This window comes from Mizuhopecten yessoensis, unplaced genomic scaffold, assembly GCF_002113885.1.
Source record: "Mizuhopecten yessoensis strain PY_sf001 unplaced genomic scaffold, ASM211388v2 scaffold2379, whole genome shotgun sequence".
Lineage (NCBI taxonomy): Eukaryota > Metazoa > Mollusca > Bivalvia > Pectinida > Pectinidae > Mizuhopecten > Mizuhopecten yessoensis.
In genome coordinates, this window is record NW_018404517.1 from 50005 (window position 1) to 166142 (window position 116138).

Genomic DNA, 116138 nt, shown 5'->3' on the forward strand with positions numbered 1-116138 from the left:
TTCATAGTTTAAGTTTGAAACAGATTGTGCTGAAACAGATTAAGGGCCGTTAAGGGGCTTCGACAACATGGATCCGACCGGTGGGAAATTCATTCGGAACTCCTCAGTGTCTACATGTTTAGTTCTGTAAGCGTAGATAAAACACCCGAGGTTTGCCGATGCATACGGAGGCGTGGTCTGTTCACGGGGCAGTGAAGTTTGTACGTNTCAGATGAACGGCGCCGTGAGTTTCCGATTAAGGGATGACAATAAAAACACCTTAACATTATATACAAATAAATGAACAGCGTTGGCTTAGATATATATCATAATAGATTATTGCTACCGTAATTAAACAAAATAATTCTTGAAAACATGATGTTGCCTATATTCTTTGTTGTCACTATATTTTTCTACAGATAGGATTTCGCATTGTCACTATATGAACTACGGTGTAAAAACCACTGTTTCTGTTTCATCAGGACATCCGACTCCTTTAAAAATGGAAATTTCGAGTAAATTCTTCCTTGTGTTACGTCAATGTAAAGTATTATTGTAAATTTCCTCAATACAGAGAACACTGATGTATTTTAGATATAATTATACCGACAGAACACGTCCTTGTTTACGGATATTTCCATAGCTTTCAACTTCCTCATCAATACACACTCATGTATTCTTATCAAAGGTCGTAACGGCTATCGCGATAAGCAGGGCCTTGTCGTTATTTCACAACAATGATACATTCATTTAAAAGGTGTACCGATAATCAAAATAGAGGTAATGTGTATCTAAAAATAACGCGCAAAAAATATCAGCGTAAACACATCATATATATAAGCTTTATTTATTTTACAACAATTATGAAACACATTATTTCAACTTATATCAATCACTCTTGTTGTCACGAATGTTAGCGCGCGGAGGGTCTTAGTGTGGGAGGAAACCAGAGTATCCGGAAAAAAACTACGTGATTAAGCATGTTACCCCAACCCTTTCACGTCCGATCGAGGAATCGTACCCTCGGCCGCGTTGGAGAAAGGCAAATGCACTATCCACTGTACCGCCCGACCACCCCATATCATGTTGATGTGTGTACGTTTACATAAATATACATGTACTTTCCATTTTTTTCTGGTAATGCCGTACAATATTTACCAGTCCGTGACATTGCCACTGTATAACCCTATAACGCCACCAAGTTTAGATGACATCCACAGCTGCCGAAAATGTCATTGATCACGTTATGATGCTATATTTACTCCACTGACTTCAATACCAATCCCTATCCCTCCCAACCTCCAACTTAAAGATTGCTGTTTTATTTGTAAAACAAGCATACACTATACATAATCCGATGGGAAAGAAATAAGGAGTTTTGAGTATGGAATATTTTATAAAACTTGGTAATTAAAAAAAACAAAAACGTAGAAGTATTTCACAGATTGTACTTGCCCAATCACGTACTCAGTTAAAGCTGAGTAAACTGGAACAAGCGGAGTAAAGTCTTGATAATAAATTTCAACTGAGAGCATTTCGGCTCTTCAGTGTGTAAGTGGCATAATTACCCAATTAAGTTATTAAGATATGCGGTGGTAATGTATACAAGTAACAAGTATGGTATTATATACTGAAGTGGACAGCACTGTTGTATCAACTACTGCCACACAAAGCCTATATATCTACAAAAACAGCAGATATCCTGCTTACAAACCCATATTTTGGATATCTTTCCAAGTACGATGACCCGTGAGCTTCATGAAAAGGATCCTTATTCTCGATTTCGATTTAAAAAAAAATAAACGTACCACAGTGTCTCTGTTTAACATAGATTAAAGACATTAACAGTTTGATTACCTTGAGTACAAGTCGGGCTCGTTCGTGCTATTGTCAACAAGGATGGCAGAGTTATTTCCCCTATGCCACGTGCATGTTAATTCTAAAAATCAAACATATTAGATTGTTGAGCAAATAACACAATGGAACTTACTAACAACGAGCATATTAAGATACGTACAAATCTTTAATTGTTTAAATACTTCCGTGTTGAACGTGATGTAGTGAAAATTTGATGCACAACACTGTCCTGATATGTCAATAAAAACATCCTGGTCTTTCAACTTCCTCATTATAAACACNAGCAAATAACACAATGGAACTTACTAACAACGAGCATATTAAGATAAGTACAGATCTGTAATTGGTTAAATACTTCCTTGTAGAACGTTATGTAGTGAAAAATTGATGCACAACACTGTACTGATATGTCAAAAAACATCCTGGTCTTTCAACTTCCTCATTAAAAACACACGCCGCTTGTTCCGTCTTCAAGTAGTCTATCTTTTTAAATCTCTATTTACCATGCACTGGTGTTTCTATGTGCAATATAAATGTATATTGCATAAATATGCATGGTCAACCACATGATACACGAGGCCCTACGAATCCTCTCTCCGTGTAACAGTTCTAGAAATCAAGTGATATAAATCTGTATATACCTTATATAATACGTTTTATTAGAGGACAATACATAACGTGCTGTGTCACTGCGATAAGGGCGTCATTGAAAGGTGCATCAGACATAGTTTCTGACGTACGATAACAAGATAAGTATATGATAAGGTTGAAATTACGAGTTATGTCCCTTCGTACACGTGTTGCTGTTTGAAGTCAATCGGGAACCGTCGGCATTTTTAGATGCAATCGGGAACCATCGGCACTTTCCGTAAACGGGAAAATATTATATTTTTCTCGTTTACGGAAAGTGCCGACGGTTCCCGGTTGGTTTGAAGTACATGCAATGAAACAATATTAGTGTTCCGAATAACTCTGAACTTCCGCATCGAAACAGGAAACACGGACGATAAATTGTACAAATTGTAATCAACTCTGTGGGTGTTTAGTCCACATTTATTTTCAACGTTTACATTTGTATAACAGCCTTTATACCAAATGCTGTTGAATTTAAGCGCATAGTCAAAAGTCAAACAACGTGAAGCTAAAATAAAGAGTATGGTTCATAACATCATGCCGGAGGCAGTTCAGGTCGATAGAGAAATGAAAAAATATATGTTCTTTAACTTGATATATGCTTTACCATATATCATGCAGCATACTTTTCCGTAGACTAAATGAAACACCGAAAAATATATAAATTCAATTGATCGGACTGTGTGCTGTCCTCGGAATGACACGCTTAATTCCTTGTGGGTAGCGCCAAACACACGGCATGAACGCTACTCAATTTCAGTACGGTGTTTCTACGATTGGAAACAAACTTACATGTTTGATAGGCCAGGCCCTTACATTATCACATCCGAGTCCAGATTTCCAGCTGGTCAGACTGACGCTCAGAAATCTGAAATTTCTCACCCTTGTGACCTCAACGCTGTTTTGCTCGTCGTATTTGCAAGATTATACACGAGATAAAGTAAGGTATATTGCTTTGCCTGCTAACATCGTCGTTTACATCAATATTTGACAATATTTTTATTTTATTTTACAACCTAAGAATCGACAAAAAGGAAGTCACTACTTGTATATAATCAAAAGTAGATGTCGGGGGACATGAGACTACATGTCAACAGTGGAGATACAGAAAGGGTTTTAGGGAGTACTAGTTGAACCGTACTTGTAGAAAGGCCTGAATCAGGTGCCGGCTCTAAAGATCGAAATTCCTAACTAGTCAACGTAAAGGTACATGACTAACGTGACAACCATGTATTTTGTCCTCAATAAATAAAGTTTATTACAAAAGGGACTTCGAATTCCTTCCTAACTGCGTCGTAGGACATGGCCAACTTTAAGCCAGTACTCGGTTATATTGAGATCGATAATTTGTTTTTCATTATTTTTATTGTGCGTTATGAATCACTGTGTGCCAGTAAAGCAGGGGTTCGACTCCTGAATTTAGTACGTGTAAAGAAACACTTAAAAGACAATCAGATACACATTATTTATTTTAGTAGAGCGCCTAGTGAAAGTCACTTTGGCACGCGTCAATTTTTGTGTCACATATGTACGTTTTTACGTGAAATATTTCAAATACATTCGGCAAGTAGCGTCTATTATGCATCAGTCAAAAAAAAAAAAAGCTTCACAATTCGCCCAAATGGGTCACAAATCCAAGTATATTGTATCTACGCTAATTGTAAGTCTAAACATATGGCGTCTAAATGAAATCTAAAATGAACGCCTACACGAATCAGTGATCGAGGTGTCGCTGGCATTGTGGTGTAAAGAACAGTGCGACAAACAAGATTGACACCTTGAAAGGAAATTATTTTCTCTTAATAGGATAGGGAAAAATATCGGAAAGAAAGAACTGTTGCTGACATCGGTGGGGCAGACAGACTCTACCATCAGCCTCTATTCAATTGTTCATTCCGCTAAATCGCCAGTCAAACAGGGTAGATTATCGCCTGTAAGACCTGGACACCGTAGTAGCAATGTGTCATAAAGATTGTGCTGAGCTTATTTTCTAGTGTTTAGGGATAGTTTAGATGATGCGATCGGTAAAACATTGAATTGTAGATAAATGCTATTTTTGTTATAAATCCCTCAAGCGTGTTGTGCTATTTCCAAAATTAGTGCATCAAATCAGTCTAACGGCCTTTGGCCAAACTCCCAAGCGTAAATACGAATAACAAAGGCTTCTAGTACGGTATAAAAATAAGTTGACATGCTTGATTTGTGCATCATACTAAATTAAACCGTTATACAAGGAAGTCAAATGCTTCAGCAAAATCGTATATCGTAATATAGAAGCAAAATACATATGCTTCAGATTTGTCAGGCGCCGCTTTCGAAAAAAAACACAGGCTGAAATGTAAACGACAGATAATTCACGAGGTGCAAAATCTCCTCGTTTATATACTACAAGCAAATACAGCAAAAGAGGACTTCCGTATGGGGATGAAATTTAAATGCTTGAGAAATGTCTGGTCGCCTTCGGCCTAAAAATAGTACACGTACGTCGTATGGCCGCCTCTGGTGTTCGTTATATTTGATACAATAAGCAATTTCGTCACTGTTTCCGAACAAATGTCCATCACATACTGGCAGTCTTCCATCTGCCATTACCATATTTTTGTTTACCAATTTAACAAAATTATTCTCAACAACGCAAAAACAGAATTTTAATTGATAAACATGTACAATACTACACCGATGAAGCAAATGCGTCACAGGGAGAGATATTAAGAGAAAGGCCCGATAATTGATAACAGTTATATGTATATCAACCAAACCTCGTAGAGAAACTTGTTGATGAAATATTGTTCAGTATTTGAGAGATATTGATTACATTGTGCAGAGCGGAAACTGGTCGTGTGTATATAATGACTTCCTGGTAGCATGGTATCTTGAAATTAATTACAGTTCCGTTCAGTATGCAATTTAACGACAATTTGGAGGGCGACGTGACGTTATTTTCAATATGGTTGGGTCACTCACGAGAGCACTTCGTTGTTGAATGTGAAACGATTTCAGTAAGACACAAACACCCCCGAGCTATAGCCAGTTTGTTATTATAAACTAATGAATCGAAAGTAGACGGTTACCATTTGGAAGCTAAAGAGAAAAGATATCAAATGAAACGAAAACAACACGAATTCGTTTAATATTGCATTCTCGAAATAACTTGCGGAAAACGTAATGTTCAGATGAATTTTTACACTGTTTAATAGGGTTTGACTGTGAATTAAGTCAGTCAATGTGTGATCTAAATAGCAATACATTAGTTGCACACATTGTTGAGAAAAGTTGAAAGGTGAGAATGAACTGATTAAGCTAAAGTTCCTGTACCTGGTAGTTTTTAATCAAGTGAATGCATCTCCAGTTTGTTATCTCGTGGCATATTTTCACTTACAGAGTGGTTAAGAAGTCGCTGTGAACGATTTTGTTTGGTTTTACTTTGTTTAACGTCATATTAACAGCTAATGTCATTTAAGGGCATGTCTGTATGTGTGTTGTGTATGCGCGCATGTGTGTTTGTGTGCCGGAGACAGGGTATGTTGGTGTATTTGCCTCCTGGTGATAGCGCGGATCTGATGCCGACTTTATAGTGCTATCTTACTGAAATACCATCATGCCGATTGCACCCAGCACAGTACTCCGCCCGGTCACATTATACTGACACCATTTGTTGCCATTACCCTAAATGCTGAACGTTAAGCAGGGATTAACAACTACCATATTTAAGGACTTTGGTATATCCCGGCCTTGGGACAGATGGAAATGTGCCGCAAGGTTTAATTTAAAGCTTCGTTATGTTTGGTACATCCTAAATCGGTTTCCTTTAGAACATTCGTGATACTAATACAGGTAGCTTAGTAATCCGTAGAAGTAAGAAGCAAAGAAAAAAACACCCAAATATGTTGACATTTTGCACACGTATAGGCACATCCTTGATATCCAGAGGTTACGTTCACTGACGCTCTCTGCACCAGTGGAATATGTCCAAGAAGAATATATTACGAGATAGTACAATGTATATCGTTATTCCGAGATAGTACTATGTATATCGTTTTTCCGAGATAGTACTTTGTATCTCGTTACTCCGAGATAGTACTATGTATATCGTTATTAGGAATAGTACAATGTACGTCGTTGTTGCGAGATAGTACAATTATATCGTTATTCCGAGATAGTATAATGTATATCGTTATTACGAGATAGTACTATGTATATCATTATTAAGAAATAGTACAATGTACGTCGTTTTTACGAGATAGTACAATGTATATCGTTATTCCGAGATAGTACAATGTATATCGTTATTCCGAGATAGGGCAATGTACATTGTTATTACGAGATAGTACAATGCACATCGTTATTACGAGATAGTTTATTGTTCGTCGTTATTACGAGATAGGATAATGTATATCGTTATAACAAGAAAGTACAATGTACATCGTTATTACGAGATAGTAAGTCGTTATTGCGAGATAGTGACTCGTTATTGCGAGATAGTGAATTGTTATTACGAGATAGGATAATGTATATCGTTATAACAAGAAAGTACAATGTACATCGTTATTACGAAATAGTACAATGTTCGTCGTTATTACGAGATAGGATAATGTATATCGTTATTATGAGACAGTACAATGTTCGTAGTTATTACGAGATAGTACAATGTATATCGTTATTACGAGATAGTACTATGTATATCATTATTCAGAAATAGTACAATGTACGTCGTTTTTACGAGATAGTACAATGTATATCGTTATTACAAGATAGTACAATGTGTATCGTTATTACGAGATAGTACAACGTATATATTTATTCCGAGATAGTACAATGTACATCGTTATTACGAAATAGTACAATGTTCGTCGTTATTACGAGATAGTACAACGTATATATTTATTCCGAGATAGTACAATGTACATCGTTATTTCGAGATAGGACCACGTATATCGTTATTCCGAGATATTAAGTCGTTATTGCGAGATAGTGTCTCGTTATTACGAGTTAGTGAATCGTTATTACGAGATAGTATAATGTATATCGTTATTACGAAATAGTACAATGGATATCGTTATTACGAGATAGTATTATGTATATCGTTATTACGAGATAGTACAATGTAAATCGTTATTACGAGATAGTATAATGCACATCGTTATTACGAGATAGTACAATGCATATAGGTAATCAGAGATAGTACATTGTATATCGTTAGTACGACGTGGTACAATGCACATCGTTATTACGAGATAGTACAATGCACGTCGTTAGTACGAGATAGTACAATGTACATCGTTATTTCGAGATAGGACCACGTATATCGTTATTCCGAGATATTAAGTCGTTATTGCGAGATAGTGTCTCGTTATTACGAGTTAGTGAATCGTTATTACGAGATAGGATAATGTATATCGTTATTATGAGACAGTACAATGTTCGTCGTTATTACGAGATAGTACAATGTACATCGTTATTTCGAGATAGTACCACGTATATCGTTATTCCGAGATATTAAGTCGTTATTGCGAGATAGTGACTCGTTATTACGAGTTAGTGAATCGTTATTACGAGATAGGATAATGTATATCGTTATTACGAGATAGTACAATGTTCGTCGTTATTCCGAGATAGTACAATGTACATCGTTATTACGAGATGGTATAATGCACGTCGTTATTACGAGATAGTACATTGCACATCGTTATTACGAGATAGTACACTGCACATCGTTATTACGAGATAGTACAATGTCTATCGTTATAACGAGATAGTACTATGTATATCGTTATAACGATATCGTACTATGTATATCGTTATTACGAGATAGTACAATGCACATCGTTATTACGAGATAGTACAATGCACATCGTTATTACGAGAGAGTACAATGTACATCGTTATTACGAGATAGTACAATGCACATCGTTATTACGAGATAGTACAATGCACATCGTTATTACGAGTTAGTACAATGAACATCGTTATTACGAGTTAGTACCATGTACATCGTTATTACGAGTTAGTACCATGTACGTCGTCACTGTGTCGTCATACAGTCAAAAAAAAATAGAAACTGTTACTGTAACACGATATATTGCTTTATTGTCTGTCGTCAGGGATGTCGTAACAATAGGATGGCAAGTTGTAATAACGAGTGATGAATACTTCGGTGCAACTGTGTCGTGATAACGAGACATTAAGATAGTAATGACGTTACCTTTGTTACCGAGTCATTTTTAGCAGAGAGTAATTCGTTATAACGACAGATATCTATCGCGTTTTAACTGAATCCTTACCGAGGTAATAATCGTTGTTCGACGTTAGTATTACGAGATTCAATTTGGTCGTTGTTCATCTAACGGAATAATTATTATGAGACAGTATGTAGTAATAATGAGCGATAGACATGAAACAATTGAACGGTGACGTCATTATGAAATATATCTGTCGTTTTAACGGTGTCATTGTTACAAGACAGTGAGTCGTCAGCAAGATAAATATATTTGTCATTTTAAAGAAGTCGTTTTAACGAGATAGTAGTTTGAACTGTTTCCTTACGTTATGTCGAAAGGCAGCTTTATCGTTGAAGCTGTGTCTTTATTTTGCGACATACTTTTTAAGGGGCACTGGACTGAGTCGATCGTCGGCGACCAGGAAGCTCAATTGGTAGAGCGTCCGTCTAGAGTTCGAAGAGTCCCGGGTTCGAACCTTGGTCTGACCGTTGCATTTCTCTTTCTCCCGTTTCAAAATTGGCGAGCCTGCCAACCCTGGTTTAAATCACTGGCTGAATGCTTAGCAAGGAGATATCCAAACCTGAATTATAAATAGTTGTGTCTTCGGGGGCGAAGATAAAAGCGAGGAATGTAGCAGAGTTGGGCTGAGTCGATCGTCGGCGACCTCAATTGGCAGAGCGCCCGTCAAGAGTTAGAAGTGAGGGTCCCGGGTTCGAACCTAGGTCTGGCCGTTGCATATCTATTTCTCTTATTACACTGTTATCAGTTACTTGTAAAGATTGCCGTACAATGGTGAAAGCCAAAATTAATGTTGACATTTGTCATGAAGTCAAAAAGTGCCTAACACGTACAAGGACAACATACAGGGAAAACATACTATTCAAAGAGCATCACTGGCACGACGTAGGAATTGAGAAATTGGTTCAATTCTTCGCTCGCAATCTGAAATAAAAAGAAGCGAGAACCTAAATTATTTGGAATTGCCTTTAACGGTCTAAGAGTGAGTGACATACCTGTGAGCCATTGTATGATATGTCTAAGCCAGATATTACTGTTACTATTCCAAGATAACTGACAAGGGTTGTGTGATTGTTATTGGTTTGTTCACAAAGGACGAAACGTTTCTGGCTGGCAATACTCCTTTATAAAATGCAGTGGGGATTGTATGGAATGTATATCAATGTTTTGTAAGGTACAGTGTGTCTAGCTACATGTAGGGGGGTCTGTTTAAAATACCGTTTACTACAACATAACCATGACAACGTTCACTATAGTTTCGATTATATACAGAAACTATTATTACATGCACTTAACTCAAGAAGGTTTTATGTTATCTGTAATTTACAACTAAACCCTAATCATCCAGGCTGAGCAGTGGTATAACCTACTGGTAGTGCTCTTCCTCACCCTTGAAAAGCGCAGGGTCTAGGGCACTGTAGTCATCTTGTTTTTACTGTTTCTTTAAATCAGTTTATCCTAATGTATGTACCAAAAGTTATTCTTTGGAAATGTTTCGTTCTGGGATTATATTTATTTTAATTTATCTATATCGTACTTCAAAAATGCCCGCAATGTTTGTTTTCTTTCTTTTCAGAAGTGATTCATCAAAGTTATAGTCCTGCCAGAAAATCCAATAGTTTCAATGCATTGTTACAATGTGTTAAGAAGTGGCGCGGGGATCTGGTTAAAATGGTACATGTGTTTCCGATTATATAACACTATACAAAAATTGAAAAATTGATTGAATTTCAATGCGTCACGACCAATTACAAACCTTGAAACATTTACCCAATTTGTGGAAAATGAAATAATCATATTAACTGCGACATTTTTGATTCGGAATGCTTGTTTCGAAAAATGCTATCAGGAGATTGTTTGATAGGGTCCATATTTATTTCAGAAGGTGTTTGCAAGTGAGACGATAAAAAACACTCCATATGCCATATGATCATTGGGGTGTGTGATTTTTACCGAAAGTCGATCTAAATACCTAAAACATGTAAAATTACTCTGAACACCTTAGTTTAAGTCCACATATCGCTGTTACAAATTCGCAGGTCCCTGTGTCAGCAGGGTGTCCTAGTTATGTGCAGGTTAGATCACATTATGATGATCTATTACAGCGCACGTCATGATCTTATGAACAAAGAAAGTACAGGTAATAACGGCAGTGCAGACAAAGAATCTGTCAACTTTTCAGGGCGATCCGCCCCTTTATCAAGACAGGAACGTGAATATTAACATATCACAACATGTAACAGAGATGAACAGTCACCACGAAACAATAATACATTAAACATACATACACAAACAAACAGTTTTGATATGTAATTATCTTATGTATATATATATATATATTAATGCAGGGAGACATTTTTCTCTTGTGTCTTTTAACAGAGGGACGAAGAGACCAAATTAAATATGCTTCAGTCATTTCACAATTTTTTTCGCCTACTAAGTGGTTTTGGCGTCGTAAACTGACCCCGAATGTACAGGAGTACGACGTCTTAAGACACAGGATGAAGCGAACAATGGATCTGTAACAACGTGAATGTGAACAGTCTATTATAACGACTGTCTGGGTAGGGAAAGACCATACCCATGATCATCATATGATATATTTTTAATTTAATTCAACACTATATTGCATCTTGTCTATGTATGATCTTATCTATATCGTATATATATACTTCTCTTTAAATTGTCTTAAATTAACGTTTAACCTTAAATTGTATTAACGATGACGCAACAGAAGGAAGTGTCTTGGCCACAGTGAACTGAATGCCTGGATATAATATATTTTGTATATGTATCATATTTTATTCCTCATTTCCTCATCTTTCTTCTAATTTATATAACTTCCCCTGTAAATTATCCGTGCTCACGTTACTATCCCTAAGCTATAGTTGTTAATGTTGGTTACGATGGAAGGTGACTTTTTCTGTCTCCTATTTACTGTAATATATATGTATGTGTACTGTGATAATACCTGAATGCGTTGTTCTTTTAGCAATATATATATATATATAATATATATATATATTGCCTTTAACCTGAAGAGCCCTGTGAAGGGTGAAAAGGGTGAAGGGTGAAAGCAGCTAGTTTTTTAGTCAGTCGTTAATTTTATTTTTTCTATATATATATATATATATATATATAGTAATCATGTGGGGCAAAGAAGTAATTCCAACAGTGTGGACAAGTTTAGGTTGTCAAATTTTCGGAGCGATCCGCTTCTTTCTCAAGACACAGTGAAACAGAACAGTAACATGTACATATACATCATATTACAAGAAGATAGAATTTATGTACTTTAATTGAAAATATAGCTATTATATATAACCAATAGTCCCCTCGGCTGAATGGATGTTATCTGGAAATATCTTAATACGTTAATAGTTTAAATGTTATGTTGTGTATAATTGTGATATATTTTACGTACAGTAGTATTGTGATAATGGTGTATTATAGGTCAACACTGGCCGGACATTTCTTATGCATAGTTCTTAACTATTTCACCACTATAGACAATAATGGACTCATCCATATCAATGCATGGTAGAGCCTACTTAAACTACATAGGGATGAAAGGGTTATACATTGAAGATACATGCATGTATTGAAATGTATTACACGTTAATAAAACATTTATTATTATTTATTCATGTTTGTATTATGTATTACATATCAGGGGCCGCGACGGTGGCCAAGTGGCTAAGGCGTCTGACATTCTGCTACCACCAGCCCTCCACCACTGGGTCGCAGGTTCGAGACCTGCGTTGGGCGGTCGCCAGGTATTGGCCGTAGGTAGGTGCTTTTCTCCGGGAACTCGGGCTTTCCTCCAACACCAAATTTTGAACGTCATTAAATGACCATAGCTGTTAATAGGACAAACCAAACTAAAATATTTACATATCACTCTGATGTGAATACAACAAGGTTTAAAGTAAACTGACTTTGAGTGGCCGGAGTGCCACTGTCGCTCTTTCATAATCTATTCATACGACCCTTTACTGCTGCGATGACCTTCACATCAGCGCCATTTGGCGTTGGATACATTACTGCCCTGACATGTTTGCCCGAGGAATGGCGCACCAATTTCCTCCACAATAGCTCACGAATCAGAGCAGTGCACCAGCCTTACGTTACAGAAGATTCATAGGAAAACGACTTGTTTTCAATCAATGACTGTATTAGATTGAATTTCCTTGTGATGTTGTATATCACAGGGCGGCCAGACGAGATTGTCGGTCATTTCACGTAAGAGAGTTTACATGATGTTAAAACAATATGTTTCATTTTCATATATCAAATAAAATTTCATAACGCAGTGTCATTACATTACGTAAATTTAAATAAACAAGCCAGTGAATTCAAAAGGAATGCTTAAACAAGTACAGAGAAAATTGAAACATTTTTTTTTTCGAAAGGTGTTTTTTTTTATTTAAACAGCTTGTTTTAGTTATACTTAATATTGACAATATATAGATATAATTGCTATTTTGATTATTTAATAGTATCCATATTAAGTATCAAACTTACACTTCGTTTGCATTAAGGACGTTTTAGAATTTGGGCCAAGTTTGGGAGATCGAATTTAAGTAAGTACAAATATGTTTACAGATCAAAAATCGAAAAGTTTGTTTGTAACAAAGATTCATCAACTGTTCTGTAAATTTATAAATAACATGAAGTTGTATTTAATAGAACTAACTATTTCACTCTATGACCTCTGCCATAAAATTACCATACAATTCTACGAAACTACAGGTTTTTTGTCAATATGTATGGTATTGGTCTTTTGTTAAGGTGACAAAATATTAAGGAAAATAAAAAAATAAAAAAATTCCCATTTGTCAATATAAACCTAAATAAAACGATTAAATCAATTGATCTTTTAACTATCAAAACAATATCGCTGTTTATTTGTTTTGACAAAATTCAAAATTACTTTTTAGCTTTGTCCTACTGGGTGTCTTCGGAGGTGTATTTCAGTGAGGTAGCACTATAAAGTCGGCATCAGTTTCGCGCTATCACAAGGAGACAGACACGAACATTATCGCAGCCTCCCAAGACACACACACATAAACTACACGCATGCATTTTGCACAGGGCGGAGGCCGTCCTTAAATGACCATAGCTGTTGATAGGACGTTAAACAATACTAAACAAAACAAAACAAACCAATAATAGTCGCATGTGTTTTGTATCTAAACTTTTATCAATTGGATTTTCTTCTGATACCGTCATTTGCATAATCTTATAAGAAATCGTGTTGTACATTAATGTATGATTAACTAAATGAGCCGATGGATGACTTTATTGCATTTATGACAGTTTTGCACTTGTTTAACCTCGATATGGCACCTCCTCCTTAAATTGAATTGAAATATGGAAGTAAAAATCAACTTCATGCTTAAGCGATGATTTATTTGTCACGAAGGAACACGTGCATTGTGAATAAGATTTAGTATTATTTTGTTGTTCCAGTAGTGAGATTCATCAACCACCATCGACAACACATTTGAAGCAATAGTTAAACCCAAACGGAGGCAATTGTCCCGACCAATTGGCACAAGAAATAAGGGCATAGGGGTTCACCCTATTTGACGGTCTGCTGTTCGTTAAGAGTATTTGCAATCAAATTACATGTCTCCCACGATGATACAAATCTCATTTTGCGCTAAAAACACTAACTATACACTTACATGTATTGGTTTCCTGATTACATATCGACTGATGACATTATTTGAACCCGTAAACTAATGACCTTTAGACTAAGGGTGCCGTCTTAATGACAACGCGTCAAGGTCACTCGGCGAAATCACATTATAACGTTGGCTGATTTGTTTTGTCTTCTGTGTCGTAGTGTTTTATTATCTATTGTTGGCTTTTCTGTTACCCCCAAGACCACTGGTATGTTTGTTTGTCGTATAACCATACCTATATATGTATCTCTTGGGGAGTAAAGGACCAATTATTGTAATGTCTAAATCTCGTGTGGTACCGCTACGATTGAATATAGGACTGGTGGTAGTTAATTGGGTTTAAACCAACGCGAGTCTTTATCTAAAGGTATTCCTATAGGGACCGCAGAACCAAATGATTTTCCATAGACGATAGTGTTAACGTTTACCACTGTCCTGGCTTAATGGGGTTATCCACACTGGTTTACCTGCCCTCATTTTGAAGAATATTATTTCACACAACTGTAAATAAAATATTTAAAAATTCTGCCTATTTATTTTATTTTTTTATATGGGGGCCGCCATCTTGTATTGAATTCGGCACCAAAAATCGACCAAAATTTACAACAAATTACACACTTAATAAACTCACCCAGACAAAAGCAGACTTGAAAAGTTTTAATAATTTTTTATGTATATTACATCTATATATAGTGCTTAACCCACACATAAAGCATTTAAAACTTCTGCCACCTAGATATCCAACATGCAGGCCCTGAGGCATTCACCTTCCTATTAAATCTTCTGCCCAAAAGGGAAAAACCCACAATTTAATTTTGATTTGGTTCCGTGGTCCCTATATGACTGAGTATAGCACCAGTAGTCATTATGTCTTCTTGTCATAACGTCCTTGAGTGTAGGGCCAGTAACTTATATTATCACGACTCACATGGGGTACCCCTACGATTAAATATAGCCCCCGTGATATAATTATCACTCCTGGAGTTCCCCCTATAATACCAATGTTATTGTGGATAAACCAACGAACGCAAGTCTACATCTCAAAGTTATTTTTTCTATGATATAGAGTATAGCACTTGAAGTCATTATGTCTTCTTCTCATAGCGTCCCTGAGTGAACGGGCAGTGGTTACCCCTACGTTTTCGTACATGACTAATGATTATTTACGCCAGCCTCTCATACTGTTCCTATTCCGTCTTTGCGTATTGCAGAGTTATCTTCTCTTGGGAGCAGGTATTGATTGTTCCGTCATTGGTTTGTGTGAGAAAATTAAGTCGTTTTCTCAAAAATTGATGACGTTACTCTCACAAACGAGTGACGTAACAATCAATACCTTCTCCCAAGAGAAGATAACTCTGCAATACGCAAAGACGGAATATGGCAGTTTATATTATAACAATTGGTTATTAAGTTTCCTCATAGTTTAACTAAATATAAAACCAGTGGTTAGCTTGATTTCTTTCTAAGTTCATCCCTATGGTAGTGTTAGGGACTAATGGTTTATATTACTCCTTATCATAGTGTACCTTTATGAATGAGTAAAGGACCAATATTTTATATGGCTACTCTCAAATTGTACATTTATGAATGAGTAAATGGTGAATGGTTTATATTACTACTCTCAAATTGTACATTTATGAATGAGTAAATGGGTAATGGTTTATATAGCTCCCTCTAATAGCTTACCTTTATGAATGAGTAAATGGTCAATGGTTTATATAGCTCTCTCTCATAGTTTACCTTTATGAATGAGTAAATGGGTAATGGTTTATATAGCTCCCTCTCATAGCTTACCTTTATGAATGAGTAAATGGTCAATGGTTTATATAGCTCTCTCTCATAGTTTACCTTTATGAATGAGTAAATGGTTAATGGTTTATATAGCTCCCTCTCATAGCTTACCTTTATGAATGAGTAAAGGACCAATATTTTATATGGCTACTCTCAAATTGTACATTTATGAATGTGTAAATGGTTAATGGTTTGTATGGCTACTCTCATACTGTACCTTTATGAATGAGTATGTAAATGGTTAATGGTTTATATGTCTACTCTAATATTGTACATTTATGAATGAGTAAATGGTGAATGGTTTATATTACTACTCTCAAATTGTACATTTATGAATGAGTAAATGGTTAATGGTTTATATAGCTCCCTTTCATAGCTTACCTTTATGAATGAGTAAATGGTAAATGGTTTATATAGCTGTCTCTCGTAGTTTACCTTTATGAATGAGTAAATGGTTAATGGTTTATATAGCTCCCTTTCATAGCTTACCTTTATGAATGAGTAAATGGTAAATGGTTTATATAGCTCTCTCTCATAGTTTACCTTTATGAATGAGTAAATGGTAAATGGTTTATTTAGCTCTCTCTCATAGTTTACCTTTATGAATTAGTAAAGGACCAATCCTTTATATGGCTCCCTCTAACATTGTACCTTTATATCTATTTCTTTATTTTTCTAGTAGAACTATATGTATTTTACGAGGAATATGAAAAAGTTTCTGTCAACTTGATGAGGCGGCATTTTACGCTTGTCTACATAACACCGCCAGGGTCGTCTTCAAATGTCATGTATACGCAAAACGAAGTAAATCAAAATATTGCATGAATTGAATACATAGCACACTTCTAATGAATGTGCGTAACGTGACGCCTACGTCCATGTGTGAAAAGAAAAAAGAAAAAAGAAAAACCCAGACAGGTCGAATACATACCGTGGCAGGTCATCCCTTGAGAGGATTCGTTCCGACTAGACATCAAATATACAAAGGCGTTAGAAACAATAGTAGTTTATATCTTTGATCAACAGTCTGATCATCGAACGGGTGTTATCTATAGTGATTTCAATGCAAATGTATCTAATGGGAAATTGTTATATTGTCGAAAGCTACGGCCAAAAGTATTGTTAACTTCTAAATATTCTGAGTCAAACAATGAGGTTTGGTCCACATTATACCTACCAGTATACATCGGAAAACATATAGTACTAACGCCACACATTGCATCTGGACATCCATGTATCCCTTGATGCAAGATGTTCGTTGGAACTTTCTTAATCCAATGAAAATTATGTCGCATCGCTCCCGTTACCTGATATGTCTAATAAAGGGGAGCAATAAGATGATAAAGTCAAATTTGGATTTGAACTTTCTGACCATGTTCCTCTTCATTCGTTTCTGTAGTGGTTCAAACACATTTGTTTCGGAGGACGTCGATATACATGTATTGTTATTGTTGATTGAATAATGGGAAACAATGGATCATGTTTCCCTACCAAAGGGCAAACATAAATATTTTATTATTTAGAAATAAAACAATAACACAGCAGTAAAGGTGGTCAGGTTGACGCCTTATTGCTGTCGTTTGTTTCAATCAAATAAAACCATGGTGTGGTGTTCTTTCCAATCTTTCAAGAGAGGTTCCGAATGAGGGGAATATAACCCAGGGAAACACAAGTGTGTGAGAATACGATATTGTTTTTCGTCGCCACATGATCAATATTATCCAATCAGATACGCTGTTGTATAGATGATGTACGATATTAATTATCTGTTACATGAATGTACTAGGCTAGTTTATTGACAGTTTTGTTCATACAATGTTCATGATATTAAGACATGCGTGTTACTATATATAGGTTATGACAGGAGGGGGGATATACCAGAATATTTGTATTGTAGACGCTAGGGATTTCTTAGCTAGGCTCTAGGCTTGAAATATGAGCAGTCTATCAAACAGCATGTACTAGTTGACATGAAAACTACTCATTAAACAATTTAGACTTGAGGACCGTGCTGCACAATGAAGCCTAGTGAAGGTTAAGTGAATATAGTTTTGCCATTTTGTTATCTGTTAAAATAATGTCAATCCAATTATCTTTGCGACTCCAAAAGCCTTCACATTGGCTAAGAAAGTAAGGTCAACGACAGTGCAAGCAATAGGATTCGTATCCAACTTGGACATGTGGACGGAATGTCATGTTTCTTAGTTATTTATAGTTTAGATGTCATGGTAGTGCATGTGCGTCACCAGTAGCGAAGTCATTAAGGCATATATCGATACAGATTCTGCAATTTATATCATGTTCCTAGACAACGAGAACGCTTTTGACTGCGTGAGGCCAAACGACTTGGCCCGCAATCTGTACAAGTTTAGGGATAATTACAATACATCGTATGCTGAGAAGTTTGAAAGTATCGACACGTGTATCATTAATGAAGGATTTGTGGGTAATCCTATATCCAGGAGACGACGAATGAGCCACAGAAAAATAACTTAACCAGAGCGTTATGGTGAAGGTAAGAGTCATAAGGGACCTTGAGTAATACAGACTGAACTTGAAGAGATACACATGTATATATTGTACGTGTCAAGTAGTTACGTGAACGGCTGTATATCTCTCCGGTAAACCATTGAAACCAGTACGCTGCTTTCAATTTTCTATGAATTCTGGGTCTATTAAATGTTTTAGACCACTGTTGTTTTTAACAATTTCAATTTAGAAAAATTCTGTGATATCTTTCGTAAAAAAGGTTTCTGATGCATTTTCGAAAGTTCAGATTTGTTTTTATAAACAAAACAATTACATAACCCCTTTTACCGCTTTAATATTTGATAGTGAACAAACTTAGAGGTATAGCGTTAATGAACTCGACCCCCCCCCCCCCCCCAAAAAAAAAAACCCAAAAAAAAACAATATATTGCAGTACATTAGCGTTAGCCCGATATATTATAGACTACATATATTTTTTTCGGATATATCCACAGATGCATTCTACAATATCCTTGAACCCCGTTTTGATGAGATGCATGTTCTACATTGTACGTCATTCTCTTTGTTTGAAAACCCTAATTTGAACACAAAATGCATGAAACTAGGGCAACACGTGAACAAAAGAACGAATGTTCTCAAAGTAATAGGAAAGAAATCTGTTGTTTCGGAAGGGTAGGTGTCTTTGTCCTTTTCGGCCACACACGCCATGTAAATCTAGGTCAAATCCAGATAATCTCAAACTCAAAGCGGAGTAGTAACAACAACACCACAAGGCAAACGGATGAGCATGAAAAAACTGACGATATTCACATCACATTAAATTGTATATTTCCAAGTAAGAATATCTTGGCAATCATAAAACTTGACCATAGCTTTTATCAAATCACATCTCTCGATACTCTATATTGAAAGTGTGTCATTCATCATTCGACATCTAGCACAGGAATTGTTATATGCGTAGCAAACCTGGGAATACAGAATCTTCTACAACACACAAACATCGTTGCTATGGGAGCAGCCATTTCTCATACAGTTTAAATGTAAGCATCCCCTGTTTGCCATGTTTTAAATGAAGATCGAAAAAGGCGGCTGATTTAGAAGAATTTATTATGTCTTTGATTTTAAGTATTGGAGGTTATGTATGACCTTTATGGCTTTTTTATGTTCATATATAAAGATATTTGTATTATGTCGTCCAAAAAGTTTGTATAAGATAAATATAACCTCTCATATACAAGGGACAGCTCGATATGCCAAAGTGTGCAACATTTACTCTCACGATTTTACTCTCCATCTATTTTACTTGGCCTTTCGAGTTGGTGTGTTTACAATCAGATGTTTAAGATTGAAAAAATAATCTTTTAGACTCTTCAAAACTCACGATCCTTGAAATCCAAGTCTGGAATGAACGGCACCAGAACAATTCTCTGACATTGACTAAACGCGTGTAAAAATGGAGGTAAGATAATTGCTTAGTTACATGATAAGACGTTGTTTATAAGAATTCATTTAAAGATTCGGAATCAAGTACATTCCTGTCATTAACCGATATTTGGGAAGATTGTAATAGTGAAGCGTGTTTAACTAACATTTTTGTCTTAGATGTCTTCAAATAAGTGTCTAGGTCAAAGTTGATTTTAGGAGGGAAAGGGGCTAATATTTCTCCTTACATAAATGCCTATAAAAATCTTTTTTTTCTGTTTTTTTTTTTTAATTTATATTTTTGTCGTCGGCTATTTCCGCAAAAATTCAGTCAAGATTGTATGTTATGTACTGTTGTCACCCATTACTAATCAATATAATCACCCTTCAGCCGTTAGATGTGTTGGTTAGCTATATTACAAAAATAAAGAATGTGCAGGTCGAAATGTTATCTTGTCGTGATCAGAGATACTAAAACCATTAGTCTAATTTACAAATGTACCTTAACATCCGATCGTCGATAAATAGCTAAGAATTTTTATAGATTCGTGCTCACACATCAATATTTAATGTTACGAGGATATCCGCAAACACATAACATGCTGACCAACCTTTGGAGCAATGTATTCACGTATATATCAATATGTAAATTTGTCCGCAAGGAGAATCCCACGATGGCGGAAAGGCCAAGCCATGAGCCGTATTTTTTATATAATGAAATGGTTGATATATATATATATATGGATAGCTCGTGAGACAACTGTTTTGACACGTCGCTGAATTTAGCAATATGCATCTATATCTAGGCGTCGCAGGTGCCCCTAAATTTTGTCTTATCAGCTCATTCAATAGGCGAATGATGATTTTTCTAAATACCACATCTTAAATGGCCTTTTAAAAAGGAAAACGCAGAGCCTGCGAAATACTCTTGCAGTGATAATTTTATCAGTTAAGATAATAGGAGATTTAAACAAAGATCTACGTTCTTTATTGTCAATCTTTGTGTAGTGGTCTAAGTTTTACCCGTTGGTGAAAAAGTTCTACAATTATTCTAAGTTAAGCACTTCGGGAAATAATCCGAGGCTCGGTGAGAGCGTCCTGAGGCGTTTTGGAATTACAAACCAAATGGATATAAACTAGTTTCTCGACCACGTAAAGGCTTTCAATACAGAGTTGTCTGCAGCAAATTAGCATCTATCATGAAACTTCTAATTGAATAAGATTCCCCACCAATTCCTGGTCTTTCACACGATTGCATGTAATGGCAGGGCTGCTTCATAGAGTGCCGTATTTAATATAAGGAAAGTGAAAATAGGCCTAGGAGGCAATCAGCCCGAGGAAGTCATCTTATTGATTTTATATGGTTCACGTGTTGGTAACAAGGCCGTGTGTATGGGCAGGGAGCATTATACTGCGGGAGACCGACAGCATTGCCATACTACTACCACGATCTGATCAGAACGAACCGTCCAACAAAAAGTTCAACTCGTCTGTTGGGATTGCTACGGATTACTGTTCAGAATTAGGTTGTATGTTTAATTTAAGACTTTAGATCGTGTGAAATCATATTTTCTCAAACAAATTCACGCGCGTGTATGTTTTAGTAATGTGAGTAATATGTTTTCTACTATTGTTGGAAGTAATTATCTTGGATAATTTACGGAAAACGCTAAACAGCTCAAAACAGACGTTGTAGAATAAGATGATTTATTTTTGAAACTTGGTTCATTGAAATGAAAAAGATTCGAATGAGAGAGCTACACAGACAGTTTTATTATATTAAAGTTAGTTATGTGCAGGCTGAAATACGTCGAACTTTATTATTGATTTTACGCGCAGTATAATTTGAAATGTCCATAATGAATAAGTGATTAATGTAAAGCTAATATCATCAGAGGAATTATAATAACTTATGTTTCTTGGTTATATGAGTAAGTTCTACAGTGTCCTAAGTTCAGAACGCTAGACCCGAGGAAGACCGTAAACATCACTTGGAAAACTTCATTTCCGCCTTAAAGAAAAAAAAAACTTCAATTGCGAAACGTGGCACGTATGATTTCTATTCCAAAATGAAACAGCTAATATACCGTTCTTATTTTAGCTGTTGATTGGAGGAGAACACGTTTAATTTCGGAGACGGCATTTCAAGTGATTGTGAAAATGACCTTCATCGGTTTCAAGTGTGATAGTTTCACAGAAGTAAAGGATGTGAGGTGTAAAGACTTCAGATAATAAACATCCCTATTGCAGTGGCTGATTTGCTGACAAAGGTTTTGTCAAGTTCATTTATTTCTCAAGGATAACGGCAATTTTAATGATGTTCCTTCTACTTTTTCTTCTAAACTCAGACACATAAAATACCCTGAGATAAGCACTGTTTTCGTCAAACAGAAATTCACTGAAAAAGACAAGGAATATTCTAAATCAGGTTCGAGTCTAATGAGTCCTTACGAAGCAACAGTTGGAAATTAAAGAAACTGATTTTGTGAATTATCGCGAGATAAAAATGAACATGAAGACTGATTCGTCATTAACGATTGAAATCTGTTGACGTGTGATCTGATTCCATTTGAAGTTTGGAAACTTTAATAATGTTTTCGACAATAGCAAGCCCGATGGTATCTTTTGTTGACAGTAATCATGAAACAGCCTCTGTTTCTTACATGTTGAACACTACACAGTTGTGGAATACGTCACTTCCGGAAGCATGCAAAAACGGAACTGATATAACAAAATCCGGATTAAATTTCTACTGGCAGGTAAGAATAATTTAATAAGTCAATGTGTTATCCCTTTATTTCAGACCTGTTGTCGATGTGGTTTTGTATGAAAACAATTCCTCAAAATGCAATATTCCACATAACATTGGCCGTTGATCGCACGGTAATGAGCTGATAATTATATGAATGAATTTTATCGTGATCATGAAAATCGAAAAAGAGGTTGGATTTTGGTAGACTGAGTCTTAATGTAATATCATTTTTTTTATTAATTTTAGACCATAGATTATGAAAAAGAGGTTTTAATTCACATACCAAAATATATCTAAGATTGTGACGACATTTCCAATAGCAAAGTATAGATAAGCTACAATATGTTTTGAATTCATTTTTCGAAAATTCATTTGTTTGGTCAAAACAAAATAAGCAGATGTTTTTCAAAAGTTCAGCATAAGTTTGTTTTGGTAAATTTACATTTTTGTTTACATATAACCCGTTACGATTAGACAACTGACTTGAACAAAAATGATGTTTCCAAAAATAGTCATTTTGGTGTTTTGTTTGTAGCTCTTCGAGGAGAGAAATAATTATAATGGAGATTTCAAAATTCATATCTTAAAAGTTTGAATTAATGACTAAATTGCGGGTTTTTTCAAGTTGGTTACTCCGTTTAAAATCTCATTACAAAACACAAAGATTAGCAAAATAACTGCTCGTTTTAACCTTTCCAGTTGCTCAATTTGTTGGTGTATGTTGCAAAACCCTATAGGTCATGAAAATTCCATAAGGATGATGTGTGGAAGTCAGAAAGCGGTATTCGATATACATGTACATTTACACAAAAAAAAAGGTTTAGCTCTGCGTGTCCCGTCTCAGCAAGTCGAACGAACACTTTGCGAACGCCAACGATCTTGCAGATGTATTCAACAGAGGTTCACACAGTTTTACAAAGGAGTCTGAACCGCAATGTCGGAACAATAAAAGTGGCCTAACGGGAATACGGACCAGGTGAATTGAAGTTTATAGACTAAGTACTATAGCAATTTTCCATATATACTCCTTATCGATACTCGACCCCATACCAACCCCCGGGGATACTGGGTGACCTGACTGTCGCAGGATCTACATGTAACGGGTATGGGTAAGACCTTGAGGCTTCCAGATGACCGGACCGAGATAAGAGTAGCGGCTATATAAATATATATATATATTAGCGATGCTATCACTTAATTGTTGGATCGTATTTACCATGCATACACAGGCGTTAGATTTTGTTTTGTACTTATTTCATTTACGAACTTGAAGTTTTGCCAGGATGACAGCCTTCTGTTTGTACACAGCCTTATGAACTTATGACACTAAAACTGTAGGCGCAGTGGATAACGCACTCGCCTTTCACCAAGGCGGCCTGGGTTCCATTAGTTCACCTCGCAAACAAGTGTATTTTCTCCGGCTACTCCGGGAAAACGGTTTTCTCCCACATTAAGACCCCCATGCGCTAGCATCCGGGCCTACAAAAGTGATTAATAAAAGATGAAATAACTTGTTTCATATATATGACAATACTATGTACTTTGGCTGTGTAAAGAATGTTCAGTAAAACCTGTTTATTAATGAACATAGCGAGGAAATGTTATAGTTTCGTTCGGAATACACATATGTATGCATAAGGCATTGGGACATACAGCATGTTTCATATATTACTACTTAAATCATCTTAACTGTTAATAGAACGTCAAACACAAATAATTCTAATCAAATCACGCTATACCAAACATACATTTATGTTCTTCGCATAAATGTCTATGAGGTGTCTAGATTATACAAACCTTCATAAACATACTACGTGTTAAATGTAAACAGAGTTCTGTATAGGCATTTGTCCGGTGTATAAATGGTTCGTCATAAACAAGGGGTCCGTAGTGTTCCTTTAAAGTCATGTGTTTTTGGGCTTAGGGGAAATACATACAAATTTAAAATTCGAGAAAAAACAAAAATTATAAATAGCTATAGTTGCACTCGCCAAACTTGTAATTGTGTTGCGAGTGTGTGTAATGTTGTGTATTGTTAATTTTGTATTACGTACTGTAAATATCGCACCTTTGTTATTTTGCAACTTATGAGTCGAACCATTCAAAGTAATACAGAATTTGGTCTATGCATAAGTTATAAGAAATTTGTCTGGAGTATACACGGTTTAGTATAAGTACTTATGTCCTGATAATGACAAGTTAGACACAAACAATTAACCGGAAGTCGGGAATATATAAAATTGTCTCTTCTGAATGTGTCAAAGGTATAAAATAAAGTTCGAGACTGACAACGGTTCGGAATATATATGGTTCTGTATATATTTGTCCGATGTACACGGGGTTCTGTATAGACATTTTTTCCGAAGTAAAGATAGTCCGGTATATACACATGAACAGACTACGCAGAGTTATAAACAGACATAATTTAAGACTATAATATACAGAATTTGATATAATCATGACTGGATTACGCACATATAGATACAGAAATGCATCGTATATCCGGAATATAAAGAGTTTGGCATGACCCTATGTCAGAAGTATGCAGGATCCAGTATAGTCAAGTGTCTGAGATATTCGGGGTCAGTTATAGACATTTGTTCGCGATATAGAATGTTTTGTATAGATATATTACTATATATTTATTTGCAATACCTTGTCCGATAGCATAGTCCGTGGAACTCCGCAGCTTTGAGAACTTGAAGCCTCCGATCTTTCGTCGATCTTATTTCGCGTTACAGCGTCAGGTTGGTAGCGTTTAGGTGAATTGGTATGATTAATAATTAATAAAGTGAGAGAAGGGTTTCCAGCTGGCCGATCTCGAGTATATGATCATGAACCTGTATCTATTGGGCTTAATGGATTAGTTCTAGGGTATAACTAAGCTAGTATAAGACCTAAGAGTGTCAGTTTTGTATAAATATTGGGTATAGAAAATGTTTCAGATGGAGTGGAGTGGTCAAGTAAGCTATAAAGTAAGGAAAACGGGGTTTGAGACAGCGTTTGTAATGTTCTCGTGTTCATTCATGTTGATTTTGACAAATATTCTGAACTCCAAATAAACATATATGTTAAATGTTATTACAAATCTACATGTATCAAACTCAATTTCCTATTCATTTATAACATTTTTAATAGTGAAATATAAGGCGAAAATAAAATTGAAATTTATAATTACTATGACAAAGAAGTCGTTTCGTTATTTTCACACTGAACCGACCAATCCGAAATTCGTGTTACGAGTACAATTTTGATTGTGACTTCGTAATACAGCGCATTCCTTCTCTCAAAATGTTAAGGCGGGAGGTCAAATACATGTTAGTGTATGTGTACTTTAGAGCATGACATTTTCATTGATTATTCACGTTCTATCGTTATGTGATTATAAATTTGAACCTTAACCCCAATGGAGCGAAGAAATGTAAAACTCAATTGACAAATTTACATGACACTATCGATGAAATACACTGTGAACACGCAACCACAAGTCTAAGAAGGCGTGCTTCGTTTTGTAGAATATATTCTGGTGGGTCGTCTGTTATTACAGTACCAAAAAAACTCTGCAGATCCGACTTTAACAGACCTCATAACATCAAGCTATCAAAACCAATTTCGTAGTTATCAATATCCAATTATGTGATAGATGAGGTATATTAAACTAAGATGTTCGATAAATGTCAGACTCAAACAAACACTGCAGAAAGCAATTGCATTGTGAAATTAAAATACTGAGATCAAAGTCGGTTATTGTTTAAATATAAGGCAATAACTGCAAACCTCACCTCCCATGAGGCAGTTCGGCTGTTTTGGAAACATCTTATGGGAAGTCGGGTTAAAAGACAGTACAGAAAATTCATGATATAAAGCTAGATGTATGTGTAGTTGAGAAAAATGAATCCTTACAATGTTATATACAGAAGGGAAATGTAAAATGAAATTTATATCAACATCATGAAATTGAACTGTCAAGTAAGTGCAGTTGCGGTGTTTAAACATCGCCAATGAAGCTTCCAAGATGTGGTTTAGGATGTGTATGATATCGTCTAGCACAGTAGAGTTAACAGATGGATCGTATTTACAGAACTTATTAAAGTAACCCACGGCTAGGATGTGTGAAAACCCAGTATAGAACAGACATTTATTTTCAACATTTTCTCTTAAATATCAATTCAACGTTTAAATTCACTATGGATAGCAAAACATCAATATACTGTCATTTAGAATTATTCATATACAAGGCAACGAAAGTTGTTAATATTGTACTGATGAAGACGATACCAGAAACATTTTTAAAACTCATAAAAATTGATGAGACACCATTACAATTATCATTATAAGAACGACAAAAAAAGCATTTTTTTTTAATGGAGAATATCGCTACCACGTCAATCGAACATTAAAAACCTGTCAAGTAAAAGGATAAACAAGCAATTATTAGATACATTAGGAAAAGAGAGAACACCGAAGTTTCAGCAAAAGCGTAATTCGAACTAAAAATCGATATAGCTAAAAATGTACAAGGGAAATGAAACCAGATGTTCCGGAAGATTAAGCGTTTTAATTCCATCGACAACATTCGCCATGTAAATCTAGGTCAAATCCAAGTAATGATGCAACAGATCTATTTCAGTTTAAAAAAAAAAAGATAATGGCAAACATTCGATAAATAAACCTCGTTAAATGGTGCACGCAGTTTGTTTTAACATGATGTACTTCAAGTTTCAGTTGTTAACACCTAGAATGCAATCTGTTAGGCATCTTCTGCAAAGTTTTATCGTCGTGATCTACACGTGAATGATGGTCTGCACGTATTATTTGGAGACTAATATTATATTTAAACCGTCAAGAAAACTGTAATTGGAACTGAAAGCCGATAAAATAGGCCTAAATAACAGGTATGAACACGAGATAAACATGAAATGTTTTGACTAGTACAAGGACATTCTATCGATCGTTGCTTCGTCTGTATCTGAACATAAAATCTGCGGCTTTTAACATAGTGAACAGGAAGTAACGTTCGGATTGGTTAATTCCAAAAGTTATAATTTTACATTGGGAAATTATCGCTTTATATATCTGCAACGTTATGAACGATATCATTTTTATCAAATCATATCCTTTTCTTTAAACGGCAAACATTTATTAAATACACTTAACTAAATATTGCACTCAGTTTGTTTTATAATGATAAACTTTAAGTTTCAGTGGTTGACACCTGGCATGCAACGTGTGAAGCATCTTCTGTATAGTTTCATCGTTGAGAACTACGCATGAATGAGTGTCTGTACGCATTAAGATGGAAATCATACACGTGCTGCATTTATCTCTATCTCTCTCTCACGATACCTCTATTGAAGACATTACATCATCAATGAACATAGACAAAACTGGTTGAGATGTTGTCTACTTAATCAATTAGGTTACAAATTATTTGTCTTATCTAAAGGAATGCACGCTAATGCGTTTACCAATCAACAGATGACAGATATGTATATTGAACTAAACAGGGAATACGTACATGTAGACGACGCCTTACTTTCAAAGTGAATAGTACACCATTATCCCTGGGAGTGCTGGTCTTTGTGTGCTTTAAGACATTAACGGACCGTAACAAAAATAGCTTTACCAAAGTTTGGTTTATTCGTTTACATGATATAGTTAAGGATCAATGTCCCAGTGCTCTGTATTATTTCGTATATTCAGTGATTTCCCCTTCATTTCGTATTGGGTAACATTGAAGCGAAGTTCGTCAGGTCACTTCAATTGACTAGATTGCTCAGTCGGTTAGAGCAAAAGTAAAACAATCTGCAGTCTAGGGTTCGAGTCCCGGTCTAGCGCCGCTGATTTTCTTACAGTCAGAACAATGTGAGGTATGGTTTCCTTTTTAGAAATGATTTAGCAAAGCTATAGTCAGACCGGGAAAACAATCTTACGCGTTGTTACAGTGTTTACGAGTGGTTAGGAAACCATAAACAGGAAATACATCTGCCGTTAAAACGAACAGTGCAGATGATAAGATGATTACTGTTGATTATATAAGCATGTATTATAACGGGGATTAGTAAGAGGTATGAGGCTACATAAAACCTGCCTCAACTATTGCAATACGTCTTATTCTCTAAATCTTTACAGCCTTTTTGTTCGCTGACGTCTTGTTATTCGATAATACATAACCTGGCCCTTTGTGTTGAGCGTTTGTCAAAGCGACGAATGTTAAGGGTGCTTTCCCCTGACTGAGACAAACCAAGTTCCTTAAAATTGGCACTAACTCCTTACTGCTTGACGTTCCGCTTTAAATATATGACGGTTGAGACTAGTTGACCCATTGTCGGTGTCACGTGACAGGAAGGAGTTGTTCAATAAGTTTTGTCATTTAGGGTTAATGTTTAACTTTAGTGCAAGGCTCGCGACAGCTCGAAATCTTGCTTTCAATTTTGAGGAAGGAAAGTCTAATATCCTTTGATGAAAAGAATTGAAGGTTAAGTACTTAATCCTTAAACTAAAACATGATTTGCTTGACACTCGTTTTTTATTATACTATTTATTATTGTTGTGTGATATGGAGGGTCATTATCCAGCACTACAAAATGAAAAAGGTACATTCTCGATATTTTTTTCTGAAAGAAGGGTTGAATTTCCTGAACACAATTTTCACAAAGTCGACAATATGAAAAGAAACTGTCAACTTCGGCAAGTTTTTAACATCAACGGGTAAACCTAGAAAATATTTATTTGCAGGTCATAAATGGTACAAGTAACGAAGAAAGATTGTATATTAATGCTTATGAAGCCTAAAAATCCTGCCTAGGATTATCGGGGTGATATATAGACGTGTCTATGTGTTTGACAAGTTCTTTTCACGTTGATAAATTGATGCAACTGATGATGACGATGATGATGATGATGATGAAGATAATGATAGTGGCGGTTGTGGTGGTGGTGGTGATGATGATGATGATGATGATGATGATGATGATGATATTGATGTCATGTCTTAAAACTTTGAGCAAATACAAAAATGAAACTGGATTGTATTCATGACACGAACAGACAATACCTATTATGGAAAATTGGTTAAAGCTGATAACTTCAAACAATAGTGTATAGAAATAATATTCCCTTGCCACGTTTGTGTTGAAAATCTAAGAGCCAAATTGAAGTGTAAAGTGGATTAGTGAAGCTCGTCATAACTTGTTTATAGTGGGTTTTAAATAAATTAAGTTTGCAGAAAATGTACAATATGATTTTTTTTCGAATTGCATTCTCAACGCGTGCGTGCTGTTCAGGGAATAACGTGAAATAGTAGATGAATCTTCCAAATGTGTTTTAGACAAGCATTTCTTCATAGCTTTCAGAGTCAACTTTTTTTAAAGAAGCATCTAGACTTTATGACAAAAGCTATTCAGTAGATACTAAAACAGTGGAAATGTTGCGATGTTATAAAGTTTGCAGTTTTGCGTTAAGTAAGTTGGCGTGAACATTTCAACGCGTGAATATTTATTTATAGATTATTTAGAACATGTAAACGTCCACACTGCGATCAGTTCAAAGAGTCACAACGTGACCTAATAAATGTGAAATATGTATTCCAAATGACAGAAACACAGACGTCCAATTGCTTACAAAAGTATCATTTTTCGTTCAAAAACACCAAACGTTAAGTAAATAAAGAGGCACTTAATGTGGGATAACAAAGGTACATGTTATGATGTGTACAGTATGAGTATGCTAAATAAGAACAGTGAATCATCGGCCGCTAATCTTGTCCATTGCATTTTACTATGAACCATGTTCAGTGTATTCCTTTAATTTATGAAAATAAACATGGTTATAGCAATAATAAAAGTAACTAACCAGACAAAACTTAAAACTTTATGCTTTAACGTGTCTAGCACAAACAATTTTCGCTAACTACTAGAATCAAGCATTCGACTCAACCGTTAAAAGTTCGACACACTTACTAAGGTGGTATGCGGCCCTACTTTCTTTTTTTAAACCTCAAGTTAAATAAAAACGAATTTGTTGCTATATCAGTTACACGCCTACTGAACACAGTTTTTAAACACCTAAAGACTTGATTGGCTAAATAGAACACCACTGAAGATAATCTAATACCAACATATTTTGCTTTTGTTTCTGTAAGAGCTCTCTGTTATCACAATTAAACCAAGATATATCTATATCTACAAATCATATACAAATTCATTTCACTTAATACTCACTGAATAGAAATGAAATAATGAATAAAAACTGTTATTTTCTGAATGCGCATTTACATTTTGCAGCGATCCTGAATATGTTCAGAAATAAATGACATTAATGGTGAGTTGTGATATCCATATAGTACAGTGAAGGTTTGACTTCCTGCATCAATAAAGTATATCAATAGGCTCTCCGTATATCGTTTTACCCATGAATCAGCTGTTCCCCTTTTGGAACGTCTTCATATGCAAACTGGTATGATAATTATTGATTCATTACACATGCATAAACATCACCAAGAGGTACATAGACATGGCCATTTACATAGCTGGGACGGACTAATGGAGTATTGCCATCTTATGTGTTGTACATGTATGTATACATGTAATTCTGTGACCTCACATGTCAGGATATTTACGTAAATGTATGGTTGCATGGTTATCATTTCGATAAACACGACACTCCCATTCATAACAACGTTTTACCTGTTATTTACCGTTTCCCATCAATATACCTTTCTTTATAGGCCTTGAAAAAATAGCTATTGTTTCTGTATATGACAAGTTGTGTTCTAAGTATTCCTAAATGTCCTATGAGAAGATGTTTATCTAAAATCTTAAAGAATTACTCGAGCGTTTCCAAAGAAAATCAAAATAAAACGAAGCACTTTACCATTCCATTTAAATGGATATCCTATAGGTTACATCCGTCAGTAACATCATCATGTTGAAATCGAGGGAAGGAAATCACCTTTGTCAAATGTTTTCTTCTGATTTCAATGAAAATATTGATGTTAACCTCTTTGAGTTTAAATTTGTAAAAAAAAACAACTAATATAAGGGGCTGTGACTCACATTTGACATGGCAAACATGTGTTTCCCATGAGGATACAATATTTCGCGCAGTTGGATGCTTTCAAACATAGGTTCTCTTTAAAAAAGAACAACTTCTCTGAAGTTCTCTCAGAAATGCTGTTCAACACTACGGTAGCTCATAAAAATGTCTTTTCAAACAATTGCTTGAAAGTGTTGCAGTCTGTCATATTTAAATCATTCTTTTTATGCTTATTTCCAAACATCTATTTCACTATGAATACTTGACTATGAATTCCATTCTCATAGCTATGCATTTTTTTTTTTTTTTTTTTTTTTTAAATACAAAAACTCTATTGATAACAATGTTATTGCTCAAATGGTAGATCCTTGTCGGATTACCTTTTGGATGTTTAAACCTTTTGTGTTTTTACTCCGCCATTTTTGGAACTGTATTCGTTATTCTCCAAAACATTCACATTTGCCGGTTTACAAATAGAAGAACAGGAGCTCTACAGAGGCACCCCGATACATACCCGCAGAGTCTTCCCAAAGCTGTCAGACGTGACAAGGTCGAATACCCGGGATAAGTTCATAATAGCATTTGCACCTCAGTTGTTGCTGGTTAAATCCTTCATCCACTCCTCGGTAGATGCAATTAAGGTGGTTTGACAACTATATATACAGGCCGCGGTGGCCAAGTGGTTAAGGCGCCTGACAATCTGCTAACACCAGCCAGTCACCACTAGGTCATGGAGTCGTGGTTTTGGTTCGGCAGTCGCCAGGTACTGGCTGTAAATCGGTGTATTTTTGTCCCCGGGAACTCCGGCTTTCTTCCACCACCAAAACCTTGCACGTCCTTAAATGGCCATACATGTTAATAAGACGTAAAACACAAACAAACCTAACCAAACTACTATATCTTCGCCGAAAAGCTGAAAACAAAAACGAACAATGAAGTAGTCCTCCAACTGTTCCGGTATTCATAAGCATCGGCATACTTGTACTAACAGATCTATAATTAGACAATCCATTAATCCATGCATGCATCAGAAAATTATAACAGTGATTGTTCGGCCATATCACTAATTGGACGTGTTGTCTTTTGCTACCGGTAGACGCTGCATGGACCATCTTCCCACTATCTTTTAATATCACTCTAAATTGCTAAACATTAAAATGAGATAAATATATTTCATTTTAGGAATCTGTCAATGCTTGCTTGAATGTCAAACACTTAAATAAAATAAAAAAAATATTAAAAACTTCTTACATATCGATAGCCTTTGTCACAAGTTTTCCATTTTTGAGGGATCTGACCTATGATCCCATGCAATGCCTCTGCTACAGTTGTGGGATCGCACAACGTTACACGGTGCGGTGTGCGCACGATGTGTGCACGGTGTGTGAATGATGTGTGCACGAAGTGCGAACGATAAAAAAAATTGGACGATTATTGCTTGCGCACATTTGTGCGGACGATCGACGAACGTTGTGCGATAACAATCGTGGTTGGTGTACATTTAGGAATGGCTTAACAATATATACGGTTTGGTGTTTAAACATATAAACTTTATTGTTTAGTATCTTTCTATATTCTAGCTACATCTTTAATCTTATCTTTCTGTCTATACTTTCTTAAATTTAGAAATGATGTTTTCGGTATTTTTTAAACGACCTTAATCGACACATGTAAAATTAAAACACAGTCTCGGCAACACAGGTAAACATAGTCACTTTGTACCTGGACCGTAGTTTTCCCCCGCCCGGGGCACTTACGTAACGAACGTAACTCGCCAAGGTGTGAAAACCAGGCGAAGGGGAGCTATAGATCAGAACGAATCCAAATAACAAATACTAAACGTCCAGCTGTGTTTTAATAACGGCCATACGGTATCACATAGCAGCTCTATGTCTCGGGCACAGGCCAGGTAAAACTCCGGTCACTCATCAAATTCTTATTTACCTGTTTTGTTACTTAGCTAGGAGCCAAATCCATTCTTGACAGTCTAACGGTCACTGTATACTGTGTTACACGCATTGTAAAATTGTTCGTAATCTTAATTATTGTGATGAAAAATTACAGTAATAAATACAATGCAGATTATTGCATACAAACCTTCCGGTATTTTTTTCACTCCGTTATATTGATCAACAAATTGTACTAAATCGCACCGTTGTGCGGAGAGAAGCGCACAACGGGACAAACGATTGTTAAATCGCCCAGTTGTGTGCACCATGTGTGGACGATGTGCGCACGGTGTGTGAACGATGTATGCATGGTGTGCGCACGCTATTTTTGGTGCGTTGTGCGGACACACAACTGTATTTACAAACGGGTTGTTATTCATTAAAGTCTTTGGCCTGGTTTGGTTTCAATGGTTTATTGTTTTACAGTTGCTTAGGTCATTAAATTTCTCCATTTGTGTAAGCATACGTACGTGCTGGAGACAGTATGTTGACGAATTTGCCTCCTTACATCTGTAAACTATTAAATCGTGCTTCCTCAGCTCACTATTACATGTATACCATGTCCAAAGTACCCAACAAAGTATATATTCTGGTCACATTATACAGCGTACTTTTGGCGACGAGCTTTGGGCCCTCTCCACCGTCTTACAAAGAAACGTCTTAAAATCAAAATATCGGTCTGATGTACCAGTGTACCAGTGTAAACTGTAAACAAACAAACAATAAACTATCGACGGGAAGGAACTTCTTGTGGGTCACATGGCTTCTGCTCTACAGAAAAGAGAAGGATCATCTTTTAGGGTAGCGATTTATGACATTAAGTCAATAGCGCGCGTCTAGTTTAGTCTTGTTTATCACACTGAGCGAAACCTTAGCTGTTCCAAAGGAGGAAATTCGTCATGTTATTTCCGTTCTCACAATCTGGGTAATACCCCATTTTACCGTTATAAGATGGAACAATCAAAATCTTGAATGTTTCAGAGCACCACTTGTATCATCCCTAGATACCTTACTCATGAGACGGAATCACAGAATAATGTTCTAAAAAATGCAATGTATGAATATCAAACTATCCAATTGTTCTGATAACGGAAACTGTTCTCTCATCTCAAGTTGTGGCGTACGTCACAATCTCTTCTGGAGCTTTTATTCTAATGGCGGATTCAGGCAAATGCACCATCCCAATTTTCCCACTTGTTTTTAACCACCTATTTGATATTGGAAAATAGGTGAGCAACCCCGTTTCAGATTTGTTTATTGGAACATGTGCGCCACTTCACTTTATAGTTCTATTTTTTCACCTGTCTTTAAGATTCCACGCGTTTAACTGGTAATAATGTTATTGTTGTTTCATAAGGTTGAAACATGACATTTATCAGAAGTAGTCGTCATCACTCATAAACTTTGAAAAAAAAAAATATTCAAAATTTATTCTCCAATCGAACTTTCTACTTGTTACATAAACACAATCAACAATCAACTGAGTTTCTAAATGATCAAAAGCAATTTAATCCATGTTCTACCAAACAAAGCTTTATATGGACGCTTTGTTTTAATTAACATATTTAATAATAAATGTTAGAGAGTAGACTAAGAAAGGGCAACAGTAAATGGTTGGACTTTCTTAATGACAAGTTTGATGCTGAAGAAAACCAAGAAATTAGTTTGGAACAAGTCCCGGAGATGAAAACATCCCCAGACAAATACAACCCGTATGTTAGCCAGAAGCCGATGATACCTTCTGCTATGTTAAGCAGAGTATGGCATCGGTAAATGAGCTTTCATTGACGGTCGTTAATGTGAGGGAAGCCAGTCGTGTATTATTCCAGTGAGTTATGTATTATCATTTTTTTTCTAGCAAATGCCTTTCAGCTCTTAGGAATAATATTAACATATAATAGACTGTTCAAAAACAATTACCGCAAACTTTTACAAAACTTCGAAATTGATTTTTTTCTGAGATATTCCACAACAGATCGATATATATGCTACAAACTGTTATGGCATTAAGGGACTGGTATCAAAAAAAGCTTTAGAATGTTGTAAAGTTACAACTTTTAGCGACAGCAGGTAACTTATGCGTAACTGCTATTTTTTATGAAACTGCCTTACTGTACTGTTCTCCCTTTTTCGCACTCGATATACTGATTCATCAATTTACTTATGACGTGGCTTACCTAATTCTATTATGGCGTACTTGTACTTCTTTTTTACTTACCTGTCGATCAGATTGATTGCAGATCTTAAAGTATAATATACCCAGTGTTACACAAATGCAGCATTATACAGCCGAAGTGGCCTGGTCGGTTACACCCACCAGACCAAAGCCATTTACATCAGACCAGACAATCTATGTCCCGGGTTTTACTAGATCGACGATAGACAGAAAAATGTCTATAGTGTTGTCGTTTATCAGTGAACGAAATTGACACTGGTATGATGGTATATGGGCTGTGGACTGCTGTTTCTCCCACTCTTCACATGTGTGTCTCCCGTTTTAGCCAGGAAAGATCAGCTTGTCACTCCCTAGGGGGAAAACAAAAAGGTTGATGTGTTTTGGTTGTCTAACCCGAGGCTCTAGATGGAGGAATATACTTTCAATCTTTGTATCTCATTACCATATTGACATGTCTTCTCTTTCAGCGTTTATGTTTGCAAAAGTCCTTGCTGTACTGGGACGTTACGTGTAAACTCCATCAATACTGAACAACTGTCGAGTTGCACGAGGTCTTTGTATAAATCATTTGTTTAAGCTAGTTGACCATTCTTTATTCAGTATTAAACATTCTTATCATTCCTCGGCTCCGAAATAATACATTTTTTTCCGAAAAATTAGGTTTCTTGAACCTTATGAACAACGCGGCGTTACAAATACATGTGCTTAGATTGCATAACATATGTACATTTGTTCTTGGAAGCAAACATAATTAAAATAAATGAATAAATAAATATACAACATATGATATAACGCCCTATCTAGCTAACATAACCACTCTAAGCGCTTTACAGTACATATATATACGATTGTATGCAGGCAATACAATTAGCATATATATAAATCATTCTAACACGATTCGTTTGCAACGCGTGTTTTGATTAGATACGGACCATGTTCTATCTATGATAGAATCATGATCAATCGTGTTAAGCTCCTCCCATCGCACTTAAGCCACGCCCCGTTTCTAACCAAAACAATATGGCGTCAAGCTAGCCTCTTAGTGAAATCCCGCTGATAAGGCTAGCAGGCAACAGAACAGAAACGACCGATGAAATGAATTAAAAAGTAAAAATTACTCATTCGTTGTTCTATTACTGAAATGTTCGTTCCATCCGTGTGAAGGCATCTACTTAGATCCGAAAACAAATGAAACAGTTCACATGTAACGTATGCATTTACACAAAACTCTTCACAAATCTATACAAATAATCGCCGATTTTGTCGATAAGCACAGATTGGTATGCATACTGACATGGAAATGTAAGAACTTGATCAATATTAATCCAAATGTGTCGTATAAACTTTGGTAACAGGACGTTTACGAACAATCCAAATATTCCGCCTCGTCAACATACAGATCGAGCGCTCGCCAGTATGGGCGGGGCCAAATGACCGACTTTTGAAAGCTACTTTCCGATTGGTCAGTCCGCTGAAGAATGACACGTCGCTAGTTCAGGTCAAAAAGTATTTTACTACGTACTTTTATACAAGGAAATAAAATGTTTAATAGCGTATTCTATTTGTTAAAGTGTGCTAGAATGGGTATAGTACGGTTTTTGTGTGTCTATAGTGTCGGTCTCGAGTTCAAACCCAACTTTCATGTTCTAATCGCCAGTATAGCCGCTCAAAACAACGTATTATCCCCTAAATACAATATTGAGGAATACGCAAGAGTTGCCTTATCAGGCGCTAACTACTAGTCATATGCCAACTGGCTAATATCTCCCTATGTGTGTTTGTCTGTGTGTGTGCTGGAGATGGATTGTGTTCTCTTTGTAGTGGGACCGTGCTTCCAACGGTATCATTTATAGTGCCGCCACCTCACTTGAATGCTACAGCACAGATACCGCAACACCCACCCCAGATCATGTTATACTCCATCTGGATTGTTGGAGTTGTGTAGACAGGAGAAAAACACTTTCTCTGAATATGCCATGCATACGGCGACTTCGGGGATTGAACCCCGTCCGTCTGCGTGGAAGGCCGGAGTTTTAACTACTTGACAAATCCGCCAATTAAAGAAATAAAACCTCGAAAAATAATTAAAATGCAAGTAACTTTGGTATTGTGTATAGCATGACGTTGTCATCTACACTGTAGCTGTAAGAACATCACAGGTCTCCGTCATTTTGTTTCGTATTGTATTAGCATAATTCAGGATATCTGACCTCTTCCATCTGGTAATCGTGGGACAGTCAGTGGTCGGCGAACTGAATTTTAATTCAGTCAATCATTTCAATCACTGTTCACTGTATCATATTAAAAATCTGTATCATAATTCAAAATCGGGAGGTACTGGCCTCTAACGCATAGACAATATTTTCTGTCACATCTACTTACTCTCGGAGGCACGGTAGTCTAGTGGTAGGACGCCGGGCGAACGGCTGTGGGTTCGAGTCACAACACGGCACTGTGTTGTATCCGCTTTGAGCAAGATAATTTACTTCGCTTTGTCCAGTCTACTCAGCTGAAAGTGAGCACGTGGTTGGACAGTGCTGCTATGGTTGAATGGCAGCACCGGCTGTAAACTCCCCATGGAGTTGTGAACGATAGTGGTTGGTTGCAAAGGTCCTATAACCACGGATAATAGTTTGTGAACAGAACTAGGCTATGATAAAGCGGTATTTAAGAACCTCGAATCATTAATTATTAATTAATTCTTTTTCGTCTGTATCAGCCTTTATACCATTTTTTATTTTATCCTGACTACTGCGAGGACGTCAAACTATTATAGAGAAAAGATTGATATTTGTTGGAATCATATTTAAAACTAACTATTAGGTTTTAAGTTTAAGTGCAAGATAGCGTCTAGATTGATTTATGTTGTAACAATAGTATAACGATTAATATGGCTCGGTGTTAATACTGTTTAGGGACCCACGGAGAGCATTATATTATATTTTGCCCGAAACCTTGGCTATAAAGCTGCGAAACGAAAGTATCGGATTTCCTCTTATGGTTTTATATATGGAGGTTATAAGGATTATGTGGATTGATCTAGCTTGTCGTCCTATCTGTTTTCGTCGGGACTTGAATGTGGGTATTGAAGATATCCAGATTGTCCGTTTCCAGATTTCAGAATTGTATTTCTGAGAAGTATGAAAGCAGCTCGTCATATTATAATCACGAATAAATTGTCACAAAATTATATGACATGATGTAATTTGACGTATGATTTTATATCGCATGGAACGACTGGATATGGCTTGAATCGATGTAACTTGTTAGGACATAGGTGGTTACCTAGTGCTTTGTATAACGACTCGCCTTTCAGGGAGGCGGTTATGGTTCGATTCTCCGTTCGCACGTAAACAAAAGTATGGGTTAACCAGATTAAGGCCCCTCGTCTGCTAACCAAAGGGCGAACAAGACTGACTAATATCAATTGAAATAATCTTTTTCATAATTGTTGTAAAATTAATAACGTTTAGTATTTACTTACTATTGTTTGGTTGACTCTTATTAATTATATATGTTTGACTAACTGAAGCTTGATACCATTGAGCCATGATTGATTTGATAGAGTCTGACTTCACCTAATGCGACAAGTTATGACTAGATACATAGGTACTTTGTAATTCCACATTTTTCACATGACTATCCTGTTATGAGTGTAATGCCACCTATCACATAAATTGAGTTATGAAAACACGAGTTAAAAACAAACTAACGGGTTTTGATTGGTCAATCTATCCATAGTACGTGTGTATTTATACGCGTGACGTAGTCATTAAACAGAACTCCTTTTTTATTACGAGTCGTAATAAATAATTATAGCTACCTGACAACGGGTCATAGAAATATACAACCTTAAATGATAAGCTTCACATCAACTCTAATTAGCACAAATTTTGCGCATATTATCCGTCCCTTCAGGAACCATGGCCTTCGCCCAACCGCAATTTCAATGTTTAGTTGATGCTAACACTGCGGTCCCAAATACATTCACGAACATGGCCTCTTAATATTAATATCCTCGGAAGACATCACACACTATTTGGTGATAATGTGTATGGAGGACATGTCACGTCAATGTGGTTCCAGAAGAGAGGGCAGCGTTAGTAAAAATGCAAGAGACATTCAACGAAGAAGAATCGTTTCAGACAGAGACAGTAACTAGACCGGCTGGGAAACATGTGTGACCTAGAGTGTGTACTTGCGCGCGCTATGACAAGGCTTTCCGCTATGACGCGTTTCTCTGCCAGTCTTGCGAGGTCATTTTTAGTTCGTTGTATTAAAACATTGTTTCATTTACATTGCTAACAACAAACATTTATTTTCGATGTAAGTTTGCAAAATTTGATTAAAACTGACAATAAAAGTTAATAAAAATGTGTTGACACAACTGACAAATTATGTACAGATTTTGGAATTATTTTTCATCGCATTCTGTGGAATGATATTTTTATATCCGTGATTCTGTCACTCATGCTAAAGAAGGACTCAACAATAATAAATTTAAGATTTGTGTTTTGTCATTTTTTAGTCATGTGATAAACAGAATCTCACATTTTTTTCCGTTTGACATGGGATTTATGAACACGTTAAGAATGTTTTAGTTTTGCCTTGCTCAATTCGTTTCATAAGTCTCATATCAAATGGAAACTCGTGTGAGATTCTCTATTTATTCCTGGCGTTTCAGACTGCACGAGTTCCCTGTGCGTGTAGATATTTTACACCATAGCTTTAGCCCGCGTGTTTAATATACCCATTTTTGGAATACACGAGTGCAATCCAAGACGTCAGATGAGAACATGTTTTTGGTAATAGTTTTTATATATCTTATTTCTTAACGTTCATACTATATTTTCTACAAAATGTGTCAATGCCCTTTATTAATGTAAAAACAGCAATGTCGAATAAGACGAAATTACGCCAGGTGCCTAAAATGACGCTAAAATGTTCAGAGATATTCTTGTTTCGATTTGTCGGTTTGATTACGATTCCAAGGGGAAAATGAGTTCTGACTCGGGTAATACAACATCTTTTATCATCTCGGGGTGAAATGTTAGGCCTTGTACTACATGGCTTGAAAACTGGTTGTATCACTATAGAAAGAATCACCAACTGTGTATTACATAGCTCTCTCACGACTTCCCTTTCCGTATGACTACAGGACACTCACTATAGTTTGATAAATTCAGATTGAATTGGAACAACTTTTCTACAAACCTCCTTATCATATTTTTAACCAAATGTTTAAGCACACATTTTGCACATATTTAGCCCAGAAAAAAAACAACAGATTACTATTTGGTCTTCCCAAGGATTTTATCATGTTATCGTATTGTTCGCCGAGTTGGCAAAATTAATATTATCAAATATCTTTCCTATCGACTTCCAGCGCCGTCGAAGTATGATTGTTTAATAGAGCTTAATTTGGCTTGATCCTTATCCCCTTAATTGCAGAAAACATCCGCCCGAACAGTGATGTCTTGCGAAGAGGATCTTCGATGTGGCTTCAGGGAAGTAGAAAAGCTATTGCTATTGTGATAAATAGACGGTAAATCTATATTTCCAATTAGTTACATCCCACGCGTTTTTATGACCTACTTAGGTATGTATATACAGTATCTGTGTGAAGTCAACTGCTAAAGCAGAGAGCTCATTGGTCTATCCCCACTCCCGTATACACTGCTACAATTGCGTTAGCTATACCCTTCTACATTTAGTGTCCTACACACATGCTATATACCTGTTCATCAATCACAGTGAATTACTGCTATCCCCACGATCGACGTACTTCACTATTAAAAATAGAACAGATACATATTGTGTCAAGTGTAATTGCTGTTTAAATCATCCCAGGAGATCTATTGATTGAGCTCTCACCCTAAAAATGTACTGTAACAAGGCTATTCTTAATTAGATTGAAGGTACATGTATCATGGACTAAATGGCATTGTTCAGGGTGTTTTCTAAAGGGATGTGAGTTGTGCAAGAACCAATCAACATAAGACATTGGATATCACACAGACCAATAGTAATATCCTGCATACCAGGAAATAATATAATTTTTCTTTAAATTCTTCTCATTGAAAAACTAAAACGAAACTGCTTCCCATTTGTTATTCTTGATATCTTTACATCGGTCTTCTTTGTCATTTCACTTCCATGACTTCGGTTGCAACATCGAGATGCTACCAGAATGTATGGATAGATTGTATATAAGTCAGGATTCTTCGTTTAGCTTTTAACTTTCTGAGGGTAAAAAATATTCTTGTTTGTTTAAATCTGTCATTGTCTTTCAAACGGTAAGTTTGTATTCTAGTCAATACGTTGTGGTGTAAGCATTTAGCTCCATCGTTAAAATATATGATATTAATTCATGACTCGGAAGGTCAGTTATTGACCATCGAAACTAACAATCAATTATGAATATGAGAAAACAATTGGAGATATACATCTCTTCGCACGCCTGGATTAAATATTCTCTTTTTCCTTTTTTCCTTTTTCCAAACCAAACAAAACTTATCAAAGAATTGGAATTTCTCCCTATAAAAGGATTTTTAAAATTTAAGTAAAGTATTGTTCAATTCATCTTTATTACTGAATGGTTAAATCTAGTTAGCCCCTGTACAATACATCTGTAACATGTAGCTTTAAGCACCACTAACGGAATTATAATACACTTGAAATATGCCTATTAATGCATCTCAATGGTCCTACGCGTCAATTGGTATATGAAAAATCGCTGTCCTTGATATGTTACAATTCATCTAAATCTTGAGTGTTCTGCTGGACAAACTATCAAAGGAGGTCATCTGACAATCAAACCTTAAATGGTTTTGTGAACATGTTATGCGCCTGGTTTCGTGACTAATGATAGGGATGTACAGTTGTTCCGAATCTGTTACAGGGTATCCAATGTCATTAATCTTATACGACAACAATGCCTGAGAAAAACGATGAGTGATGAGACGTAAAATAATTTATCTTTTTGTTTTGCAAGGCTTATTTGTTTTGCTTTTCTAATTTTTTATGTTTTTATTTATTTTTTTGTCCATGGCTTGTTTTTTTTGTTTTTCTTATTTTGTTGTTTTTGTGGGAATACTATCAATTCATGCAGCCACGGCGTATTTCTTTCCGTTGGCTGTCACATTTAAAAAGCAAAACAAAAAGGGCTTTGTGCGATGTTCCTTTCCTACCGTTTTTCTACCACTATATTTTTTCTCTCAAAACCTCTCTTTTCAGACACACAGTTTATTTATCTTTACCATTTCTGTTGTGTTACCCCTTACCGTGCGTAACACCATTTTGGGTGATGAGTAGTTATGTTATGGAGTTCAGATAATATAGGGAGGTGCCACATCAGTAAAAAAAATGTATCACACGTACAACCTGTACATCGGATCTACTTTGTTTAGGAATAAAAAATAAATAATCATACAGATATTTAATTGATAAAATAACCTGGCATATTAAAGATACAAATATTCAAATGACTTATCATTTACCGCATATACGAGTCATCACGAAAATTGGTAAATTAATGTGATATAAAAGCTGTCAGTAGTCGACATCAACTACAAATATCACGATGTTCTGTTTAAGCTCTTGAAAACCAAATTAACTATGACTTATCAATACAATCGGTTGGGAAAACAGAAACACTAGCATATAGAAAAAAACCGTTTCATGATTAGAAAATGGGTAAAAATAACATATGACAGAAGACCAATAAATATTGAAGGCAGGTTTTAAAATACTGAAATTGTTCTTGCTGTAAACGAGGTAATTGTTTTTCTCCTTTTCTTATGTTGACCAATATTATCCCATTCCGTGCTCCGGTATCGTGCGACCCCCCGCATAAGCGGGTTGTTTTCCCCTGTGTTCTGATAAGAGGATATTAAAAACCAACACAATGTGTATCCGCCTCGAGGAACACTTGAGGTCTATATTTTCTCTTCTATGTATCAATGGCCTTCTTTTAAAGGCGTCTCCCAAGGGAATGTCAATAGATGACAATGGCTGTTGCGAGGAAGTTTAACCCGATATACGAACATACACAGCTCTGTTGCGATCTTATTGAAACAGTATGCATCGCATGCTTAAAAACATTTACAAAACAATTATTTCATTTTTGTTTAGATAAATGAGCCGGAAGCAGGAAACAGGACATGGTTCCTGTTTAATTATTTATTTGCAATAGAAACCTATTACCGAACGCATCATACTAATAATAATTAAGTTATAGTGTGTACTGTTGACTGTTCATTTGATTAATGCAAAAATTATCGTTTTGTACATGGAATAAAAAAAGAAGAACGAGTTTTCGTTTATTTTGCTATCTCCTCTCCACTCGTGGTCGCCATTTTTCTTATCGACGTTCTAGTATTACACTTTTTAAACTTCAATATACGACGCTTTAATTTCCCGTTTGGCGACTGCTGCAACTTTCTTTTGTGGGACTGACAATTGTTTAAGTATGTGTTTTCAAACGTATAATTTAGATATGCCTGTAGAGTTTCCTTCAGACGGCGGTACACTGATAACGGCATTACGATTTTCGTTGGGTAATTCATTACTACGGATGTTTCAGTTTCCTTTTCAGGACATACTTAGCGAGCTAGTTTTAGTAGAGCAAGCGACAGAGGTATATATGTTTTGGAAAACGATGTCACCATCAGTGGAATCCATGTAGCACATTTAAAATGCTGTTTTGAACAAATTCAATATCTTACTTCTTAAATTTATCATGTTACCTAAAATATTCCTTAAATTTACTTTCAAATAATTAGTCAGTTTTTTACTTGCTCGCGAAGGTTTTAAATAATGTAATGAACCTCAATATAAACTATATTTATTTCACAAAAATTATGAAACAAGTTTTCACAACTTAATTTCATCTTTCTTGTTGACCCGGATGTTAGCACAAGGGTCTAGATGTGGAAGGAAACCGGAGTACCTTGAGAAAACCCTCGTGGTCGGGCAGTTGACCCCATACCCATCGCAGAATCAAACCCAGGCCGCATTGGTGAAAGGCAAGTGTTATCCACTTCGCCACCCGATCACTGTACTTCCATTACATATCCATTAAATTTGTTTATTCTTTTACCTGGTTTAGCCCAAATCGATCAACTGGGATACAGGGCTAAACGGTGCCGAGTATATTGTGACATAAAGGTAAAGGTCTGCATGCCACCCATTGCTATGGAAGTACCATATCTCATATTACTATCTAATACCCCCACAGCGGATCAAGGCTCATTGGGACAGCAAGCGAGCTATTTTTCACTTCAGACTTCAGGTGACAATGAAAGTTTGATCTCCTGTACAATTGTGAGTGATCCTATCCTGATCACCTGTACTATATTTTACCGCTATATTAGTATCCAATCCCTTGCTTCTAGCAGTACGGTACAAAATATGCGGTATAATTCTTGTTTTGATCAATAATTTATAACAGATACACGTTTCAACGAACAAATAACGGATTGGTATATTATATGTGTTATCGGAAAATCAAACACTCACGCCATATTTTCTGTGTTACAAGCCTCCAAGGACCAATATTTTATATCTGGTGTCGACATTAGAAAACTTTTTTTATATATATATATAATCTCGTCCCGCAAGAGTTGGGTTTGAACACCCTTTATCATGCGGCGTTTATTTGTATGCTATGATATAATTGATGATTTGTGATTAATATCATATTTAGATTTTTTGCCAATTATTGCTATTCTTCCCGAAATCTACGTATTTATATGCATTATATATATGCTCTATACCAGATAAATCATGTTGGTTTCCGTTGATCTACTTATTTTTATCGACGTTAATATGTATGAAGTACATACTATAGGTAAAGCAGTGATGGATTAATTTCGTTTCCCAATGCTGCCAACATCTCCTTGTAATACTGTAGGATTTTGTCCATGTCTCCTTGCGCATTGTTTCCTTCGCCTTCCTGCTTAAATAGTTTCCCCACGTATTCCATCGAGACTGTAACACGCCAACATGTCACCAAAATAAAATGTATTGAGAATGCTCAATGTAAGTCCCAGTTTCATTAAACACCCTTTACTGCACATACGGCAGGTGAAATTAAATCCACGTGCATTGCTAAGATGGATGAGATTTTAAGTTAGACCCTAAATCATTGGATAGGAAACTCGCGAGAGTAAAAAGATTAATAAATGGAAAGAAAAGACGAATTATCCAACTTATAGAGTGGTTTAGGTCATGTGACTGGGGAATTATCGACGGCATATACGTAGATTATCTGAAGGTTGGCCGTTGTGTTGCCTAAAATAAGGATCTATATAATCCTATTTTACTTACATCAATTGCCATCTAAAAATCACCTGTCACGTTTAGTATTTAAACGTTTTGTGCTGTGAATTAGATGTTTTTAAAGTCTTTTAACTCATTGTGGGATAGCATTTTTATTCAATGAACGTGCCACCGACTTATAATTTGTGTGAATAACTAACGCTTTATAATGAGTCGTGTTGTTTTGTGGATGTTTGACTAAGCTTGAGTTTAAGACATTTTCTGAAATTGTGAACAATTTATCTTAAATGCATTATAGTTTTATTCATACAAATATACGTTTTAGATATCAGATAATATTAACCGAGTGTTAATATTTTAGTAATAAAATGAGATTTGCCGAGGTTCTTACTCTTAACTCCTACATCTGAGTATAAATGTCCATATCCCAAACACGCTAAAAGTAATAATAGTGCTGGATACAGCCGACACTTGCTGGTTGTAGAAGTTTGCTAGATTAACAGCATAAGTGGTGTATACAATAATTCTGATATCAATGCCCGTATAGACCAAGATTTGTTAAGTCGTCAAGGCATTTGTTTTTTTCCAGCTAGCAAACATATTGACGAATAAACATAGAAGTATGTATAAACACAATATCCTAGACCATTTGTTCTGTCTCTGTTTTGGGTTGCTGGTACTCTTCATTATGTTATTTAAATTTCTTCGTATTTTTCTTCCTGCTATTCCGTCTTTGCGTATTGCAGAGTTATCTTCTTTTGTGTGCAGATTTTGATTGTTATGTCATTGGTTTGTGAGAGTAACGTCATGAACTTTTGAGAAAACGACGTAATTTTCTCACACTAACCAATGACGTAACAATCAATACCTACTCACAAGAGAAGATAACTATGCTATACGCAAAGACGGAATAATATACAATAAATATGTTTTGGGTTGACGCTGTGATATGAGTTTTCTGTACCACTTCCAATGCAGGTTTGCTTTTCGAACTTTAGGCAATGCTGATGTGGCAGTTGTTTTATGTTCGAATGTCTCATAAACCAAAAGCCCAATCGCTTTGTGTGTTTTACAATTTTACGTCTCCGTTTATTTCAAATATATTATCTTTCTGTTTGTTATTTCGTCTTTATCAAACCGTTCTGCCATAGCGGTTTTCTGTTTGCTACATCAATAATTCTTTTTAATGGAGCATTGTCGGTAATCAGTATAAAGTGTCTTTGTTTTTGTATATTTATCGCCGTTTTAATCAGTTCTGTGTCACATAAACATTCCAGATGTTTAATTGCCTGGCAGCTGTTAATGTAAATTCCATTTAAGACTGCTTATCTGTTTTGCATCAATACCATTGTCCCTGAAATAAAACAAAAGACAAATGTATTGCTAGTGATTTGTATGGCAATTCAATGTTGAAAGACTGTATCAAAATAAATATATTTATAAACGCAAATGTTTGAAAGCAAGGTACAGAACATACATAATGCATTCCGTAATAACGAGGCATTGGAAATTGAGTTTCGGCGATAATTCATACCCAATTACCTACAAGACTAAAATATTTGCAGTATTAATCCATTCTCACTGTATATCTTTGAGAAATAGATGTTTCAAAGTATGTCAAAATATTCGTAGGATGCTTTTTTGCTCTTATTAAATAAACTCGGACATTTTCATTCGCGCAGTAAGCAGGGAGGTACATCTTAAATGAACTGCGCTCTTTTTAAATGTCGACCACACGAGGAGCTAGTCTAAATATAACGAAAGTAAAAATCATTTCTGTTGTATGATCTCTATCTCAACAGAGCGCGGTGTAGTGTTTACCCGTAGAACTGGACGGATTTAACAACATCTATAAAATACAATCAACACCAATGAAGGTTTCACATTGAGCTTCCGGTGTGATAAACACTCCCACTGCGCGTGTCAAATATAGTTTACTTTCAAGATGCTTACACATTACTATACGTGGAAATACGTTTCTCTCATATCCGGTCATGCAAGATAACGCTGGTTATGTAAGATAACCATGGTTGCCGAGTCTATCTTACATAGGCTAATCACATCGCGTAGCAATACAAAAACTAAGGGGAGCAACTCCGGTGGACATGTATTAACTTCCGGCTCTGTATTCATTAATTGTATTTATAATTTCATTTGTATTAATTAATTACATGATCAGACTACACTAAGCTACCGACGACAGAGACTGAGACTACACTAAGCTGCTGACGACAGAGACTGAACCTAACCCTTGAGATTTCCGGAATAAACTTCAAACCAAACTTCCACTCTTGTCACTCGTGTTGTGTTACAGTACATGTTGGTAATGCCACATTCAATATCAGTTATTATTAGTTCAGGTGGACTTTATAGTCTTGAGAAAAGGCGTTTGAATTTACATAAGTCCCTTTAGAGTCGGATGTGCCTTAAATAGTCGTCTTTCTTCCGATTCGGTCTTGTTGTATACAATAATCATCGACATATAATGTGTTTAGCGTCGGCTTTGGAAATTAGTTCTCGCGCTAACGACTCCAGACAGAGCGATGATGGAAAGTCTGGTTACCTTATCATTTCTTTACTTGTCAACATGTTCACATATTGTATCAGCTGTTATTGTAATATACCGACCTCATGTCGCTGACAAGTTATGTCTAATTCAATGCTGCGAGTTTAATATGACAAGAACATATTATATATGTCATGTAATCCAGTCACACAACTACAAACTATACTAAAACGTCGGCACACAATGATGAATAACTATTCCAGGTTTAAGGGTAAAAGCTAGGCAACCTTTACCACAGCAACTAGATTGCTTTCTGCACAACGAAAGAACACCAATTAGCATTTCTTCAGTTGGTCTTACAGTGTATAGTATGCAAATATATTTTAACACTTAGAAATCCGTTCCCGTTGCTTAACAAATACTCAATGACATGACTTATGAGCAAAGGACAAAGAAACGTGTGTACTAGAATAAACATCATACGAACACTATGAGATTACGAAGTGATTTTACTGTATTACTGTATTTTAATACGCCCGAAGTTTAATCCCGACAAGCTGTTACCTAGCTAGCGCCTTGTTGTCTCTGTGTGCGTTATAGAACGGCTCGCTATTAAAAATCAAGTTTTCTGAGGGTTTTTGTTTGAATTTTCTTGAAGTTTACAGTCAATTTATTGTCATGGATATTGCAGTCATTGCAACTATTTTCCCAATAAACGATTTGTGAGTAGGATCATTACAAGCACGGGAGGTGACAGTGCTTTAGTGGCTAATGTCGTCGTTACTTCTCGACAGGACGCCGTTGTGAAGGAGATCGTTAGTCCAGGGCCGAGACAGAGCATGTCTGTTCTTTGTTGACTGTGTTTCTATCTTACGTATTCAATCAATAATAACATAACGATAAAAGAACTAGTATGCTGATCTGAAGCTGTAAGATATTAACAACATGTATTTGCCATAAGGAGCCCGATCCAACTGCACTGTGTTTTTTTGTATACACAGGTATTATTTAAAAAAATGTATAACTGTAGAATATTTGGGTCAGGATATTTCCGTTGACCAAGTATCACAATCGGTAAGAGCAAAATATAACAATCTCATATCCAGGGGTCGAATCCCGGTCAAGCCACACTGATTTTTTTAAATTAAGAACGATGTTATCTGTTCATTTTCATTATCTTTTTTTTTAAATGAGTTTTAGTTTTTTAGTGAGTTACAAGAAGGTTGGTTTGAGCACAGAATTCATGCTTGAAAACGTTTTTTTGTTTTTGTTTATAAGTACGGGCCCTGGTCCTGTATCCTAACAGATTTAAGAACTTTATCCTAATAGATAAAACAAAACCGTATATAACTCTGTACATGTTGCAGGCTAGGCGTTTGTATTGCAGAATTGAATGGCTAGTTCAGCATTATTTGGTTATTGTACGCAGTATTCTACATATTAAGACAGCAATTTCCCGAAGGCAGTAATATACTGGTTTTCTGAGATAGACAGCCACGTTTTTATACAGTTGCAATTTAATGATCTACACAAAAAAATAAAGAGATATTTTGAGATTTCCTGTCTGCGTTCCGTTAGTGCAGGGCATGTTATTTGTTATCCCAAGGGCAAAACTACCGTAACTCAGTCCCGATGTATTCATTTATTGTCTTCCTCTGAACAACTAAAAGCCATATAACATAGTGCCATTTGCAATATGCGTGGTTATAGTATAATAAGAATAAGACTCGAGGGTTCGTGAATAATGTTTCCTCGTTAACATATTATTGCACATTTCATGCAAAATGGGACACATTTTTTTCTAAAAGGTTCACCGCAATTTATCTATTATTCTATATGTTTTTCAGGCATAAATATAACATTTGTAAATGATTTCTTTTAAGGAATACTACCCTAGAGGAATAATTTTGAACGAAAATAATGAAAATTGACTTAACAGAAAAACCCAACATCAGTGTACTGAATTTAAACTTCAACGGGACAAGACGGAGATTCGAATCCAGGTCCTGTCATCACTGTGCTGTCGCTCTAACCAACTGGTCTACATGACCATCGATAGTAAAATTACACTTTCGCTCCAAAGAAAATTCCAAAATCATTTTGAAGGAGGGTTATTATATTATTATTCGTCGTATAAAGTCTGTTAGTAATGCTTCAATTCAATCCGCCTCGTTTACCTACATCACACTTATCCAACAACATCCGTTAGCACTGTCATCGTTCACTTCGCCTCGTTTACCTACATCACACTAACCCAACAACATCCGTTAAAACTACTTCCGTACAATCCGCCTAGAAGTCCTGTTGCACTGCGTTCAATGTTAACGGTCGACTGCAGCTGCCAATTTTAAGCTTCCTTGCCACCGTCATATGCATCAGTGAACTTGGGTTCGTCCTTCACTATCCTGCTCCTGTTAATCATGTCAGGAGATCTCTCAGAAATGGAGATGCCTCTGATTTGATATAGCGTGCCTGATTTCACATGTATATTTCGATAATGTCACTCTAACCTGTAATTTCTGTAATAAGCAATGTCAGCTTAAATGAAGCTTTGGAACAATGAGAGATCTCCAAAATAAATAAAAAAAATGAAATTTCCTGATTTATCCCGATGTTTAAAATGGAAAAGGTAACTAAATACAGCGACCTTGTTTGCAATGGAAAAAACGATTTAAGAAAATTCCTATTAATGTATCTTAAAGTTAACTAATTTTGGTTTAGTCTAAATATTTGTTGGCATCTGTATGATGCTCAAGAGACACTTGTTTGCCAAGCACTGTTAGTTTAATTTTTCGAAAAAAATTGCATTAAGAAACAAATTACCTGGTTCCATGTTTATTTTTTTATTTTTCCATGATAATTACTAATTATTATGACAAACCTCAATTTAAATAATTTTTCTTTAAGTTTAGGAAGTATATTGATAGTCAGCTACAAAGTAAAATTATAAAAATCATTGGAAAATTGCTAAGGAAGAAGGACAAATGACCGTTAATACGTTACGATACTCTTATAATTTATTGATGATTCGTTGGTGATACATGCTAGCGTTTACAGATAATCTCCAAATAGTTACAAAATGATTTAAGCAATATACAAACATAGCTCCGGGCAAACTTATGTTCAATTTGCAAAGTCATTTTTCGCAAAGCGAATCATATGGTGAAAAAGAAGAACTCCTCTCTTTTTATTAATCATAAATTATAATTCAATTAAATCCGATGAAACTACCGCTACATTGTTTGGACTGATTGGCAAAACTATGTAATTTCCAGCCGGAAGAGTCATGATTCGCACGCAACCCTTTTTAATTTGATATCTCCCGATACTGATATATCCGTTTGGAGGCAAGTCGTATGGGGGTTGCACACCAATCGATCCGTCAGAGAATCGAGGTTAGTAAGGCGCTTGTAATTGCCGGATTGGGTTGTAACGGGGACAGTACAGGCTGTTGTTGTCAGGACGGTATTGAATATCATACTAGGCCTAATACGTATCATTGCACACGACTGACTTAGCCAAGCATGCTGAAATCAAGTACTCGATGTTTCATTTCAAAAAAGTATCGGAACTGATTTACATTTGTATAATTGGATATTCGAACCGTTTTGACAAGCGTGCTAGCAGCTCAGACTGAATAAGATATAAGTTTGTGGGAACTTAGGAGGTTGCCTGGCCTTCTTAGTTTGTATGTGATGAAAATAAACAATATACGAGTATGCATTGAATTGTAAATATATATATTAACTGCAAAAACATCTCTATCACATTCATTGAAGGAGCTTGTAAATCCAGGGAAGGGGGGATTGTGGGATTATTTTTTGGAGCGATATATTTTTAATTTAATTTTTGAGAGGATTATAAAGAAAGGAAAAGAAGAGTGGACCAGATGATTAAAAGGTTAATGGACCTGAAAGAGGGAAAAATATCAGATAACAACTCTGTTGTTGGGATAAATTTAACATATACAGAAAAATATGTTTGCCAAAGAAATTAATAAAATGTCGATATCATTTTCGTTATAATTTACGACATAAAATAAATATGTATATCACCAAAGATAAGAGGTGTTTCTTTTCTAAAACATAATAAACTTCCTGATTATGGGGTTAAGACTTCATAATTTTCTCGATATAACTTTGAAAAATACCAGGTTAGATAATGCACTCTCAGGTCAATAAGTCTTCAACGTAGACGCATTTCGTCTATTTCACAGTGCTTTAGTTATGATCTGTACGCACTTTTCGCCTCAGGAAGTTTTTCGACTAGCTCCTAAACGCTACGAGTAATTAACAAACACAAAATGCTCGTGACAAATGCCTTATAATTTGAAAATGTCAGATTTAATTCACTACCCAATGCTTAAGGTTCATGTAGCATGGTTGTTTTCCGGATAGACACATCATGATTAGTTTTGACCCATCGAGTCGACTGCAATCACCATAACATAACATCTATATTCTGATAAAATATATGTATGCATCAGGCTAGAAACGTGACGGCCTAATTAAATTCCACGGCAGATATCATGACGCGTGCTAAATATAGTTCACGACACAGTTACTTTGAAGGGACACCTCGTATTGCATTACGTTGAAGTTTCCGGTTGTTTTTTCCGGTTGCTTTGCTGCCTCTGTAATTCTTCTCTTGGTTTTGTATCGATATAATTGTATATTGAATTATTGAATATTTAGATTTTAATTTAAATTCTTGGTGTATCTTTAGATTTTATACTTAATTATCTGCTTGTCATTCGAAGTCTTAATTCGTATGGATCAGCATCGTAATTTGATAAAATACAACATTGGGTTTTTTAAAGTGCAGTAACTATTTGACTTTAGATTCGGTGTTTCTGTGCCCTCATAAGTTTATCACAGGAACTCTATTTATATCATTTACGGTACAGATGTATTGATAGTGGTGTTTACAGTACATCTGCTAATAAGAATCCAGTGACTCGCTGTATATGGTTCGACGCCGCAGCCGCAACAACAAGGCTAATATTCCAGTCTAGCAATAAGACCGTATTCCTCTGCTGCATTAGTGTTAGAATAGATATCACAACGAAATCCCGTTAACTGAGAAAAACATGTTAAAATGCCATCTAGTTCGACATTATGTTGGCTTTAAATCGTATATCAAGTACTTTGTGTTTTCTCCTAAAAAAGTTGTGAAAATATCAGTATTCTTTTTTCTCCTCATTAATAGAAGCAGGAAATGAATATGGCATTGGCGTTTGGGAGCCGGTAAGTGGAGCGGGTCTCGAGGTCAGAGCTTTACTTCGATACCAGGTTATTACAGAAATATATATCATGTTTAGACACCAATTGATAGATATTTGCTACCGGAACTGGAGTGATCTGTCACTTTTTTCATTATTAGATGATCAGTCCCACGGCGCCTTGTTTGACAAGTAACCTCATAGTTTTCGAACACAGTCATGGCGTATCGGTCGTTCCTCATCGCACATGATATATGTAGGTTCGCGTTAAATCGAATCGTTAGCTCAACACAACGTATACTCTGTCCAACTGGGATACGATAGCTTCAATCGTGTTATGTTAGTAATGTGACCCTACGCATGATATGATGTAGGGTATAGCGTTTTCATTGCCAGCCTTGGGTTAGAGGATACTTGAATTTAAATCAATACATGTGTACTTGTAAATATTGTATATTCTTGCTTCGTTATGCATTTGTGAATGTTCATATGAAAAAAATGTTTCCAACGTCATTCAACCTTATTATATAACAAAATACTGAAATGCTCGGCTACTTGTTGCAAGCGTCTGTAAATTGAGACATGACTACTGTTTGTTTGGAGTATTCAATAGCGATTTTCATTAATAATGTGTACTGAGCGATTTTATTTTAAGCATAGGCCATGTCCTGCATGGGACGCTCCATAAACAACCATGGTTTTGCTTTTCAACGCGTGAAGTCCTTCTATATTGAGTCTGCATCAAATGCTTTATTAGTCACAATACTCCTACTGGTACCAACCAGACACATCTGTAGCGGCCATTGTCTAGTTTGAAACTTAAATCTAATATCACGTTTGTTCCCAGGGCCCATTTGTTCAAAACGTGATTAGCTTACTCAGTGATTAGCGCAAATTCTATTTTTTGTGTAACTTAAAAACAAAACTATTGAATTAGTTACAACTTTTCAAATAACAAATATTTAGTAGAGTAAATTTACATGCATAATTTTGAGGTTTTACCATGTATATTGACAAACTTATTTAAGGTTGAAAAATGTCGTTACACAGTGATTAAGCTAACCACCTTTTGAACAACTGTCTATCACGCGACCCTGTGGTCGTATCAATAAGTCAACAATCAGCTCACCAGTAATGTCCTGTAGGCCGACAGCACTGTAAGACGTGTTCCTAATGACTGAGAGCCTAGTGATTGTGTATTCAGTTGATTATTTGACAGAAGACAAACTGAAGAGTGTCACCGTACTTTCCCTTCAAGTTTATCTTGGCACAACTTCGTTATTATAATAATTTTGGTGGGTAATGTGGGAGTGGTCATACCTCTTCTATTTCGTTTTCTTCTCAGTTGATAATGTTGATTTTGCATAGAAATTGGATTTGTCCTCATTAGTGATGCTATGGATTATCTTCTGTTTTAGTTTTCCTTGTTGTTGCACTGTACAAATTTAAGAGGCTTCATGCACTTCATCTTCGGTTTCCTCGATTTTTTTCACCTTGCATCATCGAAGAACGAAACATTTATATGATGTATTGGAATTCGTTTATGGCACCATGTATCTATTACAAAATGTTTTGACCAAACATCAAAGATAAAATCACCAGTAAGTGTTACTTTTATCTTTTAACTTGACATCAAATATCAACGTGATTGTACCTTGGGTATGTAAATGTATGGTTCAATGATTAATTGTTTTTAGTATAATGATCATCCACAATCTTGGTTTGATATAGATTACGATCATGTCACATGCACTTTGGTGTCATTTCTCTTCTGTAGTAAGATTACTACTATCTATGGTCATGTCAGAATACTGGATTTCCAACAGAAGTAAAGTACACGTTCTCGCGTATGGAGAGAAATGATAAGGGTTGATTCTGATGAAACCAAGTATGGAAATCAACATTAGAAATATCAAATAAAGATAATATCAAACATGCACCAAAATTGTATAAAAATACGTGAACTAATATACAACTACATAGTAAAAACACAGAAATGGCAATGACGACGGAAGGATTTGCATTTCTTGTAACTTTTTGGCATAAATCTTTTTGGGGAGAGATTTATTGTTTTCCTATTACAATTTTCAATTTACATTGAACTTTTGGATAGTGCATTAGGGATCCCTGTCCCGTTGCACTTTGGATTGCCATATATAAAGTGACCTTCTCTTCTTTTTGTTTTGATATAACTGTAGCACAGTTCGGCGAAGACAGTTCCGTTGATTAAGTAACTCGATGCGATTGCGTGATAGTATAACAATGTAAAGTTAAGGGTTTGAATCCAATCCTGGCTCGCTGAATATTTACAATCAGAACACTGCTGTTGTTGATGTTTTGTTATTTCATTTTTGGGGGTTTTATATGAAAGTCCGCAAGGTGTCGATTTCATTGCAAAAACGATTTATTTACCGGGGAAGCAGTTTCCAATATATAGTTACCGTTTTTGGCAGTATTACGAGATTCCATAAAAGAAATATGAAGATTGGACACTTTATTTATGAGTATGTTTTTATACCAGCAAAAGATGAAATATGAAGAACAGTGCAATGTTAATTGAATTTTCTATATACTCCTGCATATATTGACTTCACAATAATGTGCATTTAGTCTTATCTGTCGAAGTTACAAGTCTGTATTAACGGGAAAACCTGATAATTTTATCGAAGACAGATTATCTCGATTCTCATTTTTTTAATTCAAAATATTACTTAGCATAATCACCCTACTATTTCAAAAGAGGAATGGGCTTTTATGAAAATATTATCACATAAAATCATTCGAATGTTTTACTATTATCAGTATGCAATTCAAACACTACCAAAGCATATCGTATCAAACTAGTAATATCGGCATTGATTATGCAACGTACACAGTTGGATTAAAATCCCATAAACACATTTTACCTTCCGTCATTTAAAGTGCTGAGAACCGTAAGTATTAATTCGACGAACCTAAGGGACATGTTATCGATGTGTCGATATTATGAATGTAACAAGACACGTTTTCCAGGAAAGATATACTGTTGTGATTGTTATTTCGATATCAAGTTAAACGATAAAATTACATTTTACAGCAAAAGCCGAAATTAATCCTATTCCTCCAATCATCAATCGGACACGGTTGTACAAATATCCAGTTCCTAGGTTGGTGAGTAATGGTAAACATTAAAATTAATTTTAATGAATAAACGTCAAAATCCTTCTTTCTCTTATTTATTTGAAAGTTGATAGCTATTGATATCCTATTATTTTTATTTATAAAACGTGTAACTTCACTGACAATGGGGTATTTTTGTAGCGGTGGCGCGTTATTCGTTTCACATGAAAATAAATTCGACCTCGTCAACAATAGAAATCGAGGAAGCATAAATAGAAGAAGTAGAAGAAGGGAATCACATTGAACAGGTGCTATAAGGTTCCCTTTTAAAATCATTGAACATATACAAAATAACGACGATATCAGACACAGTGAACCAGTCCTGAAACTAAGTCAAAATACAACATTGTCAATTATTTAGGACCATTCCGGATTTGATTGGATTATCGATTAGGAGTAACAATTACGGTTCTGTTGCCATCGTTTATTTAATTATTTATTGCATATATTCATTTGTTTGCTTATCAAAGAGTTACAATATTAACTAAACGCATTCTTTTAATACTAATATAATAATAATATAATAATATAAAACATTTTATATAGCGCCCTATCTAGCTAACATAATCCACCCATTAGCGCTTTACAGTATATATATATACAATTAATACAATAAGCATATTTCTTTTGAAGAATTCGCAGGAGCTGCCTATTCAGGCGCTAACTATCTCCCTATGTGTGTATGCCTGCGTGTGTGCAGGAGATGTATTGTGTTCTGTTTGTCCACTACAACTTCCAGTTCCACTTCCAACGGCATCTTTTATAGAACCACCTCACTTGAATGCTACATCATAGATACCGCAACATCCACCCCAGACCATTTCATAATCCACCAGCATTGTTGGAGTTGTGTGGGCAGGAGAAAAACACTTTCTCTGATATTCCATGCGTGAGACGACTTCGGGGATCGAACCCCGGCCGCCTGCGTAGAAGACCAAAGTGTTAATCACTCCACCAATCAGCCCATAATTGGTGTGACATGTAATTAAACACATTCTTTAATTATTTGCTCAATATATTTTCCAAAACCTTGAAAATCAAAACCAGTCCAATATACCTAATAAAAATGAAAATTGCTCCAATCACCATTCGCGGTTGTTGTTTTTTTATCTTTTCTCATATAAAAAAAAAAATGTCCGAAACCTTTTCAACATAAATCAAAAAGGTAATTTGCATATGTTGTTATTACATCAAGACAGTAGTAAAACATCAGCTTATCAACACAACTAAGTCAAGCTACGGTATTTTGTAGAGAAGATAAAAGGACGCTATCATCCATGACGCCTATAAACACTGAGTTAAGTGGGTAAACCGTATGATCATATCCATTATATTCGCATTATGCCATTTTAATTTATCTCGGGCTTACTTCTTGACTCTGTTTCGTTCCTGTTTGGCATTTTACTTTTTTCACTATTTTCAACAGAAGATAACGGCTATCAGTGAAACACTGTCTCTATGGTTCCCCTGCGAGCCATCTGTTTTGGAAAATAACACTGTAGTTAAATATCTACGGTTCGATTGTTTTTAATGGAAAAATTGCAATAATTGCGATCGTTTACAATGCTTTTATTAATTTCCCTTTTAACCATGTTAACAAGAAGCTGACATTTAAATGATGTATATGTTCGTTTGTTACTGAACTTTTGAATTGTTCATGATATAAGTCAATTCTGTAAATGTTTGTCTGTAATATAGATTTGTCATGAGAAATGTATATGAATTAAGTACACTACATCCTCTATATCAAAAGGTTATGTTTGCATAGATAGAGCGAGAAACATAATGTCTACAGTTATGTCACTTTCGCTCACTGCACCTCTGGACTATGTCATAGCAAAATTGAAGAAACGCGGCTACCTATTTGATCATTGTCAGGTAGAAAAAACCTGACAAATCGCTCGGATGGTACCTGTCCTTTGAGCATTACAGAAGAGAAGCGACCCACGATTTCAAAGCCAGTATAATTTACCGTTAGGCGACGGCGAGATTATTCTGATGTGAATCAAAAGATCAAACTAGTCTATTCGTCTCATTCAAATTACAGTACAATGCAAAACAAAAAGCATGTGATTTGCTTATGATACCACTTCGATACGCTTGGCACTCTGCTTCAAATACCTCAGTGAATAGGGATGAGCCAATCGTACAAATGATTGAGATTGTCAGCATGCTTTTCCGCAAATCACAAATCTCTTTTGCTTCCCTCTTTAAAAGTGTGTTTGAATTCGTTTGAGTTTTAATACTTAATGACAAACAAAAAAATTGCAAAAGTTCATGATTTAATAAATTATTTTTATGCAGACCACATGTCAGATACATAAAGTGTGGTGATACAAATATCATATTGCATGTAACGAAAATATTCTTCAGGAGAAAGTTGTAGTAACCTAACCTGGAATGTACTAGATGCTGGTTCCAATCTATTGGTCGACAAATTACGTTCCAGTTTCATTTTCATTCCTGTCTCGAAGTACCAAGCCTTATAAGGAAGGCACTCACGACCGACCAGAGACATCTGTGTGCTATCGTAGGCGTACAGGGAGACGACAATATACACATGTTACACACCGGTAGCCGTTCTTATCATTGACTGCGGAGACCGAATTCTTATACCGTCACCACTTGTCTCCTAAAATTAAATATCACCATAAAATAAATGGAATTACGAAGAAGGGTAGGGCGTCTAGACATCAGGAGCATGTTGTTGTCAGTATGTTTTTGGCTTTACTCGTGATATGTCTGCAACTCTCCTGGTCAGCCTACAAAAAAATCCTAAACGTCTCTGTAATAATGAAATCAAACAAGAAAATAAAACGAAAAAAGTCCGTACTGCGTTAATAAAACTGGACCTAAAACCAGGCCTCTCAGACCGATACGAAAACAGTAGGAGCCAAAGAGACATGAATGCATTTTCTGCTAAATACGTGGATGTTTTTTTAATATGGCAGACCTTTTTGTATTGTTCTTCATTCATAGCGCCTACTAATGGGCGATATGGACAAAGCTACAACATTACTGCCTGTAGAATGACCAAAATGACCAGATAATTTCTGACAGCTGAGTTTACTTACTCGGCACATTATTGATCAGTGAGTTGTTTTTAGCAGCTTAGCGTCGAGACACCGGTCATTTGCACTCTCCGCTTGACAAAGGAGAAAGACGTTTTCTAAATATCTCAAAATAAGTTTACTTTTTGTGTTTAAATCAAACTTAGCACTTATTATTCATACCGAACTGATCAATCGCATCCAGAACAATTTCTGTAATTCGGAAGTATGGGAATCCATCTTAATTACAAAGAATAGCAGTCCCACTGCGCTTTTGTTCTTCTGATATACATTAACCCAAGTGCGATGGAGCCAGTGCAGATTCGTAGGTATAAAATGTAACTCAGTCTGTTAGAGCGACAGTATCACAATTTGGTAGTCCATGGTTCGAATCCTTTTCTAGTCTCACTGATGGGTTTTTTATATACTTTTAACACTATTCTTGATTCTTCTTGGTTTATTTTATTTATTGCTTTTTCATAACCCACAGGAAATGGTTTTCTTTTCAGAAATGATTTATCAAAGCTGTAGTCATGCCAGAGAAAATTCCGCAAGCGTAGTTACACTTGTTGACAGTTATACGGGGCTCCATTACCACATATGAGACAAGGGAATTCCATTTTGTACATAAAATAGTCATGGCTGAGATACGATTGATACATTAAAGATACGTTTTAAACAAATTCACCAGACGAAACATTCTATTTTGAAACACTGTTCTGGCTGGTCCCTAGATTGAACGAATGGGCCCCGAAGACTATCGCAGTCTCCAATCAGCTGTTATGAAAAACCGAGATTAGAAATGGTTGAACTGATCATTTGCAATATTACAAGTTAGGTATATTGGTGTGTGCTGAGATGTAATGCTAAATATTACACCTTCCGTTAAGGACACCTGGCCGACGTCAGGCAAAAGACTAGAAAGGAAGGGTGTCTATAAGACCCTTTTTTGGGCCCCGGTATATTCGGATTTTCACCTCCTTATTTTGTTCAAAGATGTCCTATTGTATGATATGCGGAAAAACTAAGGTAAAACTTTGACAGAAAGTGGGTTTCTGGGGGTACCAAAAGGGGTATGGTAAATCACAAATATAGTTAGCTGTTTTCAAAATGAGCTTAAAACCCAAAATAATACCATTTCTGTTTTTGAAAACATGTATGAATTAGACTAGCATATGTAACAGAATAAAAATTTACAAAATTTCAATCGTCGCTTAAAGATTGTTTATATAAAACGAAGGATTACGTCAGGGGTTCTATTTTGGTCATTTTCGATTGAAAAGTAATTTGTTTTCTCAATAAATTCCTTTCTAATTAATATTTTGACTTGAAATTTACAACTTCACTCATTTAAGTAGACTTACATAAATTGCATATTTACTACATACTTTCCTTTTGTTTTATACTGAGTTATGGCTTCGGGACACATCTCAAACTTGGCTTTTTCAAATATCTCTCAATTTTAAGTGAATTAAAAGGTGCACGACACCCGTTATGTGGTACAGGTAAATCGTTGAAGAACAAATACAGAGGTCACGTTGTTTTGATTCCCTTTTTTTGTCAGGATTCATGATGTCTTTGAATTTTTCTTTGGCGCGTCTTTTCTTCTTGTTGTTGTCTTGTATTTTATTCAAAGTTCCAATATTGCCGTATGTGTGTTGATTATGTGGTACAGGTAAATCGTTGAAGAACAAATACAGAGGTCACATGTATTCGTGTTGATCACAAATTGCAGACTACAAGGCGGTCCTTGTCTTGGACGTGTAATATGCTAAATGTGTGGATGTTTTTTAATATGGCAGACCTTTTTGTATTGTTCTTCATTCATAGCGCCTACTAATAGGCGATATGGACAAAGCTACAACATTACTGCCTGTAGCATGACCAAAATGACCAGATAATTTCTGACAGCTGAGTTTACTCGGCACATTATTGATCAGTGAGTTGTGTTTAGCGGCTTAGCGTCGAGACACCAGGCAATTGCGCTCTCCGCTTGACAAAGGAAAAAGACGTTTTCCAAATCACTCAAAATAAGTTTACTGTTTGTGTTTAAAACAAACTTAGCACTTCTTATTCATACCGAACTGATGAATCGCAACCAGAACAATTCCTGTAATTCGGAAGTATGGGAATCCATCTTAATTACAAAGAATAGCAGTCCCACTGCAGTCTTGTTCTTCTGATATACATTAACCCAAGTGCGATGGAGCCAGTGCAGATCCGTAGAAAGGTACAAAATGTAACTCAGTCTGTAACAGCGACAGTATCACAATTTGGTAGTCCATGGTTCGAATCCCTTTCTAGTCTCACTGATGGGGTGTTTTTTTTTTATACTTTTAACACTATTTTTTATTCTTCTTCGTTTATCTCATTTATTGCTACTTCATAACCCACAGGGAATGGTTTTCTTTTCAGAAATGATTTATCAAAGCTGTAGTCATGCCAGAGAAAATTCCGCAAGCGTAGTTACACTTGTTGACAGTTATACGGGGCTCCATTACCAGATATCAGATAAGGGAATTCAATATTGTACATAAAATAGTCATGGCTGAGATACAATTGATATATTAAAGATACGTTTTAAACAAATTCACAGACAAAACATTCTATTTTGAAACACCGTTTTGGCTGGTCCCTAGATTAAACGAATGGGCCCCGAAGAGTATCGCAGTCTCCAATCAGCTGTTATGAAAAACTGAGATTAGAAATGGTGTGTGCTGAGATGTAATGCTAAATATTACACCTTCCGTTAAGGACACCTGCCCGACGTCAGGCAAAAGACTAGAAAGGAGGGGTGTCTATAAGACCCTTTTTTGGGCCCCGGTATATTCGGATTTTCACCTCCTTATTTTGTTCAAAGATGTCCTATTGTATGATATGCGGAAAAACTAAGGTAAAACTTTGACAGAAAGTGGGTTTCTGGGGGTACCAAAAGGGGTATGGTAAATCACAAAAATAGTTTGCTGTTTTCAAAATGAGCTTAAAAACCAAAATAATGCCATTTCTTTTTTTGAAAACATGTATGAATTAGACAAGCATATGTAACAGAATAAAAAATGACAAAAATTCAATCGTTGCTTAAAGATTGTTTATATAAAACGAGGGATTACGCCAGGCGGTCTTTTTTGATCATTTTCAATTGAAAAGTAATTTGTTTTCTCAATAATTTCCTTTCTAATTAATATTTTGACTTGAAATTTGCAACTTCACTCATTTAAGCAGACTTACATAACTTGCATATTTACCACATAATTTTCTTTTGTTTTATACTGAGTTATGGCTTCGGGACACATCTCAAACTTGGCTTTTTCAAATATCTCTCAATTTTAAGTGAATTAAAAGGTGCATGACACCCGTTATGTGGTACAGGTAAATCGTTGAAGAACAAATACAGAGGTCACGTTGTTTTGATTCCTTTTTTTTGTCAGGATTCATGATGTCTTTGATTTTTTCTTTGGTGCGTATTTGCTTCTTGTTGTTGTCTTGTATTTTATTCAAAGTTCCAATATTGCCGTATGTGCATTGATTATGTGGTACAGGTAAATCGTTGAAGAACAAATACAGAGGTCACATGTAATCGTGTTGATCACAAATTGCAAACTACAAGTCGGTCCTTGTCTTGAACGTATAATATGCTAAATGTGTGGATGTTTTTTTAATATTGTAGACATTTTTGTATTGTTCTTCATTCATAGCGCATACTAATAGGCGATATGGACAAAGCTACAACATTACTGCCTGTATGATGACCAAAATGACCAGATAATTTCTGACAGCTGAGTTTACTCGGCACATTATTGATCAGTGAAATGTTTTTAGTGGCTTAGCGATGAGACACCGGGCATTTGCACTCTCCGATTGACAAAGGAAAAAGACGTTTTCTAAATCTCTCAAAATAAGTTTACTGTTTGTGTTTAAAACACACTTAGCACTTATTATTCATACCGAACTGATGAATCGCATCCAGAACAATTCCTGTAATTCGGAAGTATGGGAATCCATCTTAATTAAAAAATTAAGAATGGCAGTCCCACTGCGCTCTTGTTCTTTTGATAACCATTAACCCAAGTGCGATGGAGCCAGTGCAGATCCGTAGGTACAAAATGTAACTCAGTCTGTAACAGCGACAGTATCACAATTTGGTAGTCCATGGTTCGAATCCCTTTCTAGTCTCACTGATGTTTTTTTTTTATACTTTTAACACTATTTTTGATTCTTCTTGGTTTATTTTATTTATTGCTTTTTCATAACCCACAAGAAATGGTTTTCTTTTCAGAAATGATTAATCAAAGCTGTAGTCATGCCAGAGAAAATTTCCGCAAGCGTAGTTACACTTGTTGACAGTTATACGGGGCTCCATTACCACATATGAGACAAGGGAATTCCATTTTGTACATAAAATAGTCATGGCTGAGATACGATTGATATATTAAAGATACGTTTTAAACAAATTCACCAGACGAAACATTCTATTTTGAAACACCGTTTTGGCTGGTCCCTAGATTGAACGAATGGGCCCCGAAGACTATCCCAGTCTCCAATCAGCTGTTATGAAAAACCGAGATTAGAAATGGTTGAACTGATCATTTGCAATATTACAAGTTAAGTATATTGGTGTAAGCTGAGATGTAATGCTAATTATTATATAATATAAGGCTTCTGCAGTGCAATAAAGGGGTGCAATAAAATTGATATTGAACGTGTGCAATAAAGATGCATATGAGCGCGCGACACCGTGGGAACTAGGTCGTATTCCTACGCACTACTACTACTACTACTACTACTATAGTATAGGCCTACTACAACATGGCTGACGTAAACATTGGGGATTCTGTTCGAATTGACGGCAAAGGTAGGGGCACAGTACAAGAACTTGTTCCAATGGGATTTGCAACATTTTATAGAGTTTTAATCGAGGGAAGTGATATTGAGGTTGACTTGCCAGGTGATCGGTTAGAGCCAATACCCCAGACTATGACTCAGTCGTCCTCGCTACCACAAAAGCAGACGACACCCAACCAAACTCAAAGGTTTGTTCCGGTCCAACAAACGGAAATTGGGTCATTCATTGAACAACAATCAAATAAGAACACTCTACTGAAAACGTGGAATGACATGAAAGTATTGAAAGCCTTTTTCGAAACTCCAGAAATCAACGAATCCCGAAGTATTCAAAACATACCCCCTCCCGAATTATCTCCGTTGCTTTCCCAATTTTTCATGAGTGTCCGAAAAGTGGACGGTTCTGAATATGAACCAAACAGTCTCAGATCTATGATGTCAAGCTTTGATCGCCAGCTACGCCGATTTAATTATGGTCATGCTATTATTACTAGTCCCCTGTTTGCCCAGGTTAGAGAAGTGTTGAAAAGTAAACAAAAACAGTTAAAACGCGATGGAAAAGGTAACCTTGACAACCGTAGTGATGCTATCAGCGACGAGGAGATCGACGTTTTGTGGAGAAAAGGTCAATTTGGAACTCAAAACCCTGACGCTATTTTACAGACACTTTGGTTTTTCAATACAGTACATTTTGGTTTACGGGGATCAGCGGAGCATCGCGATATGTGCTGGGGGGACGTTACACTACAAAACCACACTGACGGACATGAATATCTAGAGTTTACGGAAAGACAAACAAAAACCAGGACAGGGGAGAACACCCGTGATGTACGCAAAGTAAAACCAAAATTGTGGGCAAACACTGAAAATCCCGAAAGGTGTCCTGTTCATGTTTACAAATGCTATGCAGATATGAGACCTACGACTTACTGTAAAGGATCAGATCCATTTTATATAGCTACTACAACAAAAAGCTCACCTGGAAGTCATGAGACTTGGTTCAAGCGCCAACCCGTTGGTATCAACAAGCTAAAATCCATGATGCAACGTGCCATAAAGGGAGCAGGAATCCAAACTGACAAACACTTGTCAAATCACAGTGCGAGGAAATATCTTGTCCAGAAATTGAACGATAATAACATCCCCGCTAACCATATAATGCAAATTTCTGGTCACCGAAACATTTCTTCTATTAATAATTATTCACACATCAACACGAATCAACACAAAGAAATCTCCAAAATACTGCACGGAAATCCAACAGCACCTGAGACCGGATGCAACACAACATCACTGACACAACAATCAATGGCGTGTAACCAGTCAACTTCCTCTGTTGTCAGGGTCCAGGGCGGTTTCCAAAGTATCTTTTCAGGTGCTGTCACAGGAGGAAACATACAAGTTCATGTTTACCAAGGACCTCCTCTGAAAAAACGCGCCCGTGTTATAGAAAGTGACAGTGATTCTCAGTAGGCCTAATATCCAACACATGTGTTTTCGGTTTCCGACGACCTTCACAGTGCGCGCGCTCTTACACTGTTCATGACGTCACCGATGAAAAAAAACCAGTTTTTTTCCGAAGCGAAAAAAAAGAAGTCATATTTTGTAAACTTTTATTATTTCAATTGTTATCACAATTAAAATGATCGTTAAAAGTAAAACTGTTGGCCATTTATTATTCTGATAAAATTCTGCGGACTACTTTTGTTAGCGGAACATGCTCTCAAATTAGTATATGTGATGCGTCCTTTCTCGTAGAGACGTTAGTATTGAAACCACTTATGCAGGTAGGTTTCTCGAATTATATAATAAATAGAATCTAACACTCGTGTTCATGTTATATTGAATTTATTGAACTCGTATATTAATTTCATATGAAATTAATATACTCGTTCAATAAATTCAATATAACATGAACACTCGTGCTAGATCCTCTATATATTACACCTTCCGTTAAGGACACCTGGCCGATGTCATGCAAAAGACTAGAAAGGAAGGGTGTCTATAAGACCCTTTTTTGGGCCCCGGTATATTCGGATTTTCACCTCCTTATTTTGTTCAAAGATGTCCTATTGTATGATATGCGGAAAAACTAAGGTAAAACTTTGACAGAAAGTGGGTTTCTGGGGGTACCAAAAGGGGTATGGTAAATCACAAATATAGTTAGCTGTTTTCAAAATGAGCTTAAAAACCCAAAATAATACCATTTCTGTTTTTGAAAACATGTATGAATTAGACTAGCATATGTAACAGAATAAAAATTTACAAAATTTCAATCGTCGCTTAAAGATTGTTTATATAAAACGAAGGATTACGTCAGGGGGTCTATTTTGGTCATTTTCAATTGAAAAGTAATTTGTTTTCTCAATAAATTCCTTTCTAATTAATATTTTGACTTGAAATTTACAACTTCACTCATTTAAGTAGACTTACATAAATTGCATATTTACCACATACTTTCCTTTTGTTTTGTACTGAGTTATGGCTTCGGGACACATCTCAAACTTGGCTTTTTCAAATATCTCTCAATTTTAAGTGAATTAAAAGGTGCACGACACCCGTTATGTGGTACAGGTTAATCGTTGAAGAACAAATACAGAGGTCACGTTGTTTTGATTCCCTTTTTTTGTCAGGATTCATGATGTCTTTGGATTTTTCTTTGGCGCGTCTTTGCTTCATGTTGTTGTCTTGTATTTTATTCAAAGTTCCAATATCGCCGTATGTGTGTTGATTATGTGGTACAGGTAAATCGTTGAAGAACAAATACAGAGGTCACATGTATTCGTGTTGATCACAAATTGCAGACTACAAGGCGGTCCTTGTCTTGGACGTGTAATATGCTAAATGTGTGGATGTTTTTTAATATGGCAGACCTTTTTGTATTGTTCTTCATTCATAGCGCCTACTAATGGGCGATATGGACAAAGCTACAACATTACTGCCTGTAGTAAGACCAAAATGACCAGATAATTTCTGACAGCTGAGTTTACTTACTCGGCACATTATTGATCAGTGAGTTGTGTTTAGCGGCTTAGCGTCGAGACACCAGGCAATTGCGCTCTCCGCTTGACAAAGGAAAAAGACGTTTTCCAAATCACTCAAAATAAGTTTACTGTTTGTGTTTAAAACAAACTTAACACTTATTATTCATACCGAACTGATGAATCGCATCCAGAACAATTCCTGTAATTCGGAAGTATGGGAATCCATCTTAATTACAAAGAATAGCAGTCCCACTGCGGTCTTGTTCTTCTGATAACCATTAACCCAAGTGCGATAGAGCCAGTGCAGATCCGTAGGTACAAAATGTAACTCAGTCTGTAACAGCGACAGTATCACAATTTGGTAGTCCATGGTTCGAATCCCTTTCTAGTCTCACTGATGGTTGTTTTTTTAAAACTTTTAACATTATTTTTGATTCTTCTTGGTTTATTTCATTTATTGCTTTTTCATAACCCACAGGGAATGGTTTCTTTTTCAGAAATGATTAATCAAAGCTGTAGTCATTCCAGAGAAAATTTCCGTAAGCGTAATTACACTTGTTGACAATTATACGGGGCTCCATAACCAGATATGAGACAAGGGATTCCATATTGTACATAAAATAGTCATGGCTGAGATACGATTGATATATTAAAGATACGTTTTAAACAAATTCACAGACAAAACATTCTTTTTTGAAACACCGTTTTGGCTGGTCCCTTGATTGAACGAATGGGCCCCAAAGACTATCGCAGTCTCCAATCAGCTGTTATGAAAAACCGAGATTAGAAATGGTTGAACTGATCATTTGCAATATTATAAGTTAAGTATATTGGTGTAAGCTGAGATGTAATGCTAAATATTACACGTTCCGTTAAGGACGCCTGCCCGACGTCATGCAAAAGAGAAGAGATTTCTCTGAGGTTTTTCGCACATACAGTAACCTCCCCCTCAATTTTGTTGTATATATACACTGTAGCACAATTGGTCAAATGAACTTCCGTTGCCCAGGTATCTCAGTGTTTCCGGTCTTGTTTGTCTTGTCGACCTGTTTGTGACGAACTGATGACATTTTGTTTGTGTCATCTTCGTTACTTGTTTTTACAATAATCAGCAAGGTGTGGGTTTTCTTCTCATAAAGGATTTATAAACGTTATAGTCACGAATACGAATACGTATTGAATGAGGAATTGCTAGTATCATTGAATATATGAAAAGAGTTGTGAGTAATTTATGTAAAAGGAGAAACAATTGAGCATACCTGGCAGAGCATCGAGTGCAATATAACATCGTAAAATGTATGTAGTATTGCATTAGTGAGCGCAAGGGGCATACATCTATGAAGTCGGATAATGGAGGTCATCATAATTGTCCAAGCTGTCATAATAATTGACATTCCCTATGACGTTTGAAGTTAATCCGTTGAACATTACTCGAGATATCGAGTGGACACAGTTTGAGTTTTTCGACTAAAGGAGCATAACTAAGTTAACTGAAATCGGATGATAATGGTGATCGAACGTGTATGAGCTGTCATTTAACCTTCCTATGAAGTTTGAAGTTGCATTGGTGAAATTTACTCTCGAGATTTCGAGCGGACATCGTGCGAACCCGCCCGCTAAACTTTCAATCTTTCTACGGGCGTATAGAAAGAAACCCATTGCATCATAATAGTGTATGGCTGTTTTATTGGAAAAAAAATGTTTACTGCATTATCAATAATTAGATAACTTTTCTTTGCTTTTGTGTTGAGATCATCCACCTACAACGGGTATACAAAATAAAGTAAGTGAATTGTGTTATATTAAAATCATAATTTATTTTCTGTTGAGATCGACATAACAGTGAAAGGTTGTGTCGTTATACATGCAGTATATCATTTAATCTTGATGAAAAATATTCCATATATATAGTATGTGGTGTGAAAATTGTCTTCAAAACTCATACCGTAAAAGCTTTTAGAACACGGCCTTCATAGTGATTTGTCTGATTTAAGTGTTGTTGTTTCGAGATATCTGCAATTGTAAAATATATATGTGTCTGTAGTAATGATGTGTCAGCTGTTTCCCGTCAACGCGCTCTTATCTAAAATATTGAAATATGACCTCCCATGGTACATGCAAGTATGAATCATTTTTATTCCGGGACATACCTTTTTTCACTGAGTTCAAGACCAAGATAATTAAAATGCATATATTTATTATTAATTATTTAAAACAAGAATAGTCTCGAAAATAAATATTTGTGATGGATGATCAAAAGACGCACACATGTGATTGCAAATCTGAAATTGAGTAAAGGATACAATCTACCAAAAATTGGTGAATTTGTATCATGTCACGCCCAAATAGTTGATCGTTTTGCATCGTGCTAGCCAAGTTAGTTAAAAGCAACTGGGTGATTCAGTATTTTGATGTACCTCTAGATGAGTCAATATCAAGTCACTTATATTTTATCTCACCTCAGACATGGCTATCCCACGTGATACCCGCTGTCAGAGTTTTTATCTCGTCCGATCTGTCTGGCACCTTTCCGCGACATTTCGTAGAAATTTCACAAAGCTATGTATTCATCCGCGCGCTAACGGCTCAAATTGTCATACCGCATTATAGATAATCTGTTTTACTTATAAATGTTTTATTTGGTTGATATCAGAGTTCCTGTTTGTGCAGATGAAATACAATCTTGTCTGTGAAAAACGACGGCTTCTTTGAGGGGTCAGACAACATTGTTAATACGTTAGCAATAAAGCACAGATTAAGTCCTGAAATGGACATATTTGTAGGTTCTGGATGGGAATTTCGTAGATAATAACGAAACGAAATATATATTTTTGAGCTTAAAGATGCGAGAATAAAATCAATTACTCAGTAAAAGGTAATAGATTTCATTAATCCATTGCTCTAACACGGTAATGGCAGTGATAAGCTTATGTTACGAACGTAAATATAATACATGTACACTCCGTGTGAAATTGATAATGGTTTATTTAAGATTCTATCGTCCGATTTTTAAAAATCAATATCAGGAATTAACCTTCATGCAAAATAAATCCTTTATCGTCATATACAAACGTCGATACTATTTTACAATCGCAACCTGATACAGTTGATATCTTGCCTTCTTCATGAGACGTTTGCATTAACCACAAACATTGGTTTGACTTTTTACTCTGACGTCGTAAAGGTTGAAATATTGACATTATTACTGACGTTTACAGATTTGATTCCTCAAAAGATGCAAATAATTACGCAGGAAAATTTGTGATGATAGATAAAAACGTTTAATCCTTTTGATGCAAAATACAATTATTATACATTACAGTAATTTAATACTTTACTTTGCGGCCTTAACCATTTAAATCTTGATAAATGTGCAGATTACTGAGAGTTCATCATATTCTACTGATTGATATTAACACTGAATCATATTTTCATTACCATCAACACCAATGAAGATGACACAAAATAACAAATGGATCGCCTCGTAAGTTAATATTGGACGTTATCGGAGGCTACCTGAGAGAGCACGCAGACACATAAATACAACATTAAGAGATTTGTAATGTTCTCCTGTGAATCGTTTCTGTTTTAATAAATGACAGCATTACAGTCGTATCAAGTTTAAAGTGATTGCCACAAGGAAATGCTGTTAAGTAATTGTTGTTCAGAGAATCAGCATTGCAGACACGATACGTCAAACGATAACTATTGGTATCAATGTCACTAATGTAGGTGTGTCGTGTATATATTATAATAATTTGTATTTCAATTTCCGCTTATCTTCAAATTCTCCTCGCTCGGTGTCTCATTAGGAATTCTTTTACACAGTGAAAAGAAAGGTTAAAGCCCATCCCTTCCGAGGAACCGTTGTTTTGTTGAAAATTTAATGATATGTTTATAATAGCTTCAATGAATGCATCAGTTTTGAAAATTGAAATATGAAAGTTTTACTTTATACCAAAACAACGTATCAAATACGTCGCAACGTTCCATGGCGTCAAAACTTGACAAAGAGAGACAAGTCGCGACAACGTGAAAACGTTGCGACACGTTGAATACGTACATTGCTTGAGTATTAAGTAAAACTTTATTATGTTAGTAACATTTTATTTTGTGAGGGGAATGTCTACCAAGCGGTACCATATTCATTAAAACGTAAAAGTTTGTGTTGACCTAAGATGCCCAATGTTTTTTTGTTGTTTTTTAAATGTCTCGTGAATGCACCAATGGCATTTAAAATAACTAAATGAATCAACATTTGTTAATATCCTATCCCGTAGCGAAGGGAAACCCTTTCGTAATATTTCAAGAATGTGTTCAGGGAAAAAAGTGTTATCTGTTGTTCAAAAAAGTACAATACGACGCTTCAGGGCTGTGTTCTACGCAGTGCTAAACCTGTGACTTGGGACAGTCGACTCACCCGGATAATAAAACAAGATGACCAGGGTATATTTTCGTGTTTTATTACAAATGAAGGTAAATGAATTGAAAACAACTTAAATGCATTAAAAATTAAGAAAAGAAAACGAATATCGCAATTCAAAGTATTGTATTACTTTTGCTGTCTAAGTAAGTAATATTGTTGCAACTTAAACACTGCTTTTAGTTTCGAACTTTAATGTTGACGGCAGTTGTAAAATTGCTTTGGCGTGTATGTATTATCTCTATATCGGCCAAAATCAATCATTGCACTAGAGGAGTCCATAGTTATCCTGTCAGATGTGTATTATCCTGTACATGAAGTGTTTTAAGGCATTTGATACAACCATCGTATTTCGTTGCTAATGAAAATAACATGTCCCGGAGTTTTTGTTAAATCCTTTTATTATTGCTATTTCTACCTAAAAGAGAACTGGACTGAAATAACCATAGTGCAAATGACATCAAACAAATGTTCCAAATAAGGTAATCAATGTATACGCTTTTCTAAAAACCCATTAGCCAATACTTTTTATTCCTGGAAACCTAGCTTAAGTCAAATACAGTTTCAGATAATTTTGAAACAAACTGATTTCACGCACAGTGACCTCCTGGGACCCGCGATAAAGGACATAGGACCCGCTCGGTAATGATATTAGATCAGGGATGGTTGGAGCCTAAGAAGCTATCGTTGTGTCGTTTTTTTGTACTTTTTGACCACAAATTTATTTTAGACATACTTTTTTGGGGTCGTGTACACCATAATATCATTTAGGACCGTGTTACTGATTGCAGATGTTGATATTTATCAAATTTCATAGCGTCTATATATAATCATAAAGCTTTTTGTATTCGAGTGTAATTTTTATTTATTTTGATGCATACAAATTGACAAAGTGTCATGTAGCAACAAATTGACGCCTAGATCAATCATTCTACATGGACTTTTGGTCAATGCCTACCCTTACTGTACAGATGGATTACTCATTGTGACTTTACTTTAATTAATGATATTATACCTGTATGTGTGTTAGATGTATGATTGTTGGCCGTTTGTGAGTTGTTTGTGGGATGTCATATGAGTTCATCCCTACTGGAGGCATGGTAGTCTAGTGGTAGGACGCCGGGCTCGTGACCGAAGGGTTGCGAGTTCGTTTCACGGCACGGCACTGTTTTGTATCTTTGAGCAAGATACTTTACTTTGATTGTTTCAGTCTACTCAGCTGTAAATGAGTATGTGGTTGGGCAGTGCTAGAATTGTTGAATGCTAGCTGTTAGCGCCGAAATGGCAGCTCCGGCTGTATACTCCCCAGGGAGTTGAAACGACCTACGAACTAGGTTGTGATAAAGCAGTATATAAGAACCTCGAATTATTGTGTTTATAATGTTGAGTTGTCTCCCCTGCATAGTATAACTTCATACATTTTTCTATTCCCAAGTAATCTTAAATTAATAAATCAACATTCTTAGTATGTTGAACACATTTAAGATCAAGTATCGAGCCACTGATGGAAAGAATGTATACAGGTTTGCCTGTTATGTCATTACTTTGACTACTAGATCTGCAAATGCATTATTGAAATTGAAAACAAAGAACGGAAATGCTTTAACGTGATGCCTCTTCAGATTGAAGACATCATCTTGTCAGTGTATAGTGGTATATTTACTGCAGTGTACCAATCGCACTTGTTTAATGCGTTTATTTCTGTATTTTGACCAATAATACAGTAAAGCAGTCAAATGTATTGTCTAACTCCGTTAAATCTCTGTATTACACTTACAGTAAAATAAGCGATATTTATAACTTATATTTACTGTGAAGTTTTTTATCTATTGCACAGTACTTATATTTACTGTATGATATTAGTCTTTACAATATCACCATGATTGGAGTAAATACCACTACAGTAAATATGAGTGTTATCCAGTAACTATAAGTGTTGTACACAAATTATAACCGCTTATTAGAACTACGAATAATGTTGAATATAAAATGTTATCAGATATATTACATAAAAATAAAATAGATGTGACTATTTCCAGTAATTACAAGCGTTGTTAAAAAACATTTCACATTTGATGTGTGACCATTTAACAACAGACAAAAAGCACGAGGAAGTAATTATAGTCCCATGTGGATTTATGTCGGATTTATTTTTACCGACTTTTTCGTTACTCATAAAACATTTACCATATTGGTAGGCATATCAGATTCAAAAGGTTCCAATGGGAAAGTCATTCTCATTTTTGATTGGACGGTCGTTGTTGTAATTCAGTGTTGTCTATCAGGTTGATCGGAATGTTCCTACTAATGTTTCATTTTTTTCTCATTTATTTGTATTCATCTCCATTTCGTTTTTAATTAATATCGGTAGCAACGTTAAAAATTCATTTGAAGTATATTTGTCATTCAGTAAGATCCTCGGCTGCATGTATTATCGTTGCATGTCGTTTCAATTTATATACTTCATTGAGCTTTTATATAATGTTCAAACCCCCACTGATAAGCCTGTTATTGAATTCATATTATACAAGGCAAAACACTACAGAATTCAACTGTTGTTTTCCCAACGTCAAATTCGTGTAACACTCTCGTCCTCTTTAAGCTTGTGTTTACTAAATTGTAGTTGGTTTTGGCGAGGGAACCACCCCTGGTCTTGTAACTTAGTTTGGATAGAGCGACTATATGTCAATTGTAGGTCTAGGATTTGAACTCCAATCTGACACGACTACATTTTCACATCCAGAATAGTGTTGTTGATATCTACTTTTTCATTTAATATTGTATTTTTTCAAAAAGAGTTATTTATAAATGATATTGCCATGGTGGTAAACAAATTTCCAATTCCTAGAACAGCTTGAAACAATGGTACGGAGTATGTCCTCTATATCCTCTCTACCCATGGAGTATATCTAAATAGTTTTTTGTTCGATGCAGTTTAATGAATTATGAATAAATAAATGAATGAATTAACTAATTAAACACGTATTAAAATAAGTGCTTAACAACTGTCTTTATGTTTTGTCATAAATTATGTGCTAACCAACTGTCTTTATGTTTTGTTATAAATTAGGTGATAACCAACTGTCTTTATGTTTTGTTATAAATTCAGTCCTTAACAACTGTCTTTATATTTTGTTATAAATTAAGTGCTAAACAACTGTTTTTATTTTTTGTTATAAATTAAGTGCTTAACAACTGTTTTTAGTTTTTGTTATAAATTAAGTGCTTAACAACTGTCTTTATTTTTTGTTATAAATTAAGTGCTTAACAACTGTCTTTATTTTTTGTTATACATTAAGTGCTTAACAACTGTCTTTATTTTTTTGTGATTTACTCATGTAAACAACAAGATATACAAATTCCATTTGACTGATCTGCAACACAGAGGACTCCATGGACATGAGATAAGAGACAACTCTATCTGACAGTAGTGTTTTAGAAATAAGAGACAGACAAAGGTGATGTTTGCACTTCGAAACAATACCGACTAAATCAGGAACAGTTTAGTATAGCTATGTAATGCACAGCGACATTACGCTCGGTATTGCATACCGGACTATATATTAATAATCATCGCGACCACTTTTGTCGAGTGTCTGTACAATTCAATTATGACTCGGGCAAGTAGCCTATGCAATATCATTACGACGAGTCCGAGCGAGGTACTTTTCAGAAACAACGAACGTTTTCTTTATCGATGTATCATGCTAAGTGGAGAAACCAATTTGGATCTGCTGCATAAAAAGCAGTACTTTTTCATTTTGTTTTTACAATCTCCTGTCCCCTTAGGCACGCCTACCGTGATGTACATCGTGCTCCGTATATATCCCAGCAGGCAATATTTGGTGAATTGCGTAATATTAAAAGATGCCCCTCTGTATTCCAATCGATGGTTTCATGGAGTGACATGTCAAGAAAACCATCGAGACTTGGGGGATCTTTTCCGCGTCTCTTCCATGTCGACAATAAAAGACCGAAGTCAGCTTCCAATGTTCGCGTTTTGTCCTTGTTTTAGTGGTGTTTCGCCATTTCTGAGAGATCACATTCTTAGCTGGCCATATATTTGCTCTATAATATGTGGAATCTGTCTGCACAGGAAATTTACTGTTACGATCAAGCAAATCCAGAGAAAAACAAAATAGCCAGGCTTAGTTTAGTTCTTTTAAAAAAGGACATTCCATTATTATTATAATGCCTTGCTCACAATTGAACTCGGGAGGCACGGTAGTCTAGTGGTAGAACGCCGGGCTCGTGACCGAAGGGTGGCGGGTTCGAGTCACGGCATGGCACTGGGTTGTTTCTTTGATCAAGATTCTTTACTCCGCTTGTTCCAGTCTACTCAGCTATTAATGAGTACGTGATTAGGCAGTTCTAGAATAGCAGAATGCTAGCTATGAGTGCCGAAATGGCAGCACCGGCTTATGTCCCTTAGGGAGTTGGGAAGATATTGGCTGTTGCAAAGGCCGTATAACCACGGATAGTAATGTATGTAGCGATTTGAGACGACCTACGAAATAGGTTGTGATAAAGCGGTATATAAGAACCTCGACATATTATCAATATCATTATTTTTAGAGTTTACATCAGTTGTAATTAGCCGAAACAGACTCACAGCCGCAGCTCTTAAATCTGGTTATAGTGACACAAAGCAAAGATAATGTATGACTACTTCAGAACGCCAATCTCAGAAGTGGCTATAAATAAATTCATCGAACAACCACTTACAGTCTGCTGTTCTAATTAGACACAAAATAATTGTGTAATGCTATTGTTTACAAAAAAAACAAATATGTGTCGCTTGATGATTTAAATTTGATCAATGTTGGTAGTGACAGTACATAAACCATTTTTGCAGGAATCCCTTCTTTGTGTAAAAATGTTTTACCATAATAAATTACATATAATAACTCAAGAAATTAGTACACATGCATTATGGAATAATGTGGCGTTTTCCATCTGTCAGTATTGTAGAGATCCGACCTCTTGTTGTAATTGTGGCATTTCTTTCGCGAATATTTTCTCTGTTAATGAAGGATCACCGTACCGTATTTTTTAATATATAATGAATCAAATATAACAGGATGTGTTTCACTTGATGGAAGTATGTGTTAAAGTACAACTCATCGATGCAAATATCAATATTGAAATCATTATAGGATGGATAATAAACAATTTTCATATTCCGATATACGAATATATGCCATTGTTTTTATGAAAACTCCTGAAAACATATTGAACAGATTTTCAATAACTGATAACAAATATGCCGATTTAAAAATATGATATTGATAACATTAACGTTAAATAAACAATACAACAAGCTACTGTTCACTGTTAGTCACCAGTTTCAATTTAGTTGTCATGCTCACAAAATTAAAGGGATATGTTTGAGTGTATGAAACACTACTCTAGGGCTACCCTCGGCACGTTATTCTCGAATTGACAGAGTTATAACTCGTTCAGTCGAACAAACACGATTCTTACTTTAAGGTTCTAATATCAGATTTCAGGAAGAAACATTCGATTTCGGAGAGTTAGCAGACATTATGATGGCGGACAGCAACATGGAAGGTTTCATTAATTGTTGTTCATGCAATGTTTTGGAGCAGAGATATGTATGTAGCCATATTTAACATCATCAACCAAAATTTCGTCCATTGAATGAAATGTCGCCGCCTGATTAATACGAGATTAATGCATTCCACTGGCGGTGGGTTTGGCGTTACAATAGATAGTCAAACTATTACACCCAAGAAGCCAGTCGAGGGCAATTGTATTGCCTGCAGTAGGACAGGGGTCCATAATGGATATTCGAAATTAACACTTCATTAATAATTTTCAAATAAATATAGCTTCGAATCTTAAAATCCAACTGAAAGTAAGTCGACAATCATTCTCATTAACACAAGAGATTCATGGCAGGACACACAATATCAGTATCTAGTGACAGAATATAAAACTAAGAAATGTAGAAAAGGTTAACATTCCTTAAAGTGTTTATCTTATCGAAATCAATTACAAGTACTCTTTACCTATAACGCCATTATAAAAGTCCCCAAAACTAAACTAAAAGTTGTAAATAATACTGATGGAAGTCACTTGACTGCTCAAAATTGCATAATACAGTTTCGTTCGAAAAAAAGTCGAAATCGGCCAATAAATTAATTTGACCAATCAGAGGCCGCGTCGGCCATCTTAGATGCGCAGTTCCATGCATAACGAGGCTCTTGCACATTTAGGCGTATACCCCAGTACACATATAAAGCTTCATTGGGTTGGAAACTATATGTAGAACAATTTAGAGTAGAAAAAGGGGGAGACTTGTCTCATATTAAATTTTCATGATATTTTTTTTAGCAACCTACATTTTATCGTTTGTAATGTAAATTTCTAACAAAAAGAAATTTATGATAGCATTATAATTGTGTTGACCATCTGACATAATATACATTTCAACAAAATAAGGGTAATTTGAGATGAACAGTAACAAGACGAATTACTAGAAGGTATGCTCTTTCAAGGTACCAGTCGTCTTTGTGAACACTGAATCAGAAATTAGTTTTGTATTTGGATTCATAAGATTTCATTAATAAAGGCCTAAACACTAAGTGTGCTGGACTATCGGACAGGCGAAGTACAATTAATGTTACATTGTGTTATTCAACATTTCGAATCTGATCTTGTTGCAATTTGCTGCATTTAGTGAGTCGTTAGCATGACTCAAGAATAAGCCCTGATATTTAACATCGTTGTTTTCCATATTGATCACAAAACAGAGCGTCAACTATAAGTTGAACAAATCTGCTGTCTGAAATAAAAAATGTGTTTACACCTTAGCACAAACAACTGCATATACGGCATAGTAACATGACAAATGTGTTAGACAGCTTAACAGTTACGCTATCATTGATCAAGCCTAGGGTATCCTCCAACAACAGACAATGTGATACATGTACTTTATCGCCCGAATGGCCAGAAACAAAGATGTAATTTATAGTCGATTTGGTTCCTATCGGAGGAATGTCTCAGATAATAACTGGACGTCATCTTGCTTTTATTTCAGTCAGTTTCATGTTTTGTCGCCTCGTAATCTCGTTGTGTCATCTGCGACGTGTTTTCGTATAAATCTGTAAAACAGCTGAAAATACAATGAACAATATAATGAAAGAAAGCAGAATATCATGCATGATATAAAACAGATGAATATGTTTGAAGAATATTTAAATATTTATCTGTAGGTAGGGCGTAAGAATTGTACCTGCTGCCCCCATTGCCTGATCGTAAATTTGAGATATTATCTTTTCTCTTCTTTCTAAACAACTCTCTTCTTCCTAATGTCTTTCGGTTCTGTCCCCTGGCCGCGACATACCAGAGTATGTAAAAATGGCAGTTTCTACTCCTGCTTAACGCTCAGCAATTTAGGGGTGGGACTGGTTCGCCCGTTGTCAGTATAATGTGACCGGCTGTGGTGTCCTGCTAGGTGTCTTCGGCAGTATGTTTCAGTGAGGTAGCACTATGAAGTCGGCATCAGTTCCGCCCTATCCCAAGGATACAAACACGAACATATCGCAGCCTCACAAAACACACACGCATACACTACACGCTTGCACCTTGCACACAGGGGAGGCCGTCCTTAAATGACCATAGCTGCTGATAGGAAGTTAAACAATACTAAACCAAACCAAACCAATTATCTGACCAGTCAGGGAGAGATACAGCAGAAAAAGGCGATACAATCAATGATTGTAAATTAAGAGTATCAAAGGATCATATTCAACGTTTTAGTTTGCTCTAAATTGTAATTGTTTTTACAAAATGTCATCACAACTGAACACCAGAACCAGGATTTGTCCATGCGTAGATACAGTCCGCTTATACTACATGCGAGGAGGGCTGTATCTGTGTGTCAATCACCTGTACAATGCATATAGAGGGAAAACTCTGTAGATGTGTTTTCATAGCTTCATTCACACTACCACATGTCAGCAACATTTGTTCATGTTATAAGCATCATGCTATAGCTGTAAAGCTATGTAGAGGAAGTGTAATGAAAAGAGCTGTATAACTAATGGGTGGAAATATTTAGCTTTTTCGAGTAAGCTTGAAAAACTGTTAATTATATCTATCTTTAAAATATACATGTAGATTAACATTATAGTAAAGGATAGCTTACCCAATATATCGCATAAAGAGTGTGATAGGTTTTCCGCATTTTATGTGATTTTAACTACACACTCGTCTAATAACAGAATTTGGAAGAGGTAAAGAAACATATTTACCACATTCGATGTAAATATTTATTTCAAATTTCAAAAGTTCATTTATTGAGAAACCATACGAACAATTTAGAACAAAATAAATGAAATTTGTATATAGAAGCACATGTTAGAAATCTAAACGAGGAAAGTCCATAAAGGAGCACATATTTGTGTTAACAAAAGTTTGACTGCTGATACTTCTAGCAATCCTGTGTTCTATATTGAGAAAGCAATCGGGTGTAACTCTGTAATTCATTTAGATACATTGTTAGCTTCATGAGCGGCCACGTTATTATACAAATTACTCAAATGGATTTCTTAAATATTACTTATCTGTATAAAACCACTACAATTTCTGTCATCAGAGTCTGAGATTTAATCATTTAACATATAAAAATGAGTTTTCTATGACTCATATTTGTTATGTGGTAGTGTAGCCTCAAGGCTAGATTCCTAAGCACGCTTGACATCAAAGTTTCTAAAACAGCAAATTGGTTAAAGAAGGTGGAAAGCAAATAGGATGTGACAACGGGCAATTTCAAATCAGCAAATCTATATAAGCTATGAAAATGCGGGTAGAACGAACGTCTTGTTCGTAGATTAGTGTGTCCATCTTACATCCGATTCATACGGCTGTTTGATTTGCTGTCGGTTTCCTGGAGTGTGGAGGAGGTTCAGCTATATCAGTAAATCTCCTGTTGCCGTACCACTAGGCCCCTTAGAGCCGATCAAACATAGCAATTATTCTAGTCACTCTGAACCAGAAAACGTGTCAATCAGAAATCTCAAGACACAAGTTGACCTATTTACGTTCCGTGTTGACTCACTCTCGCCACATATTGGAGGGTTGAGGCACGGTAGTCTAGTGGTAGGACGCCGGGCTCGTGACCGAAGGGTTGCGAGTTCGACTCTCGTCACGGCACTGTGTTGTATCTTTGAGAACGATACTTTACTTCGCTTGTTACAGTCTACTCAGCTGTAAATGAGTATGTGTTGGGCAGTGCTTGAATTGTAGAATGCTAGCTTTGAGCGCCGAAATGGCAGCACCGGCTGTATGCACCCAATGGAGTTGAGAAAGATATTGGGTGGTTGCAAAGGCCCTATAACCACGGATAATAATTTGTGAACCGCTTTGAGACGACCGACGAACTAGATTGTGATTAAGCAGTATATAAGAACCTCGAATTATTATTATTATTATTATTATTACTACGTGTTTCGTTAGACTTTATATCTCTTTCCATGGTATATAATCCTTTTGAGACAAAAGATGGAGCTCGTTCATGGCACAGAAAGAAACAAATTACATACGATTAACTGAATCTGCTCTTGGTCGTCTGGCATATATTTGATACACTGTGATAATGAATCACACAGAACAATTCGTTGATATGTAAAACAAGGTGTTTTCATAAAAGATATGTATAGAATTAACAATGATATGTATTGGATCAGCTATCAAAGAAACTCTCATTAGATAAGAAGTAACTCGTAAATGTAATGTAACATTGATAGGACTTCAGTATGACAAAACTACTTTCTTCAATTTTGAAAATTAGAATACCGTTTGTATCTCCATTTTCTTGTTATCAATGATATTAAGCTGTATATTTGAAAATCAACCAACTTTAGACCAGTCATATCGATGCAGCATTGTTATAGATTAATAAGAACACAATCGTTTATTATTCATTTTGAAATTCGGCTTACATGTGTTACGTAAGATCATATATTTTCGGGGAAATGCTACTGACGGCTATAGTTCAGCTACACCAACCACAAACAGCCTCTCTAAAGTTATATCGAACAAAAGCATTGACAAGATAAGAGTCAACGCCTTCCTCAAACAAATAAATACATTCTAGAATTGACACATCTCGATGCCTATGTAATGGAGTCCAAATATCTGTTACCGTTGCTTAACAGATAATGTAACACAAATCATGTGCAGAAGTTATGTGTTATCTTCCGAAGTGGGATTTCCTTTCACATAGGTTGTGTTTCAATTTCATGTTCAAAATTGACAACTGTATATCCGCATCAATCGTTAAACATTAGTACTGTCTCGTTTCATGCATCAAAAGATAGATAACCAACCAGAACTACATTGTACAGGCTAGTTATATCTCTGCAAACGAGTATGATTGATGACGTCGCAATGGTTGAATCGTGTGTGTACTTGGTTATAATGCCCGTTACGGCTTCAAACTTTAAGACACTACGTACATGTATATGATATTAAACTGTTCTATATGATTCATTGTTTTCATAACCGTCTTATGGTTTTTTAAGAAGAAAACATGAGTATTTTGGAAAAGATATACCTGCTTACTTACGTGACGTGTATTAAACCTGTGTACTTAAAAAGGCCGTTTATTGTTCATATCTCATGTTATTCGGAAGGCTCTTTGTTGACAACATTCGGAAGGCTATCAGAATTCTACCATTCACTAGTATAGAATCCGTGTAGCCGAATGTTTTGGTCCTTTTTGTTTGCTATGTGTTGAAAAAAAAGTTTCAAATATCGAGGTGAATGATTTGGAAGTAATTATTGCGTTAATATTTGTATTTAATTCGTAATTTACTGCATACCCTCTGTTCGGACTATTGCCTCTATCTGTCTATAATACAGTTTTCGTGTGCTTACTCGTTCGTAAATGGAATATTACAATAATCATTTCGCAAAAATAAATGTTCTTTTAAAATGATGGTTTTTAATCATAACTTTCTAATTTTTCCCCGGGATCTTCATTAAATACCCATTGACAAAATTAATAATGCTTCTTACTCTTGGGAAATATTAAACTGGATGTTTAAATATAGCAATGGTAGAAGGACGTGGTATCTAGAGGTTGTTCCAGTAACGTCGTTTTTTTGGCCAGGAAAGCCTTTATAAGTACACCAATACGAAACAGTTAACGCAACACATAATAAGGATTAATTATCTATTATTTTAGAAACAATCGATTCCCCGATGACAATTTTGTCCTTCCTTACATGAAATTAGGGAGATTTCAATAGTATCCAGTGTTCAAAATGTTTTTTTGTTTTTATTATACTTTATCACAACCCTGCCAGTTTTATTTTTGAGACAGTCAATAGCCTATACGAACGTTTTGCAACGATTACAATGGGGTTTTATGCCAATTGGTTTGCAACGTCTTGGTGCACTTAAGATGGCCTTCTTGCCCGACAAAACGGTATTACTGAAATAACCTCTACACTCCACTTCCTGATATGCTACAGAAAAAAAGAAAAATTATGCGACTTATATTAATTACATGATACCATACACACCTTTCTATTAACATATGTACATGTAAGCTGAAATATCGATTTCAAATGCTGTTTGTATTTCGTGTAGGTCTTTGGCTTCCAGGGACGTCATTGGCAATTGAAAAACAAAACTAAAATAATATCACGCTTTCATCTTATAGTCTGAAGATGGATTATTTCAAATCCCATACACTAGCTCATGAAACAATTTCGTCTCAAAATCCTGTATCCGGGGTAAGAATATCCATTTCTCTCATATCCGGTCATGTAAGATAACGCTGGCAATGTAAGATGACCATGCTTGCTGAGTCTATCTTACATGGGCTAATCACATCACGTGGAAAAACTAAGGGGAGCAACTCCGGTGGACATGTATTATTCCCCCGAATACAGAAATTTGCGGTTTGAGGGTATGGAGAATTCATTTTTACTGCTATTAATGTTTTTGAACCAGGGAGAAAGTATTTAACAAACTGGTAGATGGCGACCGTCTGTGGGCATTGAGAGGTGAGGTATTTGTTTTTAATGGTAGAGATGAGAGAAAAAGACTCTTTCGTCCTCTGTCGGGGATCATAATTGGGGTAAACCCCTCGGCAAATCCTCGGATTGTACCCCAATTTATGATCCCCTCGGGAAAATTCTCTATCCGCCTCGGATTCATATTAAAGAGTCTTATAATCCCACATACCTACGTTTGATACAGTCGATTAGTATTTGACTGCTAGATAGTAGGCCGAAAACTTCAAAGTAATACATATGTTATCCAGTGATGATATATAATGCTTTGTATATTGTATATCGTGATTCACTGTGAAACTACAATATCGCATTGTTTAAACTTTGAAATCAAGTTATTTTATTTAAGAAGAACATGCTAATTAAATTAAAAAATAAGTTAAAGGTCACCACATGATTAGAATAATTTCATCAGTAATGCTGAAGATCGACCTTATGCAGTTCCAACTGTTGAGACAAGAACCTAATCATGTCTGCTCTCTAGGGTCCCTGTCCCATTGCATTGTGGTTTTTGTATATGTACAGTAACCTCCTATTAACTTTCGTAAGGACATAACTGTAGTACAATTGGCCCAGGACAATTTTGTTTGACAAGCTTGCTTAATTGGCTATAACCATAAAATGAAACATTGAAGTGGTCAGTATTCGAATCCTGGTCTAGCCCCTGTAGATTGTTTAACCAAAGATCACTGTTTTTAAATATATTGTCTGTAGGTTATCTTTATAATGTCTCATAGTGTTTGGTTTCTTTTCAGCAATAGTTAATTAATAATAGTGAAGTCGAAAATATATTTTCCAACAGCTAGTTACAGTTTTCGTCAGTAGAGGACAGTATTTAGTATAATTTAACGGTACCAATACAGGAAGTAATGCTAAGAGCGTGTTACCTCTACTTTCAACACATGCAGCAAACTATTTATAGATAGGCGGATGCATGCTTTTAAAAAGCGTTAAAGTTTATCAGTGCTTAAAGATCAATCCAAAACAATAGGATGTTCATCAGAAATGTTCCCTTGAGTCGCTTCTTTCAGGACAACAATTTCATAGCAATCAACCTGTATGAGTATTTTCGTTAATAACAAAGGGTAACCGTAAACCCTATCAATATTGATTAGGTGTAACCCAATCAGCGTTTTATCAAAAACAACTCTTCGTGTATGAAAACGGAAAGATGGTACATGATTTAAGCAATATGTTAAATTGACATCATTCGTGCAGATATAAGGTGACTTTGAAACGCCTACTCCAAGCGATGATTCATTAAGTCAAGCCACGATAGCAATATTCATTGAAATGCGTCATGAAATCTCAATGGAATGGTTCTTCCGACTAACAATCATACTGATTTTTATATCTTTAGATTTTGACAGCAAAAATTGAATATGATATGTTTTATTCCTTTTATATCTATTGTATATCTATTTAAGAAGAAAGCAAAGTAAACCACAAACAAACAGCGAAACTTCAAAGAGAAATATGCAATTCAATCTGTCTGACAGATTCCCTTTTTCTCATCAAAAACGTACTTTGTAACAGAGATGTAATTTTGATAAGATATGATCTGCTTATTTCTCCTTCTTCTCTTTTCCGGGACTAAACGTAAAGTCAGCGCACTAGCTCCTATTAGGCATTTAACAAGATACATTAGTTAATAACAGAAGCGATTGTTGGTGTAATTATTACTTAAAATGTCGAATATAAGCATTGATGTTTTCTTTGTACAGTATATGTCTACCTTCGTACATTGTATATACGTAACATAGGCGTAAGATATTCTGCAACGTATTCGCTTCCGATTTCAGGCGGTGAAATCTCAAGCAAATATTTTTTTTTTTTTTAAATCTATTTAATTAAATTATAAGTTATACCTGCTTTATAGTTATAACGTACTTAAATTATTGAATGAAATACTTTTTAAACCAAATGCCAAACATGGAAACTGATATTAGGAACTTGTAGGAATGAATTGTATGCTTTAAGTAAGAACTTGTAATGCGTTTTTTTTTTAATTTGTTTGTCATAAAGAAAGAAAAAGTACAAAAAAAATATATAGAATGATGTCCATGTAGATAACCTCACAGTTATTGATGCATACAATCAGCCTCCTCAGACCATCAGAACACACGATGTCTGAAGAGTGAGATAAGATCTCGTTATTCTCGAATTCCGTAACACACGTCTGGAATTCAAGTCTTTCGAGTACGCCTACGTTTTCCGTGTATAATCGGTAATCGGAATTCCTCGCGCTGTATCACCTAGACAGCAGAAGCGACGTCCATTCTCTTCCGTATCGATGACACATTAGACCTTTAATCTGATTAAAAGACACATTACCATATATCCTTACTGATGTCAATTGGACGTTTTGCACGCAATGGCTATCAGATAAGGTCATATTAACTTGTTAGACAGATCACACACCTTATGATATACATAAATCCACGATATTTTAAAAAAGGACATAACTACATAAGTATTCTGTAGAAAGCTACGTACAGAATCTAGTGAATGCTTTCCAACAAATTCATCACGTCATCACTATGACGTTGTTTTTCTCGTTAGCATCACATAGTTAGTTTCGATGTTTCGTAATTACAACATAGCGTTCATATAGAGAGGAAGAGATTTTATTGTCAAAATAATTAATAGACAAAAAAATATTTGAAATAACGAAATGCTTTTGGTTACGCTGCCAGATACATCATTTACAATTACACTAATATCTTATGTAAATTCAAACATAGTTACAGTAAATTGATTTGATTCTCAACTCTTTTTATTTTCATTATAGCATCTAAAGAAGATGCATAACCTTGCCTTCCATTTAACAAAATGGCTGCAAATCGTTTCACTCGTTTTTCACGCTCGGACAATGAAGCTTTTAAATGGGTTTTTTGCCAATAATTTTGTTAAATTATCTTTTTTTTTTTTGTGTTTGTCTCTTATTTCCTATTGTGTTAGTTTCTGGTCTGTTCCTAATTTGGAATTTTCTCAGTTCCTGTTGTGTTGCTTTTTAGACAATTTCTCATTTGGCGTCAATTCCTGTTGTGTTGGTTTCTGGTCTGTTCCTAATTTGACGTTTTCTCAGTTTCTGTTGTGTTGGTTTCTGGTCTGTTCCTTAGTTAACTTTTGCCTTGTTTCTGTTGTGTTGGTTTCTGGTCTGTTCCTTAGTTAACTTTTGCCTTGTTTCTGTTGTGTTGGTTTCTGGTCTGTCCTTAGTTAACGTTTGCCTTGTTCCCCTTGTGTTGGTTTCTGGTCTGTTCCTTAGTTAACTTTTGCTTGTTCCTGTTGTGTTGGTTTCTGGTCTGTTCCTTAGTTAACCTTTCCCTTGTTCCTGTTGTGTTTGGTTTCTGGTCTATTCCTTAGTTAACCTTTCCCTTGTTCCTGTTGTGTTTGGTTTCTGGTCTATTCCTTAGTTAACCTTTCCCTTGTTCCTGTTGTGTTTGGTTTCTGGTCTGTTCCTTAGTTAACCTTTCCCTCCTTCCTGTTGTGTTGGTTTCTGGTCTGTTGTCTGTTCCTTAGTTAATTTTTGCCTTGTTCCTGTTGTGTTGGTTTCTGGTTTGTTCCTTAGTTAACTTTTGCCTTGTTCCTGTTGTGTTGGTTTCTGGTCTGTCCTTATTTAACTATTGCCTTGTTCCTGTTGTGTTGGTTTCTGGTCTGTTCCTTAGTTAACTTTTGCCTTGTTCCTGTTGTGTTGGTTTCTGGTCTGTTCCTTAGTTAACGTTTGCCTTGTTCTTGTTGTGTTGGTTTCTGTTCTGTTCCTTAGTTAACTTTTACCTTGTACCTGTTGTGTTGGTTTCTGGTCTGTTCCTTAATTAACATTTGCCTTGTTCCTGTTGTGTTGGTTTCTGGTCTGTTCCTTAGTTAACTTTTTCCTTGTTCCCCTTGTGTTGGTTTCTGGTTTGTTCCTTAGTTAACTTTTGCCTTGTTCCTGTTGTGTTGGTTTCTGGTCTGTCCTTAGGTAACGTTTGCCTTGTTCCTGTTGTGTTGGTTTCTGTTCTGTTCCTTAGTTAACGTTTGCCTTGTTCCTGGGTGTTGGTTTCTGGTCTGTTCCTTAGTTAACTTTTGCCTTGTTCCTGTTTTGTTGGTTTCTGGTTTTTTCCTTAATTAACTTTTGCCTTGTTCCTGTTGTGTTGGTTTCTGGTCTGTTCCTTCGTTAACGTTTGCCTTGTTCCTGTTGTGTTGGTTTCTGGTCTGTTCCTTCGTCAACTTTTGCCTTGTTCCTGTTGTGTTGGTTTCTGTTCTGTTCCTTATTTAACGTTTGCCTTGTTCCTGTTTTGTTGGTTTCTGGTCTGTTCCTTAGTCAACTTTTGCCTTGTTCCTGTTGTGTTGGTATCTGGTCTGTTCCTTAGTTAACTTTTCCTTGTTCCTGTTGTGTTGGTTTCTAGTCTTTTCCTTAGTTAACGTTTGCCTTGTTCCTGTCGTGTTGGTTTCTGGTCTGTTCCTTCGTTAACGTTTGCCTTGTTCCTGTTTTGTTGGTTTCTGGTCTGTTCCTTATTTAACTTTTGCCTTGTTCCTGTTTTGTTGGTTTCTGGTCTGTTCCTTCGTTAACGTTTGCCTTGTTCCTGTTTTGTTGGTTTCTGGTCTGTTCCTTAGTTATCTTTTGCCTTGTTTCTGTTGTGTTGTTTTCTGGTCTGTTCTTTAGTTAACGTTTGCCTTGTTCCTGTCGTGTTGGTTTCTGGTCTGTTCCTTCGTTAACGTTTGCCTTGTTCCTGTCGTGTTGGTTTCTGGTCTGTTCCTTATTTAACTTTTGCCTTGTTCCTGTTTTGTTGGTTTCTGGTCTGTTCCTTAGTTAAGTTTTGCCTTGTTCCTGTTGTGTTGGTATCTGGTCTGTTCCTTAGTTAACTTTTGCTTGTTCCTGTTGTGTTGGTTTCTGGTTTGTTCCTTAGTTAACTTTTGTCTTGTTCCTGTTGTGTTGGTTTCTGATCTGTCCTTAGTTAAGGTTTGCCTTGTTCCCCTTGTGTTGGTTTCTTGTCTGTTCCTTAGTTAACTTTTGCTTGTTCCTGTTGTGTTGGTTTCTTGTTTGTTCCTTAGTTAACTTTTGTCTTGTTCCTGTTGTGTTGGTTTCTGCTCTGTCCTTAGTTAACGTTTGCCTTGTTCCCCTTGTGTTGGTTTCTGGTCTGTTCCTTAGTTAACGTTTGCCTTGTTACTGTTGTGTCTATTCATAATTGTTGTGGTGGTTTCTGTTCTGTTCCTAATATGACGTTTTCTCAGTTGCTGTTGTGATGGTTTCTGGTCTGTAACTAGCTTGACGTTTTCACAGGTCCTGTTTTGTTGATTTCTGGTCTATTCCTATTTTGACGTTTTCCCAGTTCCCGTCGTGTCAGTTTCTGGTGTATTCCAAATTTGGCGTTTTCTGAGTTCTTGTTGTGTTGGTTTCTGGTCTGTTCCTAATTTGACGTTTTCTCAGTTCCTGTTGTGTTGGTTTCTGTTCCTAATTTGATGTTTTCTCAGTTAATGTTTTGTTGGTATCTCGTTTGTTCCTAATTTGACGTTTCTCAGCTCCTGTTGTGATTTTAGTTAACTTTTGCCTTGTTCCTGTTTTGTTGGTTTCTCGCCTGTTCCTAATTTGACGTTTTCTCAGTTAATGTTTTGTTGGTATCTCGTTTGTTCCTAATTTGACGTTTTCTCAGCTCCTGTTGTGATTGTTTCTAGTCTGTTCCTAATATGACGTTTTCTCAGTTTCTGTTGTGATGGTTTCTAGTCTGTTCCTAATATGACGTTTTCTCAGTTCTTGTTGTGTTGGTTTCACGTTCAGTTCCTAATTTGGCGTTTTCTCAGTTCCTGTTGTGGTGGTCTCTGGTCTGTTCCTAATTTGACGTTTCTCAGCTCCTGTTGTGATTTTAGTTAACTTTTGCCTTGTTCCTGTTGTGTTGGTCTCTGGTCTGTTCCTAATTTTACGTTTTCTCTGGTCTGTTCCTTAGTTAACGTTTGCCTTGTTACTGTTGTGTCTATTCATAATTGTTGTCGTGGTTTCTGTTCTGTTCCTAATTAGACATTTTCTCAGTTCCTGTTGTGTTGGTTTCTGGTCTGTTCCTAATTTTACGTTTTTTCAGTTCCTGTTGTGTTGGATTCTGGTCTGTTATCAATTTACCGTTTTTCAGTTCCTTTTGTGGTAGTTTCTGGTCTGTTCCTAATAAGACATTTTCTCAATTCCTGTTTTGTTGGTTTCTGGTCTGTTCCTAATTAGACGTTTTCTCATTTCCTGTTGTGTTGGTTTCTGGTCTGTTCCTAATTTCGTGTTTTCGCAGTTCCTGTTGTGTTGGATTCTGGTCTGTTCTCAATTTGACGTTTTCTCAGTTCCTATTGTGTTGGTTTCTGTTCCTAATTTGACATTTTCTAATCAGTTCCTGTTGTGTGGTATGGTTGCTTGTTTATGTTAAGTTTGTCTCTCTTAGGTTTCTTTAGTATTAATTGATTTGATGTTACCTCAGTTCCTATTTTAAGTGTTTCATCTAATCCTCTTGTTGTGAGTGTTTTCTTGAATCCTGCTGTCTTTGTCTCATCCGTTCCTGTTGTTATTCCTCTCTCAGTTTCGACTGTTTGTAGGTTTGCTCTGTCAGGTAAGTATCAAAGCCGAGACGCCTAACAGGACATATAAGAAATGTAATATCATTTTCTTGCGTAAAACGACTAATTTGTACAAACATATTTTTGTTTTCATTTCTAAACCACCTGATAATACTACTAATAATAAATAAGTCGAGGTAATCATATACCGCTTGAACACAATCTAGTTCGTAGGTCGTCTCCAAGCGGTTCACAAATTATTATCCGTGGTTATAAGGCCATTGCAACCAGCCAATATCTTTCTCAACCCCCTTGGGAGCATACAGACGGTGCTGCCATTTCGGCGCTCACAACTATCATTCAACAATTTTAGCACTACCTAATCGAGTACTCATTTATAGCCGATTAGACTGGAACAAGCGAAGTAAAGTATCCTGCTCAATGATACAACACAGTGCCCTGACGTGACTCGAACCAACAACCTCTCAGTCACGAGCCCAGCGTCTTATCGCTAGTCTACCGTGCCTCTAATTCTGATTCGTGAAATTGTGTGTTTAAAATTTAAAAAATAACGATGCAAGATGCTGTATCATCTCTTAGTTAAAGGTTATCACGTTTTAAGGCATACGTCAGTGGGTCTGTTCCCATACTGTTCTAATTATGTTTAATATATCTCTCTCGTTTATTAAATGATAAGCGCCCTACAATAGTCTTTCAAGTTACATACAAATTACCATAAACATAAATTTGTTGATTCATTAATTATTTCGCACTAACAATGTATAATTTGATCAACTTTATTCAATTATTTATTATTTAATACACACGATCAACTTATATCATCACATTTGATGCAATACATTTGATAAACATCATCCATAAAGCTTAGAACTCACAACTATAAATACTCCAGGTCAATGCAAGTCATTGTAATCAAAGGTCCAAGTATTGGGTGTAGTAACACGCAATACACGAATATACCATTTTTTCAAAGACTGTCTTTTTAATGATCGGCCAACACTTATGTTTGAACTAAAGGTTTTCGTATGTAATAAGTTTGTTCAGAACACCAACAGTACTTGAAAACTTATCGTGTGAGCTTTCGAAAACGTCTCTTTCCTTGGCCAAGCACAGAGTGCAATGACCGATGTCTCGACTCTAATTCAATGAAAACACCTCATTAGGACAAAATGTGTCGAGTCAGCAAATCCAGCTGTAAACAATGTCGATTTTGTCAAATAAGTACTCCAATACTGCAGGCAGTCAGAGGCACCGTTAATATGAGTATTACTGTAAGAAGGGGTTTCTTGTGCGTCTGAACATTTCCTCATATATGGGTTTTTTTAAGTTCTCGTTGGATTTCAAATTTTTTAAATACAAAATTATATAATTAAATTGTTTCGATTTATCGTTCATCTGATCAGGTTAAAAACAAACAACCATTGTTACGTTGTAAGAAGCATAACATCTTAATAGCCATAGCTGAATTATTATAAAGCAATAGATATCACCGCCACAGCCTTATTAAAATGATAATGTTAGAAAAAACATCATGATAGCCAATTTCAAATTACAGTTAACCAAGAATGTTATATTAGATCTTTATGAAATAGCATTCCATATATAAAACAGCCATTTTGGTATTGACCTTGTATACGTGCCGCACGCGCATGTTTGTTTCCCTAGATAGTTTGGTAAAAGGACGATTTTAATGTCAAACCCGGATCATTGAATAACATTTGTGTTAAAATGCCGCCATCCGATTAAAATCAGGGATCGATATCCAGGGAAATATCTAATGGAATTTGAAAATCAGGAACGGCACTATTAGGGGTTTTTCAGTCCTTTTTTTATTCTATCAAGTTTAGACATAATACATACATAAAAATGAGATATGAAGTTTTAAAAGGGAAGTCACTTTCGACATGCCTTCCTTGACTCAACATACACACACAAAAACACTTAACAACTGTAGGCAAGCCATCACAGATCCCAATAACAACATGAATATGTAATGAAAAACAAGTATTAGTTCTGGCATTAAAATCTCCGATAAGTAAAAAAAAAAAAAAAAAAAAAAAAAAAAAAAAAAAAAAAAAAAAAAAAAAAAAAAAAAAAAAAAAAAAAAAAAAAAAAAAAAAAAAAAAAAAAAAAAAAAAAAAAAAAAAAAAAAAAAAAAAAAAAAAAAAAAAAAAAAAAAAAAAAAAAAAAAAAAAAAAAAAAAAAAAAAAAAAAAAAAAAAAAAAAAAAATGGTTAACGTTATATAAACCTGAATTGACAGATCATACGATTAACTTCTTCTGGAAAACAGGAAAACATAAATTAGTTTGACACTGAGTTATATAAAGTCAACATACAGACACATTCGTAGAATCTCTCTTGTCTACAGTCAGTGATTGTCCGTACGTGTTATCGATAACTCTGAATCAAACAGACTTGACGATTATTATTTGACCTGCATCTACAATAAATATAGTGATTTGATGTTTCTTGCTTTACATTTTATATTATAATATTGTGTTTGGATTAGCTATTAAAAAACAATAACTAGCCATATATGACATGAGCAGTAACACGCATTGTACTTTTAAATGAGATTATATGCAGACAGAATATACAGCTTCCCATGGTTTTAAGGACGAAATTACACCACAGAAAAACAAACGTGATATATGTCAAGATAAACAAGAAAGGACAAAACTAGAGCGCAAATAACATAGGAGTGAGTCATACGTAAAAACACCGAGCTCAATCCTCATTGCTTCTGCTCATCTCATGGTAAAAACACCCAACTCAATCCTCATTGATTCTGCTCATCTCATGGTAAAAACACCAAACTCAATCCTCATTGCTTCTGCTCATCTCATGGTATAAACACCAAACTCAATCCCCATTGCTTCTGCTCATCTCATGGTAAAAACACCAAACTCAATCCTCATTGTTTCTGCTCATCTCATGGTGAAAATAAAGGCTGGAGTTCAGTTCATGTCTGGCCTTCACGTTGCTCTGAACGAAATTATAACAGCAACTGGTTATAACATTCAATTTGTGTCTGTAACTTGAAAGCAAAACTAATCAATTAGATGTCAAACTAATAAAAAAAAAGTTGATGCCGTACTCCGCATAAAAAGGGCTAAACCTAACTTTGCTTAATTTGCTTAAAATTCAGAACAACAACGGGACGCATTCGTAAATGTTCAATAGTTTATCAACGTCAGCCTTGAGATAAGGCATACATTTGTACGTGAATTAACTACACCAACGGGACTGATACAGTTTATCTTTGCCGTTCCCAAAGGAATGATATATCATTATTTCAGGTCTCTGACAGAGATGTTTTTCTTTTGAAAATTAACTGATGCCTGGTTTACGCTTTTCTGCAAAGTGTTGCACACAGCATAAATATCCGGCAATGCTAACTCGAATCAGATCACATGACGTCAATTGTGTTGTTTTCTTTGTTATAGTTTTTCTTTAGTCAGATGGAAAGTTCCTGTTGTAGTTTTGCATTGACATTGAAATCTCATTTTCTATGTGCGGTAAAACAGTTTGTCGTTTTTATATATCAATTTTTAAATTCGCAATGAATAATTCATTTTAAACCAGTGATAAATTGCTAAGGCGGTTTTTAACATTTCTAATATCGACCTTTCTCTCAAATTGTCATTATGAAGACGTTCGGTAACCATTTCGACGTGAGTTTCGAACTAATCCTTTAAATGATGCATCAGCGAAGCATTAAAGTGTTTACATTTCGAATCGATGAATCTAGGGAGTGCCATACTAATATAATGAAGATCGTGTAATGATCATTTACTGTGCTATACTTCAGGTATCAGATTACCAAGGGCTCCCTAACGAGTCCTTATTCTCAATTTCTAAACTGAACGATGTTGGAATCCCGAAAAATCTGCCAATTCCTCAATTTACACTTTGCGATTATTTAACGTCAGTAATTTGCATCCATTTATTTCCTGGTTGAAGTTCCAGAAATCTTATCTTCTGTTATTTGCATATATACATTTTAATGTTTTATGTGAAATTTATCTATTCTGTCAAACATACGCAATAAAACAACTGCATAGCAGTTTCCCTAAACACAGAGCGCTTAATATATTGAGATATTTTTTGAAAGATAAATCGAACGTTTATACGCTATAAAGACAGGAAAACTCTATATTTGACATAATAAACACAATCGCTGATTCCGAATACCGTCAAACACCCATATATTAGAAAATATCGTATGCTGATCGTAATGACAATGGTTTAGCCTATTAGCAGTTTATCTTTAAGTATTATACTTTCTAATATGTCGGAAAAGACTTTGCATTAAATGTATTGTTCATGTTCCCAACGACGTCAATATACCCTGGCTTACCTATGATGTAACAGTTCTCTGAAGATATTATAAATAGTATCGTCTTTGTTGTCATTTTTTGTGTAAAGTACATACACATAACCGATAATAATATACAATTTACAACTAGTGACTTTTATGATAACAAAGGAGTGTGCTTACCAAGTAAAAGTGATAATCTAATATCATTTTCGACGGCCAACGAACATTTTTTTTAAGAATGATTTTGTACAATTTATAATACAGTCCTTGCAAAACAAGGGTCTAAATTAACATATTTTCTTTTTAAAATGGACTAAATAATACAATAACAAAACCTTAAAGTTTTTTCTCTCGACAATCAGACGCGTTTTTACTTTTTTCTGTTATGGTTTACTGCCCGACGATTGACAGTCTCTGATTTATCACAATGTCATTTGCCACGGATATTCCCCTATTGTTACTTTTTGTCTAGTTAATCAAATTTTGTTGATGCAAATCATGCCGTGTTTTGATACTTTGAGATTTTATCTTTAGTACTTAGTCAATTTCACATAAACTAGTTAAATTTCAAAAGAATAAGCTGTGGCCAGGCAGGATGCGAGTTTTAATAAATTATTCTTACTTTTTTGTATTTTTATTTTTAGTAATATTTGTCCGTAATATACATGTAAGTCCAATTGCAATAAAGTCAGAAATTGGAATATTTGCAACGTTTTGCCTATTTTTTATTCATTTTCTAGCGGTAAATCTTTTACATTATCCTTTTTGCTTTCTTCTAAATCAATAAATTTAACATGATGTAGGAATTACCTTGATGATTCGCTATCACACATATCAGGAATAAGTAAGGTTTGTATGTTATTAGATGCATGAATAAACTTCTCATGGGCTAAGAAAAAAGGTTAAAGGCATTTAAGTCAATAGAGGCACCAGGTGTCACAAAATGGAAAATAAAATAGAAGGCAAGCATATTGATTTCATCTTAAAATTTGAAATTCTCATCATCAAAATGAAAAGAGGAACATTGTAAAATTTTAAGACAGAAAATCTCCTGCGACTAAAGTGGTACTTTTATACCTTAAGACAAGCTTGAGTGCATGTGATTACATTAATATAATTATAATAAATCTAATGTCATCCGTCGTATTAAATAGGTAAGTTATTCTACCTGGAAAGTGGAACAATCCCTGTTACATATACTCTTCAGCTGGTCAGAAGATTTTGATACCTTCATTCACTGGTGTTTGTGGCACATATGTTATCGCAAACGCTTGTTACTATTGACTAGGTGTATGTTTGTTTCCCAATCAAGCACACTTGGATACTGCTTTTACTCGCCGCTATATTTCATTAATTTGGACATATCGATGTAATGGGCATGAACATCAGATACAATTCATATTCGATATGGTCCAGTAACGCTGTGTTTGTCTGTTAATATCCAGATATTTTAAACAACACTCATATCACCTCGAACGGTTGCGAATTGCAATCAGTAGTAGGTACTTGATTTATGTCTATTGCGACTAGAGGCTGAAAACAAATACCTTAACGCCGAATAAAGACGTTCGATAAAAGTGTGTCGAGAAACATTTAGCGTTGTATAGTACCTGATTTCGACGCCTGTTTAAAGGGTAATGTTGCTCTTATCTGCACTGATACAGTAGTTTTCAGGCCATGTAATACAATATCTGCATTACATACCTTGATAATACAGAATTGAGAGAAAATCGGTACCGCGGACTTAAGCGCCATTTAACGCTACGGTAGCCTAACGCTATTATTTCGTTTGGGACGTCGTTTTGTCTTCAACTGTTGTTCGATTCAATTTAAAGTAAGGAAATGATGTGTTTATTATGTCAAAGGATATATGCCACTCAGGCTAAAGTCCTTGTATATCCACACGCACAATGCACTTTGGTATATATGACGTGCACAAATGTGTGATACTGTCTATCGATCATGCATCGTCTTATCAGATTTTCATTCGTCTGTTATGAAACATTCTGGTATCTGCCCATTTTATAATTTAATTAAAAATATTATTGTTTTCTTTTCATTTCAGGTTCCCCAAATCACTTTTCTGTCAATCATGTTGCTGACAATAGTCATTGGGAACGCGTGCGTTCTGGCGGCCATCATGCTGTCTGATAACGGGAGGAAAACCAGGATGAATTTCTTTATCATGCATCTTGCCATATCAGGTACATTTTAAAGAACAGTATCCAAAAAGCTATGAGGAGTTAAAAACAATCAAACATGCTGTATTTGTGAATGAATCTCCTGTTTGTCAATTATAAAAGCGCAAGAAAAATATATTAATACGGTCATGCGATTTCTTAAACACGTGTATTACTCATGTTATAATTCGTTCCACGATAAAACTCACCAGTAACTGGTCATCTGCTAGACCACGTTGTTTTTTCTCCAGCGACACCGTTTTCCTCCTAAATGAAGACCCCCTACACATTTCCATCGCATCCAACAATCGTTATCAATATTAACTGGCCCTTGCCCTTACCCTAACCCTAACAATAGAATAACTTACAGTATGGTTAAACATACTCATCAACTATTGTTCATGTAATCCGCACAATATAAATTATTGTATGTCCATGCTGAAGTTAATTTTGTATGCAAGACCCTACATAAATGACGTTTTTGCAAACCTTCGGAATTTTTAACATTAACGTAGTTGATTTGTGTCTCTCGTCCAATAAAAAATACGCGTGACTGGGTGACAATATTGGTTAAGTATTAATAAAAGTTTGTCTGTAATAATCACTTAATGTATACAACAAATTTTGCAATTAATAATTAAAACATGTCTGTTATAGTTATATCTGTTGTGCCATTGTGACTATAAATTCCTCAAATGTTAAAGCTTGATTTGTCATGTAATATGCTGAATGGAACAGTATCATGTTGTGAAAAATGTACATATGGTTGTAAAAATACTTAATTTTGTCTGGTATTGCTTTTATGTACTGTTCCAAATAACAAAACACCCTGGTTTTGGACCATACTGATGCTATAGCTCAATGGCCTCTTTTTGGTAAAACTAACTAATTAATCTTGATTCTGAAATTGCAAGTTCAAAATTATACACAAAATTTGTTTTCAATATTCTAAGATATAAATATCATTTGATCATTGACGTACTTCGTTTAAAAAAAAATGTATTATGTAACATTAGGAAAACATCCAGTGACATTGACAATATAACTTTATATTAACGTCATTCTAAAAATAACTTTGCTGTTAACGTTGTTTGATGTTTATTCTTGCGAACTACATTTTGAAATAACCATTTATGCGACAGTTCCCCTATTGGTGTGATATTATATTTGTTTACCCCTCAGAGGCAATATCATTCACGAATAATCCCTCGGTTAGTATAAAAAAAAATCGGTAAACAACTCCCCATGTAACACTAATAAAGTATCAGGAATTCAGCTTTAAAAGCCTTTTAAACAGAACGATATGTCTAATTAAAAATGCACCTTTCGCTGTAGTTTTTGTGATGACTATCACAATGAAGCGATAAATTGCAGAGATCCACACTCTAGCTATTGATAGTAACAGAAGCTACATCACTTTGATCATATTTCAGTATTGCAGTGTCTCAAGAAATCATTAAATCAACCAAAAGCGACATTAAACAATTTATCAGTAAATTGATAATGAACGTCCTTAAAACGAATGAATTTAATACGGGTTGAAACCAAAATATTTGATTGTTTGATGTTAATTTTTCTTCATTTAAAGACCTCTCAGTGGGAATATTCCTGGTGTCCATTGATATAGCCGAGAAAATCTTCATTGAGTGGCTGGCTGGAAATGCATTGTGTAAAATATTGAATTTCCTGAAGGTAATGTATCCACAAATATAATACGATACTCATAATATAATTACTGATACAAATTTCCAGAAAAAAAGTTTGAACAGTCGCTTTCTAGTTTAAATGAACGATTTTGCATAATTATTAACGATTATTTCATTCTTGAATGAGGTGTTCTTATCAGATTACTATACTACAAAAACACGTATTTTTTTACTAACTATTCCTATGACATTAATCGAAATTTGTGATTAAGGGTAATAGCTCGCGTTTTCTGATACCCATAGTGTAATTACTGATACAAATTTCCAGAAAAAAATGTTAAACAGTCGCTTTCTAGTTTAAATGAATGAGTTTGCATAATTATTAACGATTATTTCATTCTTGAATAAGGTTTTCTTATCAGATTACTATACTTCAAAAACATGCCTTTCCTTACTAGCTATTCCTATGACATTAATCGGAATTTGAGATTAAGGGTAATAGCTCGCGTTTTCTGATACGTTTATCGGGCGCATTATAAACGGCCCCTCTTGACCGATTTCATGAAATACTATCGGAATGTTTTTTAGTATTAGCATTTAAATTGCATTAAATCAAGAAGAAACAATATATTATATTTCAAAGCACTAGAGAACTGAAAGTTTCGACGCTTGTGTTACAAGTTTGAAGCTTTAGAAGCCTTAAAAGATATCGGATTAAAAGAAACTAAATCCAGTTTGTTAAATTAATTATGGAATGTAAAGCATCAAACTATTAAGATACTCGTTGTTTATAAGTGTGTCACAAGTTTGTCATGTTAAACATGATCATATAATGATTTTGCATTTTTTAACAGATTCTCGTTCTGTACGCCTCAACGTATGTTCTTGTCTCACTCAGTATCGACAGGTTCGATGCTATAGCAAGACCGATGAATTTCTCCAGACGAGGTAATTATTAAGAAAGAAACTGTTTAATTGTTTAATTTTGTGTTCGAGAGCTTTCAATTAAATGAAACCCACCCAGAGTTAATAAAATATAAAACTCCTGTTTGATGCAGACTTAGAAATCTCAACCCGAAAGTAAGACATTTGTTTAAAGCAACAAGCTTGGTCGAGCATTAAAAGTAAAAAATCCTACCCTTTAATACTGTCAAAATATGTTTAAATTCTGAACTAGCGCTCAATCGTCATTGGCGAGCGCGCATATGTTGCTTAAAAATTGTGTAATACCAAAGTGATATCACGATGGTGCCGTTTTCAATATAAAAACTCGTATTAGCTGTCTTTCGTAAGGTAAGTAAAGACAGCGTTATATTTCTTAACGAAAATGGTTATGTACCCGTGAAGACTGTTGGAATAACCTATCTCATGCTATTTGTAAAATACATGCAAATAACTGATCAGTGTTCAATTTCATATATCACGATTGATTACAATCAGTAGACTCTGAAAAACTCAACCATCTTGTTTGATAAAGACGCTTATTTTAATTGAAAGGTATGTTTATACTTGCTTTTTAATGTCAGCCTCTAACTCAATGATTGTATTATCGTTAATAAGACACATACAAACAACAAATCCATATAATCTCTCATCCTCTTGGAGTGATATGGGGGAACCTCAACCACTAGGGGGAAGATTCTTAAGTTGCCAAAAACGAGGCTTTGCCAACAGCTTGGCAACTTAAGAATCGTTTCCGGAGGGAAAGAGAACAAACATTGTTATTCGGTACCAGACCAACAAAGTAACAATGTTTCAAACTGAGCATAGATATTTCACATGTACTTGTTCCGGATGATTGTATATTGCTATATCAGTTAACACTATAAATTCCCTGGTATATAGTGAAAATCGAAAAGTAAGATTTCTCTAAAGGATATTTTTCATATGCTTTTATCCTAGATGGTGATAACTATACATGTCTGTGGTAAGGGCTTACTTGTGTTATTGTGAACAATGTTCTGGACTGGACAGGAGATGATATGTTTACGTCGTTTTAGTAGAGGACCGTTCGCTACGTTAAGCCATATCGTTTCACTTTCATTGACATATGGTCCACGACGTCTGTGACTATTTGTTTCTCTCCTTAGTTGCTGCGGTTGATATTTGTTCCGCTATCGTTTCCGATTTTACTCTTTAGTGGTGACGCCAAAAATACATTTCCTTTACTTAGCTTTAAGGTAAAGGGTAAATGGTACCATTGCTACCGTCGCGAAATATTTGTTTAAGTACTTTCAAAAAGAAATGATCTATACAAATCACATGTTGCCATGCATTTAAGAACAAGTCCTAACTTAAGGAAATTTCCATTAGCTCCAGAAACCCTTTACAATAGATGTGCTCAAGATAAGGAACGGCAGTAGATCTAAAGACAGCTCTTTATCTCTTTAAATTTAAGGCCTTATTTAAATAAGTTTTCTTAATTTGTCACAATTTACAGATTACGCATTTCGTAAAATCTCTTAACAATCTCTAAAAGTTATGTACCGGCAACATGAATAACTCATTTCGTAGGATGCGCATCAACATATTTACAGTGAGAGGGTCATTTGCTGATTAGCTAGCGTTACTTCTATATATATCATTGTAATTGCTCTACATTAATATTCCTTAGTTGATTAATTCTGCTTTTGATTACATCGCGTACGCGCAGTTAAGAGGCCATACGTAGTAAACTAATCATTTTGTCGTGACTTACATATGAGACAAATTATATATCACAATAATTTTGTAATAAAAATGAATTATCTTTCGGAAAAAAAAATTGTCTCGTGTTTGCTTAATTAAGTGACTTTCCAATTCAGTGTTGAAATGGCATGTTGACGGAACTATAAAAAAATGATTGAAGATCTAGGTCAAAAAAACAATAAAATTTGAGGTCCATTGCACGTGGTATTTCTTCTGCTGACATGTAATTGCAAACTGACATTTCGTAATAATTTCGCCAAAAGAAAACAAAATTAAGTGTAGCAAGCTATCGGACGATCAAACATTGGATCACATATCAGTATCCAAATTGAAAAGATAGTATATTTCAAAGGAAATTTGTAGGCATTGATAATACATCTTAGGTAAATAAGAGAAGTCTAGGCAAAAACAAAACAGAATTGACTGAAAATTTCAATAGGTTACCATGGCAAGCATAATGGTGAAAACAGAAATTATAAATACTTTTATTAGAGAAATTAGGAGGGAATGAAAAATTTAAAACAAATGCCAAAAACATATTCAGTTCTTTATCATAAACTCCATTGCGTCAATGAAGAGATAAAATCTGAACCCGAAATAGATACGGAAAACAAAACAAAACGGGGATATCCGAAACTTTGTGAAAACCCCATAAGCTCCTTCAATTCATCTTAGACACTAACAAGACCCCCTGCAAAGTAAACGTGAGGTTATCGGTATGGAATGTTTACAGTCATGTTATACTCGGTTAAAAAACAACCCCCAGTTAATTATTTACATCTGTTTCACACTGAAATAAAAAGCTTACTTATCATTTTGTAAGGGAAAATATAAATCTCAATAAATATTAAAGTTTAAGGTCTAACTTGCAATTACAGTTAATTGCTCACTAGAGATCGCCGGCATATTATTCTAAATTCAAGGTCATAATGGATGTTGCAAAGAGTAAAAATAAACGTTTACGATTTTCGAGCACCCGATTTCCTATTCCTATTCTATGTAGCACAAGCGCTCGCATTTAATATAAACATGCAGAAAGAACGTCAACTTGTATACGTTATTGACATGTAGATTTGAACCTGGTTCGGTATTATACTCAAACTTCGTTTCTGTCATTTCAAACGGTTTCGGATTTTGGGATGAGGGAGTCTACTTCATTGCAAGCGATGCTGCTTCATAATTCCTTTTGGTGAAATTATTGTACTTGTAATCGCCTAATTAAACCTGTCGTTTGATATTTTGATCAACTGATTTACGATTTACTTTTTGTGAAACGGCAATTTGATGGTAACGTATGGTTTATGTTAAGTATTGATTCCGTGGTGTTTGAAAATGTTAATGAGTTGTAATGAAAGACATTGTACATTGGGGAAAAGAACATGCTCACTGATTATAGCTATTTGCTAGTACAAGTAGGGGCATCGGAAGAGTATTTGACATTCATGAGTGAATAGCAATGTTCTTTCAAACGGATCTGTCCAATTTGTTGTCTCTTTATCTTGTTCTGGGTTATCAGAGTCTTGTCCCGATGGAATACGTCCCTCGCAACAGATCGTTTAGGTTATAGATAGTGGCAGGAGGCAAACATTTGTCTTTGATTTTATGTTGTAGGGTTTTCTGTTTATAGTGACTAATATTGACACATATATTCGGAAATCAGAATTTGATATTTTCTTTCGACTCAATTGTGTAATTCCTTTTTCTCATATGGCCAGTTGACGGTTAGTTTCCTTATCGGACGTGAAAAGGTATGGGATTAGATTACGTACGTGTGTTTTCTCCGGGTACTCCGGTTTCCTCCTACAGTTACGACTCCTGTATACTACACAGAAAGAGTTATGAATAAAACGTTAATGCATAATTGTTGCAAAATGTGTGCCTATTGTTCAATAGTCCATGCCTTAATCGTGTTACTTGTAAAAGTGTCGTCCCCGAACCGGAAACAGATATTGTGATGTCTCAGGAATAATGTTAGGGTCTCCTAGTTGCAATTTATAACATAACTATATATCATCAACAAGATTCATCAGTTTGGAAATATGTTATATCAATGCTTTACTTTTTATACATACGATTTACGGATTTAACATGCCGCAACGTTTCAAGACCGACTGGTCCCCTTGTAAAAGCTATCTTGTTTGTTTAGAAAGAAAAACTTTGATATAACAATATATAGTTTGCTATTGAGTATGCTCTGCTGGTCGAAATGTTGACTAGTTCATTCACTATCAATCAACTTTAGCTTTCAGAGCCCGTATGTTAATATACAGTGCTTGGATTCTGGCGGCCATCTTCTCTATGCCTGCTTTGGTATTATTCGAGGCGAGAACGGAACCTAACTATAACAACATAACAATGTGCACAATCAGTCTGACAGCCTTTCACTGGAAAGTAAGTATAATGCAAAAAAAAAACTAGGAAGGTACATTTTCTTCACAAACAAAAACGTCAACTGTTTTTTGCAATGAAAGCTTAAATGTCGTGTCATCTGAATGTTCTTTAATATCGTCGAAGGGACTGCTGGGACGTCTTCACGATATCATTTTAATTGCAAAATTTACGAAATTGTGGCAAAAGTCATTATTATATTTCACCGTTACAAATATCATTTAAAATCACGTGTATTTTATGTTTATAATTTTCTTCCTCATATGCTGTCATCATAAAAACGTATAACCCGTTCACAATTCTTCGTTTCATATGAGATTCAGGAAACGACTTCTAGAATGTTGCATGAAGCGAGCCTCTGATTCGTTCACTGAATCTCGAGTAAAATGGAAATGAATTTAATGGCCTTGTATCACATGATAAAGACTTTTTAAAAAAGATAATGAAATTCCGTCATATGTGTTCTTTATCTATTGTCATTATATTGACGGAAAAGGGAGACAATAGATAAAGATCACAGATGACGGAATTTTATTATCTTTTCAAAAAAAGTCTTTATCAAATGATAATAGATTCTGGTCTATGACGTCATTTCATCAGTTCTTACAACCTTCATCCTATCATCTTATACAAAGAAACAGTATATTTCCCTACCACACCATGGTGGCGACCCTACTACTTGTCCAAAGTCTTCTTCAATCTGCTTCTTTGGAAACCTTATGCTGTAAATTTGCCTGTCAACAATCGGCAACTATCACGATTATTCACAATGAAACAAATCCTAAGCCTACAGATTAGTATGAATTATACAACTTGAATATTAAAATATCAGTGTATGCTTATCCGTGTGCACCGTAGTGTAGATGCCACTACTATGTACCCGATCCATCAATTTGTCAACGTGACTTAACTTGGAGGTGACCTAGATTAGATTGGCATGGCATGTTTTGTTAAAAAAGCGGGAGACGCTTTCCTTCTGGAATACTTTATCTTATTATCCTTGTGTTTTTCAGAGGTACCCATTTTATATTTCTTTTGTTAATATTTAACCCTAATTCCAGGATTTTTTTTATACGACCTACATGTTTGTCCAGACTTGTGTATCCTCTTTTCGATTTCTCCTGAACTATCATTGTGTAGAATGTAATGTGCTAGATCTCAACGTACACAGACCCAAGTTATCCTGGTAGTTACATTAACGTACAACATGTTTTTCTATGGTAAAAAGTAATGCGCATAATCTAAAATGGTTCCATCTTCAAATTAAAACATATTTACCCGGTATAAGTTTAATTTTTGATATTTTCATTCGTGAATCGCAATAAGAAAAATATCAGCAATCATGCTATACTCATGAAATATTTTGATCGAGTGTTGCTTGAGGTTAAACGAATCTCGCAACAACCAAGGTCAGGGGGACACCGCCGAGCTGATAAGAAGGGATGAGAGCAAGTTAAACTAAAAAGAAATCATTTAAAAGTCAATGTGAATCTAATTGATGTTTTCCTATCCTATTGTATGTAATGGAACTGCCTACGCTTTTGATATCAGGGATTAATCTTGTACAGGAATTTGGGGCCACGATAATCCATCAACCTTAATCCTCCAACAAAAGTGGTTAGATGGTGAGATAGCTAAATAAATGAAACCTTTTTATAGAAAAGAAGAGGTAAATATTTCTCCTAAAACAATGGCTGAATAGCGCCAATAGGATATCTGGTGGCTAGGTTACAAAGTCGGCGCGACATTGATTGTAATTTAATTATATATATTGAAAAACACTGCAGCAACTGTTAGTTATAGATATATATCCGATTTGTGTCTGATGATGCTTCGGAACACAACAAACAGCGAAAACTGCCTGATGAAGTCATTTAAATGGGGGATTTTTTTCAAAAACAAGTAGCTACAGCATACATACCGGAATGTGTATGAAAATATCTGACATGGTATTGAATATTCTTTCAAATGAAAACAACCCGGATCTACATTTTGTATTGACTAATAAACAGTTAATACCTGCTTAACTGATTTTCCAACATAACCAAATTAGTGGTAACGTTTGTCAACTAATTTCACACAGTAAATGCATTATGCTCAACGAATCACAGCATCCCTTTTGTAATAGTGTTATTCATATGTGTTAAAAAAAACAGTAGTTTTTGTCAGGCACTCAGGACAGCGGTGTGCACTTTATAAATGCATTTTGCTCCTGTCAAAAGGAAAATCTAAGGGTGATTTTTTTTATCATATTTTTGATGTTACAGTCTCATTAATAGAGAAGTGTCGATCAACAGCCTCTTTGTGAAAACTGATTTTAACACCAAATAAAGACAAATGTTTATAATGAATTTGCTTTCGATCGATTCTGGGCCTCACCATGACATTTATCCATTAACATGTAACGCCTGAACACCGTGTCTGTCTGCCGACTGTCAAATAGCCTGCTGAAATCACACTTTCTTTCTGCAGCAAGTGGTTTTTTTTTTATCTTCATGTGGATTTTCTTCCATGCGTTTAACATGATCCATTAGATTGTGACATATATATAGCAAATAGTAGGTGTTCGTAAATGAGGAAAGTCCTAAGTAAATGATTAGCCCTAGCAGTAACAGTTATTATGATATTGACCCTCTTCAACCGTACAACTTGAACTTTAATAAAAGGGAGTATGTCAGGTATTTGTTAATTATAAAACCGTAAGTGGTATAAAGTGTTTTGAAATGAAAGTCGATGAGATGTTGTTACTGATAAAAGGACCTATATATCGTTGCTAAAATAAGACGAAAATAAGATTGCGTATAGACGGTGCTGTGTGCGGGTGATGAGACATATATCTATTTTAACCAGGTTTAATAACATATTTTATCACATAATGTACTTTGGTATCCATATTTTTGCGTATTAACCCATGTAGTATGACCTATCAGTCCTGTGATTGGTTGTAAGCTTCAATTGTTTCAAGTACTTGACGTCACAGGCTTACGCACTGGAGTCAAAATGGCGGCTTTTTACATTTCAAGGTTGCATGAAAATTGTCGTTTTACACGAATAAATGACACAAATCGTAATTATGTGATATAAAGGATCTTACACTCGTTTTCATTTAATATGAAATTTATGAAACTCGTTACGATTTTTTTTATTTCAGCTCGCCTGAGGCTCGCTTAATTGAAAAATTCTTAGACTCGTTTAATAAAATTGAAACTCATGTAAGATCCTATATTTATATAGAAACTAAATGTATAATAAAGTCTTGTAGTATTTTTCTTTATTAGTACTGGATGCAATTAAGTGGATGTTTTCGAGTATTTACTAGTAACAATATAAATGTAATCACCCTGATGCCGAAATAGGTATGATCATTGCTTGTTTAATGAGCTTGGATTGCAAGGACGGTAACAAAGCATTATATTTTCTGAATTTAAAACAATTATTCCGACAAACTTTTTTAATAATTGTACCGCTTATGTTTCTATAGTCGACAGTTTTCGGATTTATTACAACAAGCGATACACAATCACGATGCCTCGTTATATAAAACAGCGTTAAAATGTGCATCATATTCCACCGAATTGAAGCAATGCTTTTAGATTCAATAGCCTGAATAAGCAGATTAAGATTTAAAGTATCTGGTTTCATTTACAATCTTCCAAAACAATGTATTTGATCATGACTATAAATTTAGGAAGATGAAGGCAACACAAACAAAACTTAATGCATCCTTAAAGTTTGGTAATAGATACAGAGTGGCTCATATAATTCTAGGTCTAATCAACGAGATGTCACGTCCTGAAATCAAGAACCCGGGTAGTGACAACAAAATCATGAGGCACTTTAATGAGCTAAATAAAAACCATCGACCTTCATGTCACACAAAATAAAGGCATAGCTCCCTATGAGATCGTGACGGCGACCATAACACTTCTCCATACTATTCGTCAATTTTCTATCAGGTGACAGGTCTATAATATGTTTACATTGTAGACTGCAAAATAACTGGCTTGGTTATTCTACGTTTCATTGTTTCATATAATACACGTTTAACAATAACACAACGTATAATAAACCCCATTTCACGAATTGTACATAATAATGAACTTTTAAATAAGATCACTTACTTCAATCACATTGTACAGCAATGCCTCTATAAAGATAATAAACATATATATAGTTATTCATTTATTTATCTTACTAAATTGTTCCAGTTTATAGAAAGTCCATACATTTATAGTTGAAAAGACGGAGAGAATTTATATAGGCTTTGCCTGTTATTCAATCCAATTGATTATGACATCTTGTCAATAAAATTTGATGAAATGAAAAATAGTTGAAAAGATATCTATTTCGTATATTTGAGTATAATGCGTTCCAAACAAGATGGTTGCTAATTTGAGTTAATATGTTTTCGTTACAGCTATATTTCACGCTAGTAGCACTTAGTGTGTTCATCATTCCAGCCGTGATAATAACAGTATGCTACAGTGTTATTATTATCATCATCTGTCAGAAGAGTAAACAAGACAGTCACAACACCAAGCAGACCACACCACGTCAGGACGACGGGGCAGGTAACGCCATCATAAGTCCATCCATCCATCTTTACGTTTGTCACAATGAGTTCATCCTCGATATCCACTTTCATTTTCGCTCTCTGGACCCCTGTAATATGTCATAGCAAAATTGAAGGCCCGAAGACAGCTGTTTGATTGGTCTCAGGTAAAAAAATCCTGACCAATCGCTACGCTGTTACCTGTCCTTTGAGGATTACAAAGGAGCGACACTCGACTTCAAAGTCTGTCACATTTTACGGTTACGTTACCGCGTAACTCTTTTGATGTACAACAAAGATTCGAACTAGTCTTCTTGTCTCATCAACAAGGTGGTGCACACTGAGCCTTCGATTTTGCTATGACATATTCCAGGGTACGTTACCCCTGGATATCGAGGATGCAATGAGGCTACACAACACTTAGTTCACCAAGCAGTTGTCAAATGTGTCCTTTAACGCTCTTACGGCGGTCCTTGTTACCGAAGGTATTGATTGCAGGCTAAAACTTCAAGAAATATCCTAGTTAATTTGGCTCAGGGGCGGTTACTCTCTGTTCCATTCACTTGCGATGATTTCGTTTTACCTTTTTTGTAGAAAGTCTCGCTATTATCACTATTTTCTGTGTCTTACTAGCCGGTCAAGTCACATGTGAATGTTATAACAATCAATATAACCTATTGACGGTTGGTTTTCACTTTTATTTAACCCGAGTTAGTTAATTTCCTAATTGTATAAATACACGAGATTTATCGAGTGTCTGTTTCAGTTTGACAATTACTTACGAGGGTTAAAAATAAACTTGATAATTAACCATCACAATTTCGGAGACCCTTTTTCTCCCACAGCGTTAAGATACTGTCTCAAGAAAACAATTTATTTCTCTTAGAATGTATTCCTGTTTCCAATTGCCATGGACAATGAAATAACAATAGAAAATGACGTTTGCAAAACATTGTTACTTGACAGCTTCATTAGAAGACTGGCAAGGGAAATAGCGCCTAGGGTTTACCCCACTAGTGGGTAACAAAAATGTTTACAAACTCCTAGCAGGTCAAATCAATGAGTCTGCAGTGAGAAAATCTATAGTGGTTGTTGGAAAATTCGGCAAAACAGTACATTACAATTTTGTGTTTAGGTATATATCGCTATCTCCCGTCTGACAATAGCAGTAATATTTATTTATTTAATTAGAAACAATTGTGTTCCTTATCGCGTTGATGAATATGTTGCTATAATCTACATAGAATGTTTTACAGTAAATCTCAAATACCCAAAATTGTCTCACTATACAACACTTTTCTATAATCATCCAATTAAATACATCATTTGGTTTTTGAACAGTTTTTCTTGAAGGACGAGGATTCGGTGGGGCTCGACATGCGAAGGGAAGCTCTGTTATACAGCAAGCCAAAATAAGAACGATAAAGATGACATTTATCATTGTATTAGGTAAGACCAAGACAATGAAAAGAACTAGTCTACAGTACTATCCAGACATCAGTAATATGATGTATAAAATGTATTATTTATGTTTGAGTTATCTCCCTTGAATTTTACTGGACCGGCAATATATGTATGTGTCATTTATTGCAGTGCTTATTTATCATATTTATAGAAGAATATATTGGGTGTTTTGGGTATTATTCATGTGTTAGTTGCAGGTGTTGTTCATGGTATTTATGATATAGTCTTTCTTTGGTATATATTCGGATATCAATTACCGGACATTTTAAGTAATTATGTTTGGTATATGTTGCAGTTTAGAGTCTGGTATCTTTATATATGTCTGATATTTATTTGTAGTATTTGTCCTGTGCTGGTGCCCGTATATAGTGTTCAATCTTCTCCATCTGTACGCGTTCTCCGAGGAACAGAAAAGGTCGCCAGTCCTGGGAGCAGTAACGGCATGGATACAGAGTATGGCTCCTCTAAACAGCGCAGCCAACCCAATAATCTACGGTGTATTTAGCACGAGGATTTGTCGCAACCTCAGGTATATAAGATATTTAATATGGAAATATTTCTAAATTTGCCTAGAGTATTCCACTTTCCATTGTTCAACCATAATGTAATTAATAGACTTATGATTGCAATCGATTTGACTAACATTTTATCATATGATATTTTTTTTTATTTTCACTATTTATAACTCTACAATAAATACAAAAATAAATTACAAATAGATACACTGACAATAGCGATTTCAATATGTTAAGGTTAACGGACATACGTCTGGTTCTTTTTTATATTTTGCTTCCTTGATATAACGATATGCAAATACATGTAATATCGGCTTAAATTTAAACCTTGACGTTAAATCAGAAATGTTGACCATATTCTTGTAGAAGAATGTGTGTTCATATTTATGTCAAAATCCCGGAAAATGTGTGTTCATGCGGTTGGGTGTATCAACCTAAATATTTCTTTGACCGCCTTCGTGCATAGTGGTGTTTTTTTACCATACGCTATATTCAACATTATCACAGAGTATGTACATGTACGAGTTGTATCCCTTTAACTGTTTACTTTTACTAAAATAATAATTGTAGATATTAAACAAACCTACAGAAAATAAGACTCGTAACCAAACGAACAAACAAATATAAAACTATTTTCATCCGGGTACAAATTATCTGCTGATTGTCGTTTAATTTAATATAACTCGAATATTGTCCATCGCAATATGATTGTTTGTTTTCCTTAATATCAAGATAAGTAAAACGTTCTTGAGAATCTAACGGTGAATATATTTTTTTTAAATTGCAGAAGAAAGAGGAAAACATTAATAGGGTCTGGTTACATCAGACCTATTATTCCTTTAACAGACTCTCGACCATTTCACTCACTGTCACAGAATATCACTTTGACACACAGAACTAGATAACGCAGGTGATTGCACGTGCATCCAATAACATATCGATTATAGTTTGTACTATATATCTTATTCATTGTAACGATATAATATGCACATATCATACTGTTTTTGCATGGATATAATGTTGAACGACTATAATAAAAAAAAATACAAATATTTTATTACCCCAGCCATTTTTTTTATAAATATGTATATACATATACTGCTTCGAAGCAGATATCTATATACATATGTAAATATTTTTATAATGGATGCCAGGGTTGTGGAGCCCTGGAGTCAGCCCCTGAACAATATGGTGTCCTCACGCAGGAGGGTTCTCATTCAACATCCATCAGTCAAACAATAAATAAATAAATAGGAAGGGCAATGGGAAAATAAAATATTTGCAAATAGAGTCCAGGACAAGAACACAAAACATACTTCTTTCACACCCTAACAAATTCCATATACAACATAATATTACAAACAAGGATAAACATAGCACGTCTAGTATACACAAAAAAACATAATACACATACAAATACATCCACATATATACTCATACACACATACATACATACATGAGACAGACAGACAGACAGACAGACAGACAGTACATACACACATGTATACATTGAGACAGACTTACATACATTGAATCAGATTCATCATTATGCACGCATAATTTCAAGCAGTTAAGAAACAATAATAAATACACTGTGCAAACAGTGTCAGATATACATGTATATATATATACACATGTGTATGAATATTTCTATGACACATGCATGTGGTCATTCACATTGATATGGACATATACTGACATCAATTTTCAAATAGCATTATAAAACCGGTTTTCATACAGGTTTTTATGTCCGCTAAAAAGGTAATTATAAAACAAAACAAACACAAAACAGCACATACACCCACTCACACCATAACATACCGGATATATGCAGTTTTATTTTTATCAGATTACAGTATTTCATCACAAAATCAAGATGAAATTTAAATATTCATTTCAAGAGAAAGAGTATCAATTATATGAACAAAGATACAAATTGTGTAAACTTGTTAGTTAACATGATAACACTGTCTATTTAGTTTACATCTGGAAATATCATGTTTGTTCAAATTGAGTTTCACGTTGGTGTTGCCAAAATAGGCTTTATTAGACAATGCTCAGGTTGCTTTTAATACGGAATGTATTCTACTCAGTTTCATCATAAAAGATAAAATTTAGTAAACCCTTTGACAACGAGTTAAGAAACACCCCATCCCCCTTCGAAAAAGAAAAGAACCCACATGAGAATTAATGTAAAAATGCTGATAATAGGGGAAAACAAGCAGGTTAAGTTGTGTAAGACATCTAGTCCTTTAGAGTGTTTCTTTAAGAAATAACAGACTTACGTCACACTTTTAAAACTTTTAATACAAAAATAAATGCTTTATCCTCACCAATAGGCCAATCATACAATAATACACAACAATAACAATATACCTTACACTTATATCTTAATTCACTATTGGCAAAGACCCGGATTACACTTTACAAAAAATGCCGTAAAGTGTTCCAGTGTTGTAAACACTATCGTATCGTGTGACTACATTTATACGTCTGAATTTGTCACTGAATATAAGTGCTTGAACTTACCTGGTGGTCTGACTTATATTTAAAGACATTTGCACATCATAAATGGAAATGTTTAAACGATTATATTGTATACGACATGTGGATGATAAGATAATGTTAATAGCAATGATATCAAATGAAGGACCTAAACAGACATTAGAATATATAGTTTCCTTGGCATGCCTCAAAAATGAGTTATAGTATAATACTTGACGTTTAACGCAAACCATCTAACAAAATACTCTATTCCACAAACGCCTTAACACGTAATCTATTTATTTATTAGTTTCTCCATCAATGCTGACAGATGTGGCTGACTTCTGTGTTCCGTTTTTCAATCAGCCATTGCTACAGTCTATCAGTGCCTGACTCTGTCAGGATAAAGCGTCTTTACTTTATCATTTAAAATTGCCAACTTTTCTACAGCAGCACATTTTGTGATGATGGAAAGGGGAATACTGAATTGGTTTCTCTTGCCCATCTACAACGCTAACGCCTTTGTCAGCCTTGGGCATCTTATTTCCGGATCACGCTACGCACTAGTGATTTATTTATTACATCATTTCTATTGATGAAAAGCAAGTAATTTGGGGTAATTTTTTATCATTGTATCCTTTTTAGATACTAACTGCCTAATTCATTTCAAAATGTGTTTTATGCTATTTGATATTATTTATTTATATATTTATTGTTGTTTTTCGTGTATCTAGATTAAAGTATGTACAATTTATATCAAGCATGCCCAATATTATTTAAACAAATACTTACTTAAAAAACGTGAGATGCAACCAATATGTGGTAGGGTTACGAGTCGTATTAAAACGTGGATATTGTCATTTCACTGTCATTGTCTGAATTTAAATAGAAATTAAGCGTGCTAATTTCAAAGAAAATGTGTAGTTATCAGCTTCAATGTTCACATACCGCTATGGTTTGCGACGACCAACATTTGTCCTGGTACGACGAAAACAAAGTCATTCGAATGTTTATATTACATAGGTATAGCAAAGGGTAATGGCTTATACTTGTTTGTAATGTACAGTTGGAATATTTCAAATTGTGCATTAATGGCATAAATCTTATCGAGAATTTGTATTGATGCTACAAAAAACAGTTTGTATAAGTTTGACNGTTCATAGCCGTTCTAACATAGTCACCCCCCCCCCCCCCCCAAAAAAAAAAAAAAAAAAAAAAAATGTTCATGAATTTAATTTTTAACCAATGTAAGCTGTAAGCCAGAGAGAACTATGATTATATTAATTTATTGTTGGAAACGGATACAAGTTACCTATTTCAACCAACAGCAAACACAATTGCATTACACTCGAATATGATAATCCTATCAAATTTGCGGTATTTTGTTTACCTTTGGCGAGTGAGAATGTTTAGCCTTTTAGGTATTTGACTATTTGAGGAATGAAGAAATAGTAATTGAACACTTGACTACTTTATATATTTCCTGGATCTATCTTTTATTGCAGGCGTATTCCGTTGTTCAACTACATTGCCAATGCCCTGTGCAGGTGTCAAAGGGTACGGAATGTTAGCAGCCGATTGTCTCACACCACATCCTGGAATGATCCCACCTACCTGACAGACGCCTCCTTCTCCTCCAAATATCGCCGCCCCGGTGGAGTCCGTAGAACTTTCTCCGACTCCGAAAGTACCGTATTAGCTTCCAGTAGACATGCGCATCCAAGATCAATGTCTCAGCAGGGAAATTTCCGACGGTCTATTTCCAGTAGCAGTCAGGAATTTAAGTCTATTGGTTACCGTAGACCATCTGGCCTGCCATTGGTTAAGAGAAACCTGACTTTTGAGGATAACCACTTGTTAAAATCATTGACTCAGCGACCAACAAATACAATATGTGAATCAGAAATATTGTGAATGTCTGCCAATCAAGCATGGGAGACGGTCGCATACATTATATGTATATGTGTATATTAAAATGTCTGTTTGTATTCAAGTTTTACTATTTTAGACATAAATGTTTTATATTCAAATGATTATTGTAAATTTAATTGTATTTACTTATTATCATAAAGAAGCGTCTGATGAAAGCTTTGAAATTTGAATAGCGGGTAAATTAAACTATTGACAGTATTGGACTTTTCAAGCTGTTTGGGGCTAATGTTTGTATACTAACATAGATAGTTTCAGATTTATCAAAATATTATGTTTGAGAGCCAAGACAGTTTACAGGCATGAAAAACGATTTCTTATTTACAACAGGTCAATACCATCAGCCAGAACTCATTGCATTCCCATACAATCACTGTGTTGTGCCAACGTGGTCTATGACACGATACTGAGGACTCAAAAATCGTAGTCACCAAACCGTTTTGTTGAAACTATTCACTATTGTTATTTGTAGCAGACAGTCAAGCGTCACATTGACAAGTGTACCCAATACCACGTGCCAAATGTTAGTATTTTATACTCATGTCACCGATATTTCATCTCATAGACATACAAAATAAATATATACAACAGAACGGTTGTCAGTATGTCAACTATTACTCGTGCCATATGAATTATATTTATACACCGACGTATACATTTATAACAATGAAAGGCTCGGTGCATAATATTTAGAAATACTATGTTAGGAAAATTCGTAAATGCAGATATCAAACAAAGTTGTCCAATTTGACCATTTAGAAGAATGATTTCGTCATGTACTAACAATCATTAATGTCCGTCCATTTATTAAGTCGATTTCAACAATTTAGAAATAAAATTTGAAAAAAAAGGCATTAGAGGGCAATAATTGTGCGAGATATAATAGCAAGATATATATATATATATATATAT

General features: G+C 35.3%; 1 protein-coding gene across 1 annotated transcript; it reads left to right on the plus strand.

The window, feature by feature from the left end:
- Positions 1 to 22713: 22713 nt before the first annotated feature.
- LOC110445811 (cardioacceleratory peptide receptor-like) lies at positions 22714 to 115257 on the plus strand. Its single transcript, XM_021490607.1, has 9 exons — positions 22714 to 22857; positions 97446 to 97584; positions 99149 to 99252; positions 100061 to 100154; positions 104137 to 104285; positions 108700 to 108853; positions 110176 to 110283; positions 110638 to 110827; positions 114803 to 115257. The coding sequence occupies exons 1-9, from the start codon at positions 22714 to 22716 to the stop codon at positions 115209 to 115211; spliced, it is 1491 nt and encodes a 496-aa protein (XP_021346282.1). The 3' UTR covers positions 115212 to 115257.
- Positions 115258 to 116138: the final 881 nt, after the last annotated feature.

Coding starts and splice junctions, on each gene's coding strand:
- LOC110445811 (XM_021490607.1), top strand. CDS start 22,714: ATGGTATCTTTTGTTGACAGTAATCATGAAACAGCCTCTGTTTCTTAC. Junction 104,286..108,699: donor TGACAGCCTTTCACTGGAAA/GTAAGTATAATG, acceptor TTTTCGTTACAG/CTATATTTCACGCTAGTAGC. Junction 110,284..110,637: donor GACATTTATCATTGTATTAG/GTAAGACCAAGA, acceptor ATTTATTTGTAG/TATTTGTCCTGTGCTGGTGC.